The 109,924-nt window shown below is 43.6% G+C and overlaps 2 protein-coding genes across 3 annotated transcripts; both read left to right on the forward strand.

Moving 5' to 3' along the window:
- The first annotated feature begins 13,042 nt into the window (after positions 1–13,042).
- LOC133766208 (vomeronasal type-1 receptor 44-like) lies at positions 13,043–13,789 on the forward strand. Its single transcript, XM_062199928.1, has one exon. The coding sequence runs from the start codon at positions 13,043–13,045 to the stop codon at positions 13,787–13,789; it is 747 nt and encodes a 248-aa protein (XP_062055912.1).
- A 46,337-nt stretch (positions 13,790–60,126) lies between these two features.
- Positions 60,127–101,293, forward strand: TCAIM (T cell activation inhibitor, mitochondrial). Of its 2 annotated transcripts, XM_062200522.1 has the most exons (11): positions 60,387–60,469; positions 67,896–67,968; positions 70,648–70,783; positions 75,249–75,402; positions 80,994–81,246; positions 87,392–87,514; positions 90,864–90,961; positions 91,207–91,298; positions 95,186–95,418; positions 95,987–96,118; positions 99,317–101,293. In XM_062200522.1, exons 2-11 carry the CDS (start codon positions 67,940–67,942, stop codon positions 99,555–99,557), a joined length of 1,491 nt encoding a protein of 496 aa, XP_062056506.1. In that variant the 5' UTR covers positions 60,387–60,469; positions 67,896–67,939; the 3' UTR covers positions 99,558–101,293. The 2 variants fall into 2 exon arrangements, with proteins under 2 accessions (XP_062056505.1, XP_062056506.1); XM_062200521.1 differs by lacking the exons at positions 67,896–67,968; positions 70,648–70,783 and having other exon boundaries at positions 60,127–60,469.
- The last annotated feature ends 8,631 nt before the right edge of the window (positions 101,294–109,924 follow it).

A 109,924-nucleotide genomic window follows, 5' to 3' on the forward strand; every position in this document is an offset into this window, starting at 1 on the left:
TGTTTTAAACTTGTTGGTAGAAAGAAACTAAAAACATTTTATATGGTTGTGCTTAAGTTTACTGGTTAAACAAACTACACCATGTTAGATATTTAAGACGTGTTTTCAAATACATGATTCTTAAAATTTATAGAAGGCATTGGACCTTCCGGTAAATGTTTTATTAAGTTGTTATCTAATGGTTGAAACGGTTTGCTAAGTATTCATGTAATATTGCTATTGTCAGCAAGTGATCTAGGACTTGCTCCCTCATTTCTCTATTCTAAGCCCAACTTGTTCTTTCACTTCTCTATTCTCTTCAAGGTAGGGAACTAATTCTATTATGAAGGAATCTGTAGGATGCACAATTTAATCTTTAGACCTTATAAGAGATGGCTAACATTTTTCTGTAATAGCATAGCCAAAATAAGAACTTAACTAATAATCTCATAGCTAGATTCACATCGCCATCAGCGAAGTATACAGTAAGTAAAAAAAAAAACCTCCCTTTCAGACCAAAGGGAAAGAAAGTTTTAAAGTGAGAATATAATTTTCCTCATGGGCATTGTCTACCTTAGAAAAACTACTACAGAACATGCCTGTGACTATAGACTTGTAGTTCAGGCCACCAAAGATTAGAGATGGGACACGGGCACTCCCTTGACTTGCATCGTCTGGTCTGCTTTAACACAAACCAGGAGGAAAAGAAAGCTAGGCATCAGAAGCAATGGGTGGCAGGCCTATTAATGGCTGATCTGTACAGTGATCTTCCCTCAAGGAGACCCAACAGGCCAGTCCACTGCAGTGGCTTTCAATGTGGTAAGCCTGGGCTTCAGCAGAAGTCAGCTTGTGAAGAGCCCTGGCAGCTCTGCCAAGAGTTGGATCACTGGAAATGGACCTGCCCTGGAGTCGAAGGATGCCCAGGTCAGAGCCACAGATCTTATTGGCTCCAAGCTGAAAAGCCCTTCACTCAGCCCAACTTCCAAAGTGAACACTGCAGTTGAGGGGACAGCCAAGTAGGGTCAGCAACATTGCAGGCAGAACTGTACATTTCTTGTTAGAGATGCCCCCTGCCTTTACCTGGCCAGCTCTCCTCCCAGGCCAGCCAAGTAATGAAAGTCAACAGAGTGCCTTCCCCTAGGAGGTTCACACCTCCCTTAGGATATACCCCATGTGAAGAGATAGATAGGTCTGGGCCTCTTAACTTACAAGGCCTAAAGCCCACCAGATTATTATCAAGCCCCTTCTATCAGGTTCTATTTGCCTCTCAATCAGAAAACTTAATTATAGCTTAGACAGCACCTTTCTTAGCTCCTCTAATAATGACTCTGTCCTTTGTTCTAGACCCTGTCTAGCACACTTGGGCCTCATTCCTTTGTAATCATAACCTCTACTCTACCACCAATGGCTCTACTCCCAACCTGTGTGTACTGATGGTCCTCTTCCCCACTTAATGCTGTATAATTGTTCAGACCTGGTTAAGGCCACTCTTAGGATCATTGGTTACTATCCTCACCCTGTCTTTTATGACCTTGTCTAAATATGATCAGAGTCGGGGAACTTGGAAGGCTTCCATAGCCTTGGCAACTCATGACGACAGCCTAGGGTGGTTACTGGCGCCATAAACGAGAGTGTCAATTTGTTGGGTCAACAACAGGAGCCACTGTGCGCTTGCTCCTGATGTGGGATCTCTGTCCTTAATGTACTGTACATTTTGATTTAATGCTATAACTAGTACTCAAACAGTATGTTTCACTTTGTGTTTCTATGTGGGTGCAAACTGTTGAAGTATTTATACTAAATTGATCTTCTGTATATAAATAGAATTGAAAATGAATCTTGATGTGAATGGAAAGGGAGAGGGAGCGGGAGAGGGGAGGGTTGTGGGTGGGAGGGAAATTATGGGAAGGGGAAGCCATTGTAATCCATAAGCTGTATACTGGAAATTTATATTCATTAAATAAAAGTTAAAAAAAATCAAATAAAAAAATAAAACTATAGCGGTTCATAAAAAAAAAATACTGTAGGAGTACTAGTTATAGCATTAAATCACCGTGTACAGCATATTAAGGACAGAGATCCTATATGATATTTTTAAAAAATTGATTAATTTTCTATGCAATTTCAAATTTAAAACAAGGTTTTTTTCATTTTCAATTATCTTTATATACAGAAGATCGATTCAGTATATACTAAGTAAAGATTTCATCAGTTTGCACCCACACAGAAACACAAAGTATAAAATACTGTTTCAGTACTAGTTATAGCATTACTTCACATTGGACAACACATGAAGGACAGATCCCACATGAGACATAAGTACACATTGACTCCTGTTGTTGACTTAACAATTTGACACCCTTGTTTATGGCGTCAGTAATCTCCCTAGGCTCTAATCATGAGTTTCCAAGGCTATGGAAGCCCTTAGGGTTCGCTGACTTCGATATTATTCCAACAGGGTCATAGTCAAAGTGGAAGTTATCTCCTCCCTTCAGAGAAAGGTACCTCCTTCTTTGATGACCTGTTCTTTCCACTGGGATCTCACTCACAGAGATCTTTCATTTAGGTCATCTTTTTTTTTCCAGAGTGTCCTGCCTTTCCATGCCTACAATACTCTCATGGGCTCTTCAGCCAGATCCGAATGCCTTAAGGGCTGATTCTGAGGCCAGAGTGCTATTTATTACATCTGCCATTCTATGAGTCTGCTATGTATCCCACTTCCCATGTTGCATTGTTCTCTCCCTTTTTGATTCTATCAGTTAGTATTAGCAGACACTAGTCTTGTTTGTGTGATCCCTTTGACTCTTAGACCTATCAATGTGATCAATTGTGAACTGAAATTGATCACCTGGACTAGTGAGATGGCATTGGTACATGCCACCTTGATGGGATTGTATTGGAATCCCCTGGCACATTTCTAACTCCACCATTTGGGGCAAGTCTGATTGAGCATTTCCCAAACTGTACATCTCCTCCCTCTCTTTTTCCCACTCTTATATTCAACAGGGATCACTTCTCAGTTAAAATTTAAACACCTAAAAAAATGTGTGTTAATTACAGAGTTCTACCACACATTAATGTTTATTGCAGCTCAATTCACAATAGCTAAGACCTGGAATCAACCCAAATATCATATGTTCTCTCTGATCGGTGACAACTAACCGAGCACCAAAGGGGAAACCTGTTGAAGTGAAATAGACACTATGAGAAACGGTGACTTGATCAGCCCTTGCCCTGACCATTGATGAACAACTTAATACTTTATCCCTCCTTGTATTTTTTTTGTTTGTTCTACTTAATACTATTGGTTGAATTCTGTAATTAATACACAGTTATTCTTCAGTGTTGAAACTTAACTGAAAAGTGATGCCTGTTAATTAGAAGAGTGGTAATAAGATAGGGAAGAGATGTACAATTTGGGACACACTCAAGCTGACTTGCCCCAAACAGTAGAGTTAGAAACATACCAGGGGATTACAATTCAATCCAATCAAGGTGGCATGTACCAATGCCATCTCACTAGTCCAAGTGATCAATTTCTGTTCACAATTGATCATAATGATAGGTCTAAGAGTCCAAAGGATCACTTAAACAAGACTAGTGTCTGAAAATACTAACTGGTAGAATAAAAAAGGGAGAGAATGACCCAACATGGGAAGCGGGAGACACAGCAGACTCATAGAATGGCAGATGTAATAAATAGCACTCTGGCCTCAGAATCAGCCCTTAAGGCATTCGGATCCAGCTGAAAAGTCCATGAGAATATTTCAGGCATGGAAAGCCAAGACACTCTGGCAAAAAAAAAATGACCTAAATGAAAGATCTCTGCGAGTGAGATCCCAGTGGAAAGAACAGGTCATCAAAGAAGGAGGTACCTTTCTCTGAAGGGAGGAGAGAACTTCCACTTTGACTATGACCTTGTCTAAATAAGATCAGAGTTGGTGAACTCAAAAGGCTTCCATAGCCTTGGCAACTCATGATGAGAGCCTAGGGTGGTTAATGGCGCCATAAACTAGAGTGTCAATTTGTTGGGTCAACAACAGGAGTCACTGTGCAATTATTCCTCATGTAGGATCTCTGTCCTTAATGTGCTGTACATTGTGATTTAATGCTATAACTAGTACTCCTACAGTATTTTTCACTTTGTGTTGCTATGTGGGGGCAGACTGTTGCAATCTTAATATATACTAAACTGATCTTCTGTATATAAAGAGAACTGAAAATGAATCTTGATGTGAATGGAAGGGGAGAGGGAGCGGGGAAGGGGAGGGTTGCAGGTGGGAGGGAAGTTATGGGGTGGGAACAATTGTAATCCATAAGCTGTACTTTGGAAATTTATATTCATTAAATAAAAGTTAAAAAATAGAAATAAAAAAAGAAAGTCTTAGCTAGTGCAATTACATGAGAGAGGATTAAAGGATATACAAATAAAGAAGTAGGGAGTCAAACTATCCTTACAAGTGGTGTGGGCATATATACATCTCCAAGGATTCCATCAAGACTACTAGATGTGATAAACAAATTCAGTACAGTCATAAGAGAAAAATACCAACATGAAAATGCATAGCACATAATTAACTTGATGAAAAAAAAGATAGCATTAAAAATAGTAAAACATCTAGAAGTTAATTTAACCACCAATATGAAAGATCTCTACAGAAAAATTATGAAACGCTGATAAATGAATTGCAGACACAATAAAGAGGAGAGATCTCCCATGTACATGAATGGGAAGAATTTATACTAAAATGCCCACAGTACTCAAAACAGTTTATAGTTACAATGTTTCCCAATCAAGATAGTAGTGTCATTATTCATAGAACTAGAAAGAACAAATCAAGAATATCATTAAATAGGTCAAAAGTCCTCAAATAAACAAAGCAACCTTTAGCAAAAAGAACAAAGCTAAAGGCATCACAATTCACTATTTAAAGATAGACTACAGAGCTATAATAACCAAAACAGAATAGTTCTGGCATAAAAATAGAAACAGAATAATGAAACAGAGCAGAACCCAGAAATGAATTCATGCATCCACCCAACTGATACTTGACAAAGATGCCATAATCACTATCAGGAAAGGACATCTTGTCAGTAGATGGGACTGAAACACCTGGATGCCCATATGAAGATGGAAATTCAACAACTACCTCTCCTCCAATTCAAAAATCAACTCAAAGTGGATCAGAGGTCTAACGACACAGCCTAAGGTGCTGGCACTCTGGCATAGCAGGTAAAGCCTTTGCATGCAGTACCATCATCCCATATGGGCGCCGATTCGAGTCTAGGCTGCTCCATTTATGATCCAGATGACTGGTACGACTGGAAAAGCAGTAGAAGATGGCCCAATAATTTGGGCCTCTGTACCCATGAAGGAATCCCAGAGGAAGCTCCTGGCTCCTGGCTTCAGATCAGCGCAGCTCCGGCCTTTGCTGCCCTCTGGGGAGTCATTCGGTGCACTTTCTGCCTCTCTGCATAAAACTGCCTTTCAAATAAATACAAAAATCATTTTTAAAAAGATACAATGTAAATCTTATGTTGAAGAAAGTGAGGAGGGTAGCAGGTGATTATAGCCAGGGAGCTCACGCTGTTGGCTCACACCAGAACCTGGTTCAAGTGCAGAAGGAAGGCAACACAGCCTAAGAAACGCCTGAGACCAAGGAACCCTACCCCTTTCTTTCTAACACCTGTTCCATCACCACATGACCCAAACTCTTATGCCAATGACATGGAAGGAAAGGGAATGACAGGACAATCTATCATTTAAAATTTACTTTCAGTCTTTGTTGCCATCAATAAGCCAAGGGCAGGGGTTGCTGGTGGTGTGCCTGTGTATCAAGGTATAGTAGACACAATTGAATTGTTTTTTATTTTTGCAGCACCTTCACTGTCCTGGCATGAATAAAATCCATATTCAGTGCAGAACACAAACTATGATTTGTGTAAATTGTGGATTCCACATCCAAGCTCAATGTTCTTACATTTTATTTAAAATTGACATGATACATGTGAAAATTCATGTTAATAAAGATTAATATTTCATTATCCAAAATAGCATTAAAGAGCAAATAAAAAGCACCATTGCAAGTCAGCACCTAATGTTTTAAACACCAATTCCACTTGCTCTCTGCTGGAATAAGGACGGCAGCTTTTCATTTTACTCAAGCACCACAAAGGATGCAAACTCTGCTAATCACCATGGAAAAGAAACCTGACTTGTGGCAGAAATAGCGGACTCAGACTAACAAGGTAAACGAAACAGGAGCCTGGACATCTTCCATTAGGAAGAAAGTGATCTCCAGACAAAATATATGGATGTCTGACAATGGCCCAGGAATGTAGGTGAAAGAACTCACGACAGCCAAGGCAGGAAACCATCGGAGCAATAAAGGTAATGACATGGTAAGGTGAATATATGCGCACATAAGATGTAACAAGAAAAAGAAAAGTTTGCACACAAATAAGTTAGGGGGAAGAAGACAAAATCATGCATGCAGACAGAGCCCCAGTAAGGAGGGGGCATTTAACAGCCTCCCCCTTGAGTGTGGGCCAGACCTGGGTGTTACTTCCAAAGCAGAGAGCAGAAAGGAAAAATAGAAACTGCAGGTGCTCGAACCTTTCTGCTCTGTTGTCCTGTCCTCTTAGGACCACCATCCCAAGTTTCAGATTTTGGACCTGTTATAGTGTTCAGTTCTTGAACGTTAATTCAGTTCCCTTTGTATTTCCATTTCTTTATGAAAATAGCAGTCTGTCAACTGTATTAAATTAAATATATGTTCAAAATTAGAGTCACAGTTTTAATTTTGAAGCTGAGAGCCTGTGAAACTAGAATACTAGAATTAAAGGCCCAAAAATGGCCAGGAGCCAGGTGTACAAGGTGAGGGTGGTCCTGGGGACAGGGTGCCCATCACACAATGGGTGGAGAGGACCTCGGTGCCACTGTGGTCTCACAGAAGGCCAGGGTGCTGCAGTGTGGAGGGGGTAGGGACTAAGCTGCTCTCAGGATCACAAGGGAGAACCTGATGTCATCTACAGGGTTGGCCCCTTCTGACCCTCACACTCCTGTGTCAGGGACTCAGACGAAGTTCTGAGCTCAGCTCTCCCCAGACTCCTCTTGTGCAGCAGGGAATAAAGGACATGAGGACACAGGTGACGTGTTCCACTGGGGACTCCATGTTCTCAGCTCCCTACCAGGATCCATCAGCTCTGAGCAGATGTGAAAATGACAGCCTGCAGAGAGATGAGCTCAGACGTCCTTCCTTTAAAACTGCAGGTTCCTCTCAGGTGCACAGAGTCCCCTGCACACGTCTGCCTGGTGAGTGGCTCTTTATTGCACATGTTCAAACCAGGGGTGGTGGGGCCTCTGAACAGGGACTGATGGGGGAATTGGGCAGTGGTGAGGGGTGTGGGAACTTTATTGGGGCCATCATTTCTATTCGGCCTAGAGGAGAGTCCCTGTGCAATGCACTTGGGATGTCTGCTTCTCAGGTCATTCAGCCCTTGGATGTCCAGGTACCTACAAATAAATGATTTTTCACAGAACATAGTTAGTTTTAGGTATCTGTTCGTGTTTCTTACTATGATCACTTTTTTGCACTTGCTGTAGCAGTACTCGTGCTACATATTATGCACCTGGTGAGCTTAAACGGAAGTGTAACTAAGGCTCACACACGTGAACTGGGAACTGGTGTTCACAACTGTTTTTATTTAATGTAATCAGGTGTGCCCTTCTCAACTTCAAGAATCAAGTGGAACTCTTATTTCTAAGCGATTGCTGCAGTTTCTGATGATTAAAAAGCAACTTTTGAAGCCTGAGGAGGGAGTGAGTGTAAACTCACGTCCCTGTGAGATATACACCAGTAGCTGTCAGGAAAGCTTTTTGTCCAGTTCTAATTACAGATTGAATGAGTACAGGATGACAACCTGCAGCCTGTGCTCTCCCAGTGCGAGGACAGTGACGGACAGGCACTGCAATTCCAGAAAATATTAAAACAAGGGAAGGTGATGGATGCTTCCACCTCTCAGCTCAAAACACAAAACTGGGCAAATTCACAGAGCTGCAGAGGATGTGGGATCCGCGTCCATCAGTCTCCCTCTGCGGTCTGGTTTTACAGCCCCTCCCTATTCTTTACCAATGGAGGAGACTGATTCATCCAAAAGCACAAACATGCTGGGGACTTGAACCTGATCCTGCCCAGCTCTTAGCTTAGGTTTCAGATTTCTCCCAAAGGACAGCTTTTCATGCACTGCCCATGATGGGGAAAACCTGAGCCCATGTCCTGCTCTTGTCACACAGACAGAGGGTGAGTGCAGATGAAGGAGAGCCACTGCCGTCCAGCCAGAAAGGTGCTCAGGGTTCTCGCTCCATCTCAGGTGTAGCAGGTGCAGGCGGCTGCAGGGCTCTGGTTCTGGTAAGGACAGCACAGCGTCTGTGCTGAGCTCTTGGGTGCTTTCTCTGCACTTTCACATGATCCTTTCCTTTGCCTAACCTTTCTCCAGATAGATTAATAATATGAGCATTGTAAATATTCTGCCTATATGTGCCAACCCTGCGCTGTGCTGCACAACCCTTTAAGCTACAAAAACAGTGGTTAATTCTCACCTCCATTTATTTTAAATAGCTGCCTTTCCTGCCCAAGTGTTCTCCATGTGTTTCTTCCTCACATCCCAGGGCTCCTGCATTTCCCAGCCTCTCTGTAGACAGCACCGAGGACTATGTGGGGATGAGGTCATCCTCCTGGCTCTGCCAGCCACTGCCCCCAGGGCTCCTCAGAGTTTCCCATCTGGAAATGCCCTGTGAGAGACAGTGGGCTGTGCTACCACCCAGTCCCACACCCCCCTGCATGGAGCATGGCCAGTCTCACCTCCCTGTCCCCTCTCGGCCAGTCTCACTGTAGCACACAGAAAGTGACCATAGCGAGGACCACCAGTCATGATGGTGGAGTGCAGCTCTATGGGAAGCATATACTGAAGACTGCCCCTTCATGCATGTGAGGCTGAGCGAGTACTGACACGTGATGGACAGGCATCACACCATGTCCCAGCGTCTCCACCCAGGTCCTGTCTCTGCACCAACATCCCTAGGAGCCATGCTGGGGGGGTGTATCCTAGATTACCCTGCTGGTGGCAGAGAACGCTGTCCTGTGTCCTGATTCCCTAGAGCCCACTGTGCTGTTCAGGTGTGCATGTGATGAGGCAGAGCTGGGAGAGGACTTGCTACGAGCATTGAAATTAGCTATTTTTTCATTTGAAGGTTCCTATTCACCATAATGATCTTTCAGTGTTGGTATTACTACAAACCTCTCATAACATTTACATACAGTTCAGCCATATGTATTAGACATGGGTTTGCTGATAGAGGGTGTGTGGTCCGTCATGTGGACACCTCTGGTGAGAAGTGTTTTCCATGTCTGTGCCGGCACTCCTGGAGGAAGGCACAGCTGTCACTTGTGATGCCATCAACTGTGTCACTGTCCCTGCTCCACACCGGCAGAAGGAGTTCCATTTTTCTCTTGTCCTGTTGTGGACTTTCACCATCAGCAAAGAGCATCAGTGGTCTTAACCAAGGACTCCCTGAAGCTGTGTTTCTACCTATTCCTTCACACTGCTGGGATGTGTACACTCCTGCTCCTCCTAAAACACTGACGACTGTGGCACTGCTCTCTCTGTCTTAAGCAACACTGGAATTAGAGTCAAACACTCTTGATCCCCAGATGTTTAGAGCAAGCGCCCCAGTGAGATGAGCTCACTATGTGTGCAAGTCTTAAAGGTCTAATTAAACTGAATTATGTTAAAGCTATATTTCATAGAAATGTAATCTCACAGCCATTTTTTAATGATTTCTTTTTTTTATTTGACAGAGTTACAGATAGTGAGAGAGAGAGAGACAGAGAGAAATGTCTTCCTTCTGCTGGTTCACTCCCCAGATGGCTCAATGGCCAGAGCTATAATAATCCGAAGCCGGGAGCCAGGTGCTTCTATCCAGTCTCCCACACAGGTGTGGGGCCCCAAGCACTGGGCCATCCTCCACTGCCTCCGCAGCACACAGCAGAGAGCTGTACTGTAAGAGGAGCAACTGGGCCCAGACCAGTGCCCATATGCAGGCGCCCATATCACAGAGCACCCACTTTCAGGCGGAGGATTAACCTAGAACACCATGGTGCTGTCTCTTATAGTCATTTAAAAGGTTTCTTATGAACTGCTAATGTGCATCTATTTAAAATTATACTTTTAAAGGCTGGCGCCGCGGCTCAATAGGCTAATCCTCCACCTTGCGGCGCCAGCACACCGGATTCTAGTCCCCGTCGGGGCACCGATCCTGTCCCGGTTGCCCCTCTTCCAGGCCAGCTCTCTGCTGTGGCCAGGGAGTGCAGTGGAGGATGGCCCAAGTGCTTGGGCCCTGCACCCCATGGGAGACCAGGAGAAGCACCTGGCTCCTGCCATCGGATCAGCGCAGTGCGCCGGCAGCAGCGCACCTACCACGGCGGCCATTGGAGGGTGAACCAACGGCAAAAAGGAAGACCTTTCTCTCTATCTCTCTCTCTCACTGTCCACTCTGCCTGTCAAAAAAATAAAAATAAATAAAAAATAAAATTATACTTTTTAAATTATATTTATTTATATATTACTCATAGGAGATAAGTACAAAAACTAGGAATATGCAATCTGTAATGTAAAGAGAAGAATTCCACTTACAGCAATTTGCTAGGGATCATATATGACCCATAATACTTGAGGACATATATCTGGGTTTAATGTTTTTCTATTTAACTTTCCTCACCATGATTAATTATTTTTAACTCATTGAAAAATTTATGAACAATATTGTACCTATTTATGGGCTACAAATGACTTCTAAATACACTGTGAAAGTGGAATCAGTTTGATTGATGGTTGCCCATGAAGTGACCTTAGGTCTGATGGAACCAGGGAGCACCTTCTTCTATTTGCTCAGGACATACACAGCAGGGCTCACTGTGGGGGTCAGCCCCACGCGCTGTGTGACACCAGGGTCTAATTCCTTCCTTCTGACTCTGGTTTGGCACCTGGTGTCCAAATTCCTGCTCTTCCCCCAGGACTCCCAACCTCTACTAATTACTGTTCTGTGTTGAGATTGAGCTGCTAGCTTTCACAAATGAGGGTGTTCACCATTTCATACAGGGCTTTATGTCACTTAACACGATGTCTAACAGTTCCATGCATTTTGCTGAAATTAACAGGATTTCATTGTTTTCTGTTGAAAATTTATCATTGTGTGAGTATACTACATTTTGTTTAACCATTCATTTGATAATGCACATCTTGAAAGATTCCATCTGTTGGACATTGTGACCAGTGCTACAACACACACAGGGTTTAAGTAACTCTTTGATAGAATGTTTTCGTGTCTCTTAGATTTACCACCAGTTGCCAGAAAGCTGGAGCATATGGAAGTTGTATTTCTAGTTTTAATGGACTCTCTTAAAATACAACAACTCTGAAACTGCTCCAGCCGGGGTCCCATTCAATACCCACATTCTACACGTGTGGGTAATGATGAGAAGATCGTCCTAAGAGTTGATAACTGGACTCTGCTCAGGGCTTTGACAAGATAACAACAACTTGTTAAGAAGTGTCTCTATCTTGGGGATTCAGAGAAAAGACTCAAAATTGCATCACAGTTCTCTAACCAATATTGTTAAAATATTCTGCTATTCTTCTAATTTGTCTTCTCTCTTCTAGGCAGAGACAGAGTTGATCATTCATTAAAGAACTGCAGGAAGCCCCTAGATCACATTTATGAGGACCTGCATAACAAGAAACATTTCTGAGATAAGCATCTCTAGGATGTCATTGCGTTCCAGATCCACTTCCACGTTTAGTACGTACACTTCATCTTTCTTCACACGAGGTAGCACAAAGATCCAGGGCACACCTCAGACTGAGCATACTCGGTGAAGGACCTGAGCAATCTCAGCCTCACAGATGGCCGAAGGTCACACCTTAGGGAATGGCAACCCAGGGACATAAACCCAGCAGGCAGACGCCAGAGTGCACTCTGAACAACTGTGCTCCATGGATACATTAGATAGGAATACATGGTATGGCATAAATACACCAAAAAACAGCATATAATTTAACAAATTCTTTGCATTCTAAGCTGGTGAGACTCTACTTTGTTCCTGACATTCTATCAAGATGTTGCACATCAAATCAAATAAGACATTGCTTGTGCCCCCTGAAAAAGCTAAAAGTTATGCTATAATAAGGATATTTCCATTATATTCGGCATTTTTAAAAAATGATTTTGTTTATATGACAGGCAGAGTGGTAGAGGTGGGGAAGAGAGCTTGTACTCTGCATTCACTAGTCCACAGTGGTCTGGAGCAAGCAAGGTCATGTTAGGAATCAGGGGCACAATCTGAGTCTCTGACATAGGTGGAAGTGACCCAGCCATATGAGCCATCACTTACCACCTCCTAGAGAGCACATTACTGGGAAGGAGAAATAGAGAGTGGAGCTCAAAGCTTGCCAATCTGATATGGGGTATAGCCATCCCAAGTATTGCCTTAACAGCCACTACAAACACAGGCCCTATAATAATTTTTCATGAAGGTCAAAGTTTATAGAATTTGGAAATAAGCGATGACACACATGATCCAAGCCTAAGAAAGGAGAGGTGGCCTGCGGGCAGAGGTGTGGCTATGAGTAGACTTCAGTTTAAAGAGTAGAAAGATGCATGGGGTTGATCTCCATATTTTGAGGATGACAAAAGTGTTGGAGGAAACAGATGAATGTGCTAATGAATTTGATGAAAAATTACTCTTTTCTCCTCAGACACATGCTATATAATTATTCCACCTAAAATATGAATAAAAATTTCAAAATTTATGAAAGCAATGAGATGAAATTCATTTATTACACTGAAATTTCCATTGGGGTCCCAGCCAATGCCTTCCTTCTTCTCTTCCACGTCCTCAATTACTTTCTCCAGCACAGACTCAAGCCCATTGACATGACTATTGGTCTCTTGGCCCTCATCCATTTTGTGATGCTGATGATTGTGGTGAGCCAGGCTATGGACATGTTTGGATCTCAGGGTTCCTGGGATGACGTCACATGTAAAGCTGTCTTCTTCTCCTATCGGGTGCTGCGGGCCCTCTCCCTGTACACGTCCTGCCTGCTCTGTGTCCTCCAGGCCATCACCCTCAGCCCCAGGAGCTCCTGGTTGGCCAAGTACAAGCAGGCATTTTCACAACGCATCCTGTGCTCCCTGCTTGTCCTGTGCTTCTTCTCTATGTCCATCAGCAGTCACCTCATCATCTCCATCACGGCCACTCCCAATGGGACCTCACACGGTCTAATGTATGCCACAAAATCCTGCTCTGTTTTGCCCATGAGCTATTTCCTAATGCAAACATTTTCCACATTGGCAATCTTGAGAGAAGTCGTTCAAATAGGGGTCATGGCCCTCTCAAGTGGATACATGGTGATCCTGCTGTTCAGGCACAGGAGGAAGTCCCAGCACCTACGTGGCACCAGCCTTTCTCCAAGAGCCTCCCCTGAGCAAAGGGCCACCCAGACCATTCTGGTGCTCATGAGCTTTTTCATGGTCATATGCATTTTGGACTGCATTTTCTCTGCCTCAAGACTCATGTTCAAAGATGACCCAATTATTTACTGTATTCATATTATTGTGGCCAACAACTATGCCACAGTCAGTCCTTGTGTGTTCCTCTGTAATGAAAAGCGTATAATTACCTTCGTGAAATCCATTAGGGGGAGAACAATAGATGTTAAGTTATTCAATGAAAAGCAGTTCTCTAAATGAGCTATTGTACTGGTTTCCACATTTTTATTACAGTAGCCAATATATGTTGTCTAGGTAAAGTATAATATGGATTTATGACATATCCTTGGGTTTATTTACTTTCATGCATACATGGCAAAATCATAATACATAATGAGACAGTGTACTGGTATGAGCTGATACAAATGTGCTTTATGAGTGAGTGGCTCCTCAAGATGAAGTGTGAGATAGATCCCATTTGCCACTGCCTCATGTGATCCAGAAAGTACTAATTCATGAGATCAAAGCTCTTTCTAACAAATCCACAGTGATCTGTACATTGCCTAACTATGTATGCAATCAGACTTTTACCATAAATTTCCTATGATCCAGCTACTCTACTCTTACAAATGCCAAAAAGTATTGAATACATGAACTCACACAGTGATTTCCACACCAAACAGCATTATTACAACAGTCAAAAAGTAGAAGCAACCCAACAACCACAGAAGTGTATAAACAAAATGTGGGCTACACAAACGATGAAATACTTTGTGGTCCCACACAAGAAGGAAATTCTGTCATGAACCTTGAATATATTATGCTAAGTGAAATCATTCAGCCACCAAAGAACAGGTATTCTAAGAATCTCCTCTCAGAAGGTGGTCAGAGGCTGATAGAGAGGAGGAAATTACAGTTCTTTAATGGACACAGAATTCTGTGCAGGAAGAAGAAAACATTCTGGAAATGGGTGGTGGGTGTGACTGTACAACAGTGGGATGTACTTAATGCCACTGAACTGCACAGTTAAAAAAAAAGTTAAAGGGTAAATTTTCATATTATGAGTATTTTACCATAATAAAGATGTTTACAGTTATGTTCTAGCCAATTATGAATTTTTTTCTCAGAAACATAAAGTGACAAGATTTTAAAACCATCAAATTGCCATTCTTCAACAATTACTAAATATTTTGGTAAACTTGTACAATAATAATTTGAAGATTTTATTCTACTGGTGTAAACCATTATTGCAGTTTCCCCAAACATTGTGGAGACATTTGTAGTGTGGATTTATATACGAACCATTCTATGCTGCCATTGGAGACATTCAGCATTGCCTTGGGCAGTTCCAGCTAAAAAATTGAAAGGTATATACATTTTGGTTCAAAAGATATTCCAATATATGCATATGAGGAGTAGTCAAAAAGTGTAAAAATTCACACTATATGCAACATGGATTTATACATTATTTGTTTCCTGAAGAAGAATGGCTTACAATTCTAAAACTAACTCTAGAGTTGAACAGAGAGGTAGAAGGCACGTGATGAGTGCTGGGCTGCTCACTTCTGGAAAGGGAAGATACAGACAGACAAGAAGGGGGGTCTTGGGTGAACCCTGTGGTGCTGCATTGTGTAAAGAGACCTCCACAGGGATTCATACTTAGCTCCATAAACAGACCAGTGAATCAGTACAGAAACCCTTTCATATGACATGTCTAAGCTCACAGGACAGGAACAAAGGTAAACACACAAAGAAATAGTAGGCACTGCACTACTGTAAGGGTGACACGCCAATCACTTTCAATCCTGTACGAAAGATAAATGACAATGTAATAACTACAAACATTTGTTAAAGACACAGAATACAAAAATTATGACATCCATAACACAAGGTGGATGAGGGAGAACCCAAAGTGCATATTGAGTGTGATTGAAGTTGCTACTGTCAGCTGAAGTAGATGGTTATAACCAGATTCTGCAGGCTTCATGAACATCACAATGAAAATACTCATAGATAAAACATGAAGGAGAGACATCAGTGAATCAAAGCATATGATGGCAAAGATACATCAGAAAAAAATACTCTAATAGAGGGAAAATGGAGCAAAAAATTATAAAACAGAAAGCAATGGCAATTTAAGTCTTCTTCTATCACTAAGTAAAACATGAGTGGATATAACCACCAAATCAAACAATATAAGGTGATAGAATAGTTAAAATGCTGCCTATAAGAATCTCATTTTAGACTTAAAGATGCACTTAAGAAAAAAGTGAGAGGATGGAAAAACTGGATTGTGTGCAAATGGACACCTGAAATGTGCAGGCATATGCACACGTATGGCAGGGAAACAGCAGCAAACACAGACAGCAATGGAAGAGAAAAGGAGAGCCAGGAGATCACCTCACACGCACACTAACAGTGAGTTTGACAAGAGTGCCCAGGACACACGGTATGGGAATAAGTCTCTTCACCAAATTTTGCTGAAGGAAGAGAATATTTACACAAACAGAGTAAAATTGTACCCTTATCCACAAGAGCAAATGGGGCTAGGCATCTGGTGTAGTGGTTAGCATTCCAGCGCTCTGTACCTCAGTGCCTGGTTTGGTGTCTTACTCCGCTCCTGATTCCAACATCTGGCTAAATTGCACCCTCGGATATGGTAGGTAAGGGTTCCAGTAACTGGGTCTCTCCATCCAAGTTGGATACCTGGAAGTAGTTCCTAGCTGTTGGATTTGACCTTGTCTAGCAGTGGCTTTTGCAGGCATTGAGACAGTAAGCCAGTGAATAGAAGAATCATTCTCTCTCACTCTTGCTTTCTCTCTTTATTTCATATGCTCACATATATATTTATGTATGATATTAATAAATAATAGTATTATTTTAAAAATAAAATAAAATGTCGGTGCCACAGCTCACTAGACTAATCCTCTGCCTGTGGCGCCAGCACCCCAGATTCTAGTCCCAGTCAGGGCGCCAGGTTCTGTCCCAGTTGCTCCTCTTCCAGTCCAGCTCTCTGCTGTGGCCCGGGAAGGCAGTGGAGGATGGCCTAAGTCCTTGACCCTGCACCCACATGGGAGACCAGGAGGAAGCACCTGGCTCCTGGCTTCGAATTGGCGCAGCACACCGGCCGAAGCAGTCATTTGAGGGGTTGAACCAAAGGAAGGAAGACTTTTCTCTCTGTCTCTCTCTCTCGCTGTCTAACTCTGCTTGTCAAAAAAATAATAAAATAATAAAATATTATTAAAATAATAAGATAACAACATATATTAGCGTGTGTGTGTGTATGTATGTTAAGAGAGAGAGAAACAAATCTTGGGACAACGTATCAATTTTGTGCCAAATAATAATTTAAAGTTTGTTTCCTAAATGTGTATCTTGTTTATAGTTTACTATTCTGAGGAATTTATCCAACTATTTTGTGTGGATAAATACCACTCTGTGCTACTCACATTTTCTACATTGCATTAAGTAACTCCAGTCTCATAATGTCCTGGATGAAGTGCTTTATATGAAGGGGGACACAGAATTTAAATACTGAATCATGCATTGAAAATTACCTAGCCTTGATCGCAATTCTTGCTCTGAAAGTTATGGAGACATAATATTCATTTTTACTAGAAAAACACATCAAAATATAAAATTGCAAGTGTGCTTTTAACATATGTGATAAAACAATGGAATTTATCAGAACTTCATGGGAAATGGAATTGCAAGGTTATTTTGGTGCCAAAATGATTCAAATCCATGCATAGCTTTTCACATGAAACATTATGGAACAGCATTTACAGACCCCTAGAGCCTAGTTGCAGAGCAGAGGAAAAAATCAAAGGAGATGGGCACCTGATGCACTTTGAGATCCCAGGAAGACTGGGAAAAGGCAGAGAATAAGAAGCATCCCCTTAGGGAGGGATGACAGCAGAGGATCTGCCTGCAGCATTCTGCCCACTCAGAAGACTCAGAAGGGGCCCTGTGGGAACACTGTCACACACAGAAACCTGGGGTGGCAGCATAAAGGCAGGAACAAAGTCCTTGGCCTGGAGCATCCACAGTGCAGAGGAAAGTGTGAGCAGAAGGGCTGAGCGGAGCTCATCTACATGGATACTTCCACTGGCAATCCCAGCTACAGGAAGAATGCAGGGACATTGCAAATAGCATCCCAGAGTCACCTGGAGAACTCATGGTAGGTTTCCCTAAGTGGAGGATCTCAGTGTCTCCCTCACAACTCCCAGAACACAGGTTGTGGCAAGGTGTCACCATCCTGAGAAAGGGGTCACTGTCAGAATGATGCTGCCCCAGGAGGCAGAATCCCTGCACCCTCCCATCCCTGAGTCCACACAGACATTTCAACACACTAACAAAAGGGTCTGTAGCATGAGGAATCAGACTACAACCAGCAGGACAACCCCAGCAGACCAGGTTAGATATGAGGTTTTGAGTCCACAGAGCTGCGGTTAGCAGCAGGTGGAAGAACCGGGCGAACTGTTTGAAATTCCAAGAGGGAAGAATAGGGGGAAAGATAGATAACTAGGGCACACCTCTGCCCATAAATGTCTCCCATCCCCCAAATCGGACCTGCAGCCATCTGGAAGAAGACATGTGGTCTATTTACATCTCTGAATGTAAACCCGGTGCTACTGTATTTGCCTTCTGCATGAATGGCCATCAGTGGTGAAGCCACTTCACCACACACCACCAACCCAGAAACAGGGATCACAAAATTTCAGAGCAAATTCCCCCAACACCACACAAACTGTATGACAGCAAAAAGTTCTAAACACTGAAACCCCTAGCTCCTTTCACACACCAGAGCTTGCCCAAGTGGGAGGGGCTTAGTGCACCAGGGCTCTCCTATCCGCTCCCATCGCCAGGACTTTCAGGGGTGGGGCTAAGTATTTCCACTGGCAACTGAACAGAAACATAGCGCCTGATAGCAGTGGGAAATCTCGCCACAAGCACCAAGAATAAGGAAGATAGTATTAGCCCGAGAATGGAACAATACATCTGCTCTTCAATAACAGAAGCAGAACAACAAGAATTGAAGATATGCTAGAAACAGAATTCAGAAAATTAATCATCAGATTGCTTAGAAGCAATTGGAAACACACACGACCTCAATGAAGTGTTCCCACGAAATTGAGATATTGAAGAGAAATCAGAACGAAATTCTAGATATGAAGAATTCAATACAGCAAATACAAAATACAATGGATAGTCTACAAAATAGAAGAAATGAGATGGAAGAAAGAATATCAGAACTAGAAGACCAATTTCTGGAAATAACACAGTCAGAACAAACACAATAAGAAGAAATCAGGAAATTGAAAAGCATGATTGGAGATCTGCAAGATTCTATCAAACGATACAGCATATGGATCCTAGGAATTCCAGAAGGCATCGAAACAGAGAAAGGATTAGAATGCCTTCTTAAAGAAATAAGAGCAAAGAATTTCCCCTTTTAAAGAAAGAAAGTGACATCCAAGTTCAGGAATTACGCAGAACTCCCAATAGACACGACCAGAAAAGATCCTCACCTAGACACATAGTGGCAAAGCTCTCCTCAGTAACACATAAAGAAAAGATCCTAAAATGTACACAAGAGAAACTCCAAATCACATTCAGAGCAAACTCAATTAAACTCACCCAGACTTCACAAAACAAAACCTACAGGCAAGGAGAGAATGGAGAGACATACCCCAAATCCTAAGAGATAAAAACCATCTACCCAGATTACTGTACCCTGCAAAACTCTCATTTATGAATGAAGGAGAAATAAGGATCTTCCATAGCAAAGAAAAATTGAAAGAATTTGCAAGAACTCGCCCAGCCCTAGGAAACATGCTCAAACACGTGCTATACACAAACACAGAAACAAGAATATCACTGGAAAAGTAGATAATCACCCAGAAGAACAAATAAAATCCAAAGTACATAAACAGGACTGTTTACAGAAACATGCAGGACAAAGTCAGTACTTAACAGTAGTAACACTGAATGTAAATGGTCTCGACTCCCCCGTTAAAAGACACAGACAGGCTGAATGAATTTAAAAAGAAAATCCATCTATTTTCTGCCTACAAGAAACATATCTTACCAAAAAAGATGCTCGCAGATTGAAAGTGAAAGGATGGAAAAAGATAATCCATGCCAGCAGAAACCAAAAAAGAGCTGGTGTGGCAATCCTACAATCATACACAATAGATTTTAACTCACAAACCATCCAGAGAGGCAAAGGAGGACACTCTATAAAGATCAAATATCAATTCAACAGGACGATGTGACCATTATAAATGTATATGCATCCAACCACAGGGCGACTGGCTATTTAAAAGAAATGTTAAAGGATTTAGAGGGAGATACAGATCAAAATACAATAGAGATGGGGGACTTCAATATCCTACACTCAGCAATGGACAGATCAATGAAACAGAAAATCAATAAGCAAACATCAGATTAACTGACACCACAGACTAAATAGAACTATTAGATAGTTACAAAACTTTTCATCACACAGTTGCAGAATACACATTCTTCTCAGCAGTGTATGGAACTTTCTCTAGGACTGAGGAATACTAGGCCATAGAGAAAGTTTCAGCAAATTCAAAAAATCAAAATTATACCATGCATCTTCTAAGAACACAATGCAATGAAGCTGGAAATCAACAAATCAAGAATCCCTAGAAAATACGCAAACAGATGGAGACTAAACAACATGCTCCTGAATGAACAGTGGATAATAGAAGAAGTCAAAATAGAAATCAAAAAATTTCTGGAAACATAAGAAAATGACAATAAATTATACCAAAATTTGAGGGACATAGCAAAGCAGCATTAATGGGAAAGTGTATAGCCTACATCAAGAAACTGGAAAGACACCAAGTATATGAACTATCTATGCACCTCAAGAAACTAGAAAAAAACCAGCAAACTAAACCAAAAACTAGTAGAAGGAAGGCAAAAATGAAAATTAGAGAATAAATCAACAAAATTGAAACAAAAAAATACAATACAAAATATCAACAAAATGAAGAGCTGGTTTTCTGAAAAAAATAAACAAAATTGACACACCACTGGCCCAGCTAACCAAAAAAAGGAGAGAGAAGACCCAAATCAATAAAATTAGAGATGAAAAAAGAATTGTAACAACAGACACCACAGAAATGAAAAGAATCATCAGAAATTACTACAAAGGGCTGTTTCCCAACTGGGAAACCTAGAAGAAATGGATAGATTCCTGGACACATAGGACCTACCTAAACTGAGCCACAAAGACATGGAAAACCTAAATAGACCCATAACTGAAACAAAAATTGAGTCAGTAAGAAAGACCCTCCCAACAAAGAAAAGCTCAGGACCAGAAGGCTTCACTGCTGAATTGACCAGACATTTAAAGAGGAACTAACTCCAGTTCTTCTCAAGCTATTTAAAACAATTGAAAGGGATGGAGTCCTCCCAGATTCCTTCTATGAATCCACCATCACCTTAATCCCTAAATCTGGAAAAGATGCAACAGACAAAGAAAACTATAGACCAATTTCCTTGATGAACACAGACGTCAAAATCCTCAACAAAATCCTGGCCAATCGAATTCAACAACACATCAGAAAGATCATCCACCCAGACCAAGTGGGATTTATCCCTGGTAGGCAGGGATGGTTCAACATTCACAAGTCAATTAATGTGATACATCACAATAACAAATTGAAGAACAAAAACATATGATTTTGGCAATAGATGCAGAAAAAGCATTTGATAAAATACAACACCTTTTCTTGATGAAAACTCTTAGCAAATTCGGTCTAGAAGGGACATTCCTCAACATAGTTCAGGCAATTTACGACAAACCCATGGCCAGCATCCTAGTGAATAGGGAAAAACTGGAAGCATTCCCACTGAGATCTGGAACCAGACAAGGATGCCCACCCTTCATTGCTATTCAGTGTAGTCCTGGAAGCTAAGCCAGAGCCATTAGGCAAGAGAAAGAAAATAATAAGGATGATATTGATAAGGATGAAATCAAATTATCCTTACTTCCAGATGATATGATTATATATATATAGGGGGACTAAAAGACTCCACTAGGAGACTACCGCATCTCATTAAAGAGTTTGGTAAAATTGCAAGATATAAAATCAACACACAAAAAACAACAGCCTTTGTATACACAGACAATGCCATGGCTGAGAAAGAACTTCTAAGATCAATCCCATTCACAATAGCTACAAAAAAAGTAAATAATTTGGAATAAATTTAACCACAGAGGTCAAAGATGTCCGTGACAAAAATTACAAAACTCTAAAGGAGGAAATAGAAGAATTTTTAAAATGGTAAAAAATTCTAGGTTCATGTATCAAAAGAATCAAGATCATTAAAATATCCATCCTTCAGAAAATGATTTACAGATTCAATGCAATAACAATCAAAATGAAAACAAAAACATCCTTCTAAAATCTAGAAAAACATGATGCTGAAATTCACTTGGAAACACAAGAGGCCTCAGATAGTTAAGCAATATTATACACAAAATCAAAGCTGCAGGTATACCAATACAAGATTTCAAGACATACTACAAACAGTTATAATCAAAACATCTGAATACTGGTACAAAAACAGATGGATAGACCAATGGAACAGAATAGAAATGCCAGGAATCAAACTAATAAACTACAGCCAACTTCTATTCCCTAGAGCAACAAATAGTGCTGGGAAAACTGGATTTCCACATGCAGAAATATGAAGTAAGACCCCTACCTTACACTGTACACAAAAATCCATTCAAAATGGATTAGAGATCTAACTCTACAACCCAATTCCATCAAGTTACTAGAGAGCCTTGGGTAAACCCTGCAAGACATCGGCCTAGGCACAGAGTTCCTGGAAAAGACCCCTCAGGCCCAGGCAATAAAAACCAAGATTAACAAGTGGGATTACATCAAATAGAGAAGCTTCCGTACAGCAAAAGAAACAGTCAGGAAAGTAAAGACGCAACCAACAGAATGGGAGAAAATATTTGAAAACCATGCAACTGATAAAGGATTAATAACCAGAATATATAAAGTGATTTTAAAAACTCAACAATACCAAACAACACAGTCAAAAAGTGGGATAAAGAGATAAAAACTCAATAATAGCAAACACCCTGTCAAGAAGTGAGCAAAGGACTTAAATAGACATTTCTCAAAAAAAGAAATCCAAATGGCCTAAAGACACATGAAAAAAGCTCAGGATCACTAGTCATCAGGAAGATGCAAATCAAAACCACAATGAGATTTCACCTCACCCCAGTTAGAATGGCTTTCATACAGAAATCAACAAACAACAAATGCTGGTGAGGATCTTGGGGAAAAAGTACCCTAATCTACTGTTGGTGGGAAGGCAAGCTGGGAAAGCCACTATGTAAGACAGTTTGGCGATAACTCAGAAATCTGAATATAGCCTGACCATCAGACCCAGCCATCGCACTCCTCAGAATTTACCCAAAGGAAATGAAATTAGCAAATAAAAGTGTCATCTGCACCTCCATATTTATTGCAGCTCAATTCACAATAGCCAAGACATGGAATCAACATAAATGCCCATCAACAGAAGACTGGCAAAAGAAACTATAGGATATGTACTCTATGGAATACTACACAGCGGTTTAAAAAAAATGAAATCCAATCATTTAGAGCTAAATGGATGAATCTGGAAAATATCATACTTAGTGAAATAAGCCAGTCCCAAAGGGACAAATACCATATGTTCTCCCTGATCTGTGACAACTAACAGAGCACCTAAAAGGAAACCTGTAGAAGTGAAACAGACACTATGAGAAGAAATCACTTGAACAGCCCTTGTCTTGACTGTCAAGGAACAGTTTATTATTTCATTTTATTTAATTTTTTATTCTTATTATTTTTCTCTACTTAATATCATTGGTTTAACTCCTTACTTAACATAGAATTAATATAGATGTATTAAGTCAACTGAAAGTAGATCCCAGTTAAAAGAGTGGAAATGAGAGAGGGAGGAGCTTTACAGATTAGCACACATTCCCAGACTTCCCTTAAGAGTGAAGCTAAAAACTTGCCATGGGACTCCAAATCCCATTAGCTGGTGGCACTAATCCCATCTTATGGGATAAAGTAATCATATAGGTATGGAATTGATCATATAGCTAGACCATAAGTCAAAGGGATCACATAAATAAGACCAAGTGTCTGGTAATAACAATAGATAGAATTACAAAGAAATAAAGTTCTAACACAGGAAGCAGTCCACACAGCAGACTCACAGAATGAGGAACACCCTAAACAGCACTCTGACCTCAGAATCAGCCCCTAAGGCCTGACTGAAAACACCATGAGAGAATTTCAGGCATGCAAAGCCAAGAAATAGTGGCAAAAAATGGTTCTGCATAAAGGATCTCCGTGAGGGATACCCCAGTGGAAAGAAGGGGCCATCAAAGAAGCATGTACTTTTCTCGGAAGGGAGGCGAGAACTTCCACTTTGTATATGGCCCAGTCTAAAAACCAGCAAAGTCTGTGAACTCAAAACGCTCCCACAGCCATGGCAGCTCATGTCAAGAGCCTCGGGTTATCACTGACGTCATAAATAAGAGTGTCAGTTGTTAAATCAACAATAGGAGTCACTGTGCACTTGCTCCCATGTTGGACCTCTGTCCTTAATGAATTGTACTGTGAGAATCAACTGTAAAACTTCTTTTCAAACAGTACTTTATACTTTGTGTGTCTGTGGGGGTGCAAATAGTTGAAATTTCTTCTTAGTGTAGAGTAGGTATTCTGTATAAAAAGTTAATTTAAAATGAATCTTAATGGAAAATGGAATGGGGAAGGGAGTGGGAGGTGGGATGGGAATGGGGATGGGAGAGAGGGAATGGAAGGAATAAACACTATATCCCTAAAAGCTGCACATACAAAAATTTGTATTCATTCACTAAAAACCTTCAAAAAAAAAGAGCAAATAAAAAGCACCGCTGTAACTCAGCATCTTGTGTTTTAGAACAACGATGGGACTTGTTCTCTGCTTGAATAAGGACTTGCAGCTTTTCACTTTACTCAAGCCACACAAATGATGTAAACCCTTATAATACTATGGAAAAGAAACCTGGCTTATTGGAGAAATAGCTGACTCAGACTGATAAGGTAAACAAAACAGGAGCCTGGACATCTTACAGTAGAAAGAAAGTGATCCCAAAACAAAACAAAAAAAAAAAAGGATGTGTGACAGTAGCCTAGGAACTCAGCTGAAAGACCTCAGGACAGCCAAAGCAGGAACTGTGGGACCAAAAAGGTGAAGATGTAGTAAGGTGAATATATGAGCACACACTGATATAACAAGAAAAAAAAAAGACTACACACAAATAAGTTAGGGAGAAGGAAACATCAAACAGAAGGATTCAAAATAAGGTGTGCAGTCAGAGCCCCTGCCAGAGGGGGTGCATAACACGCTCCTCCTTGAGGGTGGGCTCTGCCGGGGTCTTGTTTCCAAAGGAGAGAACACAAGGGAGAAGGAGGAGCTGCAGTTCCTAGAAGCTTTCTGCTCTGGCGTCCTGAACTCCACAGGCCACCATGTCCAAATTTCAGACATTGAACCCGTGACGTCTTTAGTTCTTGTACTTTCATTTGGTTCCCATGGCATCTACATTTTTATGAAAATAATATTCTATTTTATTTTTATTAAACATGCATTTAAAATTAGAGCCAAAAATTGAACTTTGAGCATAGAGCATGAGATGCTAGAATTAACAGGACCAGTAACAGCCAGGATCGAGGTGCTCTGTGTGAGGGTGGCCCTGGGGGAGAAGGAGCCCATCACACACTGTGGGCAAGGGACTTCGATGCAGTGGGCATAGACTAAGCTGCTCTCAGGATCACAAGGAGAGAACTTGATGTCCTCTGCAGGGTTGGCCCCTTTTTGCTCTCACATTGCTGTGTCAAGCACTCAGAAGAAGTTCTGAGCTCAGCTCTCTCCAGACTTCTACTGTGCAGGAGGGAATAGAGGACAGTGAGGACACAGGTGACGTGTTCCACTAGGGACTCCATGTTCTGAGCTCCCCAGTGGGATCTGTCACCTCTGGGCAGACACTAAAATGACAGCCTGCAGAGAGATGAGCTCAGACCTCCTTCCCTTAAAACAGCAGGTTCTTCTCAGGTGCACAGAGTCCCCTGCACACGTCTGCCTGGTGAGTGGCTCTTTACTACACACGTGGGAGCCAGGGGTGGTGGTGCTTTTATATAGCAACTGGTGGGGAATGGGCCATGGTGAGGGGTGTAGGAGCTTCAGAGGGGCCATCAGCACCACCCACCTGCTCAACTCAGAGTAGGGTCCCTGAGTGACCCCTGGGGCACCTATTTCTCATTACATTCAGTCCTTTAACCGAGAAACTTAAAAATAGATATGTCCTCCGGTTCAAGTGTTTTGCTGACAATGACAGGATTTGTTGTTTTCTGTTGAAAATATTTCATTGTGTGCATATACGAAACTTTCTTTATCCATTCTTCTGAACAGACATCATGAATGATTCCATCTGTTGGAAATTGTGACCAGTGCTACAAAAAAGGGGGGGGGGATGCAGCTATCTCATTGATATAACATTTTCATGTCTTTTGGATATACCCCCAGGTACCAGAAGCTGCAGCTATGGCAGTTGTATTTGTATTTCTAGTTTTTAATGGACTCTCTTAAAATAGGATGTCCCTGAAAATGTTCCAGTTGTGGTCCCATTTAATACCCACCTTCTACGTGTATGACTAAAATGAGAAGATCCTCCTAAGAGCTGATAACTGGATTCTGCTCAGTGCTTTGACAAGATAACAGAAACTAGGTAAGAAATGTTGCTACCTTTTGAATTCAGAGAAAAGGATTAAAACTACATCAGAGATTTTCATCTAATATTTTTGAAATATTCTGCTATACTTATACTTTCTCTCCTCTTCTAGGTAGAGGCAGAGTTGATCAATCAGTAAAGAACTGCATGAAGCCCCCTAAATCACCTTTATGAGGACCTGTATAACAAGAAATGTTTCTAAGATAAACAACCCCAGACCCACTTCCACGTTTGGTATGTACACTTCATCTTTTTCACAAAGTAGAACAAAGATCCAGGTCACACCTAAGATTGAGAATACTGGGCGGATGGCATGAGCAGATCTCAGCCTCGCAGATTGCTGAAGGCCACACTTGTAGGGAAGGCAGCCCGGGGACATAAATCCCAGCAGGCAGACGCCAGAGTTCACTCTGAAGGACATGTGCTCCATGGATGCCTTATAGGAATACACGCTATGGCAATAAATACACCAAAAAGTATATCATTGATATAAACTAGCTCTATGAAATTCTAAGTTATGAGACTCTGTGTGTACATGTATGTGTTATTATTTTTACATAACCATTTTCATTCCATTTCAACAAATGTTGTAGAATTCTACTTCATTTCTGACACTTTATCAAGATGCATCAGATCAAATCAAATCAGACAATGCTTGTGCCCCTGAAAAATCTAAAAGTGAAGCTATAATAAGGATATTTATATGATATATGGCATTTTTAAATTTGATTGTTTTATATGAGAGGCTGAGTGCTGGGGGTGGGGAAGAAAGCATGTATCCCCGCATTCACTAGTCCACAGTGGCCTGGAGGAAGCCAGGACATGTCTAGGAATCAGGGGCTCAATCTGCATCTCTGACATGGGTGGAGGTGACCCAGCCATGTGAGCCATCGCTTAACCCTCCTAGGGAACACATTTCTAGGAAGGAGGAATACAGAGAGACCTCAAACCTAGGCACTGTGATATGGGATGCAGGCATCCCAAGTATTGCCTTAGCAGCCACTCCAAACACATGGCCCTATGGTAATATTTCATGAAGAGCACAGCTTATAGACTTTGGAACCCAGCGATGACACACATGATTCAACCATAAGAAAGCACAGGTGTCCTGGGGCAGGGATGTGGCTGTGAGTAGACTTCAGTGTCACATAGGTTGAATGGGATTGATCTCCATATGTTGAGGATGACAAGAGTGTTGGAGGAAACAGATGAATGTGCTAATGATTTGATGAAATATTATTCTTTTTTTCTCCTCAGACACACAATGTATACTTCTTCTACCTATAATATGAATAAAAATTATGAAATTTATGAAAGCAATGAGATGAAATTCATTTATTACACTGAAATTTCCATTGGGGTCTCAGCCAATGCCTTCCTTCTTCTCTTCCACGTCCTCAATTACTTTCTCCATCATAAACCCAAGCCCACTGACATGACTATTGGTCTCTTGGCCCTCATCCACTTAGTGATGCTGATGATTGTGGTGAGCCAGGCTATGGACATGTTTGGATCTCAGGGTTCCTGGGATGACGTCACATGTAAAGCAGTCTTCTTCTCCTACCGGGTGCTGCGGGCCCTCTCCCTGTATACCACCTGCCTGCTGAGTGTCCTCCAGGCCATCACCCTCAGCCCCAATCGCTCCTGGTTGGCAAACTTCAAGCGTAAACACTTACATCAAAGCCTGTGCTCCCTGCTTCTCCTATGCATCTTCTATATGTCCGTTAGCAGTCATTTCATAATCACCGTCATTGCCACTCCCAATAGGACCTCACACAGCCTAATATACGTCACTAAATCCTGCTCTATTTGGCCCATGAATTATTTCATAATTCAAACATTTTCCACATTGCTGATCTTGAGAGAAGTCTTCCATATAGGGCTCATGGCCCTCTCAAGTGGATACATGGTGATCCTGCTGTTCAGGCACAGGAAAAAGTCCCAGCACCTTTGTGGCACCAGCCTTACTCCAAGAGCCTCCCAAGAGCAAAGGGCCACACAGAGCATTCTGGTGCTCTTGAGCTTTTTCATGGTCATGTCCATTTTGGACTGCATTTTCTCTGCCTCAAAATTCATGTGGAATTATGACCCAGTTCTTTACTGTATGCATTTTATTGTGGCCAATAGTTATGCCACAGTCAGTCCTTTTGTATTCCTCTGTACTGAAAAACGTATAATTACCTTCATGAAATACATCAGGGTGGAGAGAAATAGATGTTTAATTGTTCACTGAAAGGTGGTTCTCTAAATGAGCTATTGTACAGGTCTCTAAATTTTTATTACTGCAGCCAGAATATGCTGTCTGAGTAAAGTATAATATGGAGTTATGCCTTATCCTTGGAATTATTTTTTTGTTGTTTTTATTTTTGACAGGCAGAGTTAGACAGTGAGAGAGAGACAGAGAGAAAGGTCTTGCTTCCGTTGGTTCATCCCCCAAATGGCCGCTATGCCGATCCGAAGCCAGGAGCCAGGTGCTTCCGCCTGGTCTCCCATGTTGGTGCAGGGCCCAAGCACTTGGGCCATCCTCCACTGCCCTCCCAGGCCACAGCAGAGAGCCGGACTGGAAGAGGAGCAACCAGGACAGAATCCGGCACCCTGACCGGGACTTGAACCCAGGGCGCCAGCACCGCAGACGGAGGATTAGCCTAGTGAGCCGCGGCGCCGGCCCTACTTGGATTTATTTACTTGGATGCCTGTACTGCAAGAACACAATGCATTATGGGACAGTGTACTGGTATGAGCTGACACAAATATGCTTTATGTGTGAGTGGTTCCTCAAGATGGAAGTGTGAGATAGATCCCATTTGTCACTGCCTCGTGTGATCCAGACAGTTACAGATTCATGAGGGTTCAAAGCCCTTTCAACAATTCAACAGCAATCTGTACATTGCCAAACTATGCATGCAATCAGGTTTTACCATGAATTACCATATGATCCAGCTATTCTACCCCTATGTATATGCCAAAAAGTGTTGAATTCATGAACTCACACAATGATTTGCACACCAAAACCCATAATAGCATTATTACAACAGTCAAAAAATAGAAGCAACCCAACAACAATATGAGTATATAAACAAAATGTGGGCTGCACAAACAATGAAATCATTTTCAGTCTCAAACAAGAAGGAAATTCTGTCATGAACCTTGAATGTATTATGCTAAGTGAAATCATTCAGCCACCAAAGAACAGATATTCTAAGACTCTCCTCTCAGAAGGTGGTCAGAGGCTGATGGAGGGGAGGAAAGTGCAGTTCTTGTTTAATGGACACAGAATTCAGTGCAGGAAGAAGAAAACATTCTGGAAATGGGTGGTGGTTGTGGTTGTACAACAGTGGGATTTACTTAGTGCCACAGCTAAATAAGGTTAAAGGGGACATTTTTATGTTATGTGTATTTTACCACAATAAAGATGTTTCCACTTATGTCCTAGCCAATGGAGCAATTTTTTTCTCAGAATATAAAGTGAAAAGATTTTTAAAGGGCCAAATTACAGTTTTTCAACAATTTTTAAATTTTAGGAAATTTATACCAAACAATATTTTGAAGATTATTTCCTACTGGTGTAATTCTTACTTGCAGTTTCCCCAAGGAAGTAGAGACATTTGCAGTGTGGATTCATGTAAGACCAATTGTGCTGCCATTAGAGACATTCAGCATTACTTGGGCAGCTCCAGCTTGGAACTTCCCAGATAAAATGTTGAAGATGAGGCTAAAACACATAATTTAGGTAATAAATCAATACATGGAAAATAATCTTGCCCCAGAAACAATTCATGAGATAAACATTAGAGACATATAGTATCTTTAAGTTACAAAAAGAAAAAACATCTATTAAAATCATATCAGTAGTTAGTTCTTCCTAGTTAATAGCATCATATAATACTCAGTGTTTGAGGGCGGAGCCAAGATGGCAGATAGTGAGGACGTGCGCCTTAGTTTGGGAAAATAAAGTTTCATAAAAGTGGAATTACTGTAGCCTCAGGAAAACACTCAAGAAAAAAACTGCAGAGGAAACGCTTCCGGATCTAGTGGATGTGACACAGAGGACTTACAGGGAGCCCACCGCGTGGAAAACCAACCGAGACGAGCCGAGCAGCGGGAGACGAGCCAGAGCCACAGAATCTCACCAGCGCGGGAACCAACGGAGGAGGGTAAGACAAAGACCTCAGGAACCCGAGACATGGGGGGGGGGGGGGGGACAGAGGCCTCTCCCTTCACTCACCAAGCAAAACAAAGAGCACCGCGATTTTACATATGTAAAGCGCAGCCAAACTCAGTAACTTTAGAGAAACTCGAGAACACATTGAGGGCTGCATAAACTCTTTGTGTGGTCCCAGGGGTAGATCAAACGAATACTCACAGAGGCCAGATTTCAACTACCCTCAACTCCACTCCCAACTAAGTAAAAAAAAAAAAGAGAGAGATCCAGCAAGGAGCAAGGGAGTGAGCAATCTGGGAGAGTCGCTCTTTGCACAGCCTTAAACCTCAAGAATCAAGCATAGCTCTCTGGCCACACCCATCACAGCCCCTAAGGATCCAACAAAGCAGACAGCTCACTTAGAGGCATAGTATAACGAGAAAAAAAACACCACAGCAAAAAAAAAAAAAAAACACCATAAATTATCTCCAACATGCCAAACAACAAACATAGAAGCCGAGGTAACAAGAGCAAGGAAGACACTATGACGCCCCCAAGTGAACAAGACACGCCAATGCAAGATTATGAAGATGAAGAGATAGAGGAAATGCAAGAAGCAGATCTCAAAAAATTGATAAGAACATTAAGAAGTTCTCAAAAACAAATTCTTGAACTACAGAAATCCTTAATGGACAAGATAGAAAATCTCTCCCGTGAAAATGAAATATTAAGGAGGAATCAAAATGAAATGAAACAACTAGTAGAACAGGAAACTTAGATAGTGACAAAAAACCACAATGAAATGAAGAACTCAATAGATCAAATGGTAAACACATTAGAGAGCCTTAAAAACAGAATGGGTGAAGCAGAAGAGAGAATATCGGAATTAGAAGACAGAGAACAGGAAAGGAAACAGTCAAATCAAAGAAAAGAAGAAGAAATCAGAAATCTAAAAAATACTGTCAGGAATCTACAGGATACTATTAAAAAACCCAACATTCGTGTTCTAGGAGTTCCGGAAGGCATGGAGAGGGAGAAAGGATCAGAAGGCCTTTTTAGTGAGATACTAGCAGAAAATTTCCCAGGTTTGGAGAAGGACAGAGACATCCTAGTACAGGAAGCTCATAGAACCCCTAATAAACATGATCAAAAGAGATCCTCACCACGACACGTTGTAATCAAACTCACCACAGTGAAATACAAAGAAAAGATCCTAAAATGTGCAAGAGAGAAACGCCAGATTACTCTCAGAGGATCTCCAATTAGACTTACAGCTGACTTCTCATCAGAAACCCTACAAGCTAGAAGGGAATGGCGAGATATAGCCCAGGTACTAAGAGAGAAAAACTGCCAGCCCAGAATATTATATCCTGCAAAGCTCTCATTTGTGAATGAAGGTGAAATTAAGACCTTTCACAGCAAACAGAAATTGAAAGAATTTGTCGCCACTCGTCCAGCCCTGCAAAAGATGCTTAAAGATGTCTTACATACAGAAACACAGAAACACGGTCACCAATATGAAAGAAGGTAAAGGAAGGAAACCTCACAGCAAAAGATCACAGGAATCTCAAACCAGATATTAGAAAATATCTTTGGCAAATGGCAGGGCAAAGTTACTCCTTCTCAATAGTCACATTGAATGTTAATGGCTTGAACTGTCCAGTTAAAAGACACTGATTGGCTGATTGGGTTAAGGAACAAAACCCATCTTTTTGCTGCTTACAAGAAACTCATCTTTCCAACAATGATCCATACAGACTGAAAGTGAAAGGCTGGAAAAAGATATACCATGCCAACAGAAATGAAAAAAGAGCGGGCGTAGCCATCTTAATATCGGACAACATAAACTTTACCACAAAAACTGTCAGGAGAGACAAAGAGGGGCACTATTTAATGATTAAGGGATCCATTCAACAGGAAGATATAACGATTATCAATGTATATGCACCTAATTACAGGGCACCAGCTTATTTAAAAGACTTGTTAAGGGACTTAAAGGGAGACTTAGACACCAATACAATAGTACTGGGGGACTTCAATACTCCACTCTCAGAGATAGACAGATCAACAGGACAGAAGATCAACAAGGAGACAGCAGATTTAAATGACACTATAGCCCAAATGGATCTAACAGATATCTACAGAACATTTCATCCTACATCTAAGGACTTTACATTCTTCTCAGCAGCACATGGAACCTTCTCTAGGATTGATCACATACTAGGCCATAAAGCAAGTCTCAGCAAATTCAAGAGAATTAGAATGATACCATGCAGCTTCTCAGACCACAAAGGTATGAAATTGGAAATTAGCAACTCAGGAATCCCTAGAACACGTGCAAACACATGGAGATTGAACAACATGCTCCTGAATGAACAATGGGTCATAGAAGAAATTAAAAGAGAAATCAAAAATTTTCTGGAAGTAAATGAGGATAAAAGCACAACATACCAAAACCTATGGGATACAACAAAAGCAGTGTTAAGAGAAAAATTTTTATCAATAGGTGCGTACATCAAGAAATTGGAGAGGCACCAAATAGATGAGCTTTCAAGTCATCTCAAGGATCTAGAAAATCTGCAGCAAACCAAACCCAAACCCAGTAGAAGAAGGGAAATAATTAAAATCAAAGAAGAAATCAACAGGATTGAATCCAAAAAAACATTACAAAAAATCAGCCAAACGAGGAGCTGGTTTTTTGAAAAAATAAACAAAATTGACACCCCATTGGCCCAACTAACTTAAAAAAGAAGAGAAAAGACCCAAATCAATAGGATCAGAGATGAAAAAGGAAACATAACAACAGACACCACAGAAATAAAAAGAATCATCAGAAATTACTACAAGGACTTGTATGCCAGCAAACAGGGAAATCTATCAGAAATGGACAGATTCTTGGACACATACAACCTACCTAAATTGAGCCAGGAAGACATAGAAAACCTAAACAGACCCATAATAGACACAGAAATTGAAACAGTAATAAAGGCCCTCCCAACAAAGAAAAGCCCAGGACCAGATGGATTCACTGCTGAGTTCTACCAGACATTTAGAGAAGAACTAACTCCAATTCTTCTCAAACTATTCAGAACAATCGAAAAAGAGGGAATCCTCCCAAATTCTTTCTATGAAGCCAGCATCACCTCATTTCCTAAGCCAGAGAAAGATGCAGCATTGAAAGAGAATTACAGACCAATATCCCTGATGAACATAGATGCAAAAATCCTCAATAAAATTCTGGCCAATAGAATGCAACAACACATCAGAAAGATCATCCACCCAGACCAAGTGGGATTTATCCCTGGTATGCAAGGATGGTTCAACGTCCACAAAACAATCAACGTAATACACTACATTAACAGACGGCAGAAGAAAAACCATATGATTCTCTCAATAGACGCAGAGAAAGCATTTGATAAAATACAACACCCTTTCATGATGAAAACTCTAAGCAAACTGGGTATGGAAGGAACATTCCTCAATACAATCAAAGCAATATATGAAAAACCCACGGCCAACATCCTATTGAATGGGGAAAAGTTGGAAGCATTTCCGCTGAGATCTGGTACCAGACAGGGATGCCCACTCTCACCACTGCTATTCAATATAGTTCTGGAAGTTTTAGCCAGAGCTACTAGGCAAGAAAAAGAAATTAAAGGGATACAAATCGGGAAGGAAGAACTCAAACTATCCCTCTTTGCAGATGATATGATTCTTTATTTAGGGGACCCAAAGAACTCTACTAAGAGACTACTGGAACTCATCGAATAGTTTGGCAAAGTAGCAGGATATAAAATCAATCCACAAAAATCAACAGCCTTTGTATACACAGGCAATGCCACGGCTGAGGAAGAACTTCTAAGATCAATCCCATTCACAATAGCTACAAAAACAATCAAATACCTTGGAATAAACTTAACCAAGGCCGTTAAAGATCTCTACGATGAAAACTACAAAACCTTAAAGAAAGAAATAGAAGAGGATACCAAAAAATGGAGAAATCTTCCATGCTCATGGACTGGAAGAATCAATATCATCAAAATGTCTATTCTCCCAAAAGCAATTTATACATTCAATGCAATACCAATCAAGATACCGAAGACATTCTTCTCAGATCTGGAAAAAATAATGCTGAAATTCATATGGAGACACAGAAGACCTCGAATAGCCAAAGCAATCTTGTACAACAAAAACAAAGCTGGAGGCATCACAATACCAGATTTCAGGGCATACTACAGGGCAGTTGTTATCAAAACAGCATGGTACTGGTACAGAAACAGATGGATAGACCAATGGAACAGAATAGAAACACCAGAAATCAATCCAAACATCTACAGCCAACTTATATTTGATCAAAGATCCAAAACTAATCCCTGGAATAAGGACAGCCTATTCAATAAATAGTGCTGGGGAAATTGGATTTCCATGTGCAGAAGCTTGAAGCAAGACCCATACCTTTCACCTTACACAAAAATTCACTCAACATGGATTAAAGACTTAAATCTACAATCCGAAACCATCAAATTATTAGAGAGCATTGGAGAAACCCTGCAAGATATAGGCACAGGCAAAGACTTCTTGGAAAAGACCCCAGGAGCACAGGCAGTCAAAACCAAAATTAACATTTGGGATTGCATCAAATTGAGAAGTTTCTGTACTTCAAAAGAAACAGTCAGGAAAGTGAAGAGGCAACCGACAGAATGGGAAAAAATATTTGCAAACTATACTACAGATAAAGGGTTGATAACCAGAATCTACAAAGAAATCAAGAAAACCCACAACAACAGAACAAACAACCCACTGAAGAGATGAGCCAAGGAACTCAATAGACATTTTTCAAAAGAGGAAATCCAAATGGCCAACAGACACATGAAAAAATGTTCAAGATCACTAGCAATCAGAGAAATGCAAATCAAAACCACAGTGAGGTTTCACCTCACCCCTGTGAGAATGGCTCACATTCAGAAATCTACCAACAATAGATGCTGGAGAGGATGTGGGGAAAAAGGGACACTAACCCACTGTGGGTGGGAATGCAAACTGGTTAAGCCACTATGGAAGTCAGTCTGGAGATTCCTCAGAAACCTGAACATAACCCTACCATACAACCCAGCCATCCCACTCCTTGGAATTTACCCAAAGGAAATTAATTTGGCTAATAAAAAAGCCATCTGCACATTAATGTTTATTGCAGCCCAATTCACAATAGCTAAGACCTGGAACCAACCCAAATGCCCATCAATAGTAGACTGGATAAAGAAATTATGGGACATGTACTCCATAGAATACTATACAGCAGTAAGGAACAATGAAACCCAGTCATTTGCAACATGATGGAAGGATCTGGAAAGCATCATGCTGAGTGAATTAAGCCAGTCCCAAAGAGGCAAATATCATTTGTTTTCCCTGATCGGCGACAACTGAATACCAAAGGGGAAACCTGTTGAAGTGAAATGGACACTATAAGAAACAATGACCTGATCAGAGCCTAGGGAGATTACTGACGCCATGAACAGGAGTGTCAAATTGTTAAGTCAGCAACAGGAGTCACTGTGTACTTACATCCCATGTGGGATCTGTCCTTAATGTGTTGTCTAATGTGCAGTGATGCTATAACTAGTACTGAAACAGTATTTTTACACTTTGTGTTTCTGCGTGGGTACAAACTGATGAGATCTTTACTAATTATATACTGAATTGATCTTCTGTATATAAAGATAATTGGAAATGGAAAAAAAAAACCTGGTGTTAAATTGGAAATGGCATAGAAAATTAATTAATTTTTAAAAAAATATTATGTAGGATCTCTGCCTTTAATGTGCTGTACACTCTTATTTAATGCTATAACTAGTACTCCAACAGTATTTTTTTTCACTTTGTGTTGCTATATGGGGGCAAACTGTTGAAATCGTTACCTAATATATACTAAACTGATCTTTTGTATATAAAGAGAATTGAAAATGAATCATGATGTGATTGGAAGGGGAGAGGGAGTGGGAAAGGGGAGGGTTGTGGGTGGGAGGGAAGTTTTGGGAGGGGGAAGCCATTATAACCCATAAGCTGTACTTTGGAAATTTATATTCATTAAATAAAAGTTTAATTAAAAAAATACTCAGTGTTTGAATAAACCAATCCAGTTATGAAACCAAAATCACACGTATTCTATCACTTAGTAGTATAGAGATACTTAATAAAACTCCATTAAAATTGACTTCAGGGGCTGATGCTTTTGCATAGTGTGTCAAACCACCACCTGCAGTGCTGGCATCCCATATGAATGTTGGTTCAAAACCCGGCTGCTTCACTTCCAAACCAGCGCTCTGCTATGGCATGGGAAAGCAGTAGAAGATGGTTCAAGTCCTTGGGAACCTAAAGCCACATGGGAGAAATGGAAGAGGCTCCTGATTCTTGGCTTCAGAACAGCTCAGATACAGGCTCTATGGCCATTTGTGGAGTGAACCAATGTATGGAATACCTCTCTCTCTCTCTCTGGCTCTCTGTAACTCTGCCTTTCAAATAAATAAATAAAACTTTTTAAAAATTCCATTGAAAGGTAAGCATAATTTGGTTCAAAATGTCCAAATATATTCATATGAGCGGTGGTCAAAAAGTGTATATACAACATGAATTTCAAAAAATTTTGACATAAAAATAAACATCTTTTAATTCCACTTCTCCAGAAACTTTTTGAAGTACCCTCATATCACTCTGCCTTCTTTGATTTGATAGTTTGCCATTAGGATTATAATCCAAATACACGTTAAATTTGAGTAAGAGGAGCTGGTAATTTGCTGGAAAAAATGTTGCATACACTTTGAAAGTTAAAGTAATCAAAATGCACAAGATTTGTAATATTACAAAATAAAATAATGTCTAACAATTAACTTGATAGAATAACATACACCTATCCAGATGATAGAAGGTAGGAATGAAGGACACAATTAAATTGAGAAATGTATGAAAGACATGGACAAACACTTCATACAAAAAGAAATCCTGATGGCAAGTAGCAGGGAAAAAAGTGCTTCACATCACAATTCATCAGGGAAATGAAACTCAAACGACAATGAAGCACCACCAAACACAACCATAACAGAGGCTAGTGGACCTGCAGAGCACAGTAATTCTCACTGATGGTGGTGGGAAGGCAACACGATATAATCTCTATGGCACAGGAACAGAGTTTATTATCCTAACCTGTGACCCAAAAATCAACCTATAGGTTTCAACCAACTCATTTCTAAACTATAATCCCTGTATGTAAATGCTTACAGCTGCTTCCATCATAATCAGCATGAGTTGGAAGCAATTAAACTATACCAGCAGAGGCAAGGATAAGCCAATACTGTTCTTCCATACAATGAGTTCTTGTCAGCAAAGAAGAGAAGGCTATTGATTAACTCAGCAACATAACTAAGCCTTATGAGCCCTTTACCACGTGCAATATATCAGACTAGGGGCCCATGCAGTGCCATAGCAGGTGAAGTCACCCCTGCATCCATTATGCACCTGATTACATGTATTTGTCAGAACCTACAGAATTACAATTAACTCTAATGTTTGTAACCTCAAAAAGGCAATGAGCTAACAAAATCTGATAGATGATGTCCTGACTAGAAATTACAATGAAACTGTGAGGCTGAACATCACACTGTTCTCCTTTATAAGGCATTTGTTTCTTGCAGAAAAATGGCTCGAAATTCTACAACTGGCTTTAGGGTTGAATAGACAGGGCGGTAGAAGGCAGCTGGTGAGTGCTGGGCCACTCACTTCTGAAAAGGGAAGATAGAAACAACAAGAAGGGAGGGCTTGAATGACCCAGTGGTGCTGGATGGGGGAAAGAGACCTCCAGAGGGACTCACGCTTTGCTCCATGGATAGACAAGGTAAATCAGTAGTACAAGAGCCCTTTCACATGCACGTGTCTAAAGTCACAGGAGAGCAAGCCAAACAAAAGAAGCTGAAGCAGCTCAGCAGCACTAGATGTATCCTACAGAAATGTATGAATTATCCAGAGAAGTGAAAGGAAACCACACAGCATCTGAGTGTCTGCAGTACAAGAGACAAGGTAAACACACAAACCAATAATAACACCGCACTATTGTAAGAGTGACACGCAGCCGGCGCCACGGCTCAATAGGCTAATCCTCCGCCTGTGGCGCCGGCACACTGGGTTCTAGTCCCGGTCAGGGTGCTGGATTCTGTCCCGGTTGCCCCTCTTCCAGGCCAGCTCTCTGCTATGGCCCGGGAAGGCAGTGGAGGATGGCCCAAGTGCTTGGGCCCTGCACCCCATGGGAGACCAGGAGAAGCACCTGGCTCCTGCCTTCGGATCAGCGCAGTGCACCGGCCACAGCGTGCCAGCCGCAGCGGCCATTGGAGGGTGAACCAACGGCAAAGGAAGACCTTTCTCTCTGTCTCTCTCTCGCACTGTCCACTCTACCTGTCAAAAAAAAAAAAAGAGTGACATGCAATTCACTTTTAACTTTTATTTAGTAAATATAAATTTCCAAAGTACAGTTAATGGATTACAATGGCTTTCACCCCCATAACTTCCCTCCCACTCGCACCCCTCCCATCTTCCGCTCCCTCTCCCATTCCATTCATATCACGATTCATTTTCAATTATGTTTATATACAGAAGATCGATTTCGTATATATTAAGTAAAGATTTCATCAGTTTGCACCCACACAGAAACACAAAGTATAAAATACTGTATCAGTACTAGTTATAGCATTACTTCACATTAGACAACACATTAAGGACAGATCCCACATGAGAAGTAAGTACATAGTGACTCCTGTTGTTGACTTAACAATTTGACACTCTTATTTATGGCATTAGAAATCTCCATAGGGCCAGCGCCGCAGCTCACTAGGCTAATCCTCTGCCTTGCGGCGCCGGCACACTGGGTTCTAGTCCCGGTCGGGGCACCGATCCTGTCCCGGTTGCCCCTCTTCCAGGCCAGCTCTCTGCTGTGGCCCGGGAAGGCAGTGGAGGATGGCCCAAGTGTGTGGGCCCTGCACCCCATGGGAGACCAGAAGCACCTGGCTCCTGCCATTGGATCAGCGCGCGGTGCGCCGGCCGCAGTGCGCCTACCGCGGCGGCCATTGGAGGGTGAACCAACGGCAAAAAGGAAGACCTTTCTCTCTGTCTCTCTCTCACTGTCCACTCTGCCTGTCAAAAAAAAAAAAAAGAAATCTCCCTAGGCTCTAGTTATGAGTTGCCAAGGCTATGGAAGCCTTTTGAGTTCGCCGACTTCGATCTTATTCCAACAGGGTCATAGTCCTCCCTTCAGAGAAATGTACCTCTTTCTTTGATGGCCCATTCTTTCTGCTGGGATCTCACTTGCAGAGATCTTTCATTTAGGTCGTCTTTTTTTTTTTTCCAGAGTGTCTTGGCTTTCCATGCCTAAAATACTCTCATGGGCTCTTCAGCCAGATCCGAATGCCTTAAGGGCTGATTCTGAGGCCAGAGTGCTATTTAGGATATCTGCCATTCCATGAGTCTGCTGTGTCTCCCGCTTCCCATGTTGGATGGTTCTCTCCCTTTTTGATTCTATCAGTTAGTATTAGCAGACACTAGTCTTGTTTGTGTGATCTCTTTGACTCTTAGACCTATCAGTGTGATCAATTTTGAACTGAAATTGATCACTTGGACTAGTGAGATGGCATTGGTACATGCCACCTTGATGGGATTGTATTGGAATCCCTGGCACGTTTCTAACTCCAACATTTGAGGCAAGTCCGATTGAGCATGTCCCAAATTGTACATCTCTTCCCTCTCTAATTCCCACTCTTATATTAAACAGGGATCACTTTTCTGTTAAAATTTAAACACCTAAGAACAATTGTGTGTTAATTACAGAGTTCAACCAATAGTACTAGAACAAAATAAACATACTAAAAGGGATAAAGTATTACAATGTACATCAACAGTCAGGACAAGGGCTGATTAAGTCACTGATTCTCATAGTGTCCATTTCACTTCAACAGGTTTCCCCTGTGGTGCTCAGTTAGTTGTTGCCGATCAGGGAGAACATATGATATTTGTCCCTTTGGGACTGTCTTAATTCACTCAGCATAATGTTTTCCAGATTCCTCCATCTTGTTGCAAATGACCGGATTTCATTGTTTTTGACTGCTGTATAGTATTCTATAGAGTACATGTCCCATAATTTCTTTATCCAGTTTACTGTTGATGGGCATTTGGGTTGGTTCCAGGTCTTAGCTGTTGTGAATTGAGCTGCAACAAACATTAATGTGCAGACGGCTTTTTTGTTTGCTAATTTAATTTCCTTTGGGTAAATTCCAAGGAGTGGGATGGCTGGGTTATATGGTAGGGTTATATTCAGGTTTCTGAGGAATCTCCAGACTGACTTCCATAGTGGCTTAACCAGTTTGCATTCCCACCAACAGTGGGTTAGTGTCCCTTTTTCCCCACATCTGTGATCAACGTGAGGCCAGCACTGTGGCATAGTGGGTAAAGCCACTGCCTTCAGAGCTGGCATCCCATATCGGCAACAGTTCGAGTCCTGGCTACTCTGCTTCCAATCCAGCTTTTTTCTATGGCCTGGGAAAGCAGTGGAAGATGGCCCAACTCTATGGGCCCCTGCACCCATGTGGGAGACCTGGAAGAAGCTCCTGGCTCCTCGCTTCAGATTGGCACAGCCCCAGATGCTGTGGCCATCTGAAGAGTGAACTGGCAGATGGAAGACCCCCCCCCTCTCTCTCTCTGCCTCTGTCTCTCTGTAACTTTCAAATAAATAAATAAATCTGTAAATAAAATCAATGAAATGAAGAGCTAAGTCTTTTGAAGAAATAAAATTGATAAGCCATTGGCCAAACTAATTATAAATAGGGAAGAAGATCCAAATTAGTAAAATCAGAGAAGAAAAAGATGTTACAACTGATACCACAGAAAAAAACAATTGGGAATCACTGCAAACAATTATATACTAAAATTTGGAAAATCATGAATAAATTGATTCTTTTCTTGACCTATATAATTTATCTAAATTGAAGCGTTCAGACACAGAAAGCCTGAATGGACCAATACTCAAGGCTGAGATTGAATCAGAGAGAAAGAGAGAAAGAGAGAGAGGGAGAGGGGGGGAGAGAGAGAGAGAGAGAGAGAGAGAGGTCTTTCATCCACTAGTTCACTCCCCAACTGGCCACAATGGCCAGAGCTGCGCTGATCTGAAGCCAGGATCCAGGAGCTTCTTCTGGGTCTCCCACGCTGGTGAAGGGGCCCAAGAACTTGGGCCACCTTCTACTGATTTCCCAGGCCATAGCAGAGAGCTGGATTGGAAATGGAGCAGCCGGAACTCAAACTGGTGCCCATATGGGATGGCGGCACTGTAGGTGGAGGCTTTACTTGCTACACCACAGCACCGGCCCTGACCAAGTGGGATTTATCCCATATATGGTTCAACATATGCAAATGAATAATTGTGATATGTAACATCAACAAAATGAAAGATAAAAAACATATGATTGTCTTAATAAATGAATAAAAGGCATTTGATAAAATGTCATCTCCTGATGAAAACAAAAAAAAAAGGGTACAGAAGAAACATACCTCAACACAATAAACATAATATATGACAAACACAGGCAGCATCATATAGAATGGGCAAAGCTGGAAGTATTTACACTAAGATATAGAACCAGACAAGGTTGCTCACTCTCATCACTATTATTCAGAGCCTTTAGGTAATAAAAATAAATTGAAGGGATACAAATTGGAAAGGAGGAAGTCAAATTATCTCTGTTTGCAGATGGCATGATTATTTATATAGGGGGAATCAAAAGACTCAGTAAGAGACTATTAGAACTCATAAGAGAATTTTGCAGAATATAAAATCAACCCACAAAAAATCAACAGCATTCTTAAAAATCAACAGTATTCTTAAAAATCAACAGTTTCTAGCTGAGAAAAAAACTTGTACGACCAGTCCCTTTCACAATAGCTACAAAAATGTAAATGCCTTGGTACAAATTCAAACAAGGACCTCTACAATGAAAATTACTAAACACTCATGAAAGAAATACAAGATAACAAAAATGAAAAATATTCCAGGATCCTGGATTGGAAGAATTAAAGGAAGAGGTCTGGGGGAGGAAAAGAGAGAGGGAGGGAAGTATGGTTGTCTTCTTAGGTTATGCCTGCTCATGACAAGAGCCTCAGGTGATTATTGACATCATAAATAAAAGTGTCTACTGTTAAATCAACAACAGGTGTCACTGTGCACTTGCTCCCCATATAGGACCTCTGTCCTTAATGTGTTGTGCTATGAGAATTAATGGTAAAACTGGTCTTCAAACAGTACTTTATACATTGTGTGTCTGTGTGGGTACAAACTATTAAAAACTTTACTTAGTAGAGAGCTGATCTCCTGTATATAAAGATTATTAAAAATGAATATTTTTTTTGACAGGCAGAGTGGACAGTGAGAGAGAGAGACAGAGAGAAAGGTCTTCCTTTGCCGTTGGTTCACCCCCCAATGGCCGCTGCTGCTGGTGAGCTGCGGCCGGCGCACTGCGCTGATCCGAAGCCAGGAGCCAGATGCTTCTCCTGGTCTCCCATGTGGGTGCAGGGCCCAAGCACTTGAGCCATCCTCCACTGCACTCCCGGGCCACAGCAGAGAGCTGGACTAGAAGAGAAGCAACTGGGACAGAATCCGGCACCCCGACTGGGACTAGAACCTGGTGTGCTGGTGCCACAGGCGGAAGATCAGCCTATTGAGCCGCGGCGCTGGCTAAAATGAATCTTAATGAAGAATGGGATGGGAGAGGAAGTAGGAGATGGGATGGTTTGAGGGTGAGAGGGTGGTAATGGGGGGAAGAATCGCTAAAGCCAAAAGTTGTACTTTCAAAATTGATATTTATTAAATAAAAGTTTTCAAAAAAAAACATTATGATTTTAAAATCAATTTTGACATCATAAAATAATCGTTACCTTAAAGTCTATTGTGATGTCATAAAAATCCAGTGTGATATCATAAAATTACCATGGTTATGTCATAATAATTCATGATGTAAGGATGCTTCTGATGTCATAATTTATTGGAATATAACAAACTTCTACTGTGATATCATAAGCCTAACATTGTAAGTCATAATCAATTGTGATGTCATAAACACCACTGTGAAGTGAAAATCTATTGCTATGGCATAAATGATAATGCTGACTTCAAAATCAATTATGAAATCAAAAACCATCAGTGTATCATAAACCTACCATTTACAGTAGTTTCGCAAGTCATAATCAATTGCAATGTTATAAACCACTATTATTATGTTATATTCTATTGTGATGTCACAAAACCCATTGTGATTTCATAAGCCATTAATATGACATAAAGTAAAGCCACCATTCTTACTAATCAATTTTGAGGTTGAAAAATAAACTGGGATGTGATAAACCACAATTGTTGAATCATAAATCTGTCATTCTGATGCCATTATCAATTGTGAAATCATAAAAAGCACTATGAAATTAAGAATAAGCATTAATGAGTCATAATCCGTTGTGATGTCATAAGCCACCATTGTGATTTCAAAACCCATGACTATAAGTATACTATTGTGATATCATAATTAATTACAAATTTGTAAAAACCATTGTGGTGTCAAAAACCTACCAATGTGGTGTAGTAATAAATTGTGATATCATGAACAAAAAAAAGCATATGGAAAAACATAAGACCCTAAATATCAAATAAATCTTGAACAATAAAAACAAAGCTGGATGTAACACAATATCAGATTTCAAGACATACTATAGGTCTGTTATAATCAAAAGAGCACTAGTATTGGCACAACAATAGGCATGTTGACTTACAGAATGGAACAGAATACCAGAAATTAACACACACATCTACAACCAGCTAATATCTGAAAAATAAGCTAAAATCATTCCTTGGAGAAAAGATAGTGTCTTCAACAAATAATGCTGGGAAAATTGGATTTCCATATGCAGACATTTGAAACAAGACCACTAACATATACTCTATATAAAAATCAACTCACAATGGATCAGTGATAGACACTTAAGACCTGAGACCATCAAATTACTAGAGGAAAACATAGAGGAAATACTCCAAGATACTGACCTATGCAAAGACTTTTTGGGTAAAATTCTAGAAGCACAGTAATAAAAGCACAAATAGACAAATGGGAATACATCAAGCTAAGAAGCTCTGCCCTACAACTACGGGGACTGCAGCAAGGCCTCCATCAAAGCCCACCCCTGGCTGAAGCACTGACTACCCCCCACCACCGGCCCTCGCCAAAGGACAAAGTGCCTTCAAAGGGAATGCGTATCTGTTTAGTTTTGTTTTTTTCACACTTAATCTTAGCAAATTACTTCAGATGTTTTTAAAAAGTATATTAAGATGCCTTTTCACTGTAGTATTTAAATATCTGTTACAGGTTTCCAAGGTGGACTTGAACAGATGGCCTTATATTACCAAAACTTTTATATTCTAGTTGTTTTGTACCTTTTTTGCATACAAGTCAAATGTTCATACTTCCCCGTGCATGCGGTAAAATTCAGAACAGATTTTAGAGGAAAGAGTTGAAGAGAAGCAGGGCGCCAGGCAGGTCTCCTGCCTGCAGGTGCAGAGCCAGGCCCTGCCCGCCTGCCTACAGCCTGCCTGGGGCATTCCAAGCTCCTGTTCTCCCCGCGGCTCGACTGGCGCACGCTGAAGTGTATGAATATTTTTTAAAGGGTTTCACAGTAAGCTATTCTTCCCCTCTGCTTTCTCAAAAGCTTCCTGGCCCCAGGGCCCATGAGCACAGGCCTGGTGTTGACTCTTCTTCCACCGGCTGCCACCTCCCAGGTGCCCTGGCGCATCAGAGCAGGTGAGCAAGCTGGAGGCAGGCAGGGGAGGCACTGGCTTCCTGTGCTGCCGGGGCAGGGTTCCTGAAACTGAGTTATTAATTTTTTATAGAAATGTGAACACTGAGTTTATTTTAAAAAAAATTTTTTAAACATTTAAAAAAAAGCAAAAAAAAAAAATTTTAAGGCAAAAAAAACACAGAAAACAACTTACATGTATATAGGTGTTGAAGTGAGTGAAGTGGCTGCATTTTTTTGTTCTGGATTTCTTTGCTTTGTTTCTGTAGGCGAGATTTGAGATAGTACTCTATTCTAATCAAAAATAAAGTTTTTGTAGTGGGACCAGAAATTACTTACCCACCCCCATCCCCACCCTACCCCCCAAGACCTGCTGTTGTGGCCTCGGTGCCCCAGGTCCCCTGCCACCAGCCTCAGGGAAAAGCAGCCAGGTGCACAGACAGCAGGCAGGGCTCGAGGACAAAGCTCAAGTGTTTTCCCCTGGACCGTGGTAGCAGGAGGAGAAGTGGCTCCCTCTCCCTCCCCAAGGGGGCTGGTTCTCACTGTCCACCCTCAGGCCAGTGGGGCCACGTCGAGAGCCTGCCCTATGCTCCATGCGCCTCACCCCACCCCAGGCTCACGATGGTAGTACCTAAGAAAGTCCTCCCCCCCCCCCCCCCCCCCCCCCGGTCTGGTGGGTAGGCAGCAAGTTGGAAGAGGATCAGATGGGAACGTGGAAATGTGAGAGAAAATGTCTCGGCTGTACCTGTGATGGTTTAGCTTTGTATTTAAGCAAACAAACAAAAGGGAAATAAACTTGAATCTTTTTTTTTTTTTTAATTTTTTTTTTTGACAGGCAGAGTGGACAGTGAGAGAGAGAGACAGAGAGAAAGGTCTTCCTTTTGCCGTTGGTTCACCCTCCAATGGCCGCCGCGGTAGCGCGCTGCGGCCGGCGCACCGCGCTGTTCCGATGGCAGGAGCCAGGTGCTTATCCTGGTCTCCCATGGGGTGCAGAGCCCAAACACTTGGGCCATCCTCCACTGCACTCCCTGGCCACAGCAGAGAGCTGGCCTGGAAGAGGGGCAACCGGGACAGGATCGGTGCCCCGACCGGGACTAGAACCCGGTGTGCCGGCGCCGCAAGGCGGAGGATTAGCCTGTTGAGCCACGGCGCCGGCGAATCTTATTTGTTATCATAAAAATGAAACGAGAAAGTGAAGTATTTATTGCTAGGTGATAAAAAAGAAGCTTCTTCACTGTAAAGAAAACAATTAACCAAGTGAAGAGTTAACCAATGGAATGAGAGAAAATATTTACAAACTATGCAACTGATATAGTATTAATATCTGGAATATATAAGGAATTCAAGAAATTCAATAATTAAAAAAATCCAGTAAAGAAATGAGGAAAGGATGTGAACAGGCATTTTTTTAAAGGATGAAATACAAACAACCAACAGATACATGAAAACATATGCAGCGTCACTAGCGATTAAATGCAAACAAACAAACAAAAAAAAAACAGCAATGAGGCAGCACCTCACACTAGTCAGAATTGCTATCAAGAAAAAATCAAAAAATAACAAATTCTGGTGAGGATGTGGAGAAAAGTGTACCCTAATAGACAACTGGTGAGAATGCAATGGATACATCCATTATGGAAAACAGTATGTAAAGCCCTCAGAAAACTGAAAACAGAAGCTACTCCTGGGAATATATCCAAAGGAAATGAAGTCAGCATATGAAAGAGATAGCTGAACTCCCATGTTTATAGCACCTCAGCTTAAAATAGCTAAGATATGGAATCAATCTAGATGTCCATCCAATGTTACCAGATAAAGAAAATGTAGAATATATACAGAATGGAATATCACCCAAACATTAAAAAGAACGGTATCTTGGTATTTGCAACAAAATGAGTGGAACTAAGGATCAGTATACTAAGTGTAATTACATTAAATTTTTAAAAATTATCAAGTGAACATGATAGCAGATTCCTCTTCTTAGCTCCAAAAGACCTAGCAATGTGATTTCCAATCAACAAAGAATATTTATAACCATTAATTTATCTGTATGTTAACCATTTATAAAGAATCCTTCCTATTTCTTTTTTTTTTAACTTTTATTTAATGAATATAAATTTCCAGTATACAGCTTATGGATTACAATGGCTTCCCCCTCCCATAATTTCCCTCCCACCCGCAACCCTCCCCTCTCCCGCTCCCTCTCCCTTTCAATTCACATCAAGATTCATTTTCAATTCTATTTATATACAGAAGATCAATTTAGTATAAATACTTCAACAGTTTGCACCCACATAGAAACACAAAGTGAAACATACTGTTTGAGTACTAGTTATAGCATTAAATCAAAATGTACAGTACATTAAGGACAGAGATCCCACATCAGGAGCAAGCGCACAGTGGCTCCTGTTGTTGACCCAACAAATTGACACTCTCGTTTATGGCGCCAGTAACCACCCTAGGCTGTCGTCATGAGTTGCCAAGGCTATGGAAGCCTTCCAAGTTCCCCGACTCTGATCATATTTAGACAAGGTCATAAAAGACAGGGTGAGGATAGTAACCAATGATCCTAAGAGTGGCCTTAACCAGGTCTGAACAATTATACAGCATTAAGTGGGGAAGAGGACCATCAGTACACACAGGTTGGGAGTAGAGCCATTGGTGGTAGAGTAGAGGTTATGATTACAAAGGAATGAGGCCCAAGTGGACTAGACAGGGTCTAGAACAAAGGACAGAGTCATTATTAGAGGAGCTAAGAAAGGTGCTGTCTAAGCTACAAGTAATTTTTCTGATTGAGAGGCAAATAGAACCTGATAGAAGGGGCTTGATAATAATCTGGTGGGCTTTAGGCCTTGTAAGTTAAGAGGCCCAGACCTATCTATCTCTTCACATGGGGTATATCCTAAGGGAGGTGTGAACCTCCTAGGGGAAGGCACTCTGTTGACTTTCATTACTTGGCTGGCCTGGGAGGAGAGCTGGCCAGGTAAAGGCAGGGGGCATCTCTAACAAGAAATTTACAGTTCTGCCTGCAATGTTGCTGACCCTACTTGGCTGTCCCCTCAACTGCAGTGGTCACTTTGGAAGTTGGGCTGAGTGAAGGGCTTTTCAGCTTGGAGCCAATAAGATCTGTGGCTCTGACCTGGCCTATTAATGGCTGATCTGTACAGTGATCTGCCCTCAAGGAGACCCAACAGGCCAGTCCACTGCAGTGGCTTTCAATGTGGTAAGCCTGGGCTTCAGCAGAAGTCAGCTTGTGAAGAGCCCTGGCAGCTCTGCCAAGAGTTGGATCACTGGAAATGGACCTGCCCTGGAATCGAAGAATCCTTCCTATTTCTTTAATAATTAGTATGCATAAATTCATAGTGTTTGTTGCAAAAATTAGGGGAGTTGAACCCCATCCTGCTGTGGTTTGTGCTTAGGTTTCTGATTTTTCCCAAGCTCTACCTTCTATGAACTCACACAAACAGGTAAACGTGAGCCCATGTCTTGTCCTTGTTACCCAAATACAGAGAACATGAGGACAAGGAACAGCCGTGGCTGTTATGCAGAAAGCCACCCATGACTCACATTCCATCTCAGGGAAGATCAGGGAGCAGAGTCCTTTGCAGATCTGTTCACGTTTTCCGGTAAGGACAGTGAAGCATCTGTGATGCAGCTCCTTAGAGGGTCCTGTTTCTCCACCTTAAAAGAATCCTCACTTTCCTCTGCATACATTCAGAAATTGATGATATAACTATTGTCTACAAGAGTGAATCTAGGCCTGGCGCAACAGGCTAATCCTCCGCCTGTTGCACCAACACATCGGGTTCTAGTCCCGGTCGGGGCACCAGATTCTGTCCCGGTTGCCCCTCTTCCAGGCCAGCTCTCTGCTGTGGCCAGGGAGTGCAGTGGAGGATGGCCCAAGTGCTTGGGCCCTGCACCCACATGGGAGACCAGGAGAAGCATCTCACTCCTGCCTTTGGATCAGTGCAGTGCGCTGGCTGCAGCACGCCAGCCGTGGCAGCCATTGGAGGGTGAACCAACGGCAAAGGAAGACCTTTCTCTCTGTCTCTCTCTCACTGTCCACTCTGCCTTTCAACAACAACAAAAAGAGTGAATCTAGAGCAATGCATTATAATCCAATCAATGTATCATTTTGATATCCATTTCTCAGAAACAGCTGCCATTGGTTTGCCCAAATATTCTCCAGGTGCTTCCTCCTCATATCCCTGGAGTTCCTGTGCCACAGACTCTCTGTACCCAGCACTGACATCCATGTGGGGACGATGTTGCCTTCCTGGGCTAAGCAGCCATTCTCCCTAGTGCTCCTCATAGTCTCCCAGCTGGAACTGTCCCATGAGAAGAGCAGGCTGTGCTGCTCAACCTCGGTCCCAAATCCATTTACATGAAGGGTGCTCACTGTCACCTACCAGTTCACTGCTGTCCATTTTCACTCAAACACACAAAGTTCTGTAGGGAAAAGTTTAGCCATCTGATGAAAAAGCATAGTCTATCTCTCTCAACGTCTGTCTCTCAAATAAGTAAGTCAAGGAGGCAGTAAGAAAACAAATAAATAATTGGCAGGTATTGAGCACAGTAGCTCAGAGGCCAGCTGAATGCCTGCATCCCATTATCAGAGTACCTGGTTCTGGCTACCGAATAAAGCTTCTAGCCAATATCCAATCTAGGAGGCAATGATGATGGCTCAAGTACCTGGGTTCCTGCCAGCTATGTGATAGATTGCTTTAAGTTCCCAGATCCTGGCCATGGCCTAGCCTCTCAAATAACATAAATTCATAAACAAAAAACAAACAGAACAATGAAAAGTGAAAGTACGTTCTTTCATGGACAAGTGTCTGGGCATGTACAGATGAGTGCTGGACAGAAATAACACTAGGTCCACAGCATCCCAACCTCGCTGTGATGCATGATGATGCTCAGGCTGCAGATAAGTTAACAGGGGAGCTCTGCCTCCCCTCATTCACCCTCTATCTGTCCACTCGTAAGGTCTGCAAAAGGATTTCCTCCTGCTGCTACCTCTTCCACTTCTGTCCTGTTCACAGGATCACTGACCTGAACACTGGTCACTAGTTAGTGGTCCATTTGATGATACTGTTTACCAAAGAACTGTCCATTGTTCTTAAGTTTGCAGGATGACACACATATAAAACTATTGCTTCCCTCGGGTGATTACTGACTTCATAAATAAAGGTGTCAATTGTTAAATCAACAACAGGAGTCACTGTGCACTTACTCCCCATGTAGAATCTCTGTCCTTAATGTATTGTACTATGCAAATTAATGGTAAAACTAGTATTCAAACAGTACTTTATATTTTGTGTGTCTGTGTGGAAGCAATCTATTGAAATATTTACATAGTATATACTAAGTTGATCTTCTGTATATAAAATAATTAAAAATGAATCTTAATGAAGAATGGGATAGGAGAGGGAGCAGGATATGGGATGGTTTGTGGGTGGGAGGGAGGTTATGGGGGGAAAAAACACTATAATCCTGAAGTTGTACTTTTGAAATTTATATTTATTAAATTTTTCCAAAAAAACACTATTGCTTCCTTGTTCCCCCTAATAAAGGGAGCCTTAACTGTGCTGTATTTCTCCTGAGGGTAACCCCTCTCCATTGTCAGCTCCAACAAAGAAATGCTCAGGATTTTTCTTCCTCTGTGTATGTTTTATTTCCTAACTTGTCCATGTAGCCTTTCCTTCACCTTATCTGAGGAGGCCTTTTCAAATGCGATCTACTGGGAAATCCACATTATTGTCATGTGATTTGTATTACCCACCGGATATAAGATCTGCTGAAGGACAGCCTATGTTCTATAGTTCTTAAAATGAGATTTTAGTGTGAGATACTTCAGAGCATCCACATACTGTCTTGGCACCATCATTCGCACAGCCTTATTTGAGGAAGGTCTCCTAGAACATCCTGTTGATGAGTAAGAGGTGCTGTCCTGTCCCTGATTTTCTAAACTGTGCTATGCTCGTGTGACAGGGTGCAGCTAGGAGAAGATTCTCTAAGGCCACTTCTTTAGCAGATTTGTTTAAAGAGTTCATAGTCAAAGAATGGTTTCCAATGAAAATGCTGTATTAGTATGGGATTGTTATGTGCCTTCCTTTATAACACTTAACTTTGTACAATAGCATATAAACGTAACCCATGTATATTTTGGTGTGCATGTTTTATGGTTAGAGCAGTCAGTGGTGCAACATTTCGATACCACTCATGGCTGCAGAGTGTTTTCTGTGTCTCTCTTGGTGCTACATGGAGTAAGAAGAAATTCTAACTTATGATTACATCAAATCAAGTCACTATTGTGATTCACACTTTGGAGGATCTCGTGATTAGTGTTCTTCAAATAATAGAAAAAGAAAGGAGGAGGTAGCAGAGGTACCTCTAGCAGAGGTAGCTTTATGTCTCTTCAACATATATAGTCACAGGGATTCATACTCAGAATAACCCTACACTTCATTTAATCCTCTGTGATCAACATGAAATTCTTACTAATTTTATCTTTGCACCAATGTTTTATACGTGGAGTCTAAAAAGAAACAAGATACAGAGAAGAGATCCAAGCAAATTCATCCAGTGTCATGTTTTGCCACTCCATTCATACACAGGACCATGACACCAACTACAACATGCGCCTTCTACAACATGTCGAACTTGATTCTGGAACCTTCTATGGGAGGAGTCCCATGATTGAGTTTTCTCTCTTCTGTCAACCTCCTGATTCATTAATAATTTTGTTCTTGAACTCAGGTTTTACAAGTGAATTCTAACACAAAATGAGTATATGTGGGGGCAAAGAAGAGACACAAACATGCATGTATGCTGTGCCTTGTAACCTCATTTCATGGAGTATTTTGATAACCAAGTCACAGAATTCTAGTGGCCAACTAATGTGGGTGTTCAGAGAGAGTCAAAGTGAGCACAAACTGTGTCACATCTGCAATCTGAGTGAACAGTGAGGAGGCACGCTGACAACTCAAAGTGGCCAGACATTGGTTCAGAACCTTACCCCTACGAAGGAAGAATGCAATGTATACCAAGAAACACAAGCGGCCAAGGAACCCTGTCCTATCCACTCCATCTCCTGTCACTTCACTGTATTAACCAACCTCTTATACTGATGACATGGAAGGAAAGGAGAGAACAGTGTCAATCAGTTACAACAGCATAAACCCAGGAACAAGGCTGTCTGTGCACAGAGGTGCAATCACAACAGCTGAGTTAGTTTTACACAGCACTGTCATGGTTCTGATATGAAGGAAATCCATAAACATGCAGAAGCTACAAAATATGAATTGTGTGACCCTGGGGACTCTGTATACAAGTCAAGTGCTCTTACATGTGCATTTAAAACTGACATTGTGCAATTAAAGATGAATTAAAAACCATACTAATAACTTTAAAAGCTCATTTTTTCTTACTTAGAATGGTATTAAAGAGCAACTAACAAGCACCCTCTCAAGTCAAGAGACCCTAGAAAAAATACATTTATACCTTAGAGCCTTAATGACACTTGTTCTCCACAAAAATTCTACAACGTATTTTGTTCCTGGGCTAAAGAACCTGTATAAGTATAGCTGACTCTACTGAATACCAGTGAAAGGAACCCCAACTCATTGGAATAATGGTTGCGTCTAGGATTTGACAAGGTAAAAATAAAATAAACTTGAGCATCTTAAATCAGAAAGAAAGAATTTCCCCAACAGAAGTTTTTTAAATGGGCTTACAATAGATTGACACAGGAGCTAAACTGAAAAACCACATGAGTCAAAGCTTGAATAATTTGAGCAGTAATGACAGTACTGGATTGTGACTGAAACCATAAAATGAACAGAAATCTCCTTATTGATGAAAATAAATCATAGCGCACATAAATAGTTCATCTTCAACTGCACAATGTCAGTTTTAAATGCACATCTAAGTGTGTGAACAACGAGGGAGAAGAGTTAAATCTTTCTAACAGAAGTGCTGATAGTACCCCATCCAGGAGATGGAAAATAATACCTTTTCCCTTTGAGAGTGGGCTACTTTTAGTGATTTGTTTCCAAAGTAGTGAGTGGAGGTTGGCACTGTGGCATAGTAAGCTAAGCCTCCACCTGCAGCACCGTCATCCTATATGGGCACTGGTTCATGTCCCTGCTTCTCCTCCTCCAATCCAGCTCTCTGCTATGGGCTGGGAAAGTAGAAGATGGTCCAAGCACTGGGGACCCTGCACCCATGTGGGAGACCTGGAAAAAGCTCCTGGCTCCTGGCTTCAGATCTGCTCAGCTCCACCTGTTACAGCCATCTGGGGAGTGACCCAGCCGATAGATCTCTCTGTCTCTCCATTTCTCTGTCTGTAACTGTACCTCTCAAATAAATGAAATCTTTGAAGGAGGGGAAAGAGAGAGAGAGAAATGTGTGGAAAATTGGAAAACAAGAACTAACCTCAAGGAGGGAAACAGTGCTCTAATCAAGGCTGAGAGATGACATCACCAGTGACATCACGTGGCTGAGGTATAACCCCAGCATGGTGTGACGAGAAACACACTAACTACTCATCTGCACTATTCCTTCTGAAAATATAACCTATTTAAAAATATACACACAGGGCCGGCGCTGCGGCTCACTAGGCTAATCCTCCGCCTTGCAGCGCCGGCACACAGGGTTCTAGTCCCGGTCGGGGCACCGATCCTGTCCCGGTTGCCCCTCTTCCAGGCCAGCTCTCTGCTGTGGCCAGGGAGTGCAGTAGAGGATGGCCCAAGTGCTTGGGCCCTGCACCCCATGGGAGACCAGGAGGAAGCACCTGGCTCCTGGCTTTGGATCAGTGCGGTGTGCCGGCTGCAGCGCACCTACCGCGGTGGCCATTGGAGGGTGAACCAACGGCAAAAGGAAGACCTTTCTCTCTGTCTCTCTCTCTCACTATCCACTCTGCCTCTCAAAAAAAATAATAAAATAAATAAATAAATAAATAAAAAAGAACTAGTACTCAAACAGTATGTTTCACTTTGTGTTTCTGTGTGGGTGCAAACTGTTAAAATCTTTACTTAATATATACTAAACTGATCTTCTGTATATAAAGAGAATTGAAAATGAATCTTGATGTGAATGGACGGGGAGAGGGAGCGGGAAAGGGGAGGGTTGCGGGTGGGAGGGAAGTTATGGGGGGGAAGCCATTGTAATCCATAAGCTGTACTTTGGAAATTTATATTCATTAAATAAAAGTTAAAAAAAAAGATTATATTTTTAAAAAAAGAAACTACATCTTCATTAGCAGTCACTCCTCATTGCCCAAATCCTCTCAGCCTTGTAAGAATTACTTTCATAGCTCCTTCTTGAGCCATGTGTTAAAGCAACTGATGCCCATGCAGTTCAGTGCCTTATTCGTGGTTTTCTTTTTCTGATCACACCTATGCTCCACTTCATGTGCACTCTTAACTTCTGAGACTTACATAAACCATGTTTTTGGGTTTTTTTTTTTATAAAAAATACATCTGAATTGTAAAAACAAATGTGTTAATTATAGCAACTGATCAGCCATCAAAACAGGTAACTGCCTAACAGTGCTGACATTTAAATTATTACTGGGTCACTAAATTTATCTTCAGACCTAGCAAGCAAAGGCTTTCTGAAACCTAGTGATTACATCTAATTGCACTGTTCAGTCAGCCACCAGTACTCACAGGCTCCCCCATCCCTAGATTCAATCACCCTTAGATCAAAACTATTTTTATAAAATCATGTCTGTATTGAAAATGAACAATTTTTTGTCATTATTCACTGGACAGTGTAACAACTATCCACATAGCATTTATAAGGATATGCACAGGTTATACACAGATGCTATGCTATTTAATAGAAGTTAGATAAGGGCATCTGCAATGTTTGGTATTCACTCAAGGTCTGGTACCAATTCCCTCATTAGGGACAACTGTACTTGATTTGGAGCTTAAAGACAATTTTTCATGAAAGCAATATTAAGGCTATGGTACTTGCACCTTTGTTTTTTATGTTTTGGAGGGAGGAGGTTGCTTCAATATTTCTTGCACTTTTACTGAGATAATTCTCCCAGAGCTGAAATGTGTTGGGGGCAAGAGGGACACTAACGATTTTGTCTTTCCTTTATGGCTTCCCCCTTCAATCAAATGAGAATGTTTTTCTTCTCATGTTTTATTTCGGGGGGGGGGGGGGGGAAGGAATAATATTAGTGAATTTCTACTTAATTTGTTATTTTCATTTTCCTCTTCTGATCAGAAAAGTGAAATCAAAATGTAAATTATACCTACCTATAGTAAAGCGAGTTAACAGTTTGTTACTCTTGGCAGTAATCTAAGGAGGTGCGAATACCTAGTGGCTGGGAATCCAAAGCCTGGAGCCAGAAGGCAATGCCCCAGGCTGGCTTAGAGAGATGAGTGCTTATCCCCTCATTTGTGGCATTGGAGTAACTGGACTTAATTTCAAAAGTAGTGAAAGTCAGGCAAAAATGAGATAAAACCTGTATTTGTTTAGCACCTAGCACAAGATAGTTCCTCAAAGCTTAGCCATCATCTACATTCGAAAGACTTCTTGGGGACCATCTACAGTCCTGGCATCCCATATGGGCACTGGTTGAGTCCCGGCTGCTCCATTTCTGATCCAGCTTTCTGCTAACAGCCAGGGAAAGCAGCAGAAAATGATCCAAGTCCTTGGACCCATGCACCCTCATGAGAGACCCAGAAGAAGCTCCTGGCTGCTGGCTTCAGGTCAGCCCAGCTCCGGCTGTTGCAGCCATTTGGGAAGTGAACCAGCAGATGAAAGATCTGTGTGTGTGTTTAACTCTGCCTTTCAAATAAATAACTTTTTTTAAGGTAGATAGATTTATTTACTTATTTATTTATTTATTTTTGAAAGTCAGAGTTACACAGAGAGAAAAGGAGAGGCCGAGGGAGAGAAAGAGAGGTCTTCCATCTGCTGGTTCACTCCCCAGTTGGCTGCAACAACCAGAGCTGCACTGATCTGAAGCCAGGAGCCAGGAGTAGGAGATTCTTCCAAGTCTCCCACACAGGTACAGTGGCCCAAGGACTTGAGCCATATTCCAATGCATTCTCAGGCCATAGAAGAGTGCTAGGTAGGAAACAGAGCAGCTGGGACATGAACCAGCACCCATCTGGGATGCCAGCACCGCAGGCAGTGGCCTTACCCACTATGCCACAATGCCAGCCCCTCAAATAAATACATCTTTAAAAAAGAAATATTTCTTGAAGAAATTTGTCTTAAGCATTTTTAAAAGATTGATTTTAGGGGCCAGCATCATGCAGTAGGTTAATCCTCCATCTGTGGCACTGGCATCCCATATGGACGCCAGTTCTATTTCCAGCTGCTCCTCTTCCAATCCAGCTCTCTGCTGCAGCCTGGGAAAGCAGTAGAAGATGGCCCAAGTCCTTGGACCCCTGCACCCACATGGGAGACCAGGAAGAAGCACCTGGCTCCTGGCTTTAGATTGGCACAGCTCCAGCCATTGTGGCCACCTAGATTTATTTTATTTACTTTGAAAGGCAGAGTAACAGAGAGACAGAGAGGAAGAGACAGATCGATGTTCCATCTCCTGGTTCACTCCCAAACTTCTTCAACAGCCATGGCTGGGCCAGGCTGAAGCCCATAGCCTGGAACTCTTGTCTGGGATGGACTAACATCCATTGTCTTCCAGGCCCACTAGCAGGAAGCTGGACAGGAAGTGGAGCAGCCAGAACTCAAAACCAGCAGATATGCAACGTGGCATCACAAGCAGCAGCTTCATCACTCTGCCACAACACCAGGCCCATCCTAAAATGCTTTAAAGAAATTTTACATATTTAAATTGGTTTTAAAAATATGACAATATAATGCTGCCTGTATACAATTTGGATATCCCAAGAGTTTTAAAGATTTCCCTTGGGGCCGACACTGTGGCACAGTGGGTTAAATCCCTGGCCTGAAGCGCCAGCATCCCATATGGGTGCTGGTTCAAGTCCCAGCTGCTCCTCTTCTGATTCAGCTTCCTGCTATGGCCTGGGAGAGCAGATGGCCCAAGTCCTTGGGCCCCTACACACACATTGGAGACCCGGAAGAAGCTCCTGGTGCTTGGCTTCCGATCGGCACTGCTCCAGCCATTTCGGCCATCTGGGGAGTGAACCAGCGGATGGAAGACCTCTCTCTCTCTCTCTGTCTCTACCTAATTCTTTCAAATAAATAAAATAAATCTAAAAAAAATTTAAAAAGATTTCCCAATTTATCACCCCTAATAAGCCCCTAAATAGCTTAAAAGTTAAACCTCTCCTCTTGAAAATTGAAGTATTTAGAACATGCATTGGTGAGCATAGCTACAACATGCTGAACACCTACAGGATGGAAATGTCTTTGCATTAGTACTCTGTACCATGCCAATCTTACTGTAGGAACAGTAAACAGTGCATGAAGTGGAATGGCGCTAAAAGCACTGCACTAAAACACTGCAGTAACTATTGGACAAAGGTCAATTCTTCACATTATAATTTATATTATTTCTACATTTTGGATTCATAATTCAATATAGGGAATAACAATTAACATACATAGTTGTTGTTAGATCTATTCAAACAAAACCTAAGTAGCTATTCTGGTTTTTTGGTTACTGTGAAATTATGCTGTGCTTAGTATGACCTGAAATAAAAGCTATTTGCAAAATGCTCAGAAGTCATTTTGCAGTGTTTTTTTATATTTTTATTTCATATTTGATGCTTCAAAAGCATTTTACAAAGAGCGCTGCTAGACATACAGGATAAGCTCACTGCCATTTAGTGTAATAAACCTGCCTCTTTATGTGAAGAATTACTCTGTAAAGTAAACACAAGTATTGATCACCTAGGTGTATTTTGGAAGTCTAGGTTTTTACTTGTTAGGATCTTTTCAAAGTTTGACCTGTTATTTGATTTCAGGTGCTCTTTCATTAGGTCGCTACCCACCGTTGGAGTGAAAATTTATACAAAAATTTCCTCTGATTTCTTCTTACTCATATGAGATTGAAACACTTTTAGTTTTAGATTTTACTGAAATCTTCCTGGTATCTATCTAATACCAGTAGTATTCAAAGTCCTGGGACTTTTACACAGATGCTACAGATAGTTTTGAAAATGCTTGTTTAGGGAGAACTTTACCTGGGGCTGCTGATGTGCCACAGCGGGTTAAGCAGCTGCCTGTGACACCAGCATCAAATATGGGCACCAGCTGGAGTCCTGCCTTCTCCACTTCCTCTCCATCTCCCTGTTAACGTGCTTGGGAAAGTAGCGGAAGACAGCCCAATTGCTTGGGACCTTGCCACTCATGAGGAAGGACCCAGAATATCTTAGGTTCCTGGCTTTGGCCTGGCCCAGCCTCAGCCATTGAGGTCATTTGTGGAGTGAACAAGCAGTTGAATGATGTGTGTGTGTGTGTGTGTATTTGTGTTTAATTCTGCCTTTCAAGTAAATAAATAAATCTTAAAAAAAAAAAAAAAAAAAACCTGTATTCTGAATGCAGATCATGGCTCCCCACACCTGGGCTAGGATATAAATGTTTTATGTATTTATATAGTTCTCTATCTTAAATATTTTTCTTTATGTATGTTGCAAACTTTGGTAACATTTAAATTATGAATGAGACCTGGGACTGGCGCTGTGGTGTAGTAGCAGGTAAAGCCGCTGCCTGCAGTGCCAGCATACCACATGGGTGCCCATTAGAGTCCCAGCTGCTCGACTTCCCATCCAGTTCTCTGCTGTGGCCTGGGGAAGCAGTGGAAGATGGCCCTGGACCTTGGGCTCCTGCACCCACATTGGAAACCCACAAGAAACTCCTGGTTCCTGGCTTCAGATCAGCTCAGTTCCAGCTGTTGTGGCCATCTAGGGAGTGAACCAGCAGATAGAAGACAGCTCGCTCGCTCGCTCTCTCTGCTCTGCCTCTCTGTAACTCTTTGAAATAAATAAATAAATCTTTAAAAAAAAAAAAAAAAAGGATGAGACCTACTTGAGACTTGAAATCAAACAAGTTATTAGCATTCAATAAACATCATAGTGACTTCAAGGATGTTACATGTTCAGAGAAGGATTTTCTTTAGGTACCATCCTTTCTTGTGTTTAATCAACACCTAAAAAGTCTTTATCCTTGGTCAATCCAAAAGCTCTAAGAACCATGTTTGGAGGGGAAATACGTGGTAGTTTATTCGAGTCAATCTGGCATACTGTTGAAAATAACATCAACAACTTCATTTCTATATTTTAAAACACTGTTGTAAGTGCATAAACACTGTCACATAGACGTTGGCCTGGAATCATACATACGGGTCCTTCCTTGCCAAGCCACCTGAGGAAGCCAAACTCCTTTTCTGAAGTCACCGTCAGAATTTGCCGCACATTCTCCAAGGCAGTAAGCCTCGCCCTTAATTTGATCTTTAAGCCAGAATTTAAAATCACCTAGGAAAAGACCAGTAACACAAGAGCGTCGTGAGTAGAACTCAAAAAAAGCATTTCTTAACGGAGTTCCCAAATCGTGGCAACGGACCCTCACGGGACAAGGCGGGGGCGGCGGACGGCCGGGCCCACGGCTGCCCCACTGGGCGCCTGCTTCCCGGGTGGCCTCCGGGCGCTGAGGCGGGAGCTCCGGCACGGGTACAACCGGGCCGCGGTAATCGCCCTGACTGAAACTGGCACCCAGGCCAGAAAGGCTGACTGACAAGTGGAGGGCCGTGACCGACAGCGCAGCGCCTGTCACTCCTCCAAGGGCTATCGGAGACCCTCAGACCGGGCCCCAGGAAGCAGCAGAGCCCACGAAGACGCCAGCGCCAGGTTTCAGGAGAACGGGGCTGAGCCGGCCTGGACCTCCCTCCTGTGAGGAGAACCCGCGGCGCTGCCGCGGCCGCGCCCCCTCCGGGGACAGTTGGCGGGGGACGGCCAGGCACGGCCGGCGCATGCGCGCGCCCGCCAGGCTCCGGCGCGTGCTCGGTCGTCCTCCGTCCCCGGGCCTCCCAGCGACCCTCGGGCCGGGCCTCCCCACCTGCGGAGCAGGGATTTTCCAGCTCCCTCCGGCCTCATCCCGCGTCATCTCGGGAGTGCTCGTTCGCGCTTCCGAAAGCCTCCCGCGGAGCCCCTCAGGGCGGCCGGTAAGAGGGCGGAGAGGCAGGGCGGAGGGGGGGAGGGGTGCGGGGGCGTCCCCAGGGCGCCGGCGTCGGCGCCGAGCAGGGAGCAGCGGGCGGTTGAACCCGCGCCTCCGGCTGTGCGCAGGCGCCTTGGGAAGAGGCCGGGCCCGCTCCGGCCAATGAGAGCGCGGCCTGCGGCCCGCCCCTTGTCCGGGCTCACCTCGGGCGAGCGGCGCGTGCACTGCTGAGGTGTCGAGGTGGGGGCCGGACCCGCGCTGCCGGCGGAAGCGGCTCCGAGGGCGCGCGTGCGCATGCGCGTGCGCATGCCCCGTGCTGCGGAAGCCGCGGCGTTCCCCGGGCTGGTGCGGGGCGGGCGCTGGCCGGGGGCGCTTGCGGGAGCTGTGAGGCGCAGCCGGGGAGGGGGTCGCAGGAGGGCGCCCGGGGCTCGATGCGCCGGCGGGCCGAGCGGCCGTGTCGCGTCGTTTTGAACTCACCTTGAAGTGACGCAAAGGCGCTTTCGGTCTTGTCATTTCCGACTGTGGTGTTTTCCTAAAGCCCGTTAGGATTTAAATCTCACAGTGAAGACGTTTAGGAAAGGGAGCTACCGAGTTCCCGTGGTTTGATCTCATGTTAAAATGGAGGAAAGCTACCTGCCCTTGTCCCTCCTTTGTGGAGCAAACCTCGTGAGACGGCCACTACCGTGGTCGCCGTCTAGATGAGCGAAGCCCGAGATCGACTTTGTCAAGTTTCTTTCCAGTAAAGGCTGTGCCACATGGCCCGAGCTCCGTCCTGGGCCCACGACTTGGCAAAGGCTTGGTGGAGGTTTCTGTGCCTGTCCGGAGTAATGGAAGCAAAACAGCAGTTCTTATTATCGCGCTCCCCTGTGTAGACTTCTCTACGATTTAGAGAGCAAACCAAATTTTGTTTGAAACTCCACCAGAGATTTAATGCCTCATTTACCATATTAGTATGGTTCCATCAGAAATCTTTATTTGATGAAGTCGAAGCTAGTATGACTGTTAAGTGTATTAAAGTAGTCATTTCCGGTGATTTGTGAGTTACTTCCTTCTCCATTTTCCGTCTCTGGTTCAGGGAGGACACCATCTCCTCCCCCACATCCCCACTCTAGGTTTGGCATCTGGGAGTTTCCCATAATACTCTGTGAATGCCTGAATCATTGCATTTTCTCCAGTGTTTTGATTATCTTGTGTGTCTCTTTTTCCACTGCTTCTCTATCTCCAAGACTGTAAGCTTGTTGAGTGCTGGAACTAAGGATTTTGTATTCCCAGTGCTTTAGATAGGAATTTGAGTTAGTGTTCCATAAAGGCCTCCTGATGATTGCTTGAATTAGAACTGGATGCTTCCCCCATCAGATAAGCAATTGCAACCTCCTTGGTTAGTTGGTAGCATGCCTGATGGCTTTTCCAAATGGGATACCGGGCAGAGTGGAATGAAGACAGGAACCACTCAAGAAAGAATTTGAAGACAGGAAGCCTGCAATTTGATGAGGGCGGCCCAGGCTTTTGAAGCTGGTGTCACTAGCAGATGAGTGCGTCCTGCTCCACCCTGAAGTAGTCTCCTAGGTCTGCCAATTGTGGTTTGAGTTTCTGTGTAGCTAGTCCTGTAAGAGGAAGCACGTTAGATCTGAACCTTGTAGTCTTCATCGCAGCTGGATTCCCCAAAGTGCAGTTGAGGTTCTATGATCAGCCAGGGCCCTCTGGTTTAGTTTTCCCAGAGCCTGCTTGTTCCTTGAACAGGCTCCTCTAGGTGGATATAAAGTATTGCCGAGCCCTTTGGGTTTTCAGTTGAGAGCATTGGGCTCTTGGTCTTGCAAAGCAGAGCACTAACCCAGTATCAGCACCGCAGGAGAAGCCCAGCAGCCAAGCCACTGGGCGTGGGCTCTGACGATGTCTTTGCTTACTTAGTTAGGTGTATTTTATTCTCAGAAGAAGGTAAACCGCACAGGAAACAACTGGCTCAAACAAAAAAGTCTTCATTTGATTTTTACCATGTGATTGAGTTCCAAAGATCTTTCCCTGAGTTTTTCTCAAAAGCACTTTAAAAGTTTCCAATTCTGCAGGGCCCGGTTGGGGCCTCAGATGGGTTCCAGGTGGTAGCTCCCACTGCTTTAAGACCACTGCCCTTTTTCTCCTTCCTTCCCTCTTTTTCAAAACTGGCTCCTGATAAGACCACCTTCTTTGTCAGTCTTCAGAGCCCACTCTTAAAGGAAGGCTGATGAGAAATACCCAAAAGACTCAAACTAGTAAGACTCCAAGAAATATCGGTTTCCATCCTTATTCTTAAACAAACATATTTTTAACTTTTCCAATGATTTGTAGAGGAATAGATCATCTTAGAAAAATAATTTGAGTGGCTACCAAAAGTAGTAATTGAATGTCATTTTTAGGTAAATAGGCATAAAGAGAAAATAAGGCTGCAAGCAGAGACAAAGGAAGCAAAGTGGACCCAATGCTAACCTTGAAAAGCGGCTGTTCCCAGTTATCTGGTGGAGCAACTGTGCATGGTTATCTTGTCTAGGAAGGAAAGATGTCCTAATTTCTGCTCCTGTAACTCCAGTCATAAATCTGTTCTATAAATCTTCCACTGCTATCTCTTTTATAAACATACCGGACCCACCGACCATAGGGAGTATGGTCCTAAGTCACATAGGCTGCAATTTAAATCCAGCAATGCTGTAACGGCTAAGGTATGATGCCGATGAACCTATAAATATTGTAAGCAACTTGGAATTGTTCGCCAATTTTCAGGAAATAATTCCAGCTGAACCCCCTGGCATTAATAAACGGCCCTGGATCCTCCACTGTCTCTGGTGCCTATTTGAACGTCGGGAGTTTTCCCACCCCAGATTTCTGTAACAGGCACTTACCTATAGAACTGGGAATCAGCCGGCATCATGGCTGAAGGGAAAGAAAAGAATTCATGTGTTCTCATTGCTGTTCCATGCCCTGAAAGACAGTGTTTAAAGTATCAGCTTTAATTCAGGCAAAACCAGTTCCCACAGCACTGTACAGAGGGTCTTCAAAAAGTTTGTTGGGCCATGCATATTATGAAAACATTATACATGGACTTCAAAAGTTGCTTACACCAAAATAAATTCACCATTTAATTCCATTCTCCCATGAACATTTTGAAATGTGTTCATATGCAGCCGTGGCGAAACTGCCTATTGATTGCATTTTTAAGACTTTCAGATTTTGACCCTTCTTGCAATAATTCTTTTTTTCAAAAGTTTTATTTATTTGAAAGGCAAAGAGAGAGATCTGTCTTCCACCCGCTGGTTCATTCCCCAAATGGCCTCAGTGGCCAGAGCTGGGCCAGTCCAGGGCCAGGAGCTTCCTCCCAGTCTCCCACATGAGTGCCAAAGCACTTAGGCCATCCTCCAGTGCTTTCCCAGGCATATTAAAAGGGAGTTGGATCGCAAACGGAGCAGCCGGGTCTGGAACCGGCACCCATGTGGGATGCCGGTGCAGCAAAGGCTTACCTTCTATACCACAGCACAGGCCCTTGCAATAATTCTGAGTTTTCCAATCACAAAATTTGTTTTCAAATAAAATATTGTTTTTAACTACAAGTTCCATTTATATAGAGCCTCATGAGATGGGAAAAAGAAGTCTGAAGTTTTTTCTGGATATCCTAAATTATATAATAATAATGGTTGCCCCTCTTACAAACTTCCTATTTGCCAAGTGTTGTAAAGTCCCCTATATATAATACTTATGTTAAAATTTTTATTATTAACAGTGATTGTACATACTTTTGAACTATAATTCAGCCTTTCAGTACATATGTGCAATGTGTACAAGTCAGGGTAATCAACATTTCCCCTTCTTTGAGGTAACTTTGATTGGACTGTTAGAGCTCCTTTCTTATATTTGCTTATAAAATATATAATAGGTTGTTGTGAGCTGCAGTCACTCTACTATGCTTTATAGCTCTGATTTGGTACCTGGTATCCAAGCTCCCTGTATTCCCCTATGCCCCTTCCAGCCTCTAGTAATCCGTATCCTGTGTTCAGATTGAGTTATTTTTTAGCTCCCACATAGGAGGGAAAGCATACAGTATTTGCCTGTGTCTGACTTATTTCAGTTAACACAGGTATTTGATGCCTGCATCTCACATTGGAGCCTAGAGTTGATTGTTAACTCCAGTTCCTTTTGGTCTTTTCAGTCTTTACAAGTTTGAGCCTGTGCCTGTGCTATCTTAATTAAGTCTGTGTTGAAGTCTGTGGAGATAGTCCAAATGGTTTTCCTTTTTCCCCAATATGTCTCCCTTTGGCCTCAGAAATCATTGAGGTGATAGAAGTATTTCCTGTTTTCTGTGTGTTTGTCTCAAACACAATTTCAGTGTGAATGATTAAATAAAATCATCTCTTTAGTATTTAAATTAATACCTGTAATCACATTCAGAATCCAAGAAACTCTTGCCACACAAGTGAACCAGAAAATTAATTGCAAGTATCCAAGATCAAAACTGTAATTTTTAAAAATATGAACCTTGATTTTTTTCTTTAAGATATACATTTCCATTGTTGATGACATTTGTTTCATTGCATTTATGTATTTGAAAGGCAGAGTTACAGAGAGGCATAGGCAGAGAGAGAGGTCTTCCATCCACTGGTACAACACTCCCCAGATGGCTACAATGGCTGAAGCTGAGCCTATCCAAAGCCAGGAGCTAGGAGCTTCTTCCAGGTCTCCCACACAGGTGCAGGGGCCTAAGAACTTGGGCCATCTTCCACTGCTTTCCCAGGCCATAGCAGAGAGCTGGATCGCAAGTGGAACAGCAGGATTCGAACTGGTGCCCATATTGGATGCCGGCACTGCAGTTGCAGCTTTACGTGCTACACCACAGTACCGGCCCCAAAAATATATTTTAAAACATTCTGATGCCTAAATTTGGCAGCATATGAGTTTAGCCTAATGGGAGATTTTTTTTTAGAGGACTGATTTTTTTTTTTTTTTTTTAAGGACTGATTTATTTATTTGAGAGGCAGAGTTACAGAGAGAGGTCAGACTAGATAGCTTCCATCTGCTGATTCATTCCCCAAATGGCCACAACGACTGGGTCTGGACCAGGCTAAAGTCAGGAGCCAGGAGCTTTTGCTGGGTCTCCCACATGGCTGCAGGGCCAAGGACTTGGGCCATCCTCTGCTGCTTCCCCAGGCCTATTAGCAGGGAGCTGGATTGGAAGTAGAGCTGGAACTGGTGCCCATATAGGATGCCAGCACTGCAGGATGAGGCTTTAACCTGCTGAGCCATAGCACCAGCCCCTACATGGGAAAAAAATTCAGCAGAACCCTGTCCATATGCATGCATAACAGACTCATTTCCTTCTTATGGTCCCAGAGTGGCAGATCACTGAACCTGCATGAACACATCGTTATCACCTGAAATCCATACTCTGCCTTGGGTTCACTGTTGGTGATGTACATCCTAGGGCATTTAACATGTGTAGAGTGACAGGTTTATACCAGTGTAGTTCACCACCCTAAAAAATCCTCTGTCTCTGCCTCCCCACCCACTGACCTCTGGCTCCTCATTCTTCCCTACCCTCTGACCCCTGGCTACCACAGATCTCCATACCTTTGCCTTTTCCACAGTGCCATACACTTGTATTCACACAGTTTGTAGCCTTTTCAGATTCCAAGCTTCTTTCATTGAGTAATATGCCCTGGAGTTTCTAGGTTCAGTAGCTTTTTTCTTTTTAGTCTGAGTAATATTCCATTTCACTGGGTTTATTTACCCATTCAACTACTGAAGCACATCTTGTTTGCTTCCAAGCTTTGGCAGTTATAAATGAAGCTACTATAAACAGCCACATACAGGTTTTTGTGTAGATCTAAGTTTCCAGCTCATTTGGGTGAAATACCAAGGAGTGCAATTGCTGGATGGTAAGAGGATGTTTAGTTTTATAAGAAACTGCCAAGATGTCTTTCAAAGTGGCTGTAGTATTTGGCATTCCCAGCAGCAGTTCCTGTTGTTCCATATCCTTGTCAGCATTTGGTGTTGTCAGTGGTTTAAATTTTGGTCATTCTTCTAGGTGTGTAGTGGTATTTATTATTTTAACTTGGCAATTTTTGACTACATATGATGTTGGACATATTTTCATATGATTGCCATCTTTCTATCTTCTTTGTGAGGTGTTTTCTCTGGTATTTTGCATATTTTTAAATTGCTTGTTCATTTTCTAATTGTTGACCCATGAGGAAGGTGTCTTTTGCTACTTTGATTTCTGCAAGTGTTTGACTTGTTATCTTACACTCTGTCAACATTGTCTTTTGAAGAGCAGAAGTTTTTTGTTAGGCTTATTTATTTATATTTAGTTAAAGGTAGAACCACACACACACACAAAACACACACAAATACACATATTTATCTGCCATCCACTGGTTCATTCCCAAATGCCCTCGACAGCCTGGGCTGTGCAAGACCAAAGGCAAGAGCCTGGACCCCCTTCCGTATTTCTCATGTGGGTGCAGCAACCCAGCTACTTTAACCATCACTAACTGCTTTCCAGAGTACATTAACTAGAAACTGGACCAGAAGCAAAGTAAGGACTCAAACCCAGGCTCTCCAATGTGGGATTTGGGTGTCCCAAGCAGCATCTTAATGATTGCACTGGACCCCCACCCCCGAACAGTAGAAGTTTTAAATTTTAATGAAGTTCAACTTATCAATGACTTATTTGATGGATGACACCTTTGGTATTATATCTAAAAGTCATCTTCATGTCCAAAGTCTCTAGATTTTCTCCTTTGTTATCTTCTATGAGTTTTATATTTACTTGAGTTAATTTTCGTGAAGGGTGCAAGGGATGTGTTTAAGTTAAATTTTTTGCATGTGGATATCCAGTTGTTCCAGTGTTGGTGGTTGAAAGTCTGTCTTTGCTCTATTAAATTGGCTTTGTTCCTTTCAGAGATCTGTGGACTACATTTATGTGGGTCTGTTTCTACTTGTTCTGTTCTGTTCCCAAGATCCAACTGTCTGGATTACTGTAGGTTTAAAGGAACTTCAGAAAAAGTCTTGAAGTTGGGTAAGGTCAGCCTTCCAACTTTGTTCTTCATCAATGGGTTGGCTAGTCTGGTTCTTTTGCCTCTCCATGTAAACTATAGAACCTGTTTGTTACTATCCACAAAATAACTTGCTGGGATTTTGACTGGGAGTGCATTGCACCTAAAAGCCAAGTAGAGAAGATCTGACATCCTGACAATATTGAGTCTTCTTATTCATGAATATAGAATATCTCTCCTTTTATTTAGACCTTTGGTTATTTATTTCATCAGAGTTTCATGGCTTTCCCCATATTCTTGTTCATATTTTGTTATATTAATACCCAATTATTTCATTTGGGGAGGTAGTAATATAATTGGTAATGTGTTTGTAGTTTAAAGATCAGCTTGTCCACTTGTCATATCTGTTTAACTTTTCAGCAATTAATGGATGCCTGGAAGTTGACCTACATCCATATTCAGAAATGTTTTGCCACTTGAGACCTTTGAGGAGGTGAGCTTGGTGATCCAATCTATGATTAGTATTGGGGAGACATCTGTTATGCATTTGGCTAACTCCATTATGTTGTGTTTTTTGAATTCTCAAGTTCCTTTATATTATGATAGGGAATAGGAACAAGAGAGAGATCCAGCGAGTGAGAGAGGGAGGAAGAGAGGAAAGACAGAGAGAGGGAGGAGAAAATGGATATGAGCAGCCAGCAGATCCTCCAAAAGTCTAATCAGAGCAGAAAGGGAGAAAAGCCCGTCTTTCTCAAGAATTCCATGTGAAAAATGCTGGAGGAAAAAAAGAGCATAATTCCCTTTATGGTTATATCCCAAACCCAAACAGGTAGAGCACATGAGCATATGCAGCTGTTGTTGTTGTTGTTTTTAAAGCGTTTAAGAAGATTGTGATAATACCCAAGGAAAGGTCCTTAGAGAAATGGGTACAGGGCCTCCTGGTATGCCATGGATGTGCACTAGTTGTTCGGTGAGTGAATGCAATCTGGATGGGTGGAAGTAGGAGCAGGGAGGATGTATCAGGGCTTAAAATAGGGTAGAAGAAAGGGAAAGGATGGAATGATCACTGGGGGCATGACTGGTGGTTTTTGTAAGGTGTGATTGGAGATCAAGTTGGAAAGGCAGATTGGGGCTCGGATACAGACTTGTAAGCAGCAGAGCGAGCAGTGAGTGTGACTGCAGCCTGTGAGGAGCCGCCCCAGAAGTGAGGAAAGTTAACCTGCCACGGGTGTGGAATGCTGAGAGACAGAGACAGGAGAGTAGACCAGGTAGGGGCTGTGCGGTGACTGGCAGCAGAGAGAATGGAAAGAAGCGTGGATTCCCAGGGCCTGTAAAATGAGGAGACGTTTCAAGACCAACTGAAAACAGCTGGAGCTGGGGAGCCAGCTTGGGTTTTGAGCTTAGCAATGCTGATTAAGGTGGTGCCACAGGGACCAGAGTAAGAAGGTGACCCTGCACCCAAGCGGCTGACAGCCCCATGCCCCTGTGCCCAGGCTGCATTTAGAAGAAAAATGCTGGCCGCTGTGTCTTTTTCAGATGTATAAAATAGGAGAGGCCAGCAGCAGAGCTCTGTTGCCTGTCAGACACCTGGCCACAGACCCCAAGCTCGGGGATCAGCAGAGCTGTCTCTGTCCTTTACTTGGCCCCGCTCTTAACGAGGCCCCTAACCCTGGGCTTGCGGTTTTCCTTGCTGTTCAGATTCCTGCTGTGATCCTTGCTGTACTGCCTGTCGACTGACGTGGACAGGCCGAACCACACAAGGAGACGCAAACAAGTAACCTGAAAATATGTTGCTGGTCTCCAGGTTATTAAAAGATCCCCAGAAGTGGTTATATAAAACTGTGCACAATGTCAAGAGACTCCTGCTTAGGATGTTTTAGATGGACAGGGTAAATTATTACAACAGTCAGAAATAAGTGTCACCAAAAGTGCTTCCAGAAATTCCATTTGGACTTGAAAGTAGTACTTTCTATAAACTCAGAGTGGATTATGCCAAAATTAAAAAACAAGAATGAGGCCGGCGCCGCGGCTCACTAGGCTAATCCTCCGCCTGCGGCGCCGGCAAACCGAGTTCTAGTCCCGGTCAGGGCGCCGGATTCTATCCCGGTTGCCCCTCTTCCAGGCCAGCTCTCTGCTATGGCCAGGGAGTGCAGTGGAGGATGGCCCAAGTCCTTGGGCCCTACACCTGCATGGGAGACCAGGAGAGGCACCTGGCTCCTGGCTTCGGATCAGCACAATGCGCCAGCAGCAGCACGCCAGCCATGGTGGCCATTGGAGGGTGAACCAACGGCAAAGGAAGACCTTTCTCTGTGTGTCTCTCTCTCACTGTCCACTCTGCCTGACAAAAATAAATAAATTTTAAAAATTTAAAAAAAAAAAAAAAGAATGTCAGGTTATCCAACTAGAACAATTTTAGCATGCTAGTAATGAGGAAATGAACTAAAAGACATCTTGTGTCTTTTTTTAAAATTTATTTATTTATTTATTTATTTACTTGAAAGGCAGAGTTACAGAGAGGCAGAAAGAGAGAGATCCTCCATCCACTGGTTCACTCCCCAAATGGCCACAATGCCGGAGGTGGACTGATCCAAAGCCAGGAGCCAGGAGCTTCTTCCTGGTCTCCCACATGGTTGTAGGGGCTCAAGCAGACCATCTTCTACTGCTTTCCCAGGCCATAGCAGAGAGCTGGATTATAAGTGGAGCAGCGGGATGCCAGCACTGCAGTCAGCAGCTTTACCCACTATACCACAGCTCTGGCCCTGTGTGTCTCTTTTTAGATACTATAATTCTCAGTATTTTCCACTACAAATAAAAAGATGCTCTGTTGGACACTGAGGTTTTTCTAATCTGAAGAAGAAAATTATAAAGAAAATTGTCATCATTTCAGTGAAACCTGTTCATATTTCAAAATGGACTGTTAAGGATAAATGTCGTTATTATTTTGTATTTCTGATATTAGAGCCGGAACTTAAGCCACCATTGTAGAAACCACGTAGCACTTTCTGTCTGTTAAAACCAGCATATTTCAGAAAACCACCAAATTTCTTCCTTGTTTCTCTGGTATTTTCCAGGCATGTTACTTTCAGTGTTACTGTCACTTATAAATCAGGCACTTGTGTGTGCATGTGTGTGTGCAACCTCATTGAATAATCAGTCCGTGTCTTTTTGAAAGGCTGTGTCTAGAGAAGATGTTCCCACACTCCTTTCTGTACTCAAGAGCTCTGTCAGGAGCTGAAGCCATCAACGCCTTGAGGCCGTTCTACTTCGCAGTGCATCCAGATTTCTTTGGTCAGCACCCCAGAGAAAGGGTAATCATTGACTTGTTTCCTAACTTCTAGGCCACGTGTCTGCTTAGTTTATTAACCTTTGATACAATATAATACAAACAGTTGTGGAAGCTTGCAGTATTCTGTCATGGTGATATAAAACAAGGCTATGAACTAATCTGAAATATAGAAAATGCTACCTTGAAAATTAGTAAATTTTCAAATTAATAAAATTAGTAAAAAATTGAAATACTGAAAATTGAAAATATATTGCTTTTTGTAGGAACTTTTTGTTGTTTGAACTCAGGATGGTCGATACAAAGGCAGATGCTGTGAGATTACTTCATTGATTATCTTCATCAATATTGACACATGATTTAACATAAAAAGAAACTCTTGAAAATTAGAACATTATTTTATTTCCATTTATAGCAGAAAATAAATCAGTTTTTGCTTCTTTACTGTGGGAAAATATTCTGTTTATGATATTGCTACACATGTTGGCTATTCAAAGTCAGAACCTTTCTAAGTAATCACTAAATTGAATCAACAGGAGAATGTCCATTACCTTGGGAATGTGTTGATAATTTAAAGTTTTTAGGGGCCTGTGCTGTGGCATAGTGGGTAAAGCCACCACCCGCAGTGCCAGCATCCCATATGAGCACAGTTTGAAACCCCGCTGCTCCACTTCTGACCCAGCTCTCTCCTATGGCCTGGGAAAGCAGTAGAAGATGGCCCAAGTTCTTGGGCCCCTGCACCCACATGGGAGACCCGGAAGAAGCTCCTGGCTCCTGGCTTTGGATCTTTGGATCGGCGCTGCTCCGGCCATTCCAGCCAATTGGGGAGTAAACCAGCAGATGAAAGACCTCCCTCTCTCTCTCTGCCTTTCCGTCTCTCTCTGTGTAACTCTGACTTTCAAATAAATAAATAAATATTTTTTAAAAAGTTTTAATACCCAACATGCATGGAAAAATCAGTCCAAGTGTAGAGGAAATACGGATGCAACCAGAGACAAAGAAAAAAAGCAGACTCCTCCTCCCAACACAGACCTTGAAAAGTGGCTGCTTGCAATTAACTAGTGAAGCAACTGCCCACTGTTATCTTGTCTAGGGAGGGAAGAAGTCCCTAGCTCTGCTCCTGTAAACTCCAGTCATAAATCTGTCCTAATAAATATGCCCCTGGTAGCTCTTTTACAATCATACCGGACCCACCGACCATTGGAAGTGTGGTCCTAAGTCACGCAAACTGCAATTTAAACCCACAAATGCTGTTACAGCTAAGGTATGACACTGATGAACCTATAAATACTATAAGAAATATTGTAAGAAAACTTTGGATTGTTGCTCAGTTCTCAGGAAATGATTCCAGCTGAGCCTGCAGGCGTAATAAACTGCTTGATCCTCCATTGTTTCTGTAACACAAGCAATAGTTGCATCTTTTTACTTATTTCTTCCTTTATTTAAAAGGCAGAATGACAGAGAGAGAGAGGGAGAGATGGAGGGGGGGATAGAGATCTACCTTTCACTGCCCTTCATGCCCTCAACAACTGAGGCTGGGCCAGGCCAAAGCCAGGAGCCAAGAACTGCATCCAGGTCTCCCACATGGGTAACAGGGACCCAAGCATTTGAGCCATCATCTGCTGCCTTCCAGATTCGTTATCAGGAAGCTGGATTGGAAGCAGAGGTAGGACTCAATCCAGGGCACTCTGAAGTGGGATGTGGGGATCCAAGCAGCAGCTTAACCCACTGTACCACAGTGTATCTTTTTAAATTGACATTTCGGCCGGTGCCGTGGCTTAACAGGCTAATCTTCCGCCTTGCGGCGCCGGCACACCAGGTTCTAGTCCCGGTTGCCCCTCTTCCAGGCCAGCTCTCTGCTATGGCCCGGGAAGGCAGTGGAGGATGGCCCAAGTCCTTGGGCCCTGCACCTGCATGGGAGACTGGGAGAAGCGCCTGGCTCCTGGCTTCGGATCAGCGCGATGCGCCAGCCGCGGCGGCCATTGGAGGGTGAACCAATGGCAAAAAGGAAGACCTTTCTCTCTGTCTCTCTCTCACTATCCACTCTGCCTGTCAAAAAAAAAAATTAAATTGACATGTCTTTCTGTTGTGAAATAGCAAGCTTGGCTTGCTTAATAAACCCTGCATGTCCCAAAGGCCTGGCTTCGGTCCTAATCCTTGGATGGCTCCTGGGAGGTGAATCCGCAGGCCTTCGAATACACTGCTTGGGAAGAGTGCTTCTGTGTGCCTGATAATCTGGGCCAACAATGTGACTTAGGGCAAACACCTATTTTGTTCACTTGGGTCTGTATCAGTTTGACCTCTGGCAGGGCTGTACACTGAGTATCTACGGTCAGTCCCTTAGACAGGGACTCGCAGCTAAAACGCACACAGACAGGTTTGGTGAGCTTTCCTGTTTGACCACACTTCCCATGTCCTGTCATACATCATCGCTAGGGGGACAGATCACCGTGAGATGACAGCTGGAATGGCACTGGGTTCCCCTGGAGTTTTCTGTGTGTACGTTTTCCCATTGCAAGCCTGTGAGTTTTCACAGTTGTTTCCCAAATTCTGTGAATCCCTCTAGCAAATCCTTGAACCTGAGTGCGGCTGGACAGAGCGCCTAGAGTTTCCTTGTTCTGGGAAACCCACATGTTCATTTGCTTTTTCAGCCCGTGTTTACTGAGTGCCGCCCCTGTGCCAGCCTTCACACCCACCCAGCGTCCCATGCATGGCTTACCGCTGACTTTCTTGTGCAAGTGGCGCCGTGCAGTGGGGCTCTCCGGGACTGTCCTGTTTAACACTGCGACCCCACCCAACCCTCCTTTGCAGCATTCCCTCCCCCGCCTCCGCAGTCCTTTTTCTCTTTTGTTTCCTTTCTCCTTACCCTGTTTTCTTATTTATTAGGTGTACTGTTTCTTTTTCTCCCTTCACTAAAATGCAGGTTCCATGAACTCAATTGACTTCTTGTCATCACACTTAAGTCTTGTCTGGCCACAGAATCAGGCTCATGGTCCAGAATCTCACAGTAATGCACAGTTTTGGGGTTTTTTTTTGTTTTTTTTTTATCTTAAATTTAGTCTAACTTTAAAATATGTAAAACATTGGTAAGTTTCAAATCAAAGCACAATGCAGTTTACTGAGAAGTCTCCCCTCCCTGTCTCCTCTTTCCCTTCCTATTCATTTCCTGTAGATAATCCTTTCTGTTCGACCCTGGGTTGTCCTTCCTGTGTTTCTTTCCAGACAAAATACAAACATGTGGCCTTCTGGAAAAACAAATGTAATTAAGAAGATTTAGTCTCACAGACAGAAAATGGCCCTCACTTGTTTACAGGTCTCATAGCCCAGAACATTATATTATTGTAAATTTAGCCAACAAAAATAAATGAGTGTTTCTCCTCTCAGATGACACTGTGTGCCTGAGAAGAGACTCAGGGTGAAAAAGCAGCAGGCGTTCAGGCCGGTCCTCTGCGGAGCTGCTCCTGAACTAGAGCGCATTCTTCTTCCTCTCTTAACACGCTCCCCTGGAGAGGCAGATGTGGTGCAGCAGGCTAAGCTGCCACTAGGGACCCCCACATCCCATATCAGAGTGCCTGAGATAGAGTCCTGGCCCCTCCACTTCCAATCCAGCTTCCAGCTACTGTGCCTGGGAGGTGGCAGATAATGATGCCCCAAGTCCTGGGCCTCTACTACCATAGGGCACAAGCAGGTAGAATTCTTGGCCTCAGACTTTGGCCTGGCCCAGCCCTGGCTATTGCAGCCATTTGGGGAGTGAAAGTGTGTCTGTCTGTCTCTGTCTCTCTCTCTCTCCCCTTCAGATAAATAAAAAAATCATTGAAATCAGTCCATGTCAGTTCACAGATACCTTCTATATCACATTCTTTCTCTTTTTATTTTTCCTATGGTTCCTCAGTACTCCACTAAGTCAGAGGACCCTAATTTATTCAGGGACTTGCCTATGGATGAGCCTTTAAGAGCTCTTTTTATAAGGAGACGTTAGCCTTTTTACTACACAATAAACTGCAGATATTTTCTTCTAGCTGGCTGTTTGCTGTTTGTCTTCTAGGTTTGCCTCCTGTGAGTTTTTTTGTGTTTTGAGTTATTTTATTTCTTACATTAAAAAAAAAAAAAAAAACAAAAACAAAAACCTCTGTGGTCTCTAGAGCTATTGCACCATTGGATAGGATAAGCCTAGTTATGTGACTGGATTTATCAGTCATTTATTACTTTCAGATAGTTCAGCAGTTAGGCTTTCTCAACACGAATTTAAAAAGGCACTTGGGTAGTATCTTCTCTGAGCACTGTAGTTAGGGGCTCCTGTGCCCCTGTGGAGTTCAGCCCATGCCTTGTTGTTGGATGTGGATCCAGTTTTATCTTTCACCAAAGAGCCATGAAATCCCAACACTTTAGAATATTAAACTTATTTAATATTCTCAGTAATGTGTTTAAAAGGTCATATATAATTTCCCCCTTGTTCTTTGTGTAAATACCCTTAATATTTTTTTTTCCAGGAAGTCAATGAAAATTCTCTGAAGAGATTAAGTGCCTACTTAGAAAACCTCCAGAAACCAGGCTTCAAGTCTTTGAAACCCACTCAGCTTACATTTTATATAAGAGAAACAGACCAGAATCCTTCTGATGGCCAGGAAAACCTTAGTACTTCCGGTACGTGTTTTTATTCCCAGTGGGTCCCTTGCAAGCTTCTTGTTAAATGCGTTTATTAATTTTGACATTTCCAGAATACCTTTGGATTGAAGCCATGGACATAGAAAAAGAACATCAGTCAGTTGATAGTTTGGCTAAAGTCAGATTCTGTGGCTGACTGTGTGTGCATTTATTTGCTAAACTAAAGTGTTCCTATTTGTTCCTTCTTATTTCTGTGTGTTTTAAGTGCTAAGAGTATCTTTTACAGTCTATATTTTTAAAAATTTTATTTATTTTTAATTTTATTTGAAAGGCAGAGGGATAAGAGTGGCAGACAGATATCTTCCATCCACTGGTTCACTTCCCAGATGCCCACAACAACCAGGACTGGGCCAGGCCAAAGGCCCAGATCTCCATCCCAGCCTCCCACAGGGGTGGCAGGGACTCTGCTTGAGGCCATCACCACTGCCTCCCAGGGTGCACATTAGCGGTTAGGTCAGTCAGAAGTGGAGCAGTCAGGACTCGGAGCAGGCACTTCTATAGGGGATGCAGGTGTCCCAGGCAGAGACTCAACCGCTGTAGCAAACGCTTGCCCCTGCGGTGGACCTTTCTAAAAATACAGCTCGCATTCCCTTCCAGCCTTCACAGGACCCTGCAAGGATGGCACTGTTTGCCCAGTTGTAATTTAGTCAAATTCAAAGGCTTTCCCAAGACCATAGAAACAGAATCTGGGTCTTGAACACATGTCTTTTAACTGTAACCTTGTTGTTTCTAAGATTAAATGAATCTTAACATCCAGACTTCTTTCCAGTACCTTTCTTCACTGCTTTTAGTCCTGATCCAGTGATGCTTAAAATTAGGACAAATATTTAGGTACAGATCCCTGAAGGCCTTTCGTTTCCCTAAGTATACTTCCTTTTTTGATTGTTGAATAAACAACTGTTTTTAGAATAATGTTTAAATTAAAGATTGACTGAAAACCTTCTGTGCATTCAGGCTAAAACAAGTAGAAAAAGCACTGTAATCTTATTTTTAGCAAACTGTTACACATTTCCGAATTTGGTAGGTCTTTTGAAACCTAGGATCTATTTCTAGCTCTGCCAGTGACTAATTGTGTGACCTGAACTTCTGGGTCTACATTTACTAAAATGAAGGAGTTGGGTCCTTTGTCAAGGTCATTCACACTGGAGATCCTGAATGTGTCTACCTAATGCATGCCAGTTCTCAGGACCTCGGATGGGAGGAGGAGGAACTTGACCTGAAAATAGGTTGCAGACAGCTTCCCACCAGGCTCTCCAGGGACTAACATTTGATAGAGTGATTGGCCTGCCTTCTCCCGTTCTCCCATGACTGACTATCACAAATTCCTTCCTTGCTAGTATTTCCACCTACCTCTGACTGAGAGTTTTATTAAAAATAACTCCTACTCTTCATCATTCAGAGACTACAAGTCAACTGGTAGGCCTTTTGTAAAGGAACAGCCGCACCAAGAAGGCTGCTGTAGTAATAATGACAGTTATCTCAGTCTTCTACACTGTTTTGTTTGGAAATGTAGATAACCATTATTGATTTAAACCATATGCACGTGCTGTTCTTAGCTATTAGAGTCTGTGTGGAACTGAAACACATTGTTTGCTGGCCTATGACCAAAGAACCATATAGATTAGTGCTCCTGTTATCAGCAGCAGGGTTAGGCCAGGAGTTAAGGACACGTCATTCTTAGGGAGCATGATCTACTGAAGATTCCTGGTTTCTCCAGGAGGAAAATGGAATTCATAGAGGTAAAGTGCATCCTGTATGGCTTTTTTAAATAAAAATATTATCACGAGCCTGTTTTTATTTGTATGTGTTTGGGAGAATCAAGCTCGTTTCTACAGCCACAGCTGCTACTAGTACTACCAGCATCAGCTTAAATATTGAATATAGATGTTAAAGAGTGAACTGGATACGGAAGCTCTGAGTGAAGCTTGGAAAGTTTCAGCAAGTCAGGGGCAAGACTAGTTACCAGAACTGAAGTTTCCTCATTCCTAACCCAGTGGTTGATTCACGGACTATGGATCTTCATTCTTTTTTACAGACACCTCTATTAGTCGTGTTTGCTTTGCTTTTAAAACAAAGATTGGTGCTCTGACAAAAGTTTAAGACTTTTTATTCTTTAACATTTTTATTGTTCATAAAATTAGAATAAAATGTTTTTCTAGTTTTTATGTTTGGAACATTAAAACTCAATCAGGCTTTCACTGATAATTAAGAAGGTAGTTAAGTAAAATGTTTGCTAGTGATTATTTTAAATATTGATTTATTTGAAAGGTAGAGAAATAGAGAGTTATCTCCCACCCACTGGCTCATTCCCCAGATGCCTGCAGCAGACACAGGACTGAACTAGCCTGAAGCCAGGAGTCAAGGACTTACTCCAGCTCTCCCACATGGGTGGCAGAGATCGAAGTACTTGAACCTGCTGCCCATGAGGGTTCACCTTAACAGGAAGTTCAAATGAAGAATGGAGCCAGGACTCAAACCCAGGCACTCTGATGAAGGCTGCAGGCATCCCAAGCAACAGCCTATCACTGTGTCAAACGCCTTACTCCTGATTTTTATACTGAAATTTCAACAGCAACTTTGGATCATTTATACAGTGAAATCCTTCAAGACATAAATGGTTTCTTCAGCTCTACATCTTTTTGGTGATCTATAAAGAAATAAACCTTATTTGTAGAATAAATTATAAAACAAGGATTTACTAAGAACTCACTGTGAATTAATGGTAAAACAAATAGCTGTAGCCAGCTCTGGCTGAGTAAAGACAAAAGTCCTCTAATTTTAGTTTATGACTAATTTTTAAATCACTCATAAAGCAAAAAGAGATCACAGAAAAATGAAATTAGAAGTGGTAGAAAACATGTAACATATATGACAAAGATAATGTTAGTATATAATGAGTTCTTACAAACAAACAAAAAAAACAAAGCAGTCTCCATTACAAAAATAGGCAAAGGCAAAGAACAAACAATCCAATAAATAATGCATAAAAGAAGCCACTATAAGTATAAAAATGTATACAGTATTCCAATGCAAACTGAAATAATTAGGTACTATTTTTTGCCCATTAATATTTTTTTCTTTTACTGATAACACATATGGTGAGAATATACTTTCATACATTATTGGTAGGGGCGTAAATTCAATTAAACTTTTTCTAGAATGCAGTTTGAAATTATCTCTGCAAATCTGGAAAATTCCTCTTCTCAAAATGTCTCTTAAGGAACCATTAAAGAATATGTTCAGGGTGCAGGTGATTAACCTGGCAGTTAGGACATCTGTATCCCACACCTGAGTACCTGAGTTCAATTCCTGGTTCCAGCTCCTGACTCCAGCTTCCTGCTGGTGCAGACCCTGGGAGACAGTAATGATGGCTCAGGTAATTGAGTTCCTACCACCCCTTTGGGAGATCTGAATTGCATTCCCCACTCCTGGCTCCAGCCTCCACCTAGTCCTAACCATTGCAGGCATCTAGGGAGTAACCACACATAAGTTATCTATCTGTCTGTCTGTTCCTCTCTGTCTCTCTGCCTTTCAAATACATTTTTTTTAAATTTTAAGGAATATGTACAGTCTTATAGAAACATTTTTTACTATATGGCTGGCTTTTCATTAGGTTAAGTAATTAACCAATTAAGATAAATTAAGTGGGGGGCCAGTGTTATGATGCAGCAGATCAAGCCACTGCTTGCAATGCAAGTGTCCCATATTGGAGTACTAGTTCAAGTCCTGGCTACTTTGCTTCGAATTGAGCTCCCAGCTAATGTACCTGGTAAGGCAGCAGAAGATAACCCAGGTACTTGGGGACCTGCCACCCCTGTTGGAGACCTGGATGGAGTCTCTGTTCCTGGCTTCAGCTTGGCCAAGCCCTGGCTTTTGTGTCTTTGTGGCCATTTGGAAAGTGAACCAACAGATGGAAGATATCTCTCTCCTCACCCCTCTCTTTCACTCTTCCCATCTCTAACATTCTGCTTTTCAAGTAAATAAATCTTTTTGTTAAGAAAAAAAGATTAAATCTGTGTGGAAAGCCGAGCTGGTATCTCTAAGAATGATTTAAATAGTGCTTTCATCAAAGACAAAAAACATCTAAGCCTTGTATGGAATAGGGAAAACCTGAAAGCAACTTGTATGTCCATCACTATTGGAAATGTTAAATGATACTATCATTGTTACAAGGACTAGACAAGACAATAGCTGTTAAAAAGAATGAGGTTGATTTAGTCATTGAATGTCAAAGGATCACCAATATCAAGTTTGAAATAACCTGTTTAAAACCTACACAAAAGCAAGTTCTGAATAATCTATTCAAGCTGAGTAGATGTGTGCTTGTGTTAATGCATGTGCATATGTTATATACGATACACACGTAGGAAAGATCTGCATGTGTGCTGCCCAGGAGAACTTTCTGCAGTGGAGGAAATGTCCCACACCTCTGCCACCCAACACACAGCCCCATGTGGCTATTGAGCACTTGAAATGCGGCCAGTAAGACTGAGGAAGTGAACTTTAGATTCTTTTTAATTTTAATGAATTTAATTTTAAATAGCCACGTATGCCTCATCGCTAACGTATTAGTGCAGATCTGGAAGAATATGTGCCTGTTAGAGTGGTCATATCTGATAAAGGCATAAGATTCTAAAGTTATATATTTATAGATACATAGATATTATATATATATTACTATTTGTCTCTCTAATTTTACAATAAGCATGCACCTCCATACTTCTTGTGTAATTTTCAGAGCTAATTAGAAATACTTGGCTTGGTGTCCATTCACTCTTCATTCTTGACCTCCTGTAGCCTGTGTTTCTTTACGTTGGCATGGTTGGTAGGAATGCTGATTGAAAAGATATCTAAATTCCCCTAGTAGCTTGCCTAACACCCAGTAAATGGAAAAAACAAACAAACCAAACCAGCAGGTTTCCTTTCAGTAACTTAAATGAGATTATAAAATTTAGCCCAACATTAAAATTGGATTGTGAAGCACTAAATTTTAGAGAAAAACTTTAATCATTCCTCAAAATACTGGATTACTAGCTAGTTAGGTGGGCAGATCTGAGGGCAGTCTCTTGTAATAAAAGAGAAGATTCAAGATGGGTTGCTGTAACCACTGAGATTAGATGACATGGCCCCCTCCTCATCTGAGTTACTGTCCTTCTGTCTCGCTCTCTCTCACTCTGTGTGTGTGTGCATGTGTGTCTATTAGAAACTATCTTAGGTGGACACCTGCTCATAAGAGAGCTCCTTTGTCTCATAATAAGAGAGACCCTATTTATGGGCAGTATTGAAAATAATCTGAATCCCCTTCTTAAGCTGGGAAGAATTTGGTCACTGGTGCTAAACTGGGACAGGGTGCTGCCAAGAAAGGAATTCAGGAAAGTAGAAATCATGTGGTATCATTTCAGAGAAGCCAAGTAATTTGCCATTTGCAGATGATTTACAACAGGATTAATTTAATCAGTGATGGCATGTTCTAAAAAGATTTTGATTTTATAAATGTTGCATGAAAAATATTTTTAAGGTAAGGCAAATAATCATCTGTATTAATTGTTTGGGGGAATTATATTCTCTAGGATTTCGAGCAGTCAAATTTACTTTGCACACCAGAGATCTGCTAAGCACAGTATTATATATTCTCAACTCCTGCAGTTTATCTGTTGAACATATCCAAAGCTTGAACACTAATGTACGTTCCCAGCCTCTCAAAGAAGTTAAAAGGACGTCAGACAGGCCCATCAAGTGGGACAAGTCTTACTACTCCTTCACTGGATTCAAGGATCCTGATGAAGACCTTGAACAAGTCTCGAGAATGGAAACAACCTTAACGTACGTAAAAGTTTTCATTTAACAAAACTGTCCTCCATGGTTCATCTTTAAAGTCTAATTTTCCAGCATGCATCTTTTCCATTTGGTTTATCCAGTAACTGTTAGGAGGAAAGAGGATCCATGTTTCTTACTTAAAGTTGCCAGAATGCATCCAACTGCTTTTAATTTTTTAGTTTTTGATACCAAACACAAGCAAGAGAGATTGTCTGAAGTTTTTTGTTTTTTGGTTTTTTTTTGGGGGGGTTTTTTTGTTTGTTTGTTTCGTTTTGTTTTGTTTTGTTTGACAGGCAGCGTGGACAGTGAGAGTGAGAGACAGAGAGAAAGGTCTTCCTTTGCCGTTGGTTCACCCTCCAATGGCCGCTGCAGCCGGTGCACCGCACTGATCCGAAGGCAGGAGCCAGGTGCTTCCTCCTGGTCTCCCATGGGGTGCAGGGCCCAAGCACTTGGGCCATCCTCCACTGCCTTCCCGGGCCATAGCAGAGAGCTGGCCTGGAAGAGGGGCAACCGGGACAGAATCCAGCGCCCTGACCAGGACTAGAACCTGGTGTGCCGGCACCACAGGTAGAGGATTAGCCTGTTGAGCCGCAGCACCAGCCTGAAGTTTTTAAAATTCTATTTTTTAAAGTATTTTAAGCTTTTTTACAAGTTAGGCATTTCCAGTTTTTTGTTTTTTGGGTTTTTTTGTTCTATAGTAATTTAATATATTGATCTGTACATAAAGAAAAGTTCATGGAGACACTGTTTAAAAATACCATCCTAACAGAGATTATTGAGAAATAATAATTCTGCTAAATCTTAAAAATCATGTATAAAATATTTCTTTATCCTTTGGCAAGCCTTGCTTGTGAAGCCACCATTCATGTTTTTTGAGTCATTTCTGCTCTCTAAAGAACAGGCACACTGTGCTTCTACAGTCGAATCCAAAGAGCCCAGTGACTTACTGAAAGATTCTCAGGCACTGTAGCACAGTGAGTGATCCTTGATCCTCCCCCAGTTCCTGTGTGGATTATCCACAGGAACCCCGGCATTCCTCCGCTGTTACCCAGCTAGATCTCAGTCAACAGGCGAAGGCAGGGTGTGGCTCTGTGAGAGGCTTCTGCCCGCACAGCTGATACATAAATCAGCTCCTTTGGTCTGTAAACAAACTGAGATGAAAACAGGCTTGGGAGTGCGAATGATAGACCAGAAGTACCAAGACAGTAAGAAGTGAGAGTAGTAGTGAACAACAGTCACAATGGCATAGATGCTGATGGATTTAGAATTTGATTTAGGAAGGAGGAGGAGATGGGACTGCAAGCCAGTTGCACAGAGGCTCCAGTAGGAGCTGAGCTGGAGTTCGGTGAGCGTGAGCGGAGCAAGATGTGCTCAGCCTCGTGCCTGTTGGGATCCAGCACCTGAAACCTCTGCCCACACTCTCATCATCTCACTCTGTTCCCTAGCATTGGGAATGCATGGTCTGAAGGGTACAGACAAAAAGTGATATTGGATAAGGCAGAAAAAGCAAAACTGGCTTTGTTAAACCTTTACTCAAACTAAGGGGTGTAAGAATTAAGTATTGGGACCTGCACTGTGGCACAGCAGGTTTAAGCCATGGCCTGTAGTGCTGGCATCCCATATGAGCTCTGGTTCGAGCACTGGCTGCCCTGCTCCCAATCCAGCTCCCTGCTAATGCACCTGGGAAAGCAGCAGAGGATGGCCCAAGTGCTTGGGCCCCTGCACCCATGTGGGAGACCCAGAAGAAGCTCCTGGCTTCTGGCTCCTGGCTCTGGGCCCCTGGCTTCAGCCTGGCCCAGCTCAGGTGTGGCAGAAGCCTTTGTTAATTAAACTTGTTTCTAACTAACCTGATTATAAAGTTGTGGTAAAGGCTTTCCCAAGGACAGAAGAAGAAAGGAGGATCCTGTCCTGGGAATGAAATGTAGTTGTTATCTGCTTGCCTGTGAAGTTATTATCTGCTTAGGTTCCTGCTTATTAACACTAAGGGATGGCTAGACAGCATAGGGCTCAGTATGTGTGTGGAAAAACATCATCAGTAACTCCTGTTCATGCTGCGTACTGTATCAATGGCTGTGGCTGCCATGTAACATTAGAATATCCAAATATATGCATGTAACCATACAAGGGAGAAAAAGCTAAGACCATTTATAAGGAAATACCCCTCTTTGTTCAGGGTTCAGGCTTTTGGATAAAAAAATTCCACCTGGGCCTTAAGCCAGCATAAATAATGACTACTTCCTGTTAAAGACCTTGATGTCTTGTCTCTGTACATGAATCCTGCTACACCAGCTGTTGTGGCCATTTGGGAAGTGAATCAGCAGATAGAAGCGCTCGCACTCTCTCTCTCTCTCTCTCTCTCTCTCTCTTTCAAATAAACACATAAATATTTACCAAAAAATTAAGCATTTAAGAATGGCAGAGAAGCATCTAGTCTGTGTTTTATAGTTGAGTGTTTTATAAGGTACGGTTTTGATTTGGAGCTACACGTGCAGCTGTGGTGAAAAGTTTGTCCTACAGACCCAGGAGTAAGAGTTAGCCAGCTGGAAAAGTAATGGAAACTGCAAAAGGCCAGTTCAATCAAGTACATGCTGTGCAGCTAGGTTCCTTCTCTAAGCTGAGTATTTATCATTTCTTTGTGTGTAGTTCATCCGATGGAATTCCCAAGTCTCTAATAAGACTTTCCTACATTATATTTTATTACATTATACTAGATAGTTCTTATAAATAGGGATGGTGTTTTAATCATCCCCATTTATTATTCTACTTCCTAGACTCATAGAACAAGGCCAGTATTCTCATTGAACTGAATTGAAGACCTGTGGAATGAATGTGAATGTGATGTGCTGGAGGCTCAGACAGGAGAACTCAGGATTTACTCTGGAAACGTGACGTAGCTAATGCAGGCGGGAGCGATAACAGTGACGCAGCACTGAATGTAGACACCACGTTTTCTTCCGATGCCTCTGTTCACTCAGCAGTTCACCAGAAGATATGTGCTGATTTTAGCTAGAGATGCATTTGTCTCAAGGAAAAACTTCTGTGTTTAGACAAGCTTCTTTACTCTGGATTCTTGATTTACTCCAAAGTATACTTTGTTTTAAATTCAAGCTATCATTTATTTACTTATTTGAATATTTATTATTTATTTGAAAGGTAGAATGATTGGAAAAGACAGAACGAGAGAGATCTTTCATCTGCTGATTTACTCTCAAATACCCATAACAGTCAGGGCTGGGTCAGGCCCAGGCCACGAGCCAAGAATTGCATCTGGGTCTCCTACCTTGGTGGCAGACACCCAACTACTTGGGCCACCATTTGCTGCCTTCCCAAGTGCCTTAGCAGGAAGCCTAGTTGGAGCAGATGACCCAGGACTCAAACCAGCACTCCAGTATGAGATGTGGTGTCCTAAGTGGCAGGTTAACCCAGTACCTAAAGAGCACTCTGCCCCAGGCCCTCATGCTGACAGTTAGCAGGACAAGCTCAAAGAATGCATTTCACTTGTTATCTACCCTTTAAGAGGATATCACCTTAAACAGTGGAAATTTAACAGTCTTAATTTGTTGATCACTGTTTTCTAATCTAGTTGTCAGCAGCTGTTTATCTTGACAGATTAAGTTAACCCATTATTAGCTACCTAAAACCTTTCTTTTCTTAGATTCATAAAGTAAAATTAATAATGATATAACATTATAGTAGATGGTTTGTCTAGTCTTTTAAAATGATAATTGCATTTATATTGTTTTTATTTATTTGAAACATGACACAGAGAGAGATCTTCCATCTGCTGGTTCACTCTTCAAATGCCCATAGTAGCTTGGGCTGAGCCAGGCTAAGACCAGGAGACAGGAACTCCATCCAGGACTCCCATGTGTCAGGAACTCATATACTTGAGCCATCATCTGCTGGTTCCCAGGTACAGCAGCAGGAAGCTGGATCAGAAGCAGAGGCAGGACTTGGTCCCATGCTCTCCCATATGGGACGTGGGCATCTCAGGCGGTGGCTTAACTCAGCATCATTGTTAAGCCATTACTTACAATGCAAGTATCCTATATGAGCGCCAGTTGGACTCTCAGCTACTCTGCCTCTGATCCAGCTCCCTGCTGAAGTGCCTGGGAAAGCAGCAGAAGAAGGCCCAAGTATTTGGGTCCCTGCCACCCGTGTGGGAGACCTAGATGGAATTCCAGGCTCCTGGCTTCAGCCTGGCCCAGCACTGGCTCTTGTGACCATCTAGGCAGTGAAACAACAAATAGAAGATTTCTCTGTGTCTGTAACTCTCTCAAAATAAATAATTAAATTTTTTAAATGGACAGAATTGAAGGTAGAAGCAGTTATATAGTAATATTGAAAATGTCAATACTCCACTCACAATAATGCAACAACCGGACAGAAGTAATTGAATAAACCAACTGTGCATAATAGACACAGTACACTCTACCAAAAAACCCAATACACTTTAGATTAATGGGAATGAAAACAGCATACAGCACACAGCACAACACATGGGAGGGAACACAAACAGCACTAAGGAGGAAATTTATGGCTATGAATACCTCATAGAAAACAAGCAGACATCAAGTCTACAGCCTAACTTTACAGCTTACATGTCTCAAAGATCAAACTAAACCCAAAGCTAGCAGAAGAAAGGAGATAATATTCAAATGGACATACACGAAATAGAGGAAAGAAAGATAATGAAGAAAATCAGTGAAGCCAAAAGTTGCTCTTTGAAGAGAAAAAAGCAACAAGATTGACAAACCTTAATTTAGTTGGACTAAAAAAAGAGACTCACATTACTGAAACGAGACATGAAAGTGGAAACATTACTAATTCTAAAGAAATATGAGTACCATGAGCAGTTGTATACCAACAAATCGGATGACCTAGATAAAGCAATTCTAGAAACAAAAACCGCCAATACTAAGCCATAAAGAAATAGAATATCTGAATAAGCCTATAACTAGTCAGGAGATTGCTTCAGTAATATTTAGGGATGTAAACAAAGACAGTCTCTTATGTAACTATAGGATAATTGTAGAAATCAGGAAATTAACATTTGATCATGGTAGTTTTAGCCCATTTCTAGCTCTTACTGAACTGTCACTCATTTTCTGAGCATCACTCTTTATTAGGCACAGAACGTCTTGGCTCGTGAGCCCCATTTGGTTCCATTTCTGTTCCTCTTCTTTAACAACTTGTGTCGTGGTGAGAGTGAGAGATGGCTTCCAGGGGCAGAGCTGCACTCTGGGCAGCCACGCAGGCTGTCTTGCAGCTCTTTTCTGAGAGCTGTCCCCTTAAAGCTTTCTTTTGTATTTATTTTTTCTCATACACTGTTGAGGTGAATAATCTGAGAAATGCAAAGTTAGCTTCTTCCTGTGGAGCCTGTTACACACCTGTAGTTGAGACTGGGTCTCAGTGGGCATTTGGTTGGATGGAAAGGACTGCAGGGTGCATGAGCACTGGGGTTATAAGGAGACCCAGCTGGACGGACAGATGTGTTTGGAGACTTTGGAGCAGAAGGACTGGATTGCTAAGGGCTGACCAGTGGGAGGACTTGGGTAGTGAGATGAGGAAGCAAACCTTGTGAGCTCCGGGTACTCACATCCAAGGTCAAAATATAGGGAAAAGCTGGATTCCCCCCCACACACAAAATAACCTTTTGTGTATTCCTCTTCACTGTCTCCATTCTGACTAGGGACATCTTTTGAGTTTGCCTTTTATACTTTATCACCTTGACCAAAATGTTCTTTCACTTGCTGTATAGTTATTATTGATTCTACCCTACATGTTTGTGGCTGACCTAAGTGAACATCTGTCATAGCCTACTGAAAGTGACAACAAACATGAGAGGTTTTGAAGCATCTATTAATTCTCCTGAATTATCCCATCTCTGGAAATATGATGATAGATATTATTAAAGTTTAATGTTTTGAATGTAAAGGAAGTTGTCATCACTGGGAGGTGATCAGACAGGTGCTGACTGTTGTCCAAGCAAGGTACCATAGAAGTGGATGTTTCTCTAGAAAAACAGACTTAGGAAGAGGAGCTTTTGATGGGAAACCTGACATAAGGCAATGCCTGCATCTTGCAATGGTAGATATGTTTGTATTGTCACTAGTCTCTGAAAAGCGTCCATCTCTGTTTTTTTCTCCAGATCCTGGTTAGATAACAATGGAAAATGTGCTGTTAAAAAGCTGAAGAACAGTTTGCCACTTAGGAAAGAACTAGATCGTTTAAAAGATGAACTCTCTCATCAATTGCAACTCTCAGATATCAGGTACTGCAGAAGAGAGAACCTAACTTAGAGATGAAAAATACATATTTGCATCTTTATTCTGATAACTAAATTTTCTTCACTTTTGTGAATGTATGTCCCTCTAAGTAAGAAAACTTTTACTAACTTCTTGTTTAAAATCTTGGAAGTGGGGGCTGGTGTTGTGTTGTAATAGATTAAGCTACCACCTGCGACACCAGCATCCCATATGGATGCCAGTTCGAGTCCCAGATGCTCCACTTCCAATACAGCTCCCTGCTGAGGGTCTGGAAAAAAAACAAAAGATGACCCAATTGCTTGGGCCTCTGACACCCACGTGGGAGACCTGGATGAAGAACCTGGCTCTTGGCTTCAGCCCAGCCCAACCAAGGCTGTTGCAGCCATTTGTGGAGTGAACCAGATGGAATATCTCTTTCTTTCTGTGTCTCTCCCTCTCTTTCTGTTTCTCCCTCTCTCTGTAACTCCATCTTTTAATTAAATAAATAAATCTTTTAAAAAATAAAGTATTGGAGGTGGCAGGGAGCAGGTGTTTGGCCTAGTGGTGCAGATGCCCATGTCCCATACTGCAGTGGTTCCAGAAAATGATAAAAATAAAATCTTGAAGGAAGGTTTAAGTATGGACATTGTTAGCATAATAGTACAACCTTTTTATATGATCGATCTTGTAAAAAAAAATTCCTTTCCATAGACACTTGCAAAAAAAAAAAATATGTACCAATCATGAAAGACTGATATTTGAGTTTAAAAAGGAGGGAGAAGAAGGGTGGACACTGCGGTGCAGCAAGTTATCAACCTCCACTCGGGATGCCTGCATCCCATATCAGAGCGCCAGTTCAAGTCCCAGCTCCTCTGTGTCCCATCCAGCTTACTGCTGATGCATCCTGGGAAGCAGTGGATGATAGGTCCTTGTTTCCCATTTGAAGACCTAAATGGAGTTCTGAGCTCCTGACTTCAGCCTGGCCAGCTCCAGCTGTTGTGGGCATTCGTGGTGTGAACCAGGATATAGAAGATTTCTTTCTTTTCTGTCTGTTTTTCTCTTTGTCTTTCTCTCTCTCTTTCTCTTTCTGCCTTTCAAATAAAATATCTTTTTAAATGAGAAGAGAGAAAATAGATGGTTTATTCTTGTTCTATGTTAAATAACAAACTTCTTAAATAAATTTTCATAAACTTGGAAATCACAATTATATAAAGAAACCAACTGAAATTACTATAAAAATGGATTTGACAGCTCTTAAACCTGTACGGAAAGGAAAAGGATGAAGTGAAATGATTCATTCATGGGACTGTCCGTCTTAGAACCCTGAAAATTGTCACCCATCCTCAGGCTTAGACACTTCTGTTACTTTGTGCTGTGGCCTATTCTGTTGTTTTCAACCCTGTCAGGACTTTTTCTTGTATGAGTTTCGAACCAAACGACTCTCCAAGTACCAGAATGGCGCCTTTCTCCTGGGCCTTTCGAGCCCAGAGCATTTACAAGCTCTTTCTCATGAGACACCATTGTTGATAAGCAGAGCCTGTGGACCTGCTTTCTCCGGGGTGTTTGAATTTACGCTGACAGCTGCCCTTGGATCTTCACATTCGACACTTCTGGACCCGATGTTGGTTCCTGGGGCTCTTTCAGTTCCACAGAACTCTCATTTTGTAAAGCTTATGACATAAGTGAATGTGTGCGAAAGGCACACTGGGCCTAGACAGAGATTGCATCGACATCTGGGAAACACGCCTGTTTTCCAACAACGTGGAGAAGTCCCCAGCTGGGATTCACACTGTGATGAACATCAGCAAAAAGAGCCCACGGCAGCACCAGCTCCTTGGGGCTCTCAGCTTGTAAAGAGTATAAAAGGGGCTCTGAGGCCAAAGTAGTTTAGGACCACGAACTTCAGAAGGAGTCTCCGCTTACTGGAGAATTAGCCAGTGCTCCAGCCAATGGCAGTATGGTGACGAAGGACATTATTTTTAATTCCTAACAGCCTGTATGAGAGACCATGACACTTAAGCTCTACCCCTGAACTTTTTTAATTTTCAGATAATCCCAAGTTAATGTTAATTCTTTGAAATTAATGCAGTTTCTCAGCTGTGGTTTGAAGGAAGATTTATTTTTAAATTTTGTGAAGAAATGGTTTGCCTTTGATCTAGAAATGGGCCTCAGAACCGATGTGGGGAAGACATGATGCCCGGGGCCTGCTTGACTGCCTCGTGCTGTCACGTATGGCAGCTGTTTGGCGGCTGCATGGATGCCAGTGGCACCCCCAGGAAGCCTGGAAATGGGTTCAGGGTCAGGGAACCAGAAACTTGCAGAACCAGAACTCAGGGGTGGGTTCTGATGCCACTCGAGACCAGGCCGCTTCGCATGCCACCGCACTGCCTCTGTAACGTGGCAGCAACATCAGCTTCCAGTCCGTCACTGGGATTTACTCTTAGCCTGTAACATGAGCAGATGACATAATGTCGTCAAAGTCACCTTTTTTTATTTATTTGGAACACAGAGATAGAAGGAGAGAGAGATCTTCCACCTCCTGGGTTCACTCCCCAAATGGCCACAATGGCTGCAGCTGGGCCGATCTGAAGCCAGGAGCTTCATCTGGGTCTCCCACATCGGTGCAGGGGCCCAAGGACCTAGATCATCTTCCACTGCTTTCCCGGGCACATTAGCAGGGGACTGGATCAGAAGTGGGAGCAGCTGGGACTCGAACTAGCGCACATATGGGATTCCAGGACTGCAGGCAGAGGCTTAACCTTCTACACCGCAGCACCTACCCAGAGTCCTTCTAATTGGAATGCCTAACTGGCAAATAATTTAAACAGAGTGTCCTCAGTGTCCAGTGTGGAGGGAAAAAAGATACTTTCAAAGTTTTTCCCATTTCTTCCTCACTTTTTGGATAATATTTATTATTCTCTTTTTTTTGAAAGGCATAAAAATAGGCAGAAAACAGAGCTTATCCATCTACTGGTTCACTCCGCAGATGCCTGCAGTAGCCAGGGCTAAGCCTCATCCTGTTACATTAAAATAGAAGCAACACAGTGTATCTTAAATCTTTGGCTATCTCCACATAGTCTGCAAGGGGGTCTTCAGTAATTCCATGGAAAATATGGATGATGAAAACCCTATGCATGGATTTCAAAAACTTTTTTGTACCAAAACAACTTACATTTTAATTCCATTTTCCCTCAGACATTTTGAAGTTCCCCTGTACATAATTTCACCCTCTGGTAAACAGTTCATTTCCATTTGGCTGCTTTTTTAAGTTGGCTGTGTGCAGCACTGGCTTCCTGGAGGCAGACAGGTGGGGTGAGACTTGTCCTGCAGGGTGCCACTCACGCTCACTGACATCTCTGTGCTCCGTTGACCCAGGTGGCAGAGGAGCTGGGGCATCGCCCACCGCTGTAGCCAGCTGCACAGTTTAGGCCGCTTAGCACAGCAGAATTCGGAAACACTCAGAAAAGCAAAAGGTAAACATCTTTCCACTTTTTCTGACAGTGTCACTTAGCTGCCATGTAACTTGTAGTGGAAAACCAGGTGGCTTTATCATGGCCGGGTTTGTTCCTTTAAATAAAACAGCCACACCAAATGAGCCTTTAAGCTTCTACCGTACCTAATCTTGAGTTTGTACACTAAGATGCAGTAACTGTGTGCACAGTGCTAAAAGGATGAAGCCCCTCTGCACGTGACCAAAGGGCTTGTGTTCTGTCATCAGGGTGCACCATCATATTCACTGACCGCTCCGGCATGAGCGCAGTGGGCCACGTGATGCTAGGAACCATGGATGTCCACCACCACTGGACTAAGGTGAGCCGGCGGGTGGAACTCCTCTCCCATTGCCGTCCACGTACTTGCATTCCCAACAGTGCTGCTGTATCAATGAACTAAAAAATACTCAATCATGCCTTCAGCTGTTCTCAGATCAGATGCAGTTAAAATTGTTAAGAGGAAAGATTGGGGTATTTTTTTAAGATTTATTTTATTTATCTGAAAGGCAGAGTGACAGAGAGGGAGAAATGGAGAGCGAGCGAGCGAGCGAGCCCTTTCATTTGCTGGTTCACTCTCCAGATAGCTGCAATGGCTGGGGCTAGGCCAGGCAGAAACCAGGAGCCTGGAATTCCATCCTCGTCTCCTATGTGGGCAGCAGGAGCCCATGCTCTTGGGCCATCTTCCACTCTTTTCCCAGGTGTACTAGCAGGGAGCTGGGTTGGAGGCAGAGCAGCTGGGAACCCCATGCTCCCTGGCCAGGGATGCAGGTAACGGCCTAACCCCAGTGCCAGCAGGACTGATGTGTAAGGTGATTTCTGGTAGTGTTACAGTCTTCTGAAGCATAGCCTGCATCCTGTTGTGGTATTACTTGTTTTTAACAATTTATTGAGAAATAAGTGACATTAACAAACTGTATATAGTGTTAATCATTTTGATAAATTTTGGCACATAAATACAAATACTTAAAAATGTTCAAGGAAGAGTAGAATTAAAAAATAAGTTTATTTTGGTGCAAAATAATTTTGAAATCCCTGTATACTTTTTTCATAATATGCATTCTCCATGGATTTTTGAAGACCCCTTGTCTGCACAGATTTCAAAATGTTTTTGCACCAAACTCAACTTATGTTTTAATTCCATTTTCATTGAAATCCCTGAATGGTCCATATAGATGCCCATAAAACTGTTACTGTAATTAAGAGAGTGAACACGTCCATCATCTGCTCAAATCCCTCCCACCCATCCCACTGCCCTGCCCCAAACCACAGCTGCTCTGCTTTCTGTCACTGTAGATTTACTTGTATTTTCTAGAGTTTTAGGTAAGTGGAATCAGAGTATGTGTGCTTTTTCTTACACTCAAGTATTTGGATATTCACCCATGTTGTTGCATCATTTGAGAGTTTATTCCTTCTTATTGCCGTGTAGTATTTCATTGCATAAGTAGATCACATATTTATCCACTCACCTGTTGGTGGATTTGGGTTGTGTTGTTGGTTGTGTCAATTGGGAGTATCATGTACAGCTGCAGTGAACATTTGTGTACAAACATACAAACGTGTATTTCCTTTCCCTTAAGTTAATAGATGGAGTGGAATGGCTGGGCCATTGGGTAGGATATTTTAACTTTTAAAGAAACTTCCAGGGCTGGGCACCACTTGAAATGCCCACATCCCATAACAGAGACCCTGGTTTTCAATCCCAGCTCCATTCCTAATTCCCACTTATGTGCACCCTAGGAGACAGCAGGTGATGGCTTAAGGAGCTGAATCCCTGCCACCACATGGGAGACTTCACAGAGCTCCCAGCGCCTGCTTCCGCCTGGCCCAGCCGCAGCTGTTGTGGGCATTTGAGGAGAGAACCAGTGGATGGAAGATCTGTTTTTCTTTCTGTCTGCAGTTCAAATTGTGTGTGTGTATGTGTGTGTGTGTGTGTGATACAGTATATATGAAACTACCAAAAGATAGTTCGCTTTTAATTTTGGTAACTCTAGAGGCTGTCACAGGCATGTGGTGCTGCCTCCTTTTGGGTGATTATTCTCTGAGGACAGGTGAAGCTAGACATCTAATGCACGGATTTGCCAACTCCATGATTTCTTTGGTGGAGTCCCTGTTCAGATCAAATACTGAGTAGAAAATATTTGCAAACCACATATCTGATAAAGATGTTGGATCTGGGATATCAAAAGAAGCATCAAGACTCAGCAATTAAAACAAAAAAGGCAGGTGTTGCAGCACAGTACATGAAGCATCCCATGTCAGTGCCTGGTCTGAGCTGACTCCAGCTCCCTGCCAGTGCACCTGGCAGGTAGTCCTTAGGCCCCTGCCACTCACATGGGAGACCTGGAAGTCTCTCACACTTGCCCTGTGACCCAGAAGTTGGCTTCTCGGGCATTTAACTAGAGAAGTAAAAAATTACTTTGACGGGGCTGGTGCTGTGGCATAGTAAGTTAAGCCTCCACCTGTGCCTGCATCCCACTTGGGCACTGGTTTGAGTCCCAGCTGCTCCATTTCTGATCCAGCTGCCGGCTAATGTGCCTGAGAAAGCAGCAGAAGATGGCCCAACTGCTTAAGCCCCTGAACCTACACGGGAGACCCAGAGGAAACTCCTGGCCCCTGGCTGCTGGCTCCTGGCTTCAGATCAGCCCAGCTCCGGCTGTTGTGGCCATTTGGGGAGTGAGCCAGTGAGTGGAAGACCTCTCAGTCTGTCTCTCCCTTTCTTTGTGTAGCTCTCTCCAATAAAATAAATGTCCTTAAAAAAATACATTCACACAAAAACCTGTACACATTTAGTTTATAAACCTGTTTATGACAGCCAAAATCTTAAAGTCCTAATATGCTTCACCAGGTGAATGGTTGAACAGACTGTGGTGTGTCCTTACTGCACAAGCCTGCTGAGCAGTAAAAGCAGTGCACTGCTTATTGGCACATGAGCAGCTTGAATGGATGTCACAGGCGTTGCACAAGGTAACCAAAGACAGCCTCACAGGGTACACACTGTGCCATTCCATCGACAGAACAGCTCCACTCACTGAAGTATAGAAAGGGAGAACAGAGTGTAGCTGCCAAGGGCAGTGTGTGGCTCTGCAAGGGCGGCACGAGGGACCTCTGTGATGGGGCGCCCCTGGGTCTTCGCTGTGCGGTGTCGTGCAGGTCCCCGTGTGTGATAAAACAGCACAGCATTCATTTCTCGCAGGCCCAGGAGTGCACACCAATGAGATCTGAGTAAGACTCAAGAACTGTTTCAGTGGCAGTTTCCTGGTTGTGACATTATACTGTAGTTGCTGCAAGTTGTTACTTTGTGGGAACTGGGTGAAAGGTGTGTGAATCTACAGTTATCTCAAAAAGATTTAAAAATACAGTCACCCTATAGACATAAGTAACCCATTGAGAAAAAAATTGAAAAAGTGAGTGGTAAAATTGTTTTTCACAAATTATTAGGAATAGGTTATAATAACGTAGAATTTGTATATGAATGTTGCTTTTCTTGCAGCAGAGTTTCTGATAGCATTCAACAGAGAATCTAAGCCCCTAATTTTCCTATGCCCCCTCATTCAGCTGCTCTGTCCACCTCACTCACAACCTTGCCACACTGCAGCCACACCCAGCTCCTGGTGCTTGTACACATGTGAACTCCCTCTGAGGCTTCCTTGTCTGCACCTGCTCTTATCTCCTTCCAGAACATTCCCCGTTCACTCCTTATGCTAAATCCCATCTGCCTTTTAAGATTGGTCCAATCCGATGTCATCAGAAACCTTTGCTGGAACCCCGTTTCTGTACCCACTGTCCCGGATGAACACTTTACATGCCGAATTCAGTGTTGTTTTTATTTTCTTGCACCCAACTGTGAGCTCCGGGCAAACAGCAACAGATTCATCATCTGTAATTCAAGTGCGCAGTTCCTTGCTTAAGTACATGGTGGTGCTATGTAATGGTTATTAATTTTAATTGAATTTAGTTGATTTAATATAAACTTTGAAGTAAACTTGAAGTTCAGAAGCATTTAATTCCTGTCTTATAAATCCCTAGATTTATAGTGACTTGTTTTGAATATTAATGTTTCCAGCATTACGTTAAGTCTTTTTTCTTTTACTTGAGCTTTCTTTCTAGGAAATTGATTTTTTTTGTTAAAACTTCTCAATACCATTTGTTGTAATCCTAAAAGCAAATTACTGTAGTAACATAATGCTATTTCTTCCTCCTTTCCAGCTTTTTGAAAGGCTGCCAAGCTACTTTGACCTTCAAAGGCGGCTGATGCTTTTAGAAGACCAAATAAGCTACCTTTTAGGTGGCATTCAGGTCGTCTGCATTGAAGAACTGCAGCCAGTACTGACCCTGGAGGAGTACTACTCGCTTCTGGACGTGTTCTATAGCCGATTAGTGAAAACCAGAGTACTGTTCCACCCTCGGAGTCTGCGCGGCTTACAGATGATCCTTAACAGGTGAGTCGCTCTGTCCCTCCCTGCAGGCGCACTGTGTGTGGAAGTGCATTAAACTGCGTTACATTTCAGTGTGTGGTTCTGAGAGATTAAATCAGGAATGGCACGCTCGCGTTAGCAGCCCTCTGCTACACAATAGGAATAAGCTGACATGAAAAGGTTAAAGGGTTGAATCTCTGCAGCATTCTTTGAATGGACTGCCACTCACTGGGTAAAGTGGATCCTACAGGACGCTTTACAGGATCCAACTAATACTCAGTTAGCAGCCAGCATCTTGGCGCATATGCTGTCTGCCAGGCACCACACTGGGTGTTTCAGTGACTTCCGTCTTCAGCTCTCACAACCTCAGTGTGAAGTTTTGCACAGAGGGAGGCTTGCAGGACTGGGAAGCAGGCAGTCGCCCTGACCCTCTGTGTCTTTGGGGACAGAAGAGCTTGGAGTCAGTGGTGCTCTCCTCTGAGGTGAATCTTCTTGGTGATCCCTTTTCAGTTACAGACTAATAAAACGTTCTCTGTGGTGGTGCGTGGAATGATGGGCCAATGATTTTCCTTTAATGTGTGTCTCATTTCAGTGACAGATATGCCCCAAGCCTGCATGAACTCGGGCACTTTAACATCCCAGTGCTCTGCGATCCAGCAAATCTCCAGTGGTTCATTCTCACCAAAGCACAGCAGGCGAGAGAGAACATGAAAAGAAAGGAAGAGTAAGTACGATGAGCCCTCTGGGAAGTCAGTGTGTCCAGTCGAGCTTTTAAATAAAAGTCCGAGTATTCAGAATTCCTAAATATGGTACATTAAGGCTGTGTTGGGGTGGGCATTTGGCCTAAAAGTTAAGACATTGGCGGGAACACCCACATTCCATACTGGAGCCCCTGGGTTCAAGTCCCAGTTCTGTTCCAGTTTCATCTGTCTGCTGCTGCACACCCTGGTAGGCATCGTGTGAGAGCTCAGAGCTCACGTAGTTAGGTCCTTGCCACTCACGTGTGAGCTAAGTTCCTGGCTCCCAGCCTCAGCCTGGCTCAGCCCTCATTCTGCATTTGGGGATTGAACCAGAAGATGGGAGATAACTCTTTCTCTACCTTTCAAATAAAAAAAAAAAATAGTTGTTTTTAAAAGCTGTATTAAACTTAGGAAACTAACTAGTGAATAGTCCATATTTATTTATTCTCCTATTTCCTACAGGAAATTTCATGTGGCTGTTTTCTAAGTATGAGTGTAAGTAGCTAAATTGCATTACCACCATGTACCTCAGTTTGAGAAGCAGGGTTTTTTAATAACAAAATTCAACTCAAGAACAGAATGAAAAATAAAAATACCAGAAAGAAATTCTCCATTGCGTTCCCTCTGTGGTCCCTCTTCTCCCTGACACAGAAAGCACATGCACACCCTGGGAGGGCAGAGCTGGACCTGTTTTATTCCCCAGCCGGCCCTTAGCAAATAACCCACCAACTTTTCTCACTGCCTAAGCCCTCCCCAGCTCCGGGCCCCGTCCCATGCTTATGCTCCAAGGAGAACAAGCACTTGCTTCCAGCCCAGCACACCTGCCCGCCGAGTCATGGCCTTCACTGTCCCCCAGACTGGGCTCTGGGCCCACCCCAGCAGCCTGCCCTCCCCATGGTCCTCTCTCCTTTCCTTTGCTTTCTCCCTGTGTCAAGGTCACCTCCATCGCGTTCTCCAGGGAGGGATTAAGGCACCTTCTCTCCTTACAAGAACCATGTTCCCACTGATTTTCAAACCCTTTCCCACTGCGTACATCTTTATAAAGCAGGCTTTTAAACAAGATAGAAGTTGACATCTCCTACTCTTCCAGGAGAAAGGAACTCGAGGCAGTCATAGCCACAGGCGCGCTGCACACTTGTGCAGGACGGCAGCTTGCTAGACAGGGTGAAATGCATTCTTCTGCCCTAACACCTTCCTAGGACCCACATGACCATCTCAGTAGCACCCGTCTCCTGTTGCCTAGCTGGGGCGTAGAAAAGGGGAACCCACACCCCTCTGAGGCCTCAGCAGCCCAGTTTACAGCTCTTGATGCAGGCTGGCAATAAGGAGGGTGGCCTGCGCCTGAGAGGAAGCCAGGCTCCCAAGCATGGACTCGCTCTGATGTTTCACTCACCCAGTGTCACCTACTCCAAACTCCAGAATCACCTAGACAAATTGGAAACAGTGGAAATGCACAGTAATAGACAAGTGAAGGAATTCTGACGCCTGCACACAGCGGAAACAGCCTTGTAAAAGAATGCACATTCACTCAGCCAGCATTCTTGAGCATTCGTGCTAGCAAACCAAAGTCACACCAAGGTCACAGCCTAGAAGGACTGGTGCATTCTCCCCATCCTCGGCGGGGGCCCAGAGTCCAGGTAACCTGGGCTGAGACCATAGACTTCTCTTAGGAGTGTGGGGACCCTACCCAGGTTTATGTAGGGAGCAGCTGTGGAACCACACAGAGCTTGTTCACACTGCAGGCCTCGTTCTAAGTCAGGCTGTAGATATCTTATTAATATCTTTATTATTATTATTTTTTTGAGCAAGTGAAAAAGCCCCTTACAGGAGCTTGTCACGCCCTGCTGTGTAGTTCATCCTAAAGATGAGTTCTGAGAACTGAGAGCTCCATCTCCCCTAACCACTGTGTGCTTTCTTGAGTCTGAGCAGCGCTGTGTGGAAGCAGCCCGCAGCCCCCGAGAGGGTGATCCGAGGGCCGCTGATTACAGATCTGTAACAGTCGCTTCTGCTTACCTCACGGGTACTTTATGACAGTCTCCTCCTTCATGCAGAGTTTGAGGTGGTCAAATACAGGAGAGATGGCTGCCGTTAACCTGTACAGTATTTAAGTGACACTGGTTCAGAAGCACCTGACCATGGCAGTCTTACATCTCGTACCTTATCCGTAGGTATCATATGCGTTGGTCCAGTCTACCTGTGCAAATGTCAGGTAAATGTGTTGTGAACACAGCCTTGGGAGTGGGGCACGGGGACAATTAGTAGAACACTTGAACCAGGAGCATTTGCCACCTCTGGGAGAAAGGATTTGAGACGCTGAGTTCAGCTTGCAGGTATTTAACTTGTAGGCCTGGACGGGAGCTCCTGGTGGAACAAGACACATGAAAGGGAAGGATGAGAAAGGGATTGGCAGGGGTGGAAAAGTCAGAGTGGCAAGAACCTGGTGTCCCAGCTCCAGCTTTCGCTGTGAGCCCGCTGTCTACTTTGGGAAGATTTAGAAGTTGGTACTGAGAGCTGGCGTTGTGGCACAGCAGGTTAAGCTGCTGCCTATGACCCTGACACCCTGACATCCCATGAGAGCGCTGGTTCAAGTCCTTGGCTGTTCTGTTTGATCCAGCTCCCTGCTGATGTGCCTGGGAAAGCAGCACAAGGTGGCCCAAGGGCTTGGGCTGCTGCCACACATGTGGGAGAGCTGGACATGGCTTCCGCCGTTTGGGAAGTAAACCAGCAGATGGAAGGTATCTTTCACTCTCACTCGCTCTCTAAAACTCTGCTTTTTAAATAAATACATAAATGTTTGGGTTTTTTGGAAAAAAAGTTATTAGTGCCCAAGGGTTAAACTTCAGGTGGCGCCTAAATCTTGGGGTTTTATATTCTCAACTTTCTGCTTTCTTCAGTCACTAGTAGCTGCTGAGTGAAGCAGGAAAGGAGCTTCTGAAATTGTGCATTAATTATTTTTGCCTTACTGCTACAAAGATTGACAAATACCGTACTCTTGCAATCCGTGAGGAGACCCCCTCCCGAGGGGCTGTGCGGTGACTCGACAGGAAACATCTCGGGGCCCAGGGAGGGCCACTGTCATTGCCATGCGTGGGAAGCTGCAGCCCCAAGACATAAGAGCATGGTAACACCTGACATTCCCTCACATACTCCAGCTGACAGCAACGTGTGTGTTGATGTTCTAGGCTGAAGAGCATTGAGCAGGAGTTGATAGAGGCTTCGGCAAAGAGGTTCTCCCTGGAGAAGCTGTACAAGGAGCCCAGCATCTCGAGCGCGCAGATGGTGGACTGCTGCACGAGACTCCTGGAGCAGTCGCTGCCTTCCCTGCGTGGCATGCACCTGTGCGTCTCCCACTTCTACTCCGTCCTGCAGGACGGAGACCTGTGTATTCCCTGGAACTGGAAGAATGGAGACGCCATTAAGTAACACAGAGACCTGTTTTATTTTTTTAAAGCCATAAGAAAGAAACTGTTAAATGAAGCTTATTTAAATCCACAGTTTAATACAACAGTATTATTTACATATTACAAAAGCAAAATTTCTAGATGCTGCTTTAAAGGTAGACTTTTTTTAAATTAATTTCTGCTAGAAAATCTGTTTTGAAAAGGTTTTATCTCCCAGTTTTACCATGTGGGCTGACAAACCTAGGTAAAAAGAGGTTAGGAGAAAGAACATATTTTTAGAGATATACAAATGAATGATTCTACAAGAGTTGTCTATTTTTATAAATGTAAATGAGGCTGGACAAGTGTGTGTGCGTGCGTGTATGTGTGAGAGAGAGGATATAAGAAAAGTCTGGAGGGATCTCCTCCTACATGTAACATGACTCAACATGCATCGTTACGGTTACATCTCTCATGTACAAATGCACACACGGTATTTTGCAGCCAACAAGGGACAGCTGATGTCCAAAACCAATGATGGATAAGTAGAAAAAATTAGATAATCGATTTTTGCCTCAGAGAAAAAGGAACACGATCAGCTGAATCCATGGGACGGACAGTGTCATGAGCAGTGTGACGTATTCAGACGTCTTCAGTGACGGAGAATTTAGTTGTAAACTCATCATTTCTCCTCCTGATTAAAAAACTAGCTGTTGCCAGCACCAAACCAGCAGACTGGACACTTGTCTGAAGCCCTGAAGGAGGGGATTTGTTGGTCCCCATGGGCACACACCGTCAGGAGGATTCTGGCCTGCATCCCAGGGAGCTGCGGGGAGTCGAGTGGAATGTAAAACGGCTCACACCACTCAGGACTTCTGTGCCCCCAGCCCCCACCTTCCTGTCCCTACCGACATTTGAAACCCCTCGTTAGCCATGCGGGGTTAGCCATTGCTCCTCCATATCAGCACAACTCCAAGTGGCTTACGGCGTCCCCAGCAGAGCCAGAGATCAGATGTACGGGGTGCAGCTCCCTCTGCAGTTACCCCGCCATTCCTTCGGGTCATATTTTAAACAAGATCCAGGTCCTTTCTCAAGGAGACAAGGTGAATCCCAGTGCAGGACACTGTTTTTGTGGCTTTTGCTGCTGAAGAAATCGGAATTTTTTTCCACAGTGCACTGTTACAGTCAGTTAACTGAAGTATGTTTTAATCTCAGCCATGGATTATTTAAGTAGTCAGAATTCAAATGTGTGTTCAGAAGTGTTCATTTATTATAATTGTGTCTCTCAGCTGTACAATTTGAACATCTCCAGTCTGAAATGCCCTCCAATCCAAAATGGTTTGAGCATCGACATGATACCACAAGTAGGAAATTCTACAGCTTGAACTTTGTTCCATGTACAAAATTATTAAATGTTGTATAAAATTGTCTTCAGTCTGTGTGTATAAGGTATATATGAAACATAAATGAATTTCGTGTTTAGAACTGGGTCCCATCCCCAAGATAACTCAGAACATCTGAAATCCAGAACTCCTCTGGTCCCAAGCATTTTGGACAGAGGATATTCAGCCTGTACTGAAAATCTGTTTTCTAATGTAACAAATGCTGTCACCTGTAACAATTTCCCACAACCAAATAATGAGTGAAAAATTAAAACTTTACATAAGAAATTAATCAAAATGTGAGGTTTGATTTGTGCGTTTTCTAAAATCGAAATACGTTTTGAATTGGATTCTTGTCTCAGAACTAATGGTTACATGATAAATAAAACCTACATCAACCAGGTAACTGACTGGTCTTGTTAGCGAGTTATTGGCAGTTTCACAACCACTGCAGACTAGCAGGAAATTACAAGACCTGGAGACCTGTGGACGCCCGTCTGACCTCCCCCCGCCTAACAGCAGGGAAATGTCTCCTGCCGCTGAGACCTGGCGCGGCGCGGGCCCCTCTACCCCTTGGTCTCCAAAGGGCTGAGCGTGCCGGTGCTGGGCTAGGGCTGTCCCCAGAAAGCTGGGGCCCCTCCGCCCCAGCTGCCCAGCCAGGGAGGCATGCGTCCAAAGTCAAGTCTGTTCCCAGGACAGGTCTGCTCAGGCCCTACTTCCTCTCTCAGAGGCCTCCACCTCCAGGCAGCCTCCCTGAGCTAAGGAGAGCGCTGCACTTTGAGGGGTGGGCAGGATAAGAGGGGCCTGGGCCAGCTCAGCTTGGGATCCTAAAGGATTGGCTGCACAGCCTAGGCAGAGGTCCCGGGAGTGACCCCCTCCAGCTCAAGTCACTTGTCCAGAATCCCAGTCTCCCCTCCCCCACACTAACTCAGCTTCTTCCACAGAGGCCACCACCCAGCCTCCAGCTACCCTGGAGGGTTCTGTCCAGGCTTCCCTGAGCATCCATTAGACCACATCAGGCCTGCAGAGACAGATGGGCCTGGCGCTCCAAGCTCTGGGAGAGATCGTGTCCTGGCACGCTCCCATCCACAGACCAGGGAGCAGGAGCCACAAATGCCAAAGACTGGGCCCAGCAGCTGCCCGGCCAGAAATTCCTGACCTGTTCCAAGACCACCCATCGCTCACCCATGTCAACCTGGCCAATGCCCAGCCTGCAGCCCCCTGACAACAGTGCCATCACTGCCTGTGCCTATCCTTTGTGTAAGAATTGGCCCAGGGGCCGGCGCTGTGGCATAGCAAGTGAGGCCACCACCTGCAGTGCCAGCATCCCGTATAGTTGCCAGTTTGAGTCCTGGCTGCTCCACTTCCACTCCAGCTCTCTGCTGTGGCCTGGGAAAGCAGTGGAGGATGGCCCAAGTCCTTGGGCCCCTGCACCCACATGGGAGACCTGGAGGAGGCTCCTAGCTCCTGGCTCCCAGCTTCAGATCGGCGCAGCTCCAGCTGTTGCAGCCATTTGGGGAGTGAACCAGCAGATGGAAGATCTCTCTCTCTCTCCTCTCTCTCTCTCTCTCTCTCTGCCTCTCTGTAACTGCCTTTAAAAAAAAAAAAATTGGCCCAAGCCCCAGGGAATCCTGACATGGAGTCTGCCGGCTTCCCATGCCTAGTGTCCCTGGCAAGGCCACTCTCACTCACCTTCAGTCCCCCATGAAAGGAGGCACCAGGGTGTTCCTGGAGGCTCTTCCCATCCTGCGCAAGTCTGCCCCCGGAAGCCAGCATCCTCCCACGGGTAAGCTTGGCACCCTTTCTTAGCAGTTGGGCGAGGAGGAGAAGGAGGACGTGGTGGAGCAGCCAGGGCCTGGACAGATGAGACCTGGGTAGGTGCTGTGGCACACCCACTCCCTCCCCCAAGCCTCTGCAATTACAGCCTGGATCTGTTGGCCATTCACACCATTCCCACATGGGACTTGCCTGTTAGGAAGAATTTCAGACATTTCATTCTCCTCTAAGCTGGCATGTTGCATGGGGGAAATTGAGACCAAAGTAGGCAAGAGACTTGACAAAGACCCTACAGCTTGCTGCAGGCAGATGTGGGATTAGAACCCAGGTTTCCCAGGGCTGTGAGAGCAACAGGTGGGCCCTTGGGGAAGAACTGCCCCATCTGGGAGGGGGTTGGGACCTGGTTCACTGCTGGCTCACAACAGCCACGGCTGGACCCTGCTGAAGCCAGGAGCCTGGAAATTCGACCCAGGTCTCCCATGTGGTTGGCAGGGACCCACGCTCTTGGGCCATCTTTCACTGCTCTTCCAGGCACTCTAGCAGGAAGCTGGATTGGAAAGCAGAGAATCCAGGACTCAACCAGAACTCCGCTAAGGGATACCGGCATTTCAAGGGGCGACTTAACCCACAGAGCTACCACACGGACCCCTCCCCCACCCCCAGCTTGATTTGACTCTGCCTTGGGTGCCTGCAGAGAAAACCTGCCCACTGTGTGCATCATGCAAGTTGACCTGAGACCTTGGCAGTGCACAAAATTTCCCTTCCTACCTGGCATTCCATACCTGCTCAATCTCCATTTTGTGGGTCCCATCCTCCACTTAGCCCGGCCCACTTCTTTGCTTTTCTTTTGGCTTCTGGGTTGCAGGACAGAGCAGAGTAACCGGCTTCCATGCCAGCTGCACATTATGGCCACTCAGCTCCCAATCCACCTTCCCGTACTTGCCCCGCAGTAGTGAGCAGGAATCCTTTAGGCTTCTGTTAGAGAGTGCAATGGTGCGCGTTCTCAGTAGAGGGCGCTGGAGGCACAAGGCAGGAAGAGGGGCTCTCCTAGGGTTTCAACAAGGGCATCCTGTCAAGATCTGCCCCAGCCTGGGCCCCAGACCTCCTTTCAACCCCACCCCAGCTTCCTTCTCCCTCCCTCCCTTTGCCTGCTCAGACCACCTGACCCTGTGGGTACCTAAACCCCCTCAGCCCTAGACCTACATCTATCTCTAGCCCCGCCTGAGCCACAGCGTGCACCTGCCTGCCCTTCACACCCTTCAGCCTTCAGAAGGGGATTCCCTGCCCAAACACCCTCTATGAGTCCCAGCTCATCCAAGTGTCTCTCCAAGCCCTCCGACCTCCAACCCTGAGCTGGGCCAGCCAGTATCTGACCTGCTCCGGGGCCATTTCCTCTTCCTGCCACCATAGCTTCAGTCAGGCTGGGCCAGCCCCCTGACCTGGGGGTGCCAGACCTTCCCCCTGGGTGCACCTGTGAGCCGTCCCCATGCCTCAGGGTGCAGGAAGCTCCCCCACGCACTCCCATCTGGGCCCCGCCCTGAGCCTGCGCACATGAACTTGTGATGCTCTTGCTTGCAACTCTCACCAGGGCTCTCATTCCGAATTCTAAATCTGGAGCGGAGATCAGGAAGGATGATTTCCTGTGGAGGCAGTGATTGCAAAGGAGCCGAGGGGTTGGGGAGGGACATCAGAGGCCTGGGTCCAGCTCTGAGTCCCAATCCTCTGGCCTCACATGAAACCTGTCTCCAGCAGCTGGTTCAGGCCCATGCTGTCTGCATGCCAGGCTGCCCTTAGTCCCCGGCAGGAGTGGCAGGTAGAATCCTGTGGACATCTGCAGGGTGGGAGACACTGAGCCTGTCCAGATGCTGTGGGCACACCCCCAGTGATGGAGAGCTCATTCCCTCCCCAGGCAGGGCTCAAAGCAGGGTGTAGCCCTGAACAAGCAAACGCTCTCTCCAAATGGAGCCAAAGTCTGCCTCTGGGGCTCCCCGCTGAGCTCCTGCACTGGCCCCACAGTTGCTGCGGGACAGCTCCTCCTCCAGAGCTCCTCCTCCAGTCACCTCCGCACGTGTCCTGCAGACAACCTGGTGCATCCCTGCCTCTGCCTCCAACAGGCCACGCATGCCCGGGTGCAGACTGCTCAGGGGAGATGGAGGCCTGCCCTTGGGTACCGGTCAGAGTTGCAGGTGGGCAAGTCTGGCTTGCCTGAGTGGGGTGGGAAACAGTCGCCAGGAGCAGGCCGGGGCACCCTCTTCGCCCAGGCCTGGCTGTGTGTGGCCTGGGATCCCTAGAGACAGGTAGCTTCCAGGATCTACCCCCAACTGCCACTTCGGCCACTGGGAAGGCAAAACATGAATTCCATCAGCAAACAACAGAACCCTCAGTCAGAGGCAGAGACACGGATAAAAGGGCAGATGCAGGTCTCCCATCCACACGTTCAGTCCCTGGATAGCCTGGCCTCGGCCTGGACTGAGCCAGAAGCCGGGAACTTGATCCAGGTCTCCCACGTGGACGGCAAGGACCCAGCTGCTGGAGCCATCACCTGCTGCCTCACAGGGTCTGCCCTGTAGGAGGCCGGAATCAAGAGCCAGAGCCAGCAAGTGAATCCGGGCACTCCAATGTGGAACACGGGCATCTTAACCACAAGACCACATGCCTGTCCCTCCGTAGCTCGGATAGTCACAAAGCCCCACTCGTGCCCCCACCCTGCTGTCCACACACACACACACACACACACACACTGGCCTGCGATTCGGGCCCAGGGTGAGCTCTGTGGAGCTATTTTGGGCTTGGCTTTAACTGCTAGGCTCTTGTCAGTGGCCTGCGTGGAGGGTCCACACCCACTGCTGCTTGGCTTTCTGGATCAGAGACCCTGAGAGCTCAGACTGATGGCTATCTTGCAAGTGGGCAATCCATCCAACCTCGAGAGGAAATTCCTGCCCCGCTTTCATTACGCCATCAGCAGGCCTGCTGGGTCACAAGCCGGGGGACTGAGCCATGCTGGCCCGAAAGGGCTTCCTTTGTCCGGGTGTCTGTTCAGGGAATTAGTTGTCCTGGGAATTCCACTGGTGTCACTGAGCTGTGATTCCCACACCATGCTGAGCCCAGCTCCCTGTTGAAGGCTCAGCTTTTACCTTGCTGAGAACCCCTGAGATACCTGCTGGGACCCTCATAGGCTGGATGAACATGAGGCTAAGTGCCCACGTAGGTCAGGATTCTGCCAGACAGGGCACCACTGCCTGCCCAGCCAGGACCAGGGGTCCTGATGACCTCCGAGCCCTCTCTGCCTTCCAGCCTCACCTGCTCAGCATCATGTGCATCTCGTGACTGCAGACCATGGCTGCCCATCAGCAACAACACCAAGGACTTGATCAAGGACACCCTGCACGGGGCCTGGAGACAGCATACCAGTCCACCCACTGCCCTGTGGATCAGCCAGGCCCTGCCCTCTGCCATGCTCAGAAGCAGCCTGGCCTTGAGATCTGCTGACCCAAACCTAGGCCTGACCTCCAGGCTTCCACCCAGCCCATCACTGAGAACACGGGCACTGCCCAGGAGACTGGGCAGGCCTGGTGGACAGACCTGCTCTCCCCTGCACTGTGTATGGAGGAAAGCTGAGGCCAGGGGAGGCAGGGTCCACACTGGCCACAGAATCAGGACTGGACTCCAGGCGAGTGCTCCCCAGCACAGAGAACTGGGCTTCACAGGGTCCTCAGCCTCGCCCACCTGTGGCCCCACCACATAATGGGGTGGGCAGGAGGCAGGGGGAGTTCTCAGGGCAGCCAGGATGCTCCATGGCCTCATTTCCTGGAGTAATTCAGAAGCCATAGTCAGGAAGGAGCAGGAAGCCACTCAGCCTGGACGTCCGAGCCAGCACACCTGGAGGAAGGGCCCTGGCGCCCCTGGCCCAGCCAAGAATCAGATGAGGGCTGGAGGCTGCCTGTGTGGGGTGACTCCAGGGCCAGGGCTGACACAGCCTGCAGGGGGAGCTGAGGGAAGGGAGGCGGTCTCCTCTATGGGGTAGGCATCCATGAGCCAGAGGCTTTGGGGTCTCCCCCACTGCGTAGTCTCTTCCTCACCCCCAAAGTCTGCTTCCTCAATGCCTAGCAAGTTGAGTTCATGTGGCTCAAAGCCAAGGCAGGGGCACAGTGCCCCCGGGGCAAAGCTGAGAGCAGGGCTACAAGGCGAGCTAAAGGGCAGAGGTGCCAGCTAGCATGGGTGCTGGCTCCTGGCCACACCATTCCAACACGGCTCTGCGTGCCCCACCACCCTGTAGCATCGCTGACACACTGAGCCCGCCCTAAGCAGACACTCCAATTGCAGCTGCTCTGTGACGACCGGGACCCAGCTGGATCTGCACAGGAACTCCAGCAGCTTCTCCAACAGCTCCTCCCCAAGGCTCCCCATGGCCCTGGGCCTGCCGGCCCGAGATGGGGTTAAATCCTCATGGGTGCAGCTCCCCACTGCTCGCCACTCCATTCCCAGAGGGCCGAGAGCAGCAGCCAGGACTAGGACTAGGCTACACACTTCCCACTAAGGCATCATCCAAGCCTGTTCCATCAGCAGCCCAGGAAAATCACAGAGCCGGGGATGAGGGTCTGTCCAAAAGGCCGGTGTCCACCCTGGCTCCTTCCACTCTTAGCTCTGGCCCCTCACTGCCCTTGAGCTGACCCAGGCCATGCCCCAGGGACACTGGGTCTGAGGGTTCTGCTCTGCCTGCCTGGTCCCCATCCCCACCCGTGGAGGTCTCCTCTGCCTATGGCTTGGACACCGGCATCAGAACAGCCTTGCTGACCTATGGAGCTAAGAGTGGAAAACCCAGATGGTCAGGAGGCAAATGAAAGTCTAGAAGAGATGATGTGTCAAAAATCTAAACACAGTTTATGCTGGGTTTGAAAGTGTTTGGCAAGGTCCTCACAGAGCATAAAGGTGCACAGGAACAGGTGCGGCTGCTCCGGCCACGGATGGCTCAGAAGGCTGCTTCACGGTGCGGCCAAACACTTCCCGGGGCTCAAAAGGAAAATCGGTTGTTTCCAGTAAGAACATTTTTCAGCTTGCAGGTGAAGACCCAAGGGCTGGAAGGATGGGGAGAAAAGGTGGCCACGGATGACCTCTGGCCCAGACCAAGGGGGCCGAGTGTCGACAGAGCGCCCCCTGGTGGTGAGATGGTGACGGGGAATGCTGAGAACTGCAAGGGGCTCCTGGCTCCAGTGTTAGCCTGGCCTTCTGTGGGTGTCCAAGGGAGGGAGTCTCTTGAGCTCTTGTCTTTCAGTGATGCTGTGGGTAGAGGCGAAGGGATAGGCCTCTGTGCAGGGGCAGCGAGCAGGCCCTGTGGACAGGGAGGAGCCCCCTGCACGCCCCCATGCTGAGAGCCGGACTTCTCTGGTGGTGTCTCAGGAGCAGCTGCAGGCTCGGTGGCCTTCCATGGGGGGTAGGTGATTTCTCCAGTTATCTCATTGACCCAGAAAAACGTATCTAGAGGTTTCTTCCCCGATCCGAACTGACTCCTGGACATATCTACGAGGGAGAAGAGCAAGACAACAGGCAGATCTTCCAGTCTTCCCTCCTTGGGGGTGGAGGCTTAGAAGGGGCCTCACACGCCTCGGCATCCCAAAACCCAAAGCTGTACCTGTCAGGGGATGCAGTCTCCCCAGTGCTACAAACAACTTCCAGGACCAGGAAAAAGTCCAAAAGGAGGCGCAAGATCAATGCTAGAGTTTTGTTTTGTTTTCTTCCTCTTTCTTTAAATGTTTATTTGCTTATTTACTTTTTATTTCAAAGGGGGACAGAGAGAAAGAGAGAGATCTTCTATCCACTGGTTCACTTCCTAAATGCCTTCATCCACCAGGGCTGAGCTACACCAAAGTCAGGAGCCAATAGCTCCATTCTGGTCTCCCACAGGGGTGGCAGGGGCCTAAGTATTTGGACCATCTTTCCCTGCCTTCCCAGGCTCATTGGCAGGAAGTTGGGCCAAAGCAGGAGCCAGGGCTCCAACTAGCACTCAAGTATGGGATGTGCTGGCATCACAAGGCAGTGGGCTCAACTCACTGCACCACAACTCCAGCCCCTTACTTTGCTTTTCAATATTTTCAATTTCCACATCCTCAGGTTGAACATCCATGGATTCAACCAATTATTGGTAAAAAAAAATCAAAAAAATTGTCTGTATCAAGCATGCACAGACATAGGCCTTGTCAGTATTCCCTACACAGAGAATTCAGGGGGCTTCAAAAAGTTTGTGGAAAAATGGAATTAAAATATAATGCACATTTTCCATGAGGTTTTGAAGGTCTGTCATACAATGTAACAACTACTTACATAGCACCACATTGTATTAGGCATTATAAGTCATTTAGAGATTACTTAAACAATACTACAGGATGTATATCAGTGACAGACAAATATATAAGCAAACCTAGCATTCAAATATTTTGATATCTGAGGCAGGAGGTTAAGGGGGTAGGGAAAGTCCTGGAACCAATTCTGCACAGGTCTGAGGGAGGACTGCTATACATCCTGACCTGGATCCTGTGTGTGTGTGCATGTGTGTCTGTGCATGTGTGTGTGTACACTAACAATTTCATGAAACAAAGTTATGTGCAATGGTCTTTTATATTTTCTTTTTATAAAAGATTTTATTTATTTATTTATTTGAGAAGTAGAGTTACAGACAGTGAGGGGCAGAGACAGAGAGAAAAGTCTTCCCTCTGCTGGTTCACTCCCCAAATGGCTGAAACAGCCAGAGCTATGCCGATCCGAAGCCAGGAGCCAGGAGCTTCTTCCGGGTCTCCCATGCAGGTGCAGGGGCCCAAGGACTTGGGCCATCCTCTACTGCTTTCCCAGGCCATAGCAGAGAGATGGATTGGAAGCGGAGCAGCCAGGACTAGAACTGGCACTCAAATGGGATACCAGCGCTGCAGGCAGAGGATTAACCTACTGTGCCATGACGCTGGTTCCCGTCTTTTATATTTTCTATGCAATTAAATTCTACTATATTCCTTAAGAAAATGTTGTTTGCCACATGTAAAAACTCATTTTTTCCAAAAAAGTTATTTAATTACAACTTGGAAAATGGTCTTGGATTAAGAGAATGCAGGACATTGAATCCCATACAGAAAGACAAAAAAATCACTCATGCAAGTTTTACAAAAACATGACCATGTGTGATCAACAGAATGGCACAGTGGGTTAAGGAACCACCTGTGATGCCAGCATCCCATATGAGCACAGGTTCATGTCCCAACTGCTCCAC

Source organism: Lepus europaeus, chromosome 9 (assembly GCF_033115175.1).
Source record: "Lepus europaeus isolate LE1 chromosome 9, mLepTim1.pri, whole genome shotgun sequence".
Classification (NCBI taxonomy): domain Eukaryota; kingdom Metazoa; phylum Chordata; class Mammalia; order Lagomorpha; family Leporidae; genus Lepus; species Lepus europaeus.

Bases quoted from the DNA above. Each gene is read 5' to 3' on its own strand.
- TCAIM (XM_062200521.1), top strand. From the start codon at position 60,278: ATGCGCGCGCCCGCCAGGCTCCGGCGCGTGCTCGGTCGTCCTCCGTCC. The intron at 60,470-75,248 runs GTAAGAGGGCGG...TTTTTTTTCCAG, and splicing joins GGAGCCCCTCAGGGCGGCCG to GAAGTCAATGAAAATTCTCT. The intron at 81,247-87,391 runs GTACGTAAAAGT...TTTTTTCTCCAG, and splicing joins AGAATGGAAACAACCTTAAC to ATCCTGGTTAGATAACAATG.
- LOC133766208 (XM_062199928.1), top strand. From the start codon at position 13,043: ATGTTTGGATCTCAGGGTTCCTGGGATGACGTCACATGTAAAGCTGTC.